The sequence below is a fragment of the Megalops cyprinoides genome, chromosome 20 (genome assembly GCF_013368585.1).
Source record: "Megalops cyprinoides isolate fMegCyp1 chromosome 20, fMegCyp1.pri, whole genome shotgun sequence".
Lineage (NCBI taxonomy): Eukaryota > Metazoa > Chordata > Actinopteri > Elopiformes > Megalopidae > Megalops > Megalops cyprinoides.
In genome coordinates this window covers 15,971,637-16,115,815 of record NC_050602.1, presented here as the reverse complement: position 1 = coordinate 16,115,815, position 144,179 = coordinate 15,971,637, and the positions used below count along the sequence as shown (strand labels likewise).

The 144,179-nt window shown below is 41.4% G+C and overlaps 1 protein-coding gene across 4 annotated transcripts; it reads left to right on the top strand.

Annotated features, from left to right (window-relative positions):
* Positions 1-65,197: 65,197 nt before the first annotated feature.
* LOC118796151 (ephrin type-B receptor 3-like) lies at positions 65,198-124,596 on the top strand. Of its 4 annotated transcripts, none has more exons than XM_036555001.1 (16): positions 65,198-65,849; positions 99,037-99,101; positions 103,321-103,993; positions 106,065-106,220; positions 107,754-108,089; positions 110,175-110,299; positions 110,850-111,012; positions 112,506-112,614; positions 115,366-115,418; positions 115,865-116,071; positions 117,007-117,254; positions 118,149-118,364; positions 118,462-118,611; positions 118,921-119,114; positions 120,624-120,779; positions 122,383-124,596. In XM_036555001.1, exons 1-16 carry the CDS (start codon positions 65,786-65,788, stop codon positions 122,489-122,491), a joined length of 3,024 nt encoding a protein of 1,007 aa, XP_036410894.1. In that variant the 5' UTR covers positions 65,198-65,785; the 3' UTR covers positions 122,492-124,596. The 4 variants fall into 4 exon arrangements, with proteins under 4 accessions (XP_036410894.1, XP_036410895.1, XP_036410896.1 ...); XM_036555002.1 differs by having other exon boundaries at positions 115,865-115,987; positions 122,383-122,491; XM_036555003.1 differs by lacking the exon at positions 120,624-120,779.
* Positions 124,597-144,179: the final 19,583 nt, after the last annotated feature.

Here is a 144,179-nt window from a genome sequence, read left to right as displayed (position 1 = left end):
TTTCTTTCACCAGTAATGAAAATCACCCAGAATGAAACAGATTCTCCAACACACTGAAAGAATGTAGCACAAGAAGCCGGGATTCTATCCACTCACCGGGTTCCAGAATATGATCTGGCCTCATGATGGCACTCATGCTCAATGCTCACCTGATAATTGGTGGCAGATACCGGGGGCTGGCACCTGACTCCTTCATCTTGCAGTGCTCTACCCCCACAAGGGTTTTAAGTCAGCCACTGCAAGTAAACAATTACCATATATCAAAACCTTTATTTTTACAAGCTGACTTTCATTTGGCCTTTTAATCAACAAAACTACAGTAAAGAATACAATAGTTTTTTTACTTTAGCTAAATCATCTTTTTGGCTATTTTATAATTAAAGGAACCTCACTTGTAGTCCAGGAAATGGGTCTTGTAAAGGGAGAATATAATTGAATTACATTTAATTTATGTAGAAGGGAAATTGATGCCGTCTATCTGTGGCCATGTGTGTAGACCCATTTGGGCATTGTACGGATGCTTACATCATGTCAAAAGGAGGTAAGGGATGTGTAACTCAATGTCTGTAATGACCACTTATGTCTCTCAAGCCAAAATACTACCCTGTGCCCTGCCTCAAAGCTTCACATTTAGTGATACTGACCACCTTCAGCTATACTTGCCATTTAATTGTGTGGCTGTTGTGCAACGACTTCACTGACATTAAAAAGCAAAATGTGTGTGTTTAGAACGGACCACTGTAGCATGTATGCTTTGTCAAACACAGTTGCCAGTTCAAACATAAAGTATGTGTGCATAGCAGTAGTAATGTTATAAACATTGAAAAGAGGTACTGGAAAATGATGAAGGTTACAAAGCCTCTGTATAAGTGACCAGTGCTCAGCTCTTTGGACAGTTTTAGGGTTCCCAAAGTATAGACGACTTGCTTTACATCTTGCTGAGGTTGCTGCATTTTATATACCCATAACCTCATGCTGTGGCTGTACGACAATGAAATAGGTTGCAATGAAACAATGAAATAGCTACCTTGTTGATGTGTGGTGCATGTTTGTGTTCACACAAAGTGTGTTCCTGTGCTTCCAGTTTCCAAAAACTAATGTGTGTGGATGGTGCATTTGATGAGACCTTTCAGTATCTGCTTATTCTGTCAAATTGGCAATGTTATTGGTGCGTTTCGGTCATCATCTCATCAGGCTTAATGATTTGAGGACAAGGTGAAAAGTTATGATGGCGGCACAGAGACAACCCCTCAAGTAAGAGCAGTGATCCGGAACAGGTGAGATTCCCTTCTTATTTTCATCTCACAATAATAAAAGATAAATAAAACATTCTAAAGTCTAAAATACATATTTTTATACTTTAGGATTTTCTTTTATTCCATGCACTTGCAAGCAAGATTCTACAGACATACAGAGCACAATAAAACTGAACCAAAATGTGGGTAGAATAAATAAAACCCAAAAAACTAAAATAAACAAGAATTTGCAAGTGATATTAAAGTAATAAATGTCAGGGAAGAAAGGTCTGATTTGCAATCTGCAAAGCTCTTGCAGACTCGTGGGAGCAGTGCTTGTCATTTTATAGCTGATTCGTGAGTGCAGTGTCTTAGTTATTGTTATTTATTATTCTCTATTTATTATCTTAGGCTGTGGCATTCTGATCTTCACATTTTGAAATAAATAAAAATAATCAAAAATAAACTACTTTAAATAAGCTTATTTTAATTTGGAGTGAGTGACTGGACATGGCCCATTTCTGCACTCACAGGGCCTGAAAGAACAACTAACAGTTTATATATACAGTATATAATATCTTGGAGCCAATCTACCCAGTGCTAAGAAACATTTGTCTTTAGTCAGAGAGCACCATAATCCCTTCGGATAGACTACCAAGATTCTCTGCACAATTCCCTACATGAGCTGAGCCCCACCCACTCCTCCAAAAACCTGCTCCATATTAGCGTCTCACACTAATCAACCCATGACCCGCTAATCACACGACTGATTACGCTCCAGCCAAAGGTGGTCCTCTCAATCCAAGTCATGCTAGGGTGCATCAAATTAAGAGGGAGCAAACCCCTTACAAAATTCACCTTAAATCATTCAGCTCCGCGCGCACTTGGGCAGATGCTTATTATCTCATGCAATGTGTGATTTAGACACTGGACCCCATCCTCGAGGCTCTCCAAAGAACAGGCGAGCCTTTGTGCTTTCATACAGCCTCCACATTCTGCTGATTTCCCCTTCAAAAGATTGTAAAAGAGGCTTGAAAAAAAAAGAAACACTTTTTCTGGAGCTGAAGCAGGCTGTCGAAAGAGCGTGGGTCAAGGTTTGAGAAAATGATGCAGATCGTTCTGCAGTAAACGGACACATAATATTTTGATTAGCATCTCGGTTGCATTTTTTTTTTACCCCTGAATCTCGTTTCCTTCCCTCTCTGTGAGAACAATTTCAACACCTTTGAAGGCATAAAAAGAGCACACAAGCCCAGGTATGGAAGCTATTTTCATGAACAGCAAAGGAAAAGAAAATTTCTGGAGTTTATTTCAGTACAAAAAAGTGGATCAAATTGCACAAGAAAAAAGTGCTTTGAACCTTGTCCAGGTGTTTATGTATTTATTCATTTATTTAAATGCATAGAATCCAATTTAAAGGAAAACATTACACTATCGGTGCTTTTACCCCTTTGAGTTCTATTTGGGGTTGTTTGTAGGGAGACCTTTTAAAATGTATAATCCATGTACACTAATGTTCCTATTGTATGAGAGCCTGGGGTGGTGTGGGGTCTGTATCCACATTGGCCAATTAGTAACTCAGATTTCTGTTCTAAATTAGCCCATGGCATTAATCCCAATCACCTAGAACGCCATGACCACAGCACGCTCTGAAACATGCGCCGACCCTTACCTCACGTGCTGCTTCAAATTAATTAATCAGGTCCCAGTTGACTTCATTTTAAGATAAAAAAAGAAAAATAAAGCTTACTGGCAAAACTTGGCAGCGCAAGCCAGAACAAAAAACACACAGTTCACCTCTCCAGGGAGAGCAGGCTATACAGCTTTGCATATACTGTTTTGCTGTCCAAGACAGAAATACTCTTTCTGTGTATAATCTCCACACTCCTTCCCTCAAATTTTTGAGTTAAAATGAAACTCAACTGTGGTTAAGCACACACTTATACACATGTTGATGTGCATATCATGTCAGAAATATGACGAACGTTAACATGCTCACTTGATATTTCCATGGTTTCTTGAAACTTTACCAACACATTGCAAAAATTAGAAGTAAGTGTTTAAAAAAGTTTCTCTGCTGAAGTCATGTGTTTGACCAATTTAGCGTAAATTTGTGCAAAGTTTACGTGCTGGCACTAACCTCATATACTATGTAAAAGATGGTTGACATCATTGGCATTCCATTATGCTATTGTTAGAGCCTAATATCCTCTCAGTATGGCAATTCACAATGTCTCCACGCATGTTATTTATATATGACAACTACCATCTTTTAAAATGGCTTTTCACTGACCCAATAACAAGCATATTTCATATTTTCCCTTTTTTCAAGATATTACCTTGACCATGTCCTCCCCCACTCCTCCATGATGTAAGCCAGCCTTATTGCCTGCCAGGGCTTTTTCTCTACAGAAAATGGAAAGATACAAAACCCTGTCAAAAAAAGCCTACATTTCTGCAAATAGCTCTCTAATCTCTCAAAGACACCAATAATCATGTAGAAGAATTTCTTCTCAGTGTGCGGTTTGTGCATAATGATGAATTTATCGTTAAAACTCAGTGTAAGGCTAAATAACTAAAACTAAAATGAAACTAGAAATGAGAAAAAAAACTTTCAGTTTAAGGAGACCTGATGAGTAGCAGTGCCAGTATGATTGCCAGTACGCCAGTGTGAGTATGACTTTACTCTTTACTTTAACCAATTTGCATTTTGAGATATTTTACAAAGTAGCCATGTTTTCAGATGTTAAGAATTCTTAAATGAGTGATTTCACAGGACCCTTGCAAGAGTTATGAAGTCCAGAGGTAGATTGCACCAAATGCTGACCCATGTGAGAGAACTGACTTTAAACCTAGAAAATCGGGGGTGGGGGGGGGGGGGGGGGGTTGATTCAGTGAAGAAAGCTCTATGTTATAGATACCCATTTGATCTCCACAGAGGGAACTGTACAAAGGAGTGTATGGTTTAGATCAACACATTCCTTTACATCATTTCCTTTGAAACTTGAGTTTTGTTTCTCTTTATGATTTTCATTTTGAGTCAACAAGGCTTTTTTATTGGGGGGATGGGTGTGGGGGGGGGGGGTTGCTGGGGTGTTATAAGGGGAAATATTAAAATTACATGGACTGGTTTTCTCTGCACAAGTCTACTGTGACTGTAACTACAGGTTTGAAGAAGTAGTTTTTCTTTTTACCCACTTTGACAACCTTTGATTTGCCATTTCTAAAAAGAGAACAGCATTAATCTTTCAAGCGGATAATTTTACATTGTGCACAGTGTTTCGCCAAGCAAACAGGTTTTCCTCACTTTCTGCACCACCTTACAAACAAATGCTTCTCTATGTACTCACAGTAGTCTGCTGATGACGCTTGTAATAATCGTTTGTAAACAGCGCAGGTGAAAGTTTGACATTTCAGCGCAATTAATTGTCAGGTTAGGCTAAGTTAATCTGAGAAGTCTTCGCTTCTCTCCCGCTTGTAAATTGAGGCCAATTTCACAGTGGGATTTGTGATGATGTGGTGTGTGAACAGCCGCTTAAATGGTTGGATTGTTTTCATGTACAGTAATTATGTCAATGCACTGTAGGTCTCTGCTTCCTTGTTCAGCCCTTGGCACATGCTGGTGATCATCAGGCCTGGCAGAAGCTGACTCCGTTTCATTTCTGCCACAGACCCACACACAGTGCGAACTCAATTGTGCTTGAGGACAGCCCTCAGATAACCTGCACTGACAAATCAATGTCACAGGGGGTGCTGCCGCCTCCCTTTTGTGTGAATGTTCCAGGACACATGATGAAACCTCAAGTCCTGAAACGCTTTCAGCCCATCTGCAGTCAGAGCTGTCACATGCTGGTGTGATGATTGCATAATTGCCAACGGTAGTCTTCATACTAAATGGTTGCAATTGTACAGAGAGGCTGCATGGAAATGGAACTATGTTCACCTTGAACAATGTCTTGCACATCACCTTAAGTTTTAGCACATTAAAATGTAGAGATGAGAGACCCATGAGAGACTTGAGGCTGTGTGTAGGTGCATTATACCCTCGCAGTTGGGCTTTCAATACATGCATCTCTAGATAAAGCCCAATTGCAGGCCTGAAGCTTTGAAAAAGGAAGAAATGGCAGAATTTATCAATGTGTGACATGAAAGAAACTGACTAGGACCGTGGAGACACTAAGACTAGAGAGCATGGAAATACAATAGAGTAATGAGGGAGAGGACAGAGAAGCCAGATGATAGGAAATGGCTGTTTTCACCAGAGCTGGGGAGGAACCCAATGCACACAGAAGCATCTGCAAATAAGCAGCTTTCAGGTTCAGAACCTGTCTGAGGGCGGGGCTTCTGACGTTCTCGTCATTTGGGTTATGTCCTCCTTGTCAGAAGGAGGCATCGTTAACTAAAAGAAGAAATAAGAAAGGGGTTTTACAAGAAAACCAGGACAAGGAAATGGAACAGTTCTCCAAGGCCATTTGCAAAGCTGAAAATGACAATATATTCAGGTCTATCTTCATAATACAGTAAACCTCCATTGTTTTAATTCACTGGAACCCTCTGTAAGTACAACTAACTTAAACGCATGTGCTCACACTGTAAAAAAAAGGGTGTTAGGAGGTGCTTATTAGGGGCTCAGAGGAGCAGGCACATGCATACACAGACACACGTGCACAAAAGCACAACCAGATGGTTAACGTAGTGTGGCCCCTTTAGGCGAAGCAGAGTGCGCGGTATGAAATTACTGCAGGGGTCCTTTATAACGCTTGTTTTCAGTCCGCACTTGATTGAAGGGCCCACAGTGTGGACACCTCCACTTCCCTCTGACGGTGACAGGGGGCGCAGTTTGTAAACAGCCTGTCGGGGTGCATGTGTCCCTTGAGTGCGGAATGTGTCCTGACTTGCGGAATGTGGAACAGAACTCTGCATTCATCACTCCTGGCAAACCCTGACCTACCGCTGAAGCTTCTGTCTCACTATGCCAGCATACAGTTCAGATAGCACCCCATACTCACCCCATACTTCAAATGTCACCAGCAGTTCAGGTGACATATCAGGAAAGCTTAATTCTTCTGGCAGATGTGTAGAGCAGGACAGTCCATGTTGTGCATTCCAAACAATGAAATCTTTAATGAATTAGCAAACAATGATGCCTTCATTTCCTTACACTTTTCTTCCAATCTGATTGCACCACCTCAGCCAGGATTATTCGCAAGTAGATGCTTTTGAATACAGTAAGGGGCTGACGCATGGTCAGATGAGATCAGATGTGTCATGTATGTATCATATTTCATGCAACTTGATTATATGCACTTTGAACTTGTTCTGAATAAGAGTGCTAAATGTCAAAATGTAAATATTCTCCCATGTGAATGGATGATTTGTAAACTACAAAGTCCCTCTGGATAACAACAACCCCTAAACAAATGTAATGTGATGCAATATTAATTGTTATTACATTATTATTATAATTATGTTATTATATATACTGATGGATATTAACATATTGTCATAAAGTAACCAATATGAAACACAGGTTTACAATTCATATAATTCCAGATGATCTGAATAATCCTGTCCTTTGCCATTTACAGTAAATAAACCCGGCCCGCCCTGACCAGCTTCATACTCCAACCCCATGCCAACTTCAAAGCCCAGCTTTAAGCCTGTATGTAATTTCACAAAGTACATGTCAGTGCAAACCTGAATAGTAGTTGCGTAGCACTTGCTTGTCTAATAGTATTTCGTTCTTCAAAATGCAATTACTTAATTAACTTAGGTTAACTGCCTTTAAAGTGTCACCTTGAACCGCTTCCTGTCATTAGTATGGTATAATGGGATAGTTTTAAATGGTTCAAGTCAGTTAAGGGCTGAAACAAAAGTGGTCCACTTTGGATTGGACAAATCATATTTTAGATGCAATAATAAAAAGATATTTTTAATGTAAACACACACCAGGCAAAATTATGACTCGTGCAAAATTCTTTTTTTCTGTTTTAGAAAGATTATTTTGTTCCTGTGCTGTTTATCAGCTTCACAGCAACCAAGGCAAATATACAACCAGAGACTTCTAACTTTCTGACTGCCACAGAAAGGTTATCTGACCGACTGGTTTGTTCATACATCAATCATTGTGTTGATTCTTTTGGTTAGCTGACAGCTGATAAGGTATCATTTTTTAACCAAAAATATTTTCACACCTGATTTTGCACCTTGCCATTTGAAAGATACATTAAGTCTCCAATCATTTGCTTCACAATGGTAACACCCACCTCTGTGCAGGATTGCAGATTGCATACACATGTGAAAGGAATGGTTTTTGAGTTTGGTGCAATGGTTTTATGCAGTTCAGTGTGTTGTAAACTGTATCATAAACCAGTCTATTGAAAGAAAAGCAAAATTATTTTTGTCACTTTTCAAACATTGCCATTCCTGCCTAAGCATGGTCTTCTGATCTCTCAGCCAATAAAGAGCTGTAGTTTTGATTAAAAAAAAAACATACTAAGGATACTTGCATGCAATTGGCTGAGTTTACTGACAGGCTATAAGACAAAAGTTAAAATAATAAGAAGGAAGAAACAAGTCAAAGTTGTGCACATGCAGAGGTATACAGTATATAGGCCTGGTCTGAAAATTACTGGTTTATCTGTGAGACTAGGGGCAAATAAACTTGTATTCTGGGTAGAATATTACCCAGGTTTTAATCTATTCATTGCTGTGAAAAGGTGTGCATTGTATAGTTATGTTTGGTCCAGCTGTCAAACTCCAGATATAATTCACTCCACTTCATTATCTACTAGGTTTCCCAGTTTTCTCAAACCCATTTAAACTCAAAATCACGTATGTTATAAATACAGAGGAATCCACATTTTTATGTGGCCAGAATGTGTTAGATAATGGTCGTTTCTCTAGAGCATGCTTGTCTAAACATGTTTCATTATGTGTATGTCAGGAAGGGTCAACAACCAAACGTTTTTAATTTCTCTGAAAGGACTCTCGCACTCTAGCTGACAACCACCGGTAATATTGTTTAGTTTGGTGATAGTCTGAGAGTCACAGGGGAAAGGGTTCCATTTCAGTTCCACATATTTGCCTGTCAACTTTCTTAAGGGGAATAGATGACCTGACAGGTTCCATGCATGGAAAACTGATCGAGTGGTAGAGCAGGCATTTTTGAACAAGAGAGTTCATGTTCAGGGGGAGGCATTACAAGACAAAGAAGGTCACGAGAGCAAACATTTAGCTTCAAACTAGGCTGATCATCAGGTGCAGGCATGTGATACTGAGCCGCTACTACATCTGCAAATGAGGTGAGGGAGACAGGATGCACTCAAGAGGGTGAAGTGACCTGATAAAAATCCTAGTGACATTATCTGCCACTTCAGGGGGTGGCTCCCCAAGGAAGAAAGACAATTAAGGATTAACAGGCCTCAGGCAAGATTAAATCTGTTTTGAACCCTCCACTGATCACAAATTACAAACCAGACCTAGTCTCTCCGAGTCCGAGCCTAGAAACACTTTAACCAAAGAAGGTCACAGCACCGTGGCAATCTGTCATCAATAAGTTGGAAGTTTTACTATAAGAATGCATGATTGAACGGGTACAGACTACTTGGAAAATTTCTACAATAAAAATTATCAGTATCAATTCTCAGTTCCCAAGTGACTACAGCTAGTGACAACACTAGGTAACTGCAACATTTGTTATGTTCACACAGCCTCAGAAGAAGTATTATGTTTACTTTGTGTATGCACTGATAGTATGCCAGTATCAGAACTACTGTAATACTTCCCTCAGTATTAAATATGGTACTTTACTGCATGAATTTGATTTGCATTTGTTGCTTTAAAAGTGAGGGCTATTTCTCCTCCGCCTTTCGTTTCTTCCTTTTTATTGATTTTTCAATCCCTCTTTCTCTTTCATCCAACAGTGTCTTCATGGTCTTCTCAAACCACGTCATAGCGGCTCGCCATCTGTTTCAAATCAACTGCAATTAGCTGGGGTGAATTTTGGAATGTTACTTTCTTTTTGCTTTCCCTCCCTCTGTCTGTCCCTCTTTTCAGAGGTCAGACTCATTCATTTTGCTCTATCCTTTCCAAATTTCCAAATTTTCAGCCCTTACTTTGTGCTCTCATCTTATTTATTAATTCATTAATTGTGCATAAAAAATGTTACAAATGCTGTTAGTTCAGGTTGTCTGTCACTGTGTTAAGCAAACCTTGGTATTGTCCTCTCCATCAGTGCATTGTGTAATTTTAAATATTGAATTTAAGACATGGCATACATTGTGACAGATATGTGTATGCAGTGCTACCTGTTGTGTGGGGTGGGGCCATGCCTGAACACACTGTCATAAGGCTCATCAGCTGATAACAGGAGGGAAATAAGTAAGTCAAATAGATGTGTCTGTTTGTGTGTGTGTGTGTGTGTGCTTGTGTGCCAGCACCTTCACTTACTTCCATTCTTTACACTGCATTTAACTGAAATATATCTATCTCAGCTAAAAGAAAGCATTGTCAAAAAGGCACTTAAACCATCAACACAGTGTCCATTCTACAGAAAAATGGAAGTTACTTTTTCATTCATATCTCTGTGTGTACATGTGGGTTTCCCAAGCAATAAAGCACGCGTATGTGCTACTGGCAATGTTACAGAACAAGATTATGGATTTGTTACAACATTATGTCCTTGGTTGTAAACACAATTTCTTATCAAAAACCTTATTCATTACATGCATTGTTTATGCCATATGAATGTAGATTAGGGATGCTGGAGTTTGTTTAGTTTAGTTAGTTTAGCTTGAAATTATAGGTAAGAAAGCATTGTAAACCCAAATCTGTAACGCTATAGGAAAACACATTTAAACAACTCTCAGGAGTTATCACATCGTATGCATAAATATGATTTACGCAGAACAAGCTGTGACTCTGTAAATATTGGGTTTGAATTAAAAAAAAAAAAAAACTTGCCTGAAAAGTTTTCCCTCTCTTTTCTGTAGTGGTTCCTTTACCCCTCCTTGCACTCTTCTAGATGATAAATCCTCTTGAGCCTCTGACAGAAGTGCCGGAGGAGAGGGAAGGGAGTAAAAAACGGATGTTGCCTGCTTGTTCCCGGCATTTTCTGTAAGCCCGAGCGCAATCTCAGTAAAGCTGCTCCGGGCGGCTTGTCCAAGCCCCCCTGACTTTTCAACAGGTCCATGGAAATTCGGTCCAATCTTGCAGTGCTTTTCCCATTATGCTACACTGAGCACTTGCGACAGCCGCTGTGCAGAGTCATGGGGAATTTTTTGCCAAAAAAAAAACCTCAATGATGCAAGATGATACACATATTCTTTCTGTTCATCTTAGTGTTTTATATTATTTACTTATATATATATATATATATATATATATATATATATATATATATATATATATTTTTTTTTTTTTTAACATTGCCAAAATTATGCACACAGCTGATTTTTTAGCATCATAGCCAGTCTTCATGACCCCGACCTACATCCATGGTGGCAGCTGAGATGACAGAGAGGATTACAGTTTTAAAGCTGTTTTTTTGTGTTTGTTTTTAATACAGTGTGAAGAAGCACAGCTCTCATTCAATCAAATGTTTTACTTCAGCTATAAATGCTTTCATTGTAAATGCCACCTACCAACCACTGGCTTATAGCAAGTCCTGTAAATACTAATTTGACAGAGTCTGGTGTATGATTGCTCTGCCACTTCCACTTGGTTGCTGCACAAAAAGAAAGAGAAGAAAACAGAGCATGGTTTGGCTGCATTTTATTATATTTCAAATGAACTTTCAATGTGTTACTGCAATATTGTAGAAATGGGCTGTTCCTGTTTCCTGTGCATTCCATACAGATTACCGACAGGACATAAATCTGTTCATCTGAAATGTGTATAAATACAAAGAAAGTGATACCTAATAATATCATTAATAAATGATAACGCTGTCCTATGAGGAGAAATTAGCCAAGTTACAGCACAAATTAGCCAACAGGACTTAAAATATTGAGAAATTGAATTTAATAACAATATTGACAATATATTCATTAGAAAATCCTCAGACAGCACCTGAAAACAATGCACATGCACTTACTTTTAAAATGTAAATGAATTGCATTTTGCTAAATTACCAAAAGTCTGACGTGAAGAAGCTTTCAAGGATAAATGTATCCTGTCTCACGACTGGCAGTGATTAAAATAACTAGGGCATCAAAATGGTTGTGTGATTGGTGGCCTTCTTGGCCAAAGGATATAGCATGAATCAATTCCCTTTGACATCAAAATGCAGATCATAAAGGTGGTAGTATTAGGAAAAAGGGAAAGTGAATTACAGTGCAAAAAGTTGCTTGAGATAGTGAGGCTCACAGTGAAAATCATGCTTTTTCATGCAGAAAAGGTGAAGACTTCAGTGCAGCACCAAGGTGATATTACCAATTGAAGCTAAGACTGTGAGAAGTTAGAGGGCTAGCTATGAATAACATGTCAGTGTTAATGTATTGATTAATGTATGTTCAGTATTTGTGTTCATTAATCAAATGTATGTTTTACATATCTGATGTTTCTTTAATGGTAAGCAATGTTTTGCTAATTACACCAATTTTGAATTTTCTGAAGTACTCAAATGCATATCCCTATGTATTCAATGTTATTTACATCTCATGTTACAAACTTTCTGGTAATGGAGTGATCTATATTTTAATGGTGTGGCAATTGTCTTTTAAGCACCAATATGGCATGCACTTATAAAGATGCACCTAAGCACAGGCTGAATTGAATCAAGGTTCTGGAGGTTTTAAAATTTATTCACAGAATCTGTAACACAAATATCTTCCATTTGCTTCACTTTTTTTCCCCTAAGCAGTTCAGAAATGGAAGAAAAAAATGGACAGGAAAGTTTAAAATCCCCCTACAAGTGAAGCTTAGCAGTGGCTGTTTGGTTTGGAGCGAAAGCCCTGCTAAAGACAAGATTCCATACTTTTTAGATGAAGTGGCCTGCAGTTACAGTGTGCATTTGTATATTTATATAGCACCACTAGCCTGGTTATAAATTATGCCTAACTGTTGTTTTAATTTCAGGAGATATTAATTAGCAAAGCATACAGCAGGTGGAGTACACAATGAATAATCAGAATGGATGATCCACTAGTGTGTGGGTGATATGACTTCGCCGTTCTCCTGAGATCTCTTTCTGGGATGAGAAGTCATTAATTGTGAGCCTTCAGGCACAGGAAACACTAATAACAAGGCTCCTGATGAAGGAGGAAATTACAAACAGCATATGGAACACAAGCATAAGCACGCACGCACACACACAAACACACACACGCACACACACGCACATACACACACACACACACACACACACACACACACACACACACACACACACACACACACACACACACACACACACACACTTATTTTTTCCCATGCCTCAGCAGTTGATTATTCAAGTCATTCTGAATTGTGTAATGTGTTTTACTATTTCACAGAAAAACAATTCATACAGCTATTTTGATAAAATATATAACTGTCTAACCTCTGGTCCCAAAGTTCTTAAAAAACCCAGTAATAGTCCCTCTAAACCAACCCAGACCAAAAATGTCCCCCTCTTGTTACAGAATGCTTTAGAGTACACCACCAACAGCAAAGATGAATGTTTCCTCCTGAATCATTTCAAAGGGAGACTCAAAGAAAAAAAAAATATGTCATGAATTACCCATTCAGAAAAAGGAAACGTCTCTGAAACTGCACAGTGGTTATTTGCATGAGTTCAAGCCATGCGGTTAGATGCAGCGCCGTCGCTCTGTGCCATTACAACCACAGGAAACAGGCTCAGCCGACACTGTTCATGTCATTGTAAAATACAGACCTGCGTGCCTTTTGTCGGGAGACTCCGCCGACCTCTCATTGACTGCAAGTGTGGATAGCTGAGTGAGAAATGTCAACAGAGCTAAACGTGATCTGATCTGACACGCTGATTGTTGGCTTTGCTTGTTCCCCATATGGGATGTTTGCACGGGCACCAGTAATGGCCTCTCATTTCAAGACCGAGACTCTTCTCTCAAAGTGGATCGGCAAATCACCTTAAGACCCACATGAAATGAGGGGAAAGTAGTTTCTGAGAGCTGAAATGATCTGGTATTTCTGGATCAAACGCTGAAGCGGGAACACCAGACTCGTGGTGGGAGAAAAAAAAACAACCAGCCTCACCTCGAAACATCCAGGAAATTAGAGCAGATAGCCTGAACTGGTTTGGAGCTCACAACCGGCTCATGTTGCCGTCATGGTGAATCAGGCGTACAAATGGAGGTTCATTTCTCTCACATGGAACAGGATCGTGCTATTGTTCTCACTGGAGAAAGATGGAGATTTTTAATCTGCTTCTTATTTAATCAGCCTTTAATAGGCACCTCAGATTGCTCTAAGAGGGAATGAAATCCAGAAGTTGTCCCCGGTTGGACATACAAAGACTCAGAAATCAGTACTTTGAGGCCCATTTACTTGCCATGTGTTTGGTGCATCCAGCTAATCCCTCTCCCTGTGGGTTTGTTTTCTAATGATTGCCTAATTAAAGAAACCTCAGAAAGATTTCAATTTCCATTTTACATGTTAAACGAAAATTGTCATGTTCAATACTGATAATATTTCAGAGAGGAGCTCAACGTGCTCTTTAAGAGTTGAATTTCATTCCACTTTTACTGGTTTATAGCTTATACTTAGTGGTCTTTTCCAGGCTGCCGTCATGAAGTCGTACTTTTCTCATACTGTAGGAGCCAAAATGTACATATAAACCTGAGTATGAACACCCAGGCATTATAGGTCACAGTTATAAATGTACCCTTTACAGAGATAATTCATTACGGCAATGATTGGCAAAGTGATGTCAGTGCTAAATCTTTACCGTTTGGGAAGCAGTCAACATGTCAATATTTCTTATGTGGAGTTTATTTAATTCTTTAACTGCATTCAGAGTAAATTCTGCTGCAGGCATGTCTCTCCCACATGGGAACTTAACCAGCCGATATCTGAATTCACGTGATGGTGGCAAAGGTGTGCAACTCTTCTGGGAAGCTGCACACTGTTAATGTTTACGCATGCATATCTCAAGTCTAAGTCAGACCCTACGTGCAGTTGGTTTTCTTATGTATTTATTTATCAGTAATTCTCATAGGCGGAGTGCGCTGTAATTGTTTATGGTTAAATCAGGAACTGAAAATTGACTAATGACATGGAATAAGTAACATTTAAATCCTTTCATGCCACATAGAATGTTTCTGTGGTAAGGAATGACTGTACTGGTCAGTAGAAGAACAGACGGTCTTTGATTTATTTGACAGAACACAAAAGCCATGTTGTACACACATTCCTTTCCTGAAATTAAACACAACCCAGTACGTTCTGAGAAACATGAACTTTTTTGACATTGCCCTCTGTTTCTCCAAACACTATACCCATGTTACATCTCATAATGTGGGAGTCATAATCTTGATGCGATGCAGAATGCTGCTTGGCTGTTCCCTGTATTTCACATAGCCTTTCCACATGTTAAAAAAAGACTGTTTGTCCCCTGCCGGCTCTGTCAACAGCTGTTTCTGATTTCGAATGTGAAGCTATGAGGTGCCGGAGCTTATCGCATTCTACAGATATGACTGACACAGGAATAAATTAGTATTGTGGAGAAAAAAAAATTATATGAATACTGAGTTGAGAGAAAACTACTTAGGAATAGCGCGCAGAAAAGCACACAACTAATCTCTAACAGACACAAAATGTTTCATGGGAATAGTGGCCCAATGAACTCATCAGAGCTTGGCATTTTCCTGCGCAGTCATTGCAAGCTTTAATATTCTATTTAAACTGCCTGTTACTCACTTTTCAAATGGCCTCTCATTGAATTTAAGAAATAAAGAGGAGGAAGAAAGCTAATTGCTTTCACATCAAATTTGTGAACTGAAAGCGAGTGAAATGCTGAAAAGCCTCCCTTAAGTATTTTTTTGGCTTTTGTTAATGGAGGCCTCCTAAAAGTCGCTGAAGTAGCGAGTTTGCAATGGCAAACAGCTATTTAATCATGAGCAACAGCAGCTAGTGAATCATAGTGGCTTGTAATCAAAGGAAACAACAATAGAAGAATGTAAAATGGAGCCATTTTTCTAATGGACCATACTTGATATTATTACTTAATGCATTAGCCCTTGGAGAATAATTTATTAATGGTATGTGTCACCGTGAACTGTTGCCGCAGCACTGAGAAAAAGTTATATTTGTTTTTGCAATGTTTTAAAGTTGACATATGCTCAATACACTCTGGACAATCCAAACTCCCCCTGCAGGATGTTTGGGCCTGTGTATGGTACTCATATTTTCTGTTTTCAAATACAGATAAACAATTGACCTAACCCATATGAACTGAGCTCTCCTACAGCATTTGGCCAAAAATATGGTCCGTATTTGCAGTGGGATTGTGAACTTCTTGTGTATGTCTCTCCACTACTGTCTTCAAACCTCTTTCTAATCAGTACATACAGACTTGTACAGTTCTAACTACATAGAAATAATCTAATCTGCACAGGGAGCTAAAACACTGCTTAGCTATAGCATTCTTCCCTCCTTCCCTGGAGTGGACCCCACCCACCATATAAACCTCCTCCCTCTCTAGGATCCCATGATTTTTGGCATTAACATTAATATTTCCACTGTGTTTAATGACCCTCCTCTCTCAAATGCTCACCTCAGAAATCCGGTAGGCTGACTTGAGAACACTCTATCTCAAAGAGTGAGGAACACGATGACAAAATGTATGAACGCTTGAATGCGCGCAAATTTACATTCAATTTTGTCACTTACCCCGAGAGAGTACAAAAGAGAACACAGTGTATCTACTAACATTCAGTGGAACAAAGGAATACATCAGTCCCTCACACAATGCAGCGATAACTAGCGCTACCATAATACATATCGGGCTCAATTTGTACGCGCATAATTCATAATGGAACGGATCGTTTGACCGCTGAAGCAGACACCATCTTTTTTACACATTATGTCGCTCCCCCTTCCTCTTTTTTACGTTCCTTTAGCTTGTCTTTGGCAGATTACAGCAGAGACATCCTGTTACTTAAAAACACATTTGCCTGGCTGCCTACTGATGCAGAGTCATCAAAGTAGTGCTGCCGTGAGAGTTTACAAGGCGCAGACCCCCCCCCCCCCTTTTTTTGGGGCTTGGCAGTGAGGCTATAAGCGTGGAAAGTGAATTCCGTTGCTCTGTCCCCGCTCTGCTGTTCCCAGGTGTGGATTTAGAGTTGAGGAGAGGTTTCATAATCCGACTGTTCCCACATCTGTGTGGGTTTGAATTACTCTTATCTATCAACATTGAAGTGAATCGAGAACTTAGGGCCTTGAGATGATGAAGGACTCGCGGGCTATTTGTGCAGCTGTCACACGTGTGCTGGCTGGATATTCGTCCTTCTCTGTGATGTGTCAGGGTGTGCACCAGTGGGGGATCACGGGCCACTTAAAAGAGGGTTTGTGTGCATCAGCAACCGGAGTCTAAAATATAGCCCAGCAGAGTAATTTGTTCCAGCTTTTTGCGCACGGAGGTCAAGGCTTCATGTGTGCAGGTTAACAGACTCTGATGTTAACCACAGTGCTTTCCCAATCAGTTCAAACTCAGCTGATTAAAATAACTCCACCAAAAAGCTTCATAGCAAAGCCAGTGGTCAGCACATGAGACGTAACAAAAGTTCTAATGTGTAGTGTCAGGACAACTCAAAATCTTCGAAAAAGCCTTCATGAGGAGGTTTGTTCTAGTGTTTGGGTAAGAGGGGTTAAGTCGTTTTGTTATTTGTCACAGTACTGAAATGAGTGAAAATCGAGAAAACTTCAAATATCTGATCCAGTTTGCATGAGCATACTAGGACGGGAATGCACATCTGGTCACAAGGCAAAACATTTTCCGTGCCCAAACCTTTTCCAGGAGGCTGCGTTTTGACCCCTAAGGTAAATATTGATTGACACAGCATCTTCCCTCATTGTCGGGCAAATGTCAAAATATGACATGTTGAAACAGCATCCAGGTTCACCCGACGAGCCAGGAGAATGTCTAATGAGAAACACTACCGTCACGCAGCACTTTACACCGTGGAGACCCGGGGTCTTTTGGTGGCTGAGGCTCATCTGGAAGGGAATGAAAGCAAAATCCCAGGTTCCTCTTTTGCATCAGCTCGCTTTAAGAGCCTCAGCAGGTAATTGATGGGGCAGAACTTAATAAACTATTTCAGCGCAAATGATGTGGAATGATTGATTCCAAGTGAGTGCATTGTCAATGCTGAAAGTGTCCATGTGTGACATGGCTTTGGCTACTTCAGTCTTTAAGAGGCCCACAAATGGTATAATCATTTTGACAACAGACTGCTAAAAGCCCCTGCTTAGTATTCATTTGCAAGTTGCATAACACATGAAGAGTGATACATTTTAAATATAAGGCTGAGTGAACAAACCACATTTATATTCACCTTGAATATGCAACGTTTGTATTACTAGAAAAAACACATTTCTACCATTTCCTGTTAAAAGGAAAACATTCACTATTTCTTCCCAGCCATTGGGGAGCTTGGATCACCCTTTGCTACAGGTGTCAGTCAGCTGCTGGTTGAAGGGACTTTCCAAACCCAAAACCTTTTAGAAACGAATCTTCAGGCCCAGGAGTGGGCAAAACTGGGCAACGCTGTGAAAGCATCAAGGAGGCCCAGTCATACGATGCCACTCTTTGGTGTGTCTGCCAGCCCAACTCCGTTTCCTGTCCTGAAGCCACTTGTGTACCCATCACCCACAGAGAATCAAGTTCTCTTGCAGAGCCGCTGCCATTCAGGAACATCTGTTCCTGAGGAGGGAAGAACATCAAGTTCCCTTTCCACTTTGCCAAGATGCGGTAACATCAAGAGCCATGGTGGTATTGATTAAAAACCATTGTCTTTGAGTCCCCCCGCCAGCGCATTACTGTGGACATTTACGAGTTGAGAGGAAACAGCGATGGGACAAACCAGGCAAATTTGGATTAGAATATACTCCCCTCGCCATGGAAACCTGTGGATCAGCTACAGTGGAACCATTCAGGGAACCTACAAGCATCCTCAAAAAGATTTAGAGGACCCCAGCTGACAGGCAATTTTAAAAGACTCCATTAACATAAATCACAAAAGGAATGTGCCTGACTATTTCTATCACACCCCCACAACTATTGCTGTTATAGTCTGCTACACTAACTGCTAATAAAACGTAACCATTTGAGTGTCTACTGGGGAAAAAAAAGACAAAAAAAAACATTAAGTGTGCATCAGTGGGAAAATCTACAACACTATATCTGTTACAAAAACATCTGAAATACAGGCCTACATGGAGCACAGCCCACATATGCTAACATCTGGACAGACATTTTGCAATGAGAGAACTCCATCACGAAATCTCATTTTACAGCAGGCAGATCCCCCGGTTAACAGTCAGGATAATTTTACACTAGGGTATACATCTGATCAAAAAATTATACGCAACAAAGCAATCAACAAGAAGAAATAAAACTTTCAACTTTGAAAATTAAAGTCACATGGTGGATAAACCACTGCTGAATGCTAGTAATTGTGAGTGTAATTCCTATCCTAGCCGGGTTTCAAAAATAATCAATGGACGTGTGCCACTAAAAGACATAATGAAGGGAAATATGCTCAAATAAAGGAATCCTAACTTGGCCCCACAGTGATTATTTGAATGTGAAGGTCTGAATAATAAAGTATCATGAAAAACCACATGTCTGCAGAGGAGAACAAAACTGCTATACCTACTATACATTTCCCTTTCAGAAAAAGGAGTACAAAGGTGTGCTCTGTGTTTATGATATTAAATATTTGTCTCATATTTATTGTCTTACTTAAATTGTTTTTAATTTAAGCTTGTTATAGGTTTTGGTAAATTTTGTATATTGTGTTCCCAAAACAGTCTTTGACTCCAGTGGATCAACGCATATTTGAAATTTGTGTAAAAGGTTATGATTATAATCTTTCTGAGGAACTATGTCAGTTCTCTTGGTGCTCTAGTATATTGATTATATTCTCATTGCCTCACTTCCATTTTTCCATTGGGGGTGTTAAAGCACTTTTCCATTTGTAGCATTCCATATGCTGTATGGCTTTGATGCCTTGTTCCCTTAGCATTCCCTCAAAATTATGTCTGGCTTCTCTTTGAGTGTTAATGTCCTGCAGGGAGTGTGTTTCCACAGAAGTCAATACATTGTTTCCATAGCAGGTAATGCTAATTAATGCAGATCCTGCCAGAAGTAAAACCCTGCAACATCACCTGAACCCAACAGGGCATGACGAAACACGTTGGGTTTAGGCTGGTTTGGGCCTATAGTTTTGTTACAGCATTCGGGTTTCTGGATGTCAAGTTTTGAATGCAAAATCTGGGATAAAATCTATTTTTCAAATAATTACATATACACCAAGGAAATTAACATTATTAGGGCTACTTACCATATCAAGCTTGAATTGAGGATTTACTTATTTTGACAGTAAGAACTTATTTTTGAGCATATTCTGTCCATTTTCCTGGAAAGAACTATTCATTTTATTGAACTATGGAGAGGAATTTCCTCATTTTTATTTGTCTACATACACAGACATTATTCACCATAAAGTGCACTGTTTTTTCCAAGAAGAACAGACTGTATTGTGTTCACTGAGCTGCTAAATGTTACATACTATGGGATTCATTTTATTTTTGACCTTCATGCACTGGGTGTACTGTGTTATACAAAAAGAGAGGGTTTGGTAAGATTTTTTTATATATATATAAGCAGCTGAACATGATTTTGATTTGATTTAATTATTATTAGCTGGGTTGATCATTGTACTGTTTTTGAGCCAGTTACCACCAGCACCCATCCCTCCCGCCCTCATATGGATTCAGTCCAGATTGGTTAAAGTTGTTATCTTCAGCCCAGGATTGGTTTGGTTATTAAAATGTGTGGGTCAGGTTGGGCTTGGATCTCAGTTTCAGGCCAGTGCAAACCTTCAGCCAGAAGTCTAATCAGCGCAATTAACTTAAAGTTCCATGTACAGCATTGTGTCTATAATGTCTGTTTGTTATTTTACGTGTCACCACAAAAAAACTCTAAAAAATGCATTTAGCAAAACAGTCCATTTTCAAATCTTTGACAACAAATACCTTAAAATTGAGGTGATATAGCTCAATAAGCTTTCATCTAAGTAAACCCTAATGGTGACCAAAATGTTCTGGCAAGGAGACATCATGAGGATTTCTCAGTTTCAACTGTATCCAAGAGTTAAGAACATAGTTGATGTGGACATCATGCTCAAAAAAACCTGACGGAAATGACTGCTCTGTCAGTACTGCTCATGATAATGTGGCTCTGATCTTTAAGCACGGTAGGACAAATGGCCTACCATGACCCATGAAGAGAGAGTATTGAACAGCATTTAAATATGTTCAAACTTGTCCAAAGGGCCAGTTCAATACTATGGATATTTGTGTGGGGCAGTTTATGGTTAGCTGTGTAAATGGTGGAGAAAGAGAGTGGGGTGAATCGAGGCCTCTGTGGGTGGTGCTTTGTCAGTAAGCCGAAGGGACTGTTTGAAATATTATTTCTGCAAGGCTCACACAGAAGGTAGCTGTGAGCTATGCGCCCATCGACCCTGAGGAACACGTATGCAGAGAAATCTAATAAAAGCTTTGGCTGTTTATCAGTGAGTGCCAGCATTCGCAGCTGAGTGGTAACTTTAAATGATGCTTTAAACCAACCTCACTGCCTCCTTGAAACTCAGTTTGTGCTCATCTGGTTCATAGTCCTGCTAGGGGGGAGATACTGAGCCAAAACAGTGAAAAGACATGGACCACAGGGGGTTTGCTTTCTAGGTCTAATTAAATTGTGAGGCTAACATTTTGAAATGGTGCACAGGTAGCTATATAAACACAGATAGTTACACAAACAGTGCATTACCAACATCATATTAATTACTAATTACCATTATAGCCCCTTAGTGACCCTCAGTAAACAAAAAGTATGTATGTCTACACTAAGACAATTCTAGAATGACTGCAACGTGTTTAAGGATATTTATAACAGGACAGAGGGAACTGGGAAATAAATGGAGAGAAGGGTCATCAAAATCATTCAGAAGAGCCCAGGACTAACCAGCAATGAGAAGGAGAGGAGCAAACCGGGGGGGGGGGGGGGGGGGGTCAGCTGTTATTAATTGGTAAAAGATAAATGCTCAAAGCATGAAGCAGAAATAAAACCCAACAAAACACAAAAAACTCTCTGACTGAAGTCAGTCTTAGCCAATATTATTTCTTGTTTTCCACTGCACATGATTTCCTTTGCACATGATTGTATTGTGCAGTTCATAACAACGAATATTACCATAACAGTAACATTCTGCTTTAGTTTCAATGTACTTACTTTTTCTTTATTAACATAAAAAAGGCATTCAGTTCTGCTAGCCGGCAGTTTGGATGTCCCCACAGTTACCAATATTTTAGAAATAAAAGTGTATCAGTCATCTTGATGTCATGCTGACATTCCCCATCCTGCCAAGGCTCTTTAATATGAAAGAGTCCCACTGGACCGTGATATCATTTGAGTTTACACAGGACAGTTAACACTCTTAACTGAACACATATGAATCAAGTAGGTAGTGAGAAGCATGCTCAAAGCATGAAGCAGAAAAAAAAGTTTGTCTCTGCAAGCTCCAAAAATAAATAAGGCAAAATTTAGCGTGCTCTTTAATCATGTAGACTTTACGTGAACTTGACTGCTTGAACGTGTTTTCCTAATTAGTGCTCTTTTAACTGTATATAAATCATGGCCCGATTCTCTTCAGGGCCAACATTGTCAAATCCAGTTTATCATGAAGGACCACAGTTGTAAAGTGAAAAATAAAGCCACTTGGTTGCGGCCTGTCTCTTCTCCCAAATGTCAACCAAACGTCTGAGCCTGCATACAGATGCATTCCCATGCCCTCACACCCACTCCCACAAGAGAGGAGAGGATGGCACCCCAAAATTAATCACACTGAACACACTGCCCAGTGTTTGACAGGAGCTTCTCTTCAGCGTAGGCCTGCTAGCTATCACTAACGACACATTACAGCCCTCAGAAGGCATCCATAATAGCTCTGTTTATGGAAGACAAACTGTAGCAAGGATTTCAGTTCTGGCTATCAAATTACCGCAATAATCTCTCAGTTTCAATTCCTCAAGCAGAGCTGACTGAGATCAGAGACTCGAGACACAGAAACATTCCCAACAATGAAATTTGTTTTGCAGAAGTTTTGGGAAGTGTTGCTTTGATGTATGCGATGGTTCCCATGGATGCAAATGTCAGCTATGTGGCGGTGTGTGAGGTCATGAGAATTGATGTCCACAATTTAGTCGGAAATTCAAAGGAGAGAGGGGGGGCATAATGTAGAGGTTTTAGATAAGGATTAGATAGCGGTTTTAGTCAGGCCTAACAGTCATCAAGGTTATTCTCTGGAACATTCACAAAAACGGCCTCACTTCAGTGCCATATAAGTATTTAGAATGCCTTGCTAATATATTATTGGGATGGTATACCTGATATCCCTGTGGTTGCCCTAATTGCTTTTGCATCTTACAAAAATGGTAAAAAAAATGACTTAAAAGACTGACAAAATTGACACATTTATAATTTTGTGACTCACGACAAATTGTACAGATGGACATGTTTCTATTTGTGTGCTTTTCATAGCTAAGGGAACGACCAAACAAACAAAAAAACAGTCACTGTTTCTTTACTCAGATTCATCTTCAAATGGGAGAAGCTAACCAATGGGAATCCACCCACTGAAAATGTAATACAGCAAAACATCTTAAACATCCCAACTATGTTTTCTGTAAACTTCCCACCATAAAAAAAGTGCAAACAAAAGACATAGGCAGTGGAAACTGAGGTTTGTCAGGAAGGATTTTAAGCTCTGGGTTTCTGCCGCATCCCCAAAAAACTGTAGAGTGGTTTGGTCAAGTTTCATACTTTGCCAAAAACAATCACGTCCAACAAATGGAAGAGAGGAGCAGAGACAGAAGATCACTTCTCCTTGTGACATGGTAAATTGCTTTTAATGTTATGATTGCCTCAATGTGCCCTGGTTGCTGTGAATGATACAATTCCACTAAATACCCAGAATAATAAGCACATGACTGCTAATATGAAATGCATTAGTAATGACTAATAACATGGGAGGCATTGTTCTGTAAAATGAAAATTAATGAAGTCAGAAAGGGTGGAGCAAAACAAGCAATTTTTTAGGTCAGCCATTTGTAAAATGTAATTATTTCAAACTGAGAAAGAAAAAAGGGAGATCTGGGGCACAAGGGGCATTTGAAATCTCACCCCTTTTAATCTTCATCACTCGCCCTGCTTGGATTACTTTTGATACAAACGTGACCAAGACAACCTCAGTCTAATGTCTTCTGGCTGCATGAAGGGTAATTAGAGCATTCTCCACTCTGGCTGCACATGTGGACGACACATTTTGAAAATCAACAAGGCAGCAAATGAAAGGAAAAGCAGGAGGGGACGGCACTGGTTTAAAAAAAAAAGACTGAAAATGAATCCAAGGAAGAAAAAAAAAGAAGGATTAATTACCCCCAGCTAGTTTGTGAACCACAAAATGAATCTAGCCAATGAATTAACCAAAAGCACAGAATCTCCCCCTCCTGTTCTGTTTTCCCAGGCCATGCTGAAATGCTTAGTTGATCTGCCAAACCCAGCCTGCCCCTGGCTTCCCATCCTCCAATAATAGGTTTCTGCCATCCCCCGAAACCAAGCCAGGGGATTACAGACTCATCAGCCTAAAGAGCAGAACGCTGGACTGGGAAATATGCAAAAAAACAGCAGAGAGGAGGATAATATATTCATGATTTAAGTATGTATGTATATATGCTAAGCACACAATAACCGGTGGCTTCCTTTTAGTTGAAATTTCTGAGTGTTGCTTTAAGGCTTATATGTGCGGTCGTGAGTTGCATGTATCAATGTGGGTGGGTAAGTGGAAGCTTGGTGTGTGATTGTGAGAAGCTAATGGGGGCGTGAGTGATGTCAACAGTTTGAAAGTACCAACGTTGGAGATGAAGATTAATGGCGGAGAGCGCGCCAAGGCTTTACCGGCCACAGACTGTTAATAATGCTCCTAAATTCTCTGCATCCCTGCGGAGTCGTTTGAGGCTAGACGCACTGCGCTGGCATGCGGATGGCAAAAGTCCGGGCTTTGGAGAGGGAGAGAAAAGTGTCCTCATGTCCACGTTGGTGATCTTCGAGGAATGTGTCCCGGCGCCGGAGTTTAAAGTTCTTGGGGACACTCTTTCCAGCGCTTTTCAGCATTGCGGGACAGTGTCATGCCCAGACAACAGGTCGCTGCGGATAATATTAACCACATTCCACACATTAATCATGGGCTCTTTGCTGGTTTGCATTTGTTCCCCTCTTTCATTCTTCATGCCGTTTTCCCCCGTCTTTTAGAACCATAGACAGTGGCATGCCCAGTTTCCTAGCCGCATCTCTTTGGTTGGTCACAAAAACACAAAAACTCAAGAAGGTAGCGTTTTTCATCGGCAAAAAGAGCCGTCCTTTTTTTCCTGCTACGTCGACTGGCATCCAGGGATGAAGATAAACAACGGAAGAACTGTTTCCTCAGAATATTCACAGTGCAAGCCAGACAGCATAGCAAAGTTGCTGCATGTATCGCATGCATGTGTGCACGTGCACGTAATGGTTTTTGCAGAGAGTAACTGCAGAGAAGGATATATCAGGAAAGCTGAGGCTGCAGAAGGCTGAGTAGCTGCAGTGAGCAGGCACCACTGGCTCCTAGCTCCAGATTTGTTAAGTGTTCAGAAAAAAAAAGAAAACACAAAGAACGTTTCCTGTACTTTTTTTTTTTTTTTTTCTTTTGTGGAAGTTTTTAAAAAGGCACCCTGGGAAAGATGGCTGTTATCGCTGCGCTAGATTTATCACCCCTCCAGTAGAAAAACCCACAAGGTCCATGAATTCCAGGTGTGTCCCCAAAGTCCAGCTAGGGCAAAAATAACAAGAAATAGGAGCTGAATTTTTTTGTTTTTTTCTCGCCTCTCCTTTTCCTATACTCCACATTAAGAGAAATATATTGCGACATCATTATAATGAGGTGCTATTAACGGCTGGGTTGGAAATAAAAATGCATGTGAAGTCATGGAAACTGAACAGTGACTGTTCATAAAAAAGAGAAGCCGTCTCTCGGCCAGGTACCACATTAACATTCTAAACCAAGAGGACCTTCCAAAGATAAGTGTTAATAAACTTTTGTTTCTCATACTTATGGAAAAAAAGGATTGGAAATTATCCTTTTTGATGCTGGTGGCACAGTGCTCTCTCCTACTGGAGTTGATAAATGTTTGATGGCTTTTTAAAGCCTGCGTTTAGTGTTCCAGTGCTTGTGTTGCTGAGTGTACAAATCCAAGCATCCTCTTCATGAAGATGACCACCACTTTCCACAGGTATCCACAAACAATGAAATCCACCTCAGTAAATGTCTACAGGCCGTGTGGACTGATGGCTGGGCAGTTGGTCTGGTGATAATAAGGTTGTAGGATGTAATTCCAGGTAGAATACTGGCATTTTACCCTTGAACTAGGAACTTTGCTTTGGTAAATATCCAGCTATATGAGTGAATAATTGCTACATAAAATGTTTATTTATTGAAGTCACTCTGGATTGGGGAATCTACTAATCGAATAAATTTACAGTTGTAATAATTAACGCTAATGTTGATAATAATGATGATGACAAAACATAAGAAAATAGATATGTAATATAAATCAGACTTACTTAAGCTGGTGTTGGCTTTCCAGTCAGTTTTGTAAACATGAAAGGTAGCTATTTTAGACAAATGGTGGATTCAGCCCCATTCACTCAATATGACCAATATGCGTTAGCCTCAGATTTAATTTTTTTTTTTAAGAAGACAGCATAATATGCTACCACATTGAGTCTGTTGCCTGCTGAAGAGAGACATTTACCATACAAAAGCCTTCAAAATCCAGCAGTTAAGTACAATGTACAATTTAGCCTTCTATTGTCACTTGTATTAAACTGTACATTGTAAGATGTTAGGCAAGTAAAATCTGGAAGCAAATTTGTTAAATATTGTAATTTAGATTGACTGAGAGATCTACATGGATCCCTTGAGGACCATAGGAAGCTGCTTAAGACATAACTGGACAAATTGGTGCTTGAATCTGTTTCACATATCTTAATGAATTAATTTCATTAGTGTGACTCATAAAACTACAGAGCTGGACAGATTTAGCCTTTACTGTTACAAACAAGGAAAATGTCTAGCTAGCCTATGTAATCTAATAATAATCATCATCCGCAACAAATGTGGAAAGAGGGTTAAGATCAGGCTGCTTGGATTTCTTTTCGGAAGTCAACAATTGGTGCTTCTCTTCCTGGTTTTAGAAGTCGAGGGAGAAAGCAAAGAGCAACTTGCTCTATAAGACGATTTCTCACAACCGACAGTAGCCGAAAACATCTGGAACAAATACTCATGGGAAACACTGAACAGGACTGGAACAGACCAGTCAAAAACAAAGTCCCATCTATTGCAAAAATGCTTCCAGCATACAAAAGGTTCAAGTTACTCACAGGTATAAATCATTAGTCATTACGTACGCATTTGCAAAAATTGGGTTTTACCACTTGATATCTTTGACAAAAACAAGTTAACCACAGGTACAAATCATATATTCTCCGTATGCAAGTGCATGTATGTTTGAAAAAAAAAAAAAAAAGCTCTGCCATTCAGAGTATTGTCAATGTCAATATGACGCCAGCTTACAGCTAGCAAATTTGCCCACAATACCTCACACCCAATAAGTGTCACTATTTTAAATGAATGCTAGACAATGTTTCCTCTGTTCTTTCAAGTAACATGGCCCTGTGGTTCATCATTTTAGCATTTGAGCAAAATGTTCTGTAAACGATCATCCAGAATAAGTCCAGAGGTTTGACAGAGTCGCGCTGTAATGTTTCAAAGATGTTCCCTCCTCGTCCTCTCCCTCGCTGTGTTTTTGAAAAGGGATGTGTTGTACTTTTGAAAAGTAGAATCCATGCCATATTTGTCTGGATGACCACTGCTACTTTTCAATGTCATGAAATAAAGGAATGTGTGTTTTTTCCCCTGTCTGTAAAGAAAAACAAATATCTGAAGAAATAAAACAAAAGAACCATGGCGAATCAGTAAGACCATGCAGATGGCAGAGGCTTCATGCTGTGTTTGAAAATGTCTCTTTTGATAAGGATCCAATCACAAAAGGAGTTTCAAATGACATACACACATGCACACATAAGCACATATCCATGCACACACAGAGACACACAAATTTCAGTATATGAGGCAAATTGATAAATACATTTAAAATGACAAAAAAACTGGGGAAGAAGTTAAGCCAGAGAATTGCTGATAACACACACATGCAATGAAATGACTGTTCACAACTATTCCATGAAACCGCACCACTAATGTATAAAGAATCTCCCTGGCAGTTATGTACTTGCAATGGTCTGGGTAGTAGTCCACTTCTATAACTGATACAAACTAATCTGCATGAATCAACAGCTCTAGTTTTGCTAAAGGGGAAAAATGTAGCCTAACAAAAACATGTTTATGTAGATGATGACGGAAGGCAGAAAATATTTAAACCTTGATCCGAGACAGGTGTTTGAGGGGAAAGAGAACAATAGGGTAAATTTGAGCTCACATTAACAGGAATGCTCAGTAATAGAAGGAGACAGGGTCAACTGGGGAGATTGACATACATTAGCATAGAGCACCCTCACCAAACACCACAAGCATGGGTCAACCCCCCATATTAACTTACATTAGCGCAGAAGACAGTTATCTACCAGGAGACAACGGAATGTCAGAGGGTCAAGTGTTCCTATGAATAAGACAGCCGCAAGCTTTAATTAGTGTCATTTAATTGAGCAAATTCTGCGTCATGTCACCATGTGATGACCGGAACAAATGGAACAAATACCATGGAGATTGGAGGAAAATGTACTGCTACGTCTCCAATTACTGTTTCACTTTGAATTGTGAAGTGAAATGTATGGTGAAGACAGTGAACAACTGCTACTGCTACTAATAATATAACAACTGCAACTATGTTCAGGCTACAACCGTAAGAAACAATAGCAACAGCAAACAGCAATACTGCTACTATAATAGTCATAGATTCTTTACTACCCTGGTTAGTACTTTTACTGTCTCTTTTCCATATCCATACAGTGTGACAGCATGGCACCACTTGATTCTTTTTGTTGTTCATTTTCCGTGTTTGCAAATGACACACCTGGAGTAAACCACTGGCAGGTTTTCCTACATGTGTAACATGACCACAAAGCATTTTTATAACCTCCCACATCCCAGCCTCCCTCTCTCACGCTCTCATTAGCCAGCAAGAGGAAATGAGAATTTAGGAAAATCCCAAACTATCATAAAAATACCCTGAGAATGACAACAGAGCTGGTAGTAAAAGTCTGGAAGAAAACCAGGGAACCTAATTAATTCCTCCAGCTGCTGCTGTTCTTTTCTAAATCTCCCTGTGACTTATTTGCTAAAACAACAACAACAAAACATAAACATATACTACACTGTAAAATGTGTTTTTTTAAAAATTCATATTCAGATAAATATGATAACGCTAAGAATGTAAATGAAGTGAAATAAATATATAAAACACATTCAAAGGGGATCAAATTCTAAAGCATTATTATGAAAAAGATTGTAAAAAAAAAAAAAAATTATCAGTGAGCTGAGACCTGCAATGCAAAAAATAGTTCACAAGCGTGTGGCAAACAAAGTGCTCCGCTGGCTTAATAAATTTTCAGCCCTCTCATTCTCTTCATAGTCACAGCTAACAGAACCCTGGCAAGAAAACACTAGCTGTGTATATAATTGGAAAGCCTTACAAGTATATGTTTAAAAACTCGGACGGGCCTCTTCCCAAAAGAAACTGCACCACCCTCATCACTGTTTAGAGTGGATCCCTAGAGTGCTTTTTGAGCCCTACCTTTAATTTATTTTATTTCTATTTCTATTTAATTGGCAGTGTAATAAAATGCAAACTGCCTCCTGCCCCTCTAAATGCTTATTTCAAGCATATCGTTTTAATCACAGAAGGTCTGGTAGGAGAACAGGAAACTTCATCAAGTTATGTATTAGGAGACCCCAGGGAACCTGTACTTGTCCCCTCTCCAGAAAACATTTTTTTAGGTTTGAAGTTTTTGTCTGACTTTTAGAATTGACACAATCTGGGCCAGTTTTCATCTGAATGTTGATTTTGTCTTTTATGCTGATTCTCTGTCTTCTGTTCAATTCAGGAATACCTGCTGGGCAGTGAACTGGTTTCTCTACCTAGGAACCAAAGGGACCTTGCCTTTTGTCCCTGATCAATCTATAATTATCAGCTGTATGTAGTGACCAAATACGACTATTGTTTTTAAAACTCTGCTATCTAAATGTGTGAGGCTGCAACAAAACATGTAACTAGTTTGTTTTTCTTTAAACAAAATTTAAAAAATATAAAATAGATCTCTTTAGAAGGAGAAAAAATAGATCTGTCACTGATCTGGTCTGTAAAGAAAATTTTCAGATATTCCAAGCAGGTATACTTTTTACAAAAACATTTACAGGCATATAGAGAGTAAGGTTTGAGCTGACCATTGATTTGCTATAAAGTATGAATAAAGTAACATTTTTCTGTCTGGTTTCCAACAGGAGAGCCTCCGTGGTTGAGCTTGATCTGTTGTGCCCCCTGTGATGAAGCCTAGTGTCATTAATATTCTGCTGTCAAACAGAAGTTACCACTCAGAGTCCATTAAACCCAAGTGTTGGCTACTCCCTCCCTGTGTGAACCGAGGGCCCACAAACACTTCCTGCACCATATTAGCCGTAATGCTTTTGCCATTTGCAAATCTATATAGATCATTTATCCCGGTGTGCCTCACTGTGCATCTGAATCACACCGAGTCATTTATTTTGCATCAGGCTTTCACTCAAATCCATAAACACCTGCATTTCCTTCGTTTTTAATGACAGGCACTTATTTTGTATTATTTTAATCCTCATCTTAACTGAAACCCTCATCCTCAACATAAACTCTGAGGCACACATTTTGCAATATTAATCTTTACACTGCACTAGCTTAGCGTACAGTTTTCATACATTTTTTTTTTACATTTACATTAAAAAAAAAAAATCCAGCTTTGGGTGTGGCTCTCCAGTGCTGATAGACCACAGACCTGCTTTCTCTATACAATGCAGTCGCTTTTCGTCCTGCTGTTTCTAGACGCATGTGCTGGATTGCAAACGGATTGCATCATGAGCATTTGATCAGTGTGACGCTTATCATTGCGAGGGTGAAAAAAGGGATGCAGAATACTGTACACGAGGAATTGTCTTGGTACTATTGCGTTGTTTTGTTGAGAGCAATTATAAACATGATAAAATCACATGGAATTGAATGAAATAATTAAACTTCTATCTGTCATGTTAGCCCATTGAGCTCATTTCCTGTAGAAGTTAATTGTATTTATTTATTTTTACCTGGTGGTGCCATTGGAGAATTGCACACCACGTTAATACTAAATCATTTATAGCTTCATGGTGTGTGTTTTATTTATTTTTAATCTTTTTTATCTGTGACTGTGAGGGTTTGTCATCATGACTTTTTAAAGGCAGTGTCCCTGTAACGCATTCACACTCAGACTGCATCCACGGTTTCTTTTGGCTGAAGTTGAGAGGCACTCCCCACACTGCAATGCACCTGTAAATGGCATGACAGAGGACCTTTGTATGCCCACTTTTTGTCTCCCCCCTCCCCAAAATTCTCCCAATCCCACAAATATTTTAATACATTAGAAGCCAAATATAACTCATCCAGAATTCATGTGAATTACTGAAGCTTGAAATTGTTGCTATTGCTGACCGCTATTCCATTTACATCCCCCCCACTAACGCGCACACGCGCACGCGCACACACACACGCACCCGTACCTGAACAGCAGTTTTTTTTTTGACAGACGAAGAACTTTTTTGGTTTTTAAAAGAAAACAGAATCGTCAGAGCAATGCCGACGCCAAACAGGCAGCCAGTGTTGCTGCAGCTGACCACCCCGCCCGACGGCCGTCATTACCAGCCTCAGAGCGCTCAGAGTGCGGTGCCCTATTAGTCTGCCCCAATGTGGAAAATTAGCTGGAACGGCGGTTAAGCAGATCCGTCAGGCAGGCTGTTTGCTTTGCGTTCTCTTCCTTCCTTCGCCGCTGCCCTCTTTTTTTTGGGGTCCCTGCAAAGGCGGAATTCTCCCCAAAAACACGCTAACACAAGGCAGATGCCCACACACTTGGCTCGGGGGGCATAGGAAGCGGGAGCCAGGGTGACGGTTTTGTTCTCATCGGGCCGCACTTTTCTTTTCTCCCGCTGCCATTCCGGTCCCCATCCTTGCCTATGGTGCAGGGTCCCCTGGGAGCCGCGGCATAATGGTAATACGGACCACCTGACATCTGTCAAAACAGCTCTGTTAGTCAAGCGGTGAGGCCTGTCGGCTTCCAGAAGCTGCCTGCAGCCTCCCGGTTTCCCTCCCCCTGTCTTCTGCGTCTTCTTTTTTTTTGGGTCTTTGCTTTTTGGCCTCCTGTTGGACAAATGAAGCACAGGCCTTGTCCTCATACCTCTGACCCTTCACACCCCGATAAGGCTCGCAAACAAACACACATGCACTCCTCCACTCGAAACAATTCACACCTCCCCAGCTGATGTCCGCACACTGCAGGCCATGGCACGGCAAAATCCACTCAAAATAAACTACACATTCTCAGTCATGCTCCAGGTCAGCTCAACTCACTTTTACACAGGGGGGTTCTGTGCAACATGTGCAACACTGCAGGTGTGCAGATACCTCTTTTCTGTGTTCTGAACTGTGGCCATCAACATGCTATTTGGATGCTGCTTCACAATTTTCCATTTGGTATGTTTTTTTTTTTTTTTTTCCAAGAATACATCTCTACTTGTTGACTTGTTGTTTGCACATTTTATGTTGTCCATATTAGGATATGTCTCGTCTTTTAAACATTTCAGCATTGCTGTGTCTTTCTTAGATGCCTCAGGCATCAGGTGTCCACACATCTGCCCTCAGACAGTCATCACACAGAATGTCTGTAAGCTGTCGGCACTGATGTCATCGGAAGGTCATGTCCTAAACCCGCTGTGTTTGGGCAGTTCTGTAGTACAGTAAATTCTGCTCACATCAACTGATCTCTTTTTTTTTTTTTTGTGAGAGTTCTTTTTTTGGTCTCTGAGCTTAACGCTGCCCTGGCTCTGTATTTTTCTTGCGTGGTTTACCATTTCCTGCCCTGCAGTTCTCCATTCTGTTATTTCACCAAAAACAAGATATTTCAGTCAGAGATTACTTTAGGATCCGCATGGTGCGATTTCCATCTCACACCACAGAAGGAAAACATTATTGTATTATTATTATTATTATTAAGAGGCTGAAGTGAGTTATCTCACACAACAAACAGCCACGTCCATGCACGTCCCTTCTTTGGAAACAACTCCCTTACAGGGAATGGATTCAAGAGAATACCGCAGCTCAGTGATCAAGACTTTTATGTCTGAGAACCAGTCACAGATGCCCGAGGGTAAACTTTCAGTTCATTTCTCGTTTATGCTCATGTTATTTTAATTTCTTTTTAGCTGTTTCTCAAAAATGTCTTTGGTGCTAACAGTACAATATACCCACTAGACAAATAACAAAAATGTCTGCACTCAGCGAGCAATAAGTTGTCACTCAAAAGCATATTTTAATACACCTTAATCATAATAAATCTGTATTTTTTTCTTTTTTTCGTTTATTATATTTGCTTTTCAGATGCCATTATACAGAATTACTATTGTTGCTCCTGTCTACAGCTATATATTTACTAAAGCAATTCATTTACAATGGCTCAACAGCAGTGTTTCAGCAGGGCTTTCAGTCTGCAGACTTCGAGTTACAGGTCCAGTTCCCTTGGCAATACTCCTTACTGTTATGTTTTGGATGTGTTAAAAATGCAATGGAAAGGCATCCAGAAAATTAGGTCCACATTAACTGACTATTTGGAGGCATTAGTCAATAAATATGAAATTGTTGTCTCCAAATACATAACTAGTCATCTTAGACATTATATGATGCCTACCATTGAATTCATGACTGAACCATTTTGTATATTATTGTTAAAAAAAATGTGTGCAGTCTAGACATGTATCAAAACTCATTGGTCACTGGATTAGGCAAACTGCATTGCAAAAAAATACCAGTAGGCCTGCAAGGACAGGTTGGCTGAGATGTGTTGGTGAAAAAGCCTTAGGGAAGACAGGCTCATTAATCAATGAATCAGCTATGGCTGACATTTCATAATAAACCCCTGCGCTAGACTGATTTTGCTTAAACTGAAAAGAACCACTATTCCAGGAAAGCACAACCCAGTCCCTGACTGCATAGCATTGCTCAATATTATCGAGTCTTCCAGCTTACAGTACTGTGGCTCAGGGAAAAGCCCCATTGTCTGGTAAGGTAAGGTGGCCGCTTTGAGAAATGCTTCATTCAGTTGTGTAGTCAGAATGCTGTTCTGCATTGCGGAAAACTATAATGCGATGCAAGTATAAAGCAATTTGCATTTTTTTCCAGTTACCTACACATGCAGCTGATTTGTTTTTAAAAAATGCAAAAAACCATTGTTGGAGGAAAATGTCAATGTTGATTCTGAGTATTTTGAAGCCAAAGAATACTGTAAAAACCCTCTCCTTTTTGAATGATTTCATTGTTTAGAAACTGAGTGAAAAGCAAAAGCCTCCTGTTTCAGTAAGTCAGCCTCAATTGAAAGGATTTGTGAGCAGCACCTCATAGTTTCCTCTCAGTTTGGCAGCTAATGAAACCATCAGCATGCAAATCAAATATCGATAAACTAACAAGAGTCCTTATGTCTTAACTAACTTATGTCGAGTCCTACATAATTCTTGGTCTCTTCAACACATTGGATAAGATTTTTTTTTTTTTTTTTTGCAGAATTTCATATTTCTCTGTTCATGCTAAAGAAAAGTGATGATTGGTAGTAAGGTCAAGATGCATCATGAACTAAAAAGAATAGGCTGGGCTTCAGACCTACAGAACATAGATCAGAATACTATTGTGATGCATGAAATGGACATGATAAAGATCATAAACCTTAAAAAACAGCCTATACGTAGTTGATCGCAGGTCTCCTTAGATTGAAGAGGGCCCTAAATCATATTCTCTGCAAAGTTTTGTGTCTCCCCATGCAACCCATTCAGACTTCCTTTGTGAGGTGTGTGGAACTTGTGTGATTTAAAGAGAGGCCTTTGAGTGGCAACGGGGTTGATTTTGGCTGAAGTCAGAAATTACTGAGGGGAATTGCCCCAGCTCGGGACAGAGGCAAAAGAACAGGCCAGCGCAAGAACTTTTGCCAAAACAAACTCCAGGGTGACTCCACCCACCTCCCAAACACCAGACAAACACATACATTCATGTGACAAAAATTATATTAAATCTTGTTTTCCTGGTCCACTTGAATGTGCGAATTGCGTGTTTAGTCTGAAAAACAGAGGTGGCACCCTGGAGAGTTTTTAGAGAACAATTAGAGAAGAATTACTTACTCCAAAATCTACAGTATCTTGGATAAAAAAAGAGAAACAAAGAATAGGTAGATAAGTTGCACAATACTTTTTACCTCTATAAACAACAAATATTTCAAATATTTAATATTTTGAGCATGGTAGAACTTTGCGGAATACACTTATAGGCATTTGAGTAAAAGATTCAGTGTAAGTGTATAGGTGCCATCAGATTTTCTCATTTTGGTTTCAAAAGTCAATGAATTCTTAGAATTACTTGTTCAATGTGATGTATTCAAGTTTTTTTGGTACATACATTGTTATTGTTATTTCTGCTTTCTCCTCAAATGTTTTTATTAGCGTGACAGCTTTATTTACAACAACGGACATAACAAATGTGAAAATATATTCCTCCGCTATCTCACAGTTGTCTCTGTTCCATTCCGGCTGTGTTACAACTTTCTGGGAAAGTACTTGTGCATTTTTTGAAATCATTAGAATCCAATTTTTCTCTAGAGTGACTCCACCAAGCCTATAGTTTGACCTCCTCCATCATTTGGCAAATCTGATAACGCTTCTTTTTTAATTCCCATGAAAACTGTAACTCCTCCGTACGAGTAGAGATAAAACATCTGTCTTGAGGAATGATCGTCGGCTGTGATCCAATCTGTTCTCGCCCCATTTGATTTTTCACAAGCTCATCCAAGCATTATTAATATCGTGTATTTATTTTTCTAACTCGCTTATCCTGGATAACTTACGCAGCCTAAATTTTGTATAGCATCCATGTGTACCGCTGAATATTTTAAAAATTCCTCCACTGTGAAGTACTTCCATTTATGGCCCTTGCCCAAGTCTACAGTGGTATTGGCCCATCTGAGAATGAACCTGCAATTCCCCACTATGTCTCATGTAATCTGCATGGGTTAAATGGATCAGATCCATTTGGTAACTATTTGATCCAAATTCTTAATTTCTCTAGATATTTTGCTGTTTTTGAGAAGAAGGTCAGGGAAACATTATCAAGCGGATGGCTCTGATTAAATCTTACATTTCTACATTTTTTCTTTATTAAAAGGTCCAGATATTGTTCCATGTTTTTCTAATTAATAGCATGTATTGCATTACAATTTATTGCAAAACCTTTATATTTGTTGGCTTCAGTGATACCAGCTTGCTGCTGGAATAACACTGGACTTGTGGGTGGCTCTATAAATTGTCTGTATGATGTGAAGCAATAATGAAGGAGTTATTGACCGCAGTGTGGGGAAGTTACACAGTTGGCTGGAGTGCCACTCTGTGCATGTCCCATACATCTCTTTCAGCTTGTCTTGCTCCTTCTGACTCACTCCCCACGGCCTCAAAGAGCATGAATTCAAGCTCCGTTGAATATTAAAGATAAAAAAGGGATGTTCGTGCAATGAAGGTGGTAGATAGGAGGGGTGGACTGCAGTTCCTGGGGAAATGACAGGCCAATGTCTAAACTGGGAGCTGTAAGGACTAGGGAAGTGGCTTTGCTGAGGAGTCACTTCTAGCCCCAGCTGCCTTAGATACAGCCATCAATTATAGACCCTCTGCCCCCTCTCCCACAGTGGATTGGCCCCGCTGGCACAGTTCTGTCTCAGCTGGTCCTAGTCTACTGTTTCATGGCTGTTAGCTTCTGTTTTGATGGTGGGGTCGGGATGGGCGCACTGGAGTGAGAGGGGACTTGCGGGCGTTCATAGTCTATGAGCCGCCCTCGCCGAAACACTGACTTAGACATTCAAACAAATGGTGGGCAAGTCTGTGTTCCAGCTGCGCCCTTGTTTATCAGCCTGGAGGTGGCACGCTCCTGCCAAGTCCTTCATGAGTCAGTGTTTGCACTGATGTGAAACTGAAGTCGCTCAAGGCAAGCGAAAAGATGCTCCGATTTGACATTAGTGTAAACACTGCATTTTAACCCAGTGATGTGAGATACGAGACACAAGCAATTTACGATTTGGACCTGTTGCTCCCTGTATTTTCCCTAAAGTGCCTCCCTTAGCCCCTTATGACTGATCTATTTGTGAGCATCGGGGAGCACACGCAATCTGTGTCCCGTGGAAGCCCCGACGCCGTGAGGTGTTAGCTGCCCCCGCGTTGTATGCTCCCAAGCTAAAAATAAAAGGGAGTGAGGTCTCTCCGACAGGTCCCAGGACTGAGGTGGGGAGGGGGGGATCCGCAAGGGGACCGGGCCATCTGTCACCCTGACAGGTCCGTGGCGTCAAGTGCCAGAGGGTGTGAGATTCCTGAGAGCTTTGGTCGGGAGCGTGGTGAACCTGCACGTGGGAGCGGCCTGCCAGTCCCCGGATCACATCTGGAGTGGAACCCGATCCCCTTGCAGCATTTGGGGCAAGGGAGGGGGGGCAGTGGGACTGGAGCGGGGGGCCTTCTTGCTCCTGCTGACCCAATTTATTTATTTTTAAATGAACCCCCTCCCCCTCAGTTCAGCATGACAGTGTACATTTTATGGTAAACGCTTAAGTCTCCTTGCTCAAGCACCCTGCTACACCTTATTTTATTCACTGTCCCGTGCCCCCAGACACCCATCATCCAGGGGGCACGTTATGAATCAATTTAAACTAATATGTATGTTAATTTTATGTATAAGAATCCCAACACCCACAAACTATACTCATGATTAAAACCATGCTCTCCAGACTTCTAAGTCTACAGATGAGATGTCATGTTATTGCTGTCAGCATTATTGTTGTTGTTGCTATGGTTTCTGCAGATGCCATTGTCTATGGTGAGATACTGTGCAAGGCAACAGTAATCACAATCTAAAATGAAACACCTGAAAACATCGAAGAACATGCTACACATGTTGAAATAAAAGTGCATACAAAGAATATGGAAAGACTTCTATGGTCCAATGTGTATAGGGAGTGTAGGGTTCAGTGATACATTACACCACTGCTTCACATCCCTGCAATTGTCCCACAAACTTTAGCAACCATTATATTTTGTCAGCATTTACACACCATCATGAGTTTGAACGATAGTGTGCAAGAATGTGCCATACTGGTGAGGCCAAGACCCGGGCCAAAGAAACGCCTGACTGTTTCCATTCCAGCCAGCGTCTGCTCTCTGTGTGAATATGAACCGTGAGCGTGAGGATTATTTTCATCTTTGTTTGTTTATTGGAAGATGTGATTCAGAAGTTGGAGGCAGGAGCGGGAGGACGTGGCAGTCTGAGAGCTGCTGCAGCCCCTTTCTCATTCATCCCCGTCAGGAGGGGGCTGAATTTGGGCTCATTCGCCTTTTTTCCTCCCTAATGAAAACTCCACATGTGCCACATCAGTCAGACGCTCACGTTTATTTTACACATCTTGAGCTCGATGGCAACGGGTGAAGAAAATGTAGAAACCACTCAAGCAATCCCAAATACTTGACAGTACAGGATGGTAGGGATAGCTCTTTAGAGCATACAATGTCCTCACAAATATTCAACTACGTATCCGATTCGAGTTTTACAGAAGCTACTTTTACGTCACAAGTGGTCTGTGCACAATTGTCGATCTTTTTTTTGTTGTTGCCATTTTTGTCTTTCAAAAAAGAAAACCTTCAGTAAAGACATGCTTCTGACACTTCTTTCTTTATGAGGCTTAGCTACCTTAAATCAACCAATTACAGACAGAAACACTCAGCCCTGGAGGCCATTATTGTCAAGCAATTTATAATCTTAAACAGTCTTTTCATTTCATCAAGTGTTTGATTTAAAACACAATGCATTTAACATCAAACTCAAAAAAGAAAACCTATTTAACAATATTCTCCAGGAAAGGAATCTCAATCAATGTCATAACAACAAAAGGTCCTATTGCTCAATGTAGAGCGGCTATCAAAAGCTTAATAACCATCAAGAACAACAATAAAAGAGCATTTTAGGGAGAATAAATCCAACAATGATGTTTTGTATTGAAAGGGACATCTTTTTGTTCTTTCCGAAATGGAAAGTATTTGTTCTGTTTTTGCATTAACTTGTCTGCCTTTTATATAAATTGACTTGTTTTGTGGGAAGAATTGGGATGGGGGATGATGTGAGTGTTGTAGGAGGACTATATTTAAAACAGCCCAACCATGGAGCACAAAAGGAGACGCTGTTGTTGACATTGTTAAGAATTGATCAGCTCACTTTTCTCTCTTGGGACTCTGGTTTCCGCCATTACTCATGCTCAACACTCTGTGCATGTGTATTCCAGCAAGGCTCTGTTGTGACCAGTATTTTGGTAATACAGTCTTGCTGCCATTTCCACTGCACTAACATTTAAAATGTGTCTAGCCTTTTTTTTATTATTATTTTTCCCCTCTTTTTCCCCCAAACCTTTTTTTGTGATTGCATATTGTATTCCTTCAGGCTTACCTAACTGCAACAATTTCTGCATTCAGTAGTGTAAATATGAGGTGAATGTAATCCTTTGGTATCCACCTGTGTGCTGAAAACACAATCTTTCTCACTACATGTCCCACAATGCATTCCAGTGAAGTGGGCACTACCTGGAGGATAGGCACCCTTCTTCTGATGTCATCGAAGCAACTTGCAGGTGCCCAGCAAGTTGCACAGTGCCTTGGTGTTTTAATATCTCAGTCCCAAGTTTTAGGGCTCAGCATACACTCACGATGAGTGCAGTGTGGACTGAGCCACTCAGGTTCCCAAACAGTTGTTATCTGGAAGAAGAACATTTTTTAAAAAAATCCAGACTCTCTGTTAATAAATGATGAAGGATACTGGGATAATTGAATGCATTGGCCTCATGCAATGAATAGTCCTGAAATAGTGGGATAGTGGTTCAATATAGCGATAAAAAGGAACATGAGCATGGTTAAAATATCTGTCTTTACTTCCCATTGGATAGTTCCTTTAACTTACAGCACCTATAGCCTTTCCCACTCTAAATACCATGTTTCTATGGCCAGTGCATTGGTACTGGCGCATGTTGACTTGGAACCATTCCAAATTGCTGTTCTTGTTTTTGTTGAATTTTCTACAGTCACACCTGTCACTGAATGCCCTCCAGCAAAGTCAGAGCTTGACTGTCTCTCGTACTGATACAACTTTTAATAGTACACAAGAGATTATTTTAATTTCTACATTTTCATGTAGTTACCTGTCTTCAAACTAGCCTCAAACATGAAACATGAAAACCGAAAGTGATTAAGGTACAATTTTTGCCTTTATTGATTCCTGCTTCCACAGTGAACTCTAATTAAGGCTCGCTAAATTGGCAGCATCGTCATATAAAGAACATTTGACTGTACATCAACTACAATACATTTTGTTAAATCTCATTTCAAAGTAATTGAGAAATTTAGCACATGAATTCCACCACCCTGCAAAAAAACACACTGGCCTTGCACAGAATTCAACAATACAAAGTATTTGCAAATCAGTTCTCCATCTATGAAGAAACGCAACATGGAAATGATAGATTACTTAATTGCCATGTCCACTGAATGCTGTTATTGAAGAGCTCTTTGCATTCTCAAGCAGTCATAACGCAGTAAAAATATTAATTATCCATCAAACTTCACTGTAATTTCCATTCTGTTTTATAGCTAATGTTTCTTGCAGGAATGCAACAAAGAGACATTTCTTTCCTACACAGATCATTTGTAGGAGGTGTGTTAGAAGACAAAAAAAAAAAAAAAAAATTCCCATTCAACAAAGTAAAAACTAAATAAAGAATGCATACATACATTCAGCCTGGTTTGACCACTATCAGTATGGAAGGAGAGCTGCAGGGATTGCACATAGCCTGGGGTAATGAAAACACTAGGCTGGTGTAGATGAGGCATAAGGGCATAAATTTGATTAGCAAAGGTGGTGCTGAACGCAGAATACATTACATTATTGCCATTTTGCAGACACTCTTATCCAGAGTGATTACAGACTGTAGCTTACAATTTTATGCATTTAAACATCTAGATTCTACTGAGGCAATTATGGATTAAGTACTTTGTCCAAGGGTACAACAGCAGCAGTCTAGCAGGGAACCCTGCCCTGCTCTTTACCGTTACACCGCACTGCTGTGTACACACTGTCGCATTGCTCTCTGACTAAGAGTAACTAATGTTATCATATACTATCATTTCATATCAATGTACTTTCATATAACCACGCCATCAGCATAAATTGCCCCATCCCTATCGTTTACTTTTCTAATAGGTAAAGTAAACTGGAAGAAAGTTTTGATTGTATTAAGTGTCTGGGTTATGTGTCAACCCAGGGCTGGGTTGTACATCTCAACATACATAAATTCCATCGGGAGTAGACCATTATTCTGTCTATGTGTATCTCTCTGCCTGTGTAAAATGGAGCCCAGCAATGATGTCCCAAGACATCAACAGCCACCAGCAAATCCATCACCACCAGTGAATCCAATCACTCAGGCCTGTTTATAGTTATGATCTTTTGGCATCTTCAAGAAGATGGATGGCTGATCTTCTGACCATCTGAAGTTAGGCACTCCATTTATAAGATAAATCTTACAAAAGTTTAATAAAAATTGCAGGTGCTTCTCTTTCTCCTTTTATTCCCCCATGGGTTCACTGAGCTCCTGGATTGACCACCTCATATCTCTAGTGCATGCGCAGTCCAGATTCACGGTTTACTTTTCCAACTCCATTATCGGGTTTGGTCCTAATCTAGCCAGCTCATCCTTTCATTTGAAGACAAATCTGCAGACAGCGTTAAAAGTCTCCATGAATGAGTTCAGGGAAGACTGCTGGCCTCGGTTCTCTACATCTTAATTATTTAAATGTTCTGCTACAGCAAGGTCATCTTAAGCTCTTTTTGGGAAAGCGATGAATGGGAGTGCCAGATGGATTAATGGCTCAGTACTGTAACAGAGGACTTCTGCCTCAGAGTCCTGCTCACAAAGGAGGTTTGTCCCTTACCCTCTCAGCTGTGACACACAAAATGAGCTCTGTGCTCCCTCAGCCCCTCTCCCAATTTGCAGTCAATTAAATGCTTTTGAAACTCTTTCATTTTTCATGTAATATTGTTCATAGACACAGTTCACTGTGCGTCTTTTTATAAATCTCAACAATGCGTTTGTGGTTTTCCATAGAGAGAATGTTAAAGGTTCATCATCAGTCAACGAATAGTACAGTAGTAATTCTGAGGGAGAGAGGGGGATGGGGGAGGGAGCACAATCATAGCTGAGGTGGTGGGGGAAGATTCTGAGCATCCCATGTAATGTCATTTTTGTCACGGGGACCGTGGGCCACTCACCGTCAGTGATGGCCCCACTGTTGCAAAGATTTGCATTCCCGGCTCTTTTCCAGGGGGTGGCTGTCCTTGAACTGTGGGGGGGGGGGGGGGGGGGTGAGAACTGAATCCATCGGCTGAATTTCAAGTGGACCGAGTGGTCAGTGCCACCGCTCAGCTCTCTGAGCTCTGCTGAATTTTAATTCCCGCTGAGGGAAGGGAAAGCCAGAGCTCGTTTCTTTTCCACAGGACAGACAGCGTCAACCAACTCGGGTCCCCTGGCAGGGCAGCCAGAGTGGGGTCAGGTTTTTTTTAGACAGACAATGAGGGAGTAGAAGAGAAGTGCCTGTGTGTGAATCTACATAAACGTCAACTCTCATTTAGTTACTCTCAGAATATCTCAATTTTATCGGTTGGTCGCGCTCATTGCCATTTTTGTGCCACTATTCAAGCTGAAACATGAGGGAGTGATGCAACTCGGTAAAAGTTCTTGCAATAAAAACAGTTACGATAAAACTCAAGTATCTACTTACTTTGCTGTGTTTCCTCTCTGCTTTTCACAATATGGAATTTCATTTTTGTGAGAAAGAAATATGAACATCAAGTATGTTCATACTGCTATCTGCTTTTGGTAGGTCCCCCTATTGGAAATAATTGACTTGAGCTGGAATAAACTCAACATTTGGCTTATCTGTTGGTAGATGCTTGTAATTTTATCATCTGTGCATATACTAATGAAATACTTAATATGTACATGATTTTATGCTTACACGTTACAAGGCTTTGAGGAGAGGGCAAGGATTTCTATATTATGCGTAAATATTATGCCAGTTAAAAAAGAAAAAAGACAGCAACGGACCTTTAAAGTTATTAGGTCACTCAGAGTTCAGGTGAAACCACAATGTAGGAGAACTCCATTGTCCCAGGAGACACTGGGAGCACAAACCTAAAAAAATCTGCACTTATGAAACAGTTTTTAACACAGGACCAAAACAGCTCCCTAAGCTAATTAGACATGCTAAAGAAAGTCATTATTATATAATAAAAGGCTCAGAGAGGGGTTTTACATTAAAAAGAAGAATGATGATAATATCCATGCTAACCATAAACCATTATAGTTTAGTATTCTTCCATGCACTGCACTTGCTCCTTATAATTAGAAAATGACATCTGTGTGATATGAGAATGAATGTTTTCCGTTTTCACTTCAAATAAAGCGTGTGGGGGAGTAATTTTGACAGCTGTGGAAAGCAAAAGGTTCTCTAGACGGGAAGAGAAGGTGGGGACGCAATGAGCATGCCTGTAGCTTTGACCTCCCCCCCTCAGAATCCCCTTTGCCTCCCTTCACCCCCAAGTCAGGGAAGCATGGCTCTGCAGATTCAGGCAGGAAGATTCCCCAGGGGAAACCCCCCCCCCCCCTCCCTTTCACTTAGACGGCCTTGCTCGAGTGAGGCTTTTTAATGGCTCAAGGAAACAAGGCTTCTTGAACAACTTTTCGGGCTGTCAAAGGATGAAGATTAATGCCTGCGCCGGGTCCCAAGTGGGGAATTAGCTCTCGAAGTCTCCCCGCTCGCTCACCCTCCTTCCCTCACAGATGCGTAAATAGGTCCCAGTCTCTCTTTGTGTTTGCATGTCACTTAGGCCCGACTCGTTGTAATTCCACTCTCCGCGGACTCAGGGAACTTCAAACGGGTGTTCTTAAAAGGACAGAGGAGCGAGGGAGGGATGCAGCTGACAGGCATGTTCAACGTGTGTCGTTTTCGATCCGTCGCAGCCTCTGTGGTGGGAGGCACTGGGAACGGCTTGATCTGTGATTATGAAAATGGATGGTTCCCTGGGAGAGCGATGGAAGTGCTCACAGGAGAAATTATGGACAGTGTGTTACCCAGCTGTTGCTGGTTAGTTTGCTGGCAGTATCCCCCCCCCCGCCCCCCCCCCAACACGTAAAGAAGAAGTCATCACACTTCTCCATACGAGAGGAAATAAGGCCATGATTAAAGACGAGGTGCTCAAGAGTAACCCGTGCCCCGCATGAGCTTTGAGGTCTCCCTCCCATGTAAATTCTCTGCATGTCTTCAGCTGCGTGTGGTGGAGAGGGGACAGTGCGATAGTTGCTTCAAGCCCTCTCCTCTCCGCACAGCTGCGAGGAAGATGTGGACTTCACTCCCGTCTTTTTCTTGGTATTTATGAACTAGATTCTCTGTGGGGTGCCCATATATTTTCCTTTGTTGACTGTTGTTTATTGTGTGCATTCAGACTGAACACTTGTTGGGACTACAAAATAAAAATCAAAGACAGGATCTTTAAGCTGTAACAGATGTGCGTGCATGTTGAGGACTGGGGGGGACAAGGATCACTGGATAATGTGAGGTCAGACATGCCCATGGATCAAATTAGCTATGAAAGTCTTATGAATTGCTTATGAAGGCCATATTTATTGTGACATTACAATAGGTACTATATTAGTTTCCACCCTCTGATTCCTATTAGTTCGCTCTGGGGGGATGCTACACAGTGCGTGATCTGAGACGTGCATCATGCTTTTGTTTATGGATGTTTTATTCAGTGATAATGTGTATGTAAACCCTAAGTCTATGTATGTAAGCTTTTGCTCATTAAGATTTATATTTGCTTTTGAAGACACACTTATTCTTTGACATGGAAGTATATTTTAGTTTTCTGTGCTAACCCCAAAGACATCCATACACGCACTGCTCTTTAGCCTGGGGAATGAAACTGCTTGTAGATTTGTGGCTGTCCCAGTAGCACTGTACCATGACTATTGACTGAACTCTGGTTGAGTATTTGGATCCAGTTACATAAGGTCTTTCTTGTAACCATAACAGAGCTGAAATCTCTTTCCTTGAAAACAATTAATGAACATTGCTCAAAGTAAGAAACTTGATGCTCACAGTTGAGAAGAATTTTATGGGGAATATTTTGCTTTTGTAAAATCCCAAGATCTGATGTCTGTGGCACTGAGCCTCAGTGTTGATTAGTTTATGCTTATAAATTCAGTTACAGGCATGCCCATTTTATCTTGTGAAACCTGACCTCACCTGCTGGCCAAAGGTTTCCCATGAAGAATGTGGTATTATTTAAGCTACCCTTGGTCTCAGGACAGCGTCCCCATGTGGTGATAGAGCTGGCAACACACATATATATGCTTTGTTCTGCGACAGTGCATATTATGACAGATGCAATATGTATCAATTCCAGAGAATTGTACCGTGAGGGTAAACAGTATTTGCAATGCTGTTGGACTAAACAGGTTGGCTAGGAGGCACTGGGGAGGTGGTAGAGAAATCTCCTGGAGGAATGAATTCCAGGTTTCAAGTGTCAACAAAAGTGAAGGCAAAGACAAGTGCGGAGAAAGCCAGGACCTGTATTTGAATATTTAATGTTTAGAGTTTTAAAGAATGCCCCACAGTGAATAGTGATTACAAATACACAAAATATCCCCAGAACAAGGTCATTATTATGCTGCTGGAACATCAAAAAAGGATTCATTTAGCAATCAACAATTCCAGCATTTGGAACCAGTCAATTACTTGGCCATAATAATCAGACAACTCATTACATTGTGGAAAAAAGTGAATACTTCACTTACCTATTACCCTGTCAGTGTTTCATTGTTACAATAAACTGTGTTGAATTATGAAGTCTGTGAGTGTACCAAGCCCAGTGTCTTCTAAATTGCACCAGTAACATAACATCATGTACCCTTGTCTAATTTGCACTTGAAACCATATTTTCTGGTTTGCTAAAGCTTCTGTCACTGTTTAGAATAAGTGGATTCTGACAGGTGGTAAAGGTATGAATGACCTTCTGACCCAGATACTGCCCTCTGTGAGCCAGGGGTCAACATGTGTCATGCAGCCTCCACTCTGCCAATAGGAAGGGGGGCCGGGAGTCATACAGAGGCCAAAGAGGTCAGGTTCATTTCCACAGAGACCTGGTTCACAGACTGAGGCCCTCAGGCAGGTGGAAAGGACTAATGAAGCAGCTCTTTAATTGCACGTTGGCACAGGCTATGCACCATTTCCAGGAAACAATTTCTTTTCCTACCCGGTCTTCTTTGGCTTAGGACCGGAGCACAAATGTAAATGTAGCAAATAAAGAGGTCAGATGTGAAAGTGGAAGTAATACGCAGAAGACTTGATACTGACACAATAAATTAACATATGTTTTCCTGTGTTAGTAGAAGTGGCAATTTATTGTTTTTAATAAAAAAAAATTGAAGTTGCATTAATAAAAGGCTTCCCTGCATTTTGGTTGGAGCACACCAGTGCCTGGGAATTGTAGAAATTGTGATGGGGCACTGAAAAAACAAATGAAACAAATCGCCACTCATGAAATATGTGCAGTATACTCTGTCCCAACATGCAATTCACCTTTGTTGTATATTCTGAAGCTTTGAAACATAATTACATCCTGTATGCACATTGTTTGCTGTTCGGGAATAAAGATAGTGAGATTCAGTCACTGTGTGTGCTACTTAATATTGAGCAAAGCACTTATTGGACTCTGCCAAGTACATCCTGCTGAATAATCCACTGATGTAAGGGTTTTCTGCCCTCAAAGCAATTCTCACAATATAACATTTGAGGGAAAGATTAGAGCACACCTCCACAATCTCACTGCCCTCTACCAGATGCACTACGTTAAAATAATTATAGTCTTTGCTTTAAATTGGCTTACATTCTGAACACAAGCATACAGTAAACATGGAAGGTTTATACATTAAAGCAGCAGTTTGTCACTTTAACAGCTTTGAAGCACTCACAGATCTAGTGCACTGGTTTCACCTATTCAATGTGAAAGTTTGTCTACACCTTACACTTGAAATATGGGAAAAGTATTATTGCATTAAAAGCTCTGCAGGTCATTAGAGCAGTGTGACTTTGATCACAACGTGTATCACCATGCTTTAAGTATATGTCTAAACAATCAGAGGTGTTTGTTTCCATTCTGAAACAACAGAACTAAGAACATACTTGCTGAAAATGTGCAAGATAATGTTGCTTTGGAAAAGCTAGCCAACATGTCTATGATGATAATATATTTTTTTAAAAACCAACAAACAAAAGGACCCAGCCTCAGCACACAGTCAACAACAGAAGAAAATAATGAGCTCTCTTACTCTCCAGCCACACACCTGTATTTAATGTGCCTTTAATTAGACAGGTGTGGCTTGTTAACCAATGGCTGGTTGTCTACAATTAAACTACACAATGACAATTATAAGTAACAATTAAATAATTAACTTGTTTGCAATGAAGCTGATGGTATGAGATCTGTCTATTGCAACTGCAGTATATTGGGAAATTAAGGATTAAAAGTAAGGATTTAATTAAGAATTGAGGTTACAGGGGACAGGTGAAGGCTCCTCTTTCACAGTGGCACGTACATTTATTAATGTACAACACTCCTTTTGACCCATTGTTCCAATGACATTTTACAATGTGAACAATATGCTTTAATGTAACATACCAAGCTGTATCTGGATATACAGTGTACATGTCTGTTAAGGACAGCTCTTTTAAGGGCTGTTGTCTGAAAAAAGGATTAGAAGTCTTCCATTGTGCTGTATTTTCTCATAGATGGGTGTGAATGGAGATTTAAATTAATTCTTTCCTCTTCTTTAAAGAAAGAAAATTTACTGGATGTAGCAAATGCAGACTGGGCTAATAAGCAGATATGTAAATGCTTGGTTCAGCAAACATTTCCCCTGGGTTTGATTTTTTCACAGCACAACACTTAGGTGACTTTTAACTAGACTAAGCCAGTGCCTAAAGTGACTAAAAAAAGTCTATGGAATCTCTTTCTAAAGTTACTTTTCAAACACGTTTATATAAGAAGACTATATAAATGTTCTTTTCGACACGATTCACAACCTGAGATCAAACTCCTCCACAGACTGCCTTGCGCTTTCGAAGCCCCAAAGAGTCTCGTTTGTTATATTTTTATCTTCTCCCCTGCCAGTAAGAGAGAACATCTGTCTCTCAGAAATAATGATTTTTCAGTATAGTCGCCTCTGTGTTATGGATTTTTTTTTTCCACCAATTTGATCTCTCTTTGTGGAACTTATAGCTAGTTTACCTGGTGTGCACTGTGTAACTCAAGATAATAGACACATTTAGAAAGGAATAAAATAGATCTATTCACCTTTAAACTGTAACAAAAGGCCTGTCTTTTAAATCATTGATGAAACATATTAAGCATTATTTAAATATCAATTTATCAACAATTGTCATTTAATTAATACATAAACTACTACTTTGCCACTACTGCTACTGCTTTAACCCTGACAATGGATATTATGTGGTTAACAGTGGTTATTAATTAGTTGTGTCTTCAGTTTCCTCTCCATATTGCACTGAGCATGTTTGATTCACCTGCTGATAAAAAGTGGGATGATAATGCCGTAACGAAGCCCACCAGAGATTCTTGAGAGATGGAACATGAGAAATAGATGGGAAATGAAAGGAATGAGAAATGAAAAAATTCAACCCTGACAAAATAGCTGTGGTCTGAGGCTCAATTTCCTGTGGATGCTCTGGCCTGCAAAAGCCCATTGAGCTCCCACCAACTTAACCGCTGCTGTTGAAAATGACACAGCTCACTCTCTCAGTTAATTTCTCTTCACACTTAGAAAGATGAGCCAAGCACTGATCATCTCACTACAACAATATAAAATAACCCTGCTTCCAGACAGTGCACATTCACTGTATGATTGGACTGCTTTCATCATGCATGTTCAATTTGATTTATGAAACAGTATTTGGTTAAACTGTCATTATTTATGTTTGTTTTGATTCATTTCCTTAGATTTAGATCCAACCCCACATATATAGCATATTAAAAGATCAACTCCAACACAATACACTGACTTCAAATGGACCTTGAAGATGAACAGCTTAAAAAATTGAAATTAATAAGAGCTGCCTGAAACTGAGTTTTTTTTATCCTTATATTAACAATTTTGTGGAGGACTGTCATATATCTGCTGAGGTAACTCATTATAGAGCTGTCTTTCCAGTAATCTGTCTGCTTGGTGAAAATGACAGGAAGTCTTAAACTGAGGGTGAGAGGGGAGGTGATTGGTTGGCTTTTCTTGCATCCTGTGTGGTGTAGTTCAAAGGAACATTAACTGAGCAGTGTTGTTATTTCTCCCACCTTTACATGTGACTTTTGGCTCCCACCACCAGTGCCCTCCCGGACCACTGGCCTGGTTCCATCCTGAGGAAAAACTTCTCTGGGTCACATGGGAAATGAAGTTCTGCCCACCCAGAATGCCTAGCAAACATTGTTCTTATCTTTGAAATTCTCCTCTCCGTAACACATCCATTTATCTGTGCTTTGTATAATAGGGTGCTATCTAGAAACAAATTTGGTACGTAAGACTCAACGGTCCATAGTTAAAAATGCAGATACAAGGTGATAAGCAATTATCAGTGGATGAGCACATTTCAGCACAAATTAAATCTAGTCTTCACTGTCAGTAAATAGTTGACGTGTTTTTTTATATATAGAATTTTTTACTTCAGTGTTCTAAAGTTACTGAATTTAATGGAAAAATATGTATGTAGCGAAAAAATGTGAAACTTCTGAGTTCATTGCTCAAAATTGAAGAAAACTACACTGAATCCAGGCCTCAGAAATGAAATTACTATTGCGCTGTGTCTGTCTGGCTTGTCAGGACTGACTAGAATGCAAACAGACTGATGTTGACTGACTCATGTTCTCACTGGCTTTTTTTTTTCCTTTATGAAGACGCTGAAGGCACTCTTCAACGTTCTAACATCATAATGAGAATTTTAATGCAGATTCCAAACTCCTAATTGTAATTCTTCCCCCTTTCAGTGGTCTATAATACAGTGTTTTCACACTTCATTCTACCAGCACATAAGAGCATTTGTGTGCGTGTGTGTGTGCAGTGTCAGGATAATGGGGCAGTAAATAGTTGTGTCCATCACTTTTTGAGTGGAAAGGTTGACTGGGGCTTGCTGGGAACTCAACTGTCCTAAATTAGAGGACAATGCCGAGGAGACAAAAGGGCTTTGGGGTGAGAAGAGCATGGCGGGGGGGTTGTAGGCATCTCACACAGTGAGATGGGACCAATTTGCTGTGTGAAATATGCTGGGGCCATGTTTGTGCTCACTATAGCATTAATGACCGCATCACTGCACACTGCTGGGAGAGAGAGAGGACATAGGAAGAATGAGGGAAGACACAGATAAACAAAAAGAAAGGAGAGAGATGAGGAAGACGAAGCAAATCATGGAGAACCATACAGGGGAAAGGGGGGGAGGGCAGAGAAAATAAAAATGGAGGAATGAGTGATGACAGACTTGAAAATAATAAGAGGATATGTAAAAAGAAAGATTGAGGAAGAACTGACTAGCTGTCTCAGCCATAGTTTGTAGAAGTAATTATTTTCCACAAAAATGTTTGAAAGGCTCCACATAATTGAACTTCCATTAAAATCAAATTGCAGGTAATGAAATTGCTTGTTTTCATTCAGTTCTGTAATGAGCTGGAACCGGATCCCGTGATAAAGTCTCAAGTTATAAAAATAAAAAATGTATTGTTCTGTGAAGCTTGTCATGTCTCTTGTACATGAGGCTAACAGTATGATATAATGTCAAATTTCAGCAAGCATATAAATCTCCATTGGTAATTGTATTTAGAAAGCTATACTTGCAATGAAAAAATTGCCATCATGCAGAGCACAATTTGGTTCTTTATTTTGGTTATAATAAGTTACAATTAAATGTAAACATTTTGAGCAGATATGAAATCACATTTCCTTCCACATCTGATAAAGTGTTTATTACTTTACTTGCAAAAGGTTGCTGAAGACAAGTTTTAATATCAAAAATTCAGATGCTGGCTGAGGTGGATAAGCCTAAATAAAATACGTTATGTTTTTCACAGAACAGGGTAGAATTATCATAACCTGGTTCTGAGAGTCACTATGAGAAGAAAAAACAGAATAAACAATCAAAGCTGCTAATTTAAATGGCTGCAGTTAAAGAAATAAAAAAAAACATTCAGATCAATTCTGGGCTCGTATCAAAATGTGTCATTTGCACTTTTATTTTATGTAAATAAAAACATATAAAGGCAATTTGTCACAGTGAATAATCTCCTGTCTGCCATACCTTCAGGTATCACATGTGGTTGCAGTGTGGTTCATGGGAAATACCTTAGGGTACAGGAAATATCTCTTGGGTACAGGAAGTACCTATCAGTCTTTTGGGATTTCTTGGAGTTCAGGGGATGTGCTGATCAGCATTCCAGCGAACACCATTACCATTGCACCAATACACCACACAGTTAGACCTCCGAAGTGACTTCTGCATGTCCACAGCATGCAGCACAAGCAAGGCTCAGATGGGGCCCATTTGGCCGAAAGACTGCAGCCACGGCAGGGGTCCTTTCAATTGCTGCTCTCAAATGAGGGGCTTATATCACCATTAACAGGTTTGTTTTACATGCAGGGACAAGCTCTGTTAGACATTACCACTCTTTTACAACTACTGTATAACAAATGTCCCATTGTTTCCATCGCCACCATGACGCAGCGGCCCGGGCCAGGAGGGCCAGACCACACACACGACCAGACCCTTGTACCTTGTGACCAAGCCAAAGGCTGGACAGGTCCCAGCCAGACCTCTGTGCCGCTCCTGTCCCGTAATTCCACTGCTATTATCACTGCACCCCCCCACCAGTGCCGCATGCCGTGCCACGGGATCGTTTTCGCACACGCGAGATGTCCTCATCTGCTTGCTGACATTAAGCAAAGCCGCAAACTGAGGGGGCACGTTGAGGAATCAGAGCCCCACTTTGTTTTCTATCAGTCATTTGGATGCATTAGAAGGCTGCATTATATTGCAGGGAGAATCTTGTATTTTAATTTCGTCTCTCAGTTATGAAATGTGTTTCTATTTTAAGTTGGAAGCTGGGCGAGATAATGGGTGGGGTGAGTCCAGTGCTTTGGTACATGTTAGTTTCAGTTTGTTTTGATTTTTTTTTTTTTTATTCATAGTGACTGCTACATTTAATCAAGAGAGTGTGATTGTGAATATGGTAGAAACACTGTGCATCTCAAACTTTCAGACATTCTTAATTTACCAATTTGAAATTACAGTAAATCTTTTTTTTACAGCCTCCCTCCACAACAACACGATCCCATAGTGACATTATATCCTAGTAGTTTTTGGCATGACTTGGAAAAAAAAAGGTCACTAGTTTGAAATGCTTGGGTGGTTTTTAAGGAGTCATACTTACTTTACATCAGAACATTTTTGTTATTGCCTCCTCTTATTGTTTTGTCTTCTTTGTTGGAGCTAATATTGTGATTATTATGCCAGATGAAATGTCAGGCTTTGTGGAAAAAGCTCTGAACAAATCATGTGCTGTGTTCTGAAAGAGCAGTACAATTTGATTATGCACCGGAGTCCCTTGCAGTAATTCTCTCCAGCAGTAGTTTGGTAATCTTAACAAAGCAAACAGGGTGAAGGTGTTCCACAACATGAAACTTGCATGAAGGTCTGAGCCCCCTTAAGTCTGTTTCACGTTAAATTTTATGGGAGTACTTTTTTTCCCCTGAATATTTCTTTTTTCCTTTCTTCTTTTTTTGTAAAAGGTTTTCATAGCGTGACCCATTTGGGCTTTTTTATTAAAAGAGAGAGAGGTAGAGAGGATCAAAAACAGGAAATCCTAAAGACCTCTATATTCTCGACTGCTGCTTTTTTGGAAAAAGGTCAGAACGCTCGAATAAAAGTATATGGCAGAAATCTGCACTTGCCTCCCAGTAGTTACCAGATGTGGATGGGTGGAGGACCAACCGTCTGCTACATTCAGAAGGATCCCACGCGGTTTTGGACTGATCTCAGACTACAGGGGGAACAGCATGATGAGAAGATCTCCAGCAATGTCCACAAGGTACTTACAAGACTACTGGATCCTCTGAGGCCTATCACAGAGGAAGCAGTTATTGCAGTGATAGGTTTACCAGGGATATTTCCATAGCAGATTTCTTTGTCTAGCGGATGATGTACTAAAATTGTATTACATATTGCCACAGTGACCTGTTGTGATACTTGAACACTGGAGAAAAAGCAATACAGTTTGCACAAAATATGTCTTATAGCAGCTCATATCCATTAAAAATGGACCAAGCATGAAAATAAACTTTTACCTCTAATTTATACGTACACGTTTTTCAGGAAAAAAGGTCATTCATGACTCTGCATGAGCTGCATTGAAATTTCCATCATGTCTCTCTCCAGAGAGCAGCTTACTATAATGTTTTTGCTTTTATTTTCATTATTTGTATGAAGATGAAAGGGTGTCCAGATTGGATTCAAGTTGAGTTTGAGAGGTTATTAAACCCAGAGAGCATGGCTCACTGATATGAACTTGTTCACTACTTATTCACTAACACGACACATTGTGGACTGCTTTTCTCTTAGCATGACAGCCGGATGAGTCGTTGATACTATTAAAAGCTTTGTTCTGTCAGCTTTGATAACTTCTTCTGTAAGTTAGCAAGCACTCTTCAGCAAGGTCAGTTTCCATTCTTCTGTAAATTAGCCTGACATTTCAGTCTGACTCTCATCTATGCCAGTTTCTAAGATAAAATTCAATTTAATTTGTGTTCACTCTGCTGTCTGAATAAACCGATTTTGCCATAGAGGTAGAGAACAAATTGCAACAGACGCAGAGAACAAATGTAAAAAGTTCAAGTTACAGCAATATTATTGTGACTAACTTGCAAATCATGACAATGCAGCCCTTTTTGATCATCAAAATCTAAAATCATCGATCGTAAAACTTGAATGATATTCAGGTACAGGTGAAACGCCAGAAAGAAGGCAATGCTTGTACCAGTTGCACCTTCTGTCTCAATATAATAATTTCCATTCTTACCCATATATTGTATTAGTACACATCTTAAATGAGACAGGCTCTTAACCCAGACATAGGAAACAGCTGGAGAGCAACCACAGAAAAACCCTGGTCTGTTATCTTTTTCATGGCTAATGATGGTGCTGAGAGGCCTGTCACTGAGCTTGACAACTACAAAGACTTTGACACCCTTTGCACTGATCAGGTCACACATTATGAATGCACTTACAAAGTCGCATCTATGTGCAATTAACTATTATGCAACTCTTAATAAATCCACAAAAATCTGTAACGATACAAAAATTGTACCTGATACTCCATCTGTGGTGAGTGTAGACAGCTTTCTTTTGAGGAGCAAAAACGAAAAAGCGTTTGCGTGCTGTTTTGAAGTGAAGCTTGCATGAGGTGGTAGTGCCAACGTGGGACTCTCTCCACACCTCACACTCTGTGTTAATGGCAGGGTTAGAAAGACCCTGCTTTGATCTAGATCACACAGTGACTCACAGAGACCGACTCCACCCTAAAAGATGTGTCTCACGTCTCATTTCACCCCAGATGTTGTACCAGTTGTTCGGGCCCTTGGATGAAGAAATATCAGTGAGACCTGGGAGAGGGGTGGTATTTTGTGGTCGATAATTGCAAAATGAGCTATATGGTATGGCATTTTGGTTATGGAACTGAACCTGTAAAAAGCAGTAGTTTTGCAGTAGTCAGTAGTCAAATGATTTCAAAAATTAAATAAACTTTCAGTGTGTGCTCAGTGAGGCAAACTAGCATGTTAGCTAACTTGTAGTTAACTCTAACTAGCTTGTTAGCAAGTTAGTGGAATAAATGTTGGCCTCAATTCTGTTGGTGATGAGGAGACCTGCTATTGAAACATACAGGCAGTAATCCAGGCTTTCATCTACATACCTAAATAGCATGAGGGTTTGAAATTAAATATGAAGAAAGAATTTAGGGATAGGCCTATGTTTTATTTTTTTTCAACACAATCAATTTTTGGTTTCTGGAATCCCCAAAAAATGTTGCATAGGAATCAAAATAATTGTGCTTACAACTATTCATTATAAAGGACAATATGCCACAGAATTTAATTAAATGGCCCCCACCCCTTCCTCGCAATTGAAGTAAATCTTAGAACTCGGACAGCAATGCAAGAAGCCAAACCCACCATCCACTGGCTCCCCTTACTTCTACTAATTAGAGAAGTGTGTCTGTCTGTGGGCGCAAATTCAATCAAAAGCCAGGACTCTGAGTCTGGGGTGTGAAAATTCAATTTGTTTCTCTCATTTGGAAGTCCTAAGCGGGGTGCTCCTTTAACCCCTCGGATTGAGCGTCTTTCAATTCAACAGATTGGCCCCCAGAGCTCCCTGCCACGTCGGGACTGGGAGAGTGAGGAACCCCCACCTCTCTCTCTCAGCCACTCCCCAGCCGGTCCAGGTCCATTTAAACCAATTAACTCTGCCTCCCTCCCGCCATCTTACCCCATTTCATTTCCCTGACTTCCCTGTCCTTCTACTAAATGTAAAGCAGGACTGCCCCCATTACAGGGTCGCCACGGACGTGACAAAGGCGAGAATGAGTCACCAGCGATGCGGTCATTCAGTTGTCTTTCCGGCCCAAATGACAGACAAGTCGGAGACGATGGGATGAATGGTAGGCAAGAGGCAATGATTAATGCTTCTTCCAAGAGTTTTCAGGCCCCTGTGATACTACAGTATATTTGTGTCTTCAGGAAAGGATCTCTTCTACATTGGTCTTGATAAACACCACCTAGATAGGGATACATTCAATCAAGATGTAAACAAGGTAAATATTAAGTTTTGAAGAGGCTATGAAAGCCTAGTTTCTGTTGCCTCCTCAGACAAAGCATGTTTATCATTAAATTACATTACATTACATTAAATTACATTACTGGCATTTAGCAGACACTCTTATCTAGAGTGACTTACATAGGTTAGAAGTTTTTTTACATGTTACCCATTTATACAACTGGGTATTTACTGAGGCAATTGTGGGTAAAGTACCTTGCCCAAGTGTTTAATAGCAATGAACAAGCAAGGAATCGAACTGGCAACCTTTCAGGTATGAGCCCTTACCGCTACACTACACTGCCACCCAAAAGCTTATTGGTTATCAATTGTTGGTAAGCAGCTGTTAAGGTCAGTACTGCAGTGAAAGTGTAATTGGATTGCAAACAAACTGGCCAACTTGAGAGTGTGGGATAGTGTGTTTCCTAACACTGTGACAAAGAGAGAGAGCAGCCATGCCCAGGCAAAAAGTAATGCTAATGCCAGGGTTCGAGTTGCAGATTTATTACTGGACTCAGGGCACAGTTCACAGGGTTTTGTTTAGTCCATTGCTGAATTATTAGCTCTGAGTCACTTCTCAGTGTGATTCTGCTGGGTTCAAGCAAAATGTTTTTGACAAAGTATAGCTTTATACAAAAAGAACAACAGGGTGGGAGCCAAGCTTTAATTTCGGACATAAAAAAACATTAGGATCCATTTAGGAAAAGGTGGGTAATGAGGTCAACAGCCAGATTTCATTTGTGGGGGAAAAAATCTGATTAACCCGTGATTCTTGACATGAAAAAAAAGGTTTTCAATCTGAAATGAGTTAAAAGCTAATAATTTAATCGGAGTAAAGATAGAAATCAAATCTGAAGAAGCAAATTGTCCATTGGTTTTATCTTTGGAGCAGAAAATAGCACAGTGTGAGTCAAATTATGCTTTTTTAAAAAACAAAACAAAACAAAAAAAACTCTAGATTTAATTTGAGCTGTTTTGATGCAGCAAACTTTTGGAATCGATTCAAGTTTAAGAACTTTTCCATGAGGTATTCAGTCCAGTCTAGCTATTTTCATCACCTTGACTGCACCCATGACTAACAGCCTTTAGAGTAGAGTAACACAACACCCTCAGACGTGACAACATCCTGACAGTAAAGACCTTTTCATCCGGCCCAGTGTGTGACTACCTGGATGACAGAACAGGCATTGTCAGACGGGTGTGAAATTTCTCCACTCTCTTCCATCAGGTGATGAGAGAGACAGAGAGATAGGGAGAGAATAGAGACAGGGGGAGAGAGAGACTAAAAGATCAAGAGAGGAAGAGAGAGAGACAGAGAGAGAAGAGGAAAGGAAGGCTGAGAGAGAGGAAAAGACAGAGACCTGTCTATCTGCTCCTGCTTGCCGTCCCCATTGGACACAAGGTTACACTTTCTTTTGTGGGTAAAAGCATAAGCTCAGTAGAAGAGCTTGCCGTCTATGTAGTCTAACAGAGCCTGTGGACAGACACGCCACTTTTGCAGACAGGCAGACTGCCTCTAACTAGGCAGCCAAAAAATGACATGTCTCTCTTTTTGTGCAAAGAGGTGGGTTCAGACCTGGATAGGCTGAATAAAATATGGAGAACAATATAAGTGTTTGTACTCATGGGCAGAGGGTTGCAAGTTAAAATCTCCAACAGCGGAAAACATGGTAACCACTAACCCAAGCACTTCTGCTGTGCAAAAAAAACAAAACAAAAGTCTAGCATAGAGGTATATACAATATGAAAAATAGTCGTGCAAATATAATCTGCCTATACTTCACGTCTCTACCAGTCACCATATTTCCTGTTAATATGCACAATTCAGGATTTGTTTTCTAGCTATGTGAAATATGAATTTGATTTGCATCCTCTTTAATTTGGGGCCTGTAGCACAGAGAATTTGTCTGCAGAGCTGAAATTCATATGTGGATATAATGAAATGATGAGAGGGAGTGTAACCTTGGTAACTCATATCAGCATGTTCTGCTCAGTCTACAAACTGACAGTTTATATGTCCTCTCATTACTCACGGGGATATCATGCAGTTAGACCTTGAGTACAAGTTCTGTGAGCATGCATGACAAAGATACTACTATCTATGAGATGAAAAAAAATCTGGCAGCCTCTTTGTCACAATACTCTGTTCACAGTATTAAAATTTCTATTGTCATGACTTGTTAGATGTGGTACGTTCAGTTAAAAATATTAAATGATCAAAAAGTAAATTGATATTTTTCATACTACATCAATAATTGCTCTTTCATCAAAATAAGTTTGATGATTGAAACTTCAATTTCAATTTGTAAACAGGCATAACAAGAGGAGGTTGTTTTCAGTGAAATGTGAAGCCTCAAGGTGATGGTTCTCCATCCCTCTCTCCCCCAAAGTCTCTGTTTATTGGTAGAGTTCTGGAATGTTGGGGAAGGGACAAAAACATTTGTTTCCACACCTGCGTGACAACACTGTATGATAGTTGTGAAGGCTCATTTAGTGCCCAATGGGTGTGGAGGATATATAATAGCTGCTGAGAGACAGGCAGCCCACCCTTGGCACTGTCAGTGCTTTGGAATCTGTTCAGTATGTGAAGGAAGCATGTTCTGGAATGTTCTGCCATGATTGGGCTAACGAGTGGTTCCCAACCAATGGTCACCTGTTACAATACGTATACCAATATGAGCCCAGGCTAGACTCTAATAAAGTGGGCTCCTGCGTGGCACTCTCAGTAAAGAGTTCATCTTAAGTGCAGGCTGAACCCTACAGCCAGGCTAGAACCTGGCCGTGTCATCTGCAACTACAACTACCAGGAGCTCACAGTGATGAAACCGATTGGCTTTGTTCCATGGGGTGTAGAATGTAATGTAAAGAATATTATGTAATGTAATGTAATGAGTAGAGGTGGGTGGGTTGGCCAGGTCCTCCTGTCACACCACTCTCTTGGCAACTCATCAAGCACCTCAAAGTTGTTTGGATGTTGCCAGTGGAGTAGCACCTATCCTCTAATGAGCGCCCACTTCACTGTAGAGCACTGTGGGAGTTGTGTGAAAAACAGTTACTCTCTCATCAGAGGATTGCATTTGCCTCGTCTAAGCTCCCACAAGTGCAGAGGATTGCATTTGCCTCGTCTAAGCTCCCACAAGTGCACAGTTTCAGGTTTGGTCCATGACTTTGTCCATGAGCACTGATAGATTCCTGTCCTAGCAGGGTAGAAATCACCAATCAATATGACAGATCAAGGAAAACATTCTATAGTGACATCATGGGTGGTGCAAACAATGCCACTGAACATTTGTCTTTGTCATATTGTTTGTCAAACAGTGCCATTGTCATATGTCTTTCCTGACATAAAAACCCAAGGTCATATCTGGTTACATCTCATCAGACTAGTGGGAGGCTTCTCCTCGGTGCAGCCCAGACATTCAGACATGAATGCAGAAACAAGCAAATGCTTTTCATTGCTAACTCTGAGGGCAGAGACTAGTCAATACTACCCACTGTTGGTCAGACTTAATCACTATTAGAAAAACTTTTCATACCTTTGCATCTCCTGCACAAGCTAATGACATTCTCCTTGTGCCATTTCTTGAGTACATCGCAATATCAATAAACAATTTCCCTTGATATTTTTCCCTCACTCTTTCAGTGGGTCTGGCATGAAATAAACAAACGTGTCATCTTTTAGTTGTGAATTTGAATAGCATGTTTCCATTGTATCTTGGTCCTGAACCCTTCAGCTTAGGAGCCATTCTGTCTACTCTTCCATATTACTGTCCATATTTCTTGCAATGCTGATTCAAAGCTGATTCTTGAATGGTGCAGGCCAATGCACTACCCATAAAAAGAAACAGAGGGAGAAATGTTCAAGACACAAATAATTCACTTTAAGACTCAACTCAGGAACCTCCACTGAAATCCACAACTACCTCAGCTATCTACTCTGTCATACTCATGCACCTGTTTTTAACCATGGCTAATTAGACAGGTGTTGCTTGTTATCCAATGTCTGGCTTCCTTTTCATTATCTGTTGAAACCTAACTTGGAATTGGTAAATTAGTTAATGAAATAAGGCTCCTGAAAATTTAACACACATTATTTTTCATTCATGAGTTTAAAATATGCAAATACTATTAAAAGATGTGATTGACTACTAGACAACCTTTTTTAGAGCCAGCAGTTCCAATATAGGTGAAGGCTAACTGTTCACAGTGCTATTACTGGTAAAATGCATATTTTCACAGAACTTTAGAGAAATATGTTTTAATGTGATTAAATGGGACCTCCCAGTAACAACCTCAAAGCCCTTGACCAAGATAAGTAAGTCAACCAATTCATCCTCCAAACTCAATATCAGACGGTCATCATAGCAGAGAGCGTACAGATAAGAAAACTATGGTGAAGCTGAGCCACAGTGATCATCCAGGGTTCAATAAGACCAGGCGCAAACTAAACACAGCAGGAGAGAAAAGACAAGTGTCCACAGCCAGATCCTTCTAAAACCTAAAGAATCCATTTACACTCACCACAGGCCCATTTCACAAATCCATGCAAAGAGTTCATTTAAATTTGTCTGGATTAGCAGGTGGAAACTGCAGAAGTGCACTTTACTGCATATCAGGGGTGCAAAGATCAAATACTGTTGTGCTGAAATTTAGCAGAATCACGTGTCCAGAATCGCTTCTAAATTTGAGAATCAATAGGATCAGTTTTTATATAACAAAATTCCTATCAATTCAGTCATTCAAGTCACTGAAGAATATTTATTTCTATGGTGACATGTATGTATGCTGTATAACACAAAACAATTCAAAATGTTGATTTTCAAACAGCAAATGTTGATTTCTTTAAAAAATGAAAATAAATAAATGTTGAAGAAAGTTATGTGCTGTAAAAATAAAGAGTAGCAACGAGTCCGTTATGACATGTTATAATTCCTCCACTATCAAAACATTGTATTTCAACTGCCCTTGGATGGCTCCTGAAATTGCGCAAGTAATGACATTTTGTAACCCTGAATAAGTGCCAAAACAGAAACATTTTTGGTGATACCGCAAACATACTCCTAAAATAATGACATCTTTAAAGCAGTTTGTGTTTTGTGTAGGGAAATGCTTCAACTTTGAAATCATGCGTGTACAAGCAAAAATCAGCTTCTCATGCCTACAACTGATATGCAAAGTTCACAACACCAAAATATGGGACTGACTCTTAAGAATTCACCTCCACCGCCTTACATTATTATGGCTGAAGAGAACAGAGGCGGCTCTAGTAACATGAATTGACATCTTCAGAGATGACGTGTTTGACCACGGAGTCTTTTCCATTTTGGCAAAGTGTATTTTGTTTTTCAGTATCAGTTGGAAAAAAAAGGTAGTTGGACAAGTATAAGAAGTACCACGGCTGTTATCTAACGATGTGACAGACTGACATAAAGCCAGCTTGCCAAGAACTGTCTTTTAGACAGGTTTATCGTTTCCTTTTTGATGCCTGTCATATTTTCTGAATACTTTTTGGCTAGATCAGTCATTGCCTGTTAACTTGTGTCACTGCACCTGGACTTAGAAAAACATAGCTCTGTTACTTCCATTCAGCAGCTCTTAGCAATTAAAGTTTGTATTTGGTGTCTAGAGAGGAGAGGTTTTGGCTGTTATGGACAGCCCCCTCAAGCAAGAATCCTGATTGGTTCTGTGCTGGAACTTGCTCTGATGAAACGCACAAAACACATATTTGATCTTTTCCAATCTGACAGACAGCTGTAATGCCATTTTTTCCCCGTATGCTTCTGCTGACATGAAAGTTCAAATTCAGACTGCAATATGTACAGTATTACAGAGCTCACATTCTTGTCACTTAAAACGTCCTATTATTACACTTCCACAGGTTGCGTTTATTTATTTATTTTTTTTCACAGTGGCAAGAGTAAGAATTTAGAAATGTGTCTGAGGCTGGTATCCATGGCAACTTACAAATATTGCCTATGATCAACCTTGTAGGAGGTAAAAATAAATATCTATGCCTTGAGTGCACCAGCACTGCTTCAGAGTGTCGATGGTATCCTTTAATAACAACACTCGAGGCGAGTGAAAGCAGCAGCCCTGTTGCACAATGTTTCTTTTATTGAATATTGTGAAAATGAATTTAATATTGGACGGCAAAGCACGCCCTCCTTCTTTGCTGCTCATTCCCCGTATTTGCAACTGACTAGAACACAGCAGTTCCTAACTTGTTCCTGGCATTATATGTGTATGCTTATATTGACTTCTGCACTCAGGCATCAAGTCTGTCTGACAATTCCCAGTCTCCGGGTGTCTGAGGTTTTGCAAGTGGTTAGGAAAGATGAATTGCAGTCTTTGTTAACTTTGCCTTGATAAATATCAGTTGTTGGAATGACACACCAGCTTTTTTTGCTTTATTTCCCTCCTGTAATCCTCTTTGTAATGGCATCTTAATGATGATAGCTATTGTCCTTGCAGTCGACTATATAAGAGGCAGTTTCAAAGGAGGGTGCCCAGACTTAGCTGGGTAAAATACAGCTAGGTTAAGTAAACTAATTGCTTGATATTTTTAAATGTGAAGAATCTCAAAAATGTCCTCAAAAAACACCTAATTTCAGTTATAATTATATACCCTAAGGTGGTATTTCACATAGTTGTCTGCCACATCTGGCCACCTTCACAGGCCCACTGCTGTTATTTTTATTAATGTTGTCATTTTTAAATAAATTTAAAAAAACAATATTACCTGTCTGTTTTCTCAAAACCCTCAGAATGGGATTTTGCTGGAAATAAACAAGCAGGTGATTTACAGTCGGGCTGGGAACGATGGCGTGCCTGTCATTTCGTAGTGTTCTTGGGGTGCAGGGGATTAGGGAGCATGAAAAGCGCACTGTCTGCCCTTAGCCTGGAATTCCACTTCAGCGTTCTCTGAGTCGCCCCAGATCGCAACCCTGCCCTCGGCCCCCGCGATACAGCTATGTCCACATCCCATTTGTGCTGTTATTAGGTAGCAGTGTAGGATGAAGAGGTGGGGGGTTGGGAGGGGGGGCTGAGAAACGTCCTTGCAGCAATAAAATGTCAGCCACTTTACTTATTCAGTTTCTAATGCAGACCAGGTGTGTAGCCCTTTATGGAGTACTCTGCAGACCAGCAAAACAAAAACGTAACATAAATCTTAGTTTCTGTTAGAAATTCCCACTTAAAGAAGAGACAGGCATTTAAAAAAGTAATTTGTAAAGAGAAGCAGAGTATGCTTTTTTCTATCGCTAATCACAGCTAAAATCATGTCAGACGTAACTGAAATAATGCAGTGAAAACAGAGCCTGAAATACAAACCGAGAATCTAAAAATGTTTCACAAAATCGGCCGGGCTGTATAGGACAGGGTAACCAATGTTTTATTCAGTAGGAATTTCCATTCATGCAAACGGAACCCTTGAGGGCTGGTTTTTACGCAACCAATAGTTATGGTTTAACATACTTCAGCAAACATTCCAGTTCAGGGCTTCCCTAACAGGATTTGAGTCCCTCTTTTGAAGCTTTCTTCACATCTGTTGGGCATTTCATGAGAAACATCCACTCAAACACTTTTAAAAATCCACTTGAAAAGGAATCTAATTTCCCCTGTCCCTTGTTCCGAATAGCAGGCAATCAGACATTAACATAGGTGTTTGTGCAGTATTTAATATTGCCATTTGCCTGACTCTCAGATCAACTACAGTATGTCAATCAGTCTAACCACTATGGTGCCTTGCCTGCTAACTCTGAGAAAGAAATTAAGAAAGTACAGCATTTCATTAGCTCCTAACAGATGTTTGCACATTGCATTGACTGTGAAGCCCTTACTTATGTGTAACTATGGAAAGTATAAAACTTGCTAAACTAGCTATTCAAAGTTTATTAATTATTCAAATATATGGTGCAATGCAGTTATACCACACAGGGGAAAACACCTCCTTTTCATCGGCTGTTACTCCCACATGAAAGTAATGTGTTGCATATCAAAGTTGTATTGCAAGAAAACTGCATAAATGCTGATTTATGTACAAATACAGACTATTGGTCATTTAAAAATTTGTGCATTTATATATGTGTATATGTATATTATCATATAACATTTGAACACTGTACTGAAAATAACTAGCTTGGTGGTAATTTGATCTGCTTTAATTATATGATCTCAAGTTTCTCAGTAAATGGTGTAGAAATAAGCAACTCCTCCACATGGGGAGCTAGCAGATATCTCTATTATTACTTTTCTTGATCACTCTTTATGTGTTAAGTACAATAAGACGACGAAGGTACGTTTGGATTCCCCCGGGTTTCTGAGTCATCGCTGAGTTTCTGAATAGCCTCCAGCTTGGCGCAAAACATCTGGGCGGAGAACATCGCTGCCCTCAATTTATGGCCGTGTCTCAATCTGACACATCTGTCTTCTCTCCCGAGGCAAACGCGGGTGTGGAGCGCAGCACCGCTGCGGCCGGTCCGACCAGGGAACTGTGAGCCACAGAACACGGATGAACAAGACCACCGGGGTAAAAACGATACGGGAATCGGTTAAATAAAAGTCATGTTCGCTCTTCAGAGGCTCTCTAAACGGGTTATCACCATGTCCCTAAAGCCTGTGCGACTACGACTATTACTGGCTAAACTGTAGTAGTAGCAGCACAATGGTAGGCTGATAGCACTGTCAGTAAGAGCAGAAGTATTATCACGAACAGATAGGCCTAGAGAACAACTTAAATTTGAAAGTAAGTGGTCTCCCCAGAATAGACGTTTAGGCTGCGACTGAAGGAAACAATCTTGGTTTTGTCCCTCACTCACTGACTGGCTGACTCATACACTCAATCATACTCTGAGTAAAGTGAGCCGTTCGTGAGAGGTCGCAAGGCCAGTAAAGTAGTCGCTTAATTTTAAGCAGAGTCTGTCCAAACCGTTCGTGTTTCTTCAAATATTTTTGAACATTGAAGTGAAAGCCTGCGGACACACATACACTTGGGGGGAAAAGTGAGGATTACTTTAACAATAGTAATTACAAGGTCTTCATTTTATTGCCACGGTCATTGAAATCATCGCCGCAATCCCACCACGGGATAGTAACATCATACCGTTCGATTCGAAAATGTACTATCCCGAAGGGGGCGCTGTATGTCCACTGTGACTAGACTTTTTACCCTACTTGTTTGATCTTAGACCCACGGAGCAGCAGATTGAATGGCAGCGGAGTAGCTTTCAGAGTCGCGGGAGTGTGACTATTGGAGGAGGACTGGCAGCTGCCTTAACCGTAACCCCTCCTCCTATCCCCCGAACCTCTCTCGCTCCAAATCTTCATTCCAGTACGTACACGGAGCGAAGCAACAGACTCGCGGAGCAGCACCAAGATTTCGCTCAGGGAATTACAGTGTTCATGAGAAAGAGATTTGTTTTATTCCTGCAGCAACACGCATACACGCGTGCAGGGACGGACAACATTATGGTATCGATTCAGCGAAAAAAGAGAACATTGTAACCGAATCTACAACCTGCGGATTTGCCCCTTTCGCTCCGTGGAACTATTTAGACGCACCAGAAACGACATCATTCAGAGCGCTCGGCATCAGTGGGAGTGGGTAGGGTGAAGAGGGAAACTTTACCACTGCAGCAAATGCGAAGTATATATATACTGTAAGACTTTAGCACAATCCTGGTGCTTCAGCCAGCACCGACATCCATCTAGCAAGAAGTGCATCGGAGTTGTTTCTTTTGTGGGGGGAGGTAACTCTGGGGTTTGAAGCAAGTTCTCCGGGGACAGGTCGACATTTTCGGGATTTTACTACAAGTCTCCCTGGAACCTATTTTTCATGTCCGAACTCACTGGTTTATGACAATGGATTACTTGCTGGTTTTATGCAGTGTTTTGCTGCCTGTGGTATTGGCTGTTGAGGGTAAGTCCGTTTTGTTCCTTGGTTTTCTCTCGGTGTAATATATGATCAGTTCTGTTGTCATTTTTTAATCAATTTCTGCGTCATGTTTAATTCTGACTGATGCGTGTCAAGGATACAGCAGTCTATTGGCTCCACCTGAGCCGATCCTGTTTTAACTGCTATATTGACAAGCGCCGAATTTGTTGAGGTGCAATTTCACATCTTCTATGAATGCTTGATTCCTTGGCTTATTAGGTGCCCTCCCTCCCTTTTAAGGCTTAAAAGCATGACCTGTCTCTGAGGTCTTGGAAGGTTATGCCTGCAAGACCTTTACACCTGGTGAGGCTTCGGCTCTTTGTAATACACTCTACTTCCAGAGATTGTAGCGCTCTCAAATGCTAAGAGACTACTCATTGTCTAAGTAGATACTCTACAATGTCACCCCCAAGAAAATTAGCGCAACACGATCTCTCAATGGGGACTCCCATTTACTTCGTCTCTGATTGCGAGAAGAAGCGATATCTTGGCCATCTTCGCTCTTTTTGAAGGGAGGTATCTGCTTTATAGATCAGGAGTTTCTTCATCCGTGGAATGCATAAGGGTAACAAGCCTTGACTGTCGCGTTTTTCCCGTGACGGGGGTCAAAGAACTGTGATCAATTGAAGCGATATTTGTGTATGCGGGCTACCACGAAAACATATCACTCTTGTGGAGTAACACTCATTCATATAAAGGCTACATAACATCATCGTTTATCAGTATTTAAATGACGCAAAACTGTGTTTTTTATTTGAAACCTTGCGTTTTGAGATACATTAAACGTTCCCCACACTCGGGTACCCCTTTAAAGAAATAGATTGTAATGTGGCAATGCTGGATCTGCGTTTTCTGTGTCAACATCTTAGTTATGTAAAGTCAGAAGTGGCCAAAAATGCACTCAGCAAAGTTCAGTAATGCACACAGAGGAAAAAACCACGACAAAGTAGTAGTAGTACAGTAATAGTATTTTGTAATCGTAATAGCGTGAAGTCATTATTGGACGGAAATAACTATTTTCATGAAAGCAATTAATTAAAATTAACTGTAATCGTCCAGTTGTCATAATTTACCACTTAGAATGTCTTTAATTGGGCTAAATTGTATCGGTTTATCGCTACGACGCCTCTGCAGTATATAAAGTGCATTTATGAAATCTTTGTTTTTTATCTCACCTTCTTGGTTTGTTAGCGCAAAATTTATTTATTTTTATATTTAAAATTTTTCATATAAGTGTTTTGTTTTTCGTAAATCTAATCCCAGGGTGGTCTATATACGTCCATGACGACGTAGCATTCTAAGTGTCAGGCTGCGCCGAAGTTGATATAGATTTGTTAAACGGTCACATTCAGACTAGGTCTTAAATTTCAGTGCTGACCTGGTTCAGGTTTGTGGCAAAATTATAATATGGTTGCGTGATTTATGGCCTGCGACATGGAGTTCTTGAACAACACCGGTTTCTGGTAGCCCAGGGTCTCGAGAGAGCAGTGCGCGGCCGACGGAATCCTGGTACTGGTCTTTTGTGTTTATTTACTTAACCGTTTTTTTTTTTTTTTTTTTTAAGTTATTTAGGCCTTCAAAGTTTTTCTTTCCGTACTGGATGAAATAGACAGAAAATGCATAACTGTTTTTGTCGAACCGGTGTGTCTATCGGTGCATGGCAAACGTTAATAAGCATGAACCAATGCATGTATTAAATATAGAATAGCGCTATTATCTAGTTTTGGATTCAGTAACGAAGTTACCAATACCATTATTGGTGACAGTGATTCCGTGATTAGCCTTGAAGTCATTAAAGTGCAATGAACGTCAGTGTCTGGTTATTAGCTTATACTTCCAATACCCAGGGAAATATGCATTTTTTATGGGAAGAGTATCCTGTGTTCACAAGTGCTGAGACGTAGGAATACCATTCTGTGTACACAGGCAGTAAGGCCACTGTGCATACATGTTAATATGCGCATAAAATTTCTGAAGTGGACAGGGGGCTTATCCCAGATCTCCCAATTTGCAGAATTCTGTCTGTATTAAAATTTATACATTCTTGTTTTAGAATTCTTGTCGAAGTATGCTGGCAGTTGTTAGTTGCTGGTAACATAAATATGTTTTGATATTACTTTTAAATACCAGGTGTCATTTTTCAAATGTATTGTCAGTCACATACATTTAAAATCGATTATACAAGGGAATACATAAATAGATTGCACTTGTTTTGCAGTTTCAGATTTGGGAAAGTGACTCTATGACCTATACTGTGGTCTTGCTGTTTTTTTATTTGCGACAAAACAGATATGGAGTTTCACTGCAGGCAGTGAGAAGTGTCCTCAGTACTGTAAATACCATTGTTAATTTTTAATGTAATGGGATAGTAAAACTCCATATCTGTTTTGTTTTACTATCCCATTACATTAAAAATTAACAATGGTATTTACAGTACTGAGGACACTTCTCACTGCCTGCAGTGAAACTCCATATCTGTTTTGTCACAAATTATTTCATTAGAAATAAACAAAACTAACTCTAGGTAGTAATTATAGTCCAGAAGATGTTTTGTGTCCGTGCATATTCGTTTTCTCTTTCAGTCTGTGTGTGAGTAATTAATTATGCTGAAATTAATTCAGATTACCCAAGGATTGGTTTTATTATTCTCATTGAAACCATTCATAGTGCACGAGAAATCAAATGGGTTTGTAATGTGTATATTACACTCAACAAAACATCAGCACCATTTGCAACCAAGGTGAAGTCTATTTTGCTCACTGTTCTATATATGTTAATTTTAACGTTATTTACATATTTCCACTGATTTTATTTGCAGGAAACATGTTTTTATCATTACATCTAATGCTGTAGGTCAAAATATTTAACCCCGCTGTGTCTGGTCCTTACTTTCTGGTGTTATTTCTTTACACAATGTGAGCGTGGCATTTGCTGAAATTGTCAGGAGGTATTAGGTACAAAATGTGAAGTGAAATTAAAACCTTAACTGATCTTAAACTCTTTGCTGACATTTAAAGAAGAAAGCACATAACAGTCACTGAATAGATGTTTCAGTGGCCACAGTGGTGTTTTCAAGGCCAGTGCAACATAAGCACCGATTTGGTAACCATGAATTAGTTCTCTGAGTATAAATCATTCCATAATTTATTTATTAATCTACACATTTTATAAATGCATCCACCTTTTTCCATTATGAGGGAAACCATTTATTTAAACTGAAACCTGCTGAATGTTCATTTTCTCTACTTCTCAATAAATAAACTTTTTAACATGTTTTTGTCAACATTTTTTGCTCTGTTTAACCTCATTTGTTCGCTCACTTGCTATACTTTTCCTAAGCAGAGGGAAAATACAACAGTTAGCAACAGTGGGGGTTTTTAGTCATGATATGTTCTGTCTTTCAGTCCTGTAATTTTGTTGATTTCTGTAGAAGAAATATTTTTCCCTCATAAAATTTCTAATCTTCAATTTTCCATCCAGTAATCGTGAGCAAACTAGTATCACGTCTCTGTGCGTTTATATTTAAGTCCATATGGGATGGCAATAATACTTTTCAAGCCCCTAGTCGCCAAGTAGGTGTTCCCTAAATCAACATTACTACCTGATTATATATTCCCTTTTAGAATGATTCTTTGAAACCAGTGTCACACCAGTGTCATGGTAAGGTTGGATGAAAATTGCCCGCTGTCTGATCAGAGTGGTGCAAAGCTATCACCCTGTACTTACCTTTCACTCAGTGTGTATAAGGACTTATCTGTATAGAGTGTGCAGTCGTTCTGAATGTATCTTTCATTAAACATCTGCTCCCTGTCCCTATTGTCTGAAGAAATATCATTTTGACACACATCTGATTATTGGCATCTATAGGTGATGCCCTCCTCTGCTGCATTTTTAATACTATTTTATCCCAGCTCTTCCGTGAAGATAGATCTCACTGTGACTTGACTCGGTACCATTTGTATTTTATTATGAGTTGAGTCACACCTCAGCAGGCCTCTTTATATGAGTTTCATCCCGTGCAATTCGCTGTGCTCCCAGACCTTGTTTTAATCTTCTTCGCTTCTTTGCGCGCGGAAGGCCCTCTATTATTATTACTATCGCTTAACCCATTGAGGAAGCAGCTGGGGCCGGCCATTTTGTTCTGCACACTTGCTCTGAGTTAAATGGTGAATCCAAGTCAAGCTTCATTAGAATACCATTGACAATGAGTGCACTGGAGTCCTAGGGGTTTCTTAAATATGAATGGCCCCCAGACAGAACATATTCATAACTCAGGCTGGCAAAATGTGTTCCTTTGTGTCAATTTTAATTGTTCCATGGATGTTAAAAACATTATTTTGTGTAGGAAATGGAGGCTTCTTCACTGCCCATTTGTTGATGATTTACCTTGCCCATTGTCCATCACTACATCAATTAGTTAAGCCAACACATTCTCACGTTCTTGTCTATTTTTGTAAAACTGTAAAGACATTATGCTGGACCGGTGATTGACTTCTACTCACTTGTGCTTACAGCGGCACCAGAATCAGTAATCTGTCCTGTGAATGCGCCGCTTTTTTTACAAGTAGAATTCTACTACAATTACAAACGTCATTAAGAACAAAACCGCCATAACAGTCATTATCGCCAATGTGGTTATAAGAGAGGAAGGGGGAATAAAAGGCGGGGGGGGGCACAGACAGGCGCGATTAAATTAGCAATGGAAAGGAAATACGACATGACAGGCGTTAAAGTATTAGCTCATTATTTATTATTTTTATTTTATGCAGACAAGAATTTATATGTATATATATATATATATATATATATATATATATATATATATATATATATATAGATATATATATATATATATATTGCTCATGCTCCCAGCTGTCTAATCGATGTAAACTGTGCCGCGGGGGCACACCCCTGCTTCCTCCCCAGAGACAAGACGCTCTCTCAACATTATGCGACACACACCACACAGCAATGTTTGCAATGAGAAATAATTAACGGAGGGAAGCGCCGCGAGCTGAATCAACAACTTTGAAGGCATCTTGTGTTATGTAGGTAAAGTACTTCATATATCCGTGGTTACACATATTATGATAGACACAGCGGCCTAAAATAGCCTACTCTCAGATGTCATTGCAAAATGAAAATGTTAAAATACCTTGGCCCTTGACACGCAAATAGATACATAAATAGGCCGACTCGGCAAGGTCGCATCAAAATTTGATTTCTCGTGAATTTTCTTTCAGTTCACAACATATAACATGTTGTGTTGGGTTTATTTTCTTCGCTAGCTTCAGAGACTGATGTTGCCTTATTAAACAATTAAAATCGTTCTTTTTTATGTAGGCCTACTAAGTCAATGGTGTGATAGGAAATACTGTTTTCCTATCCAGAAAAAGTATATTCGTTGTAACACAGACCTCTTAACGTCCGTATTGAGCACCTGTGATTGAGCTGGTCTGAAAGCAATTAGGCATAACACATTGGTGCATAAATGCGAATAAATACTGAAGTCCACCATAAAATTGGTAGAGCACTAGTTGCAAACACTTCAGACCTCTTGAAAAACAGCTCATTGTATTTTCACTTTTTATACGTTCATGCTTGATTAAAAAAAATACTCAGTTTAAAATTATTGACCACATTCCACTGAAACTAATACGGCAGAACTCCTCTTTCTCTGCCATGTATGTTAATAGTTTTATTTATTTTATTTTGTATTATGCCAATATAAATATATAATTTATTTGAGCACAATTATGTATGTCATCAATAAATATACAAAAGTTGAAGTTCATGTAAGCGTATGTAACTACATCGTTCTTTAAAACATACTGTGTTTACCATGCACATATCATGCGAGGCAAATTGATGACTAATCATATTTCTTTCACGAACGTACGCAAATGTAGCCTATATAACATTGTCTTTTGTGAATTTGCGTCCCGGCATACATTTCAATGAGGCATACTTGATATATTGTTTATTTGGTGGGATACTTTCTTAATAATGAATTGATACACGTTTCAGCGTGAACATTCAAACAAAACTTCTGAAAACGTAGGATCTTTGAACTCTCTTTTATATATTCTGAGTGAGCCTCGTTTATGCTTTTGTGTTTTATTTGATAATTATTTCATTCACTCATAACTCAGTGACACAATATCTATAACATGAACTCTGAAGACGTAACATTGTTGTAGATCGCCTTATATACGGAAACAATTAACATCAAAGGCTGAATGGCAAAAGCACAACAAAAGCGACTTTTGAAAAAGCTGATCAACTGTAGCTGAACATTTGAAGGTGGTGAAAAAGCAGTGCTACAATCACAAAATGACCTCACAATGATACACGGGGTAAAATATGAAGTAATTTATAATCATTACAATGTCAAAAGTAGGATACTGAATGGTAGCCAGCGCAAATACAACATTTTGTTGCACAGGGTAAGACAATTATATTTATTTTATTGTACATTTCACAATAACTGCAATTTTAATGCAAGATCGAATAGTAACTTTCAGATTTCAGCAATGAACATGTTCTGCTTATTATGCCTCACGAGTTGACATCTGTCGTTTATAAGGCGAGTTACATGGAGCTACCTGAAAATCGACGCAATTATTTAATGTAATACAGTTTATAATTGCACGTTGTAGATGCTAAAAGACGACGGGCCTACGCTGATGTCAGGGTCTCGGTCCTGGGCTAAGGCGAAGCCATGCTGAACAGATGGAAAGGCTTGATTCGTGTAAAGCGCTAGTAAAATCTTTGCCAGACACTGCCCAGAAGAGAAAAGGCTTAGAAATTGTGTGCGTCCAGTCCCAATGGGCTATGGATTTATTCAGCCAACGGACTAACAGTTTGGAAACAGCAAACGTTTGCCAAAACAAAACTGAGCGGTGAAAAAACTTTTGGTTGATAGTGTTACAATTCGGCAATTATACTTAAGGTTTACTCGTCCGTTAATTAATACAAGAAACCGTAGTGGATGTATACCAGCCTAAATAAAGCTTCCCTTGGAGACGCCTAAACAGACTGTCTGCGCGGCTGATCGAGAGGCCCACAAAATAGCAGGTCTTTGACACTCTCCGCAGAAAGGGGGGAGTAGGGAGTGCGTCTGGGACCGCAGATTGCCAAGATCCCGCCGAAGCTGTCGGCAGCCAGCAGAGTGGAACGGTGGAGTCCTTCAGACTCACATTCAGGCCCTCCCGTCAACAGCAAAATGGGTGGCGGGGCTTTGTCGCCTTGCTAATAGCCGCAGGGAAGAAAAACCCAAACAAAGTCTCTGGATCGTGAACTGAGCTGAAGTTTGGCGATTTGCTGCCCGCGATTTAAAGAATCACACCTCAAAAATCAATTTGTGATTTTTTTCGAAAGCAAACCAGTGTTTTATCGGCGGTGGTTATTAGCGTGCAGGACTCACGTTGCTCTGAGAGCTTTTGGTACGTGAGTGGAGTGGTGCTCATCTTACGGTGGAGACTATGTATTTACAGCAGGTGGCATTGAGTGGAAGTTTCACTGGTCAAATGAAATGTGTATGAAATAAATAAAAATGACCCTCTCAATCCTGACAATGCTCTCAGTCCACTGTCTACCCATCCCTAATAAACTGCAGCTGGGTCAAGCTCTAGCCTGTGTTACCAGGTTTGACTGTTATTGTGAAAGGAGCTATACAGCATAGGCTATGATATAACTGATTGATTTCAGACCTAATAAAAGCAGTAGGCAAACCAAGAAGGAATCAAGAAAGTGTGGTATATTTGAGGATAAGGACATGTAGATGTTTTATGCACCACACATATTCATAACGCTGCAGTGAGTTTGTGTTTGTTTGCAACACATTATCGATGTTGTGCTCATAGTACGTCTGGCATACCCAGCTTTGTTGACTAACACATTTTATAGGAACTCTCATCATTTTGTGGCAGTCTTTCTTCTTGGTGAAAAAGTAGAGAGAATCCTCTATAGGAGAGTGGTTCCATTAATATCTAGGCTTTTTTCAGGCTGCCAGTGAAGAAGATATAATCTTGAATAGTATCCTTTAAATGTAATTCAAAGCGTGTCATCATTTATGTACTTGTTTATATCATGTTGCAATACAAGGATATTGTGTAAGAAATAAAGATGGTTCTGCAGTAATACCTGTTGAACTTGCTCCAGAGATTGATGCCACTTGTTTTGTGAACTGTCTGCTCAGAATAGAGATGCTTGTTATTTTCAGTTCCTAATTTTTTTCAGGCTGTGTGTATTCTTCCTTGGGTAAATGAGCAACCTCACACAAAGCCTGACTCTGAAGTGACTGTGTAAGCCTGGGAAAAAAGAAGACTTCTTAAGTTGGAAGAGTAAATCAGAGAAAAGTGAAAAATTAAGAAAACAGTTCTGAAAAACAGGGTAAATCAACATTGTGTTATGTGTGCCCCAGATGTCCTGGTGTTTGGTCCTTTTTGTTTTTGTTTTTTTTACGGTTCTGTTGATATGTTACTCTTCCATTTGGTGAGGTGTGGAGGGGACAGAGGAAGGGCACTTTGTAGGTGTGAAAATTCTAGTGAGAAAAGTGTGAAAGTGGGTGTATTTTGGTTTGCCTGTGGTTGCGCTGGGAGAGCTCTGGGCCCATGCTGACGTGAGCATTGCATAAAATGTTCCTAAATGCAGTCTTCACACAACATTAGGGAATATGGTGCTACAGTCTCAGTAAGGCAATGGCATCATTTATTAATCTGGGGGACCTCATTTGATCTTCTCACAGGCCTCAAAGATTCCTTTTCATCAGGCTAATGTTGCTATTTATTTTCTTAACAGAGACCTTACTACAAGACACAGTGCAGCTGTCACCAAGGAGTGGCATGTGCAAGAAACTTACTGAAGATAAAGCAAATGTTAAGCCCCAGAATATAAACAGTGCAAACTGTCCTTAACCTTCAGTAACTTTCAGCAGGTAATTTTAGCTAATGTTACTCATTTCCGATGGCATTTTTTATTGACCAAGAGGGCTAAAATAAATGTTTAGAGAGAAATTATTTAAAAAGATGTATATTCAGAGAAGAGTGAACTAGGTCCTGGTGTAAGAGGTTATACAGTGAAATCAATTTGTGAAATATATTATTATATTTCTGTCTTGTTGGGACAGTAGTCAACCCTACTGCTATAGCCACTCCCCATGTCCTTTGTCTTAGCAGGTGACAAATGGCGCCCTGTACCTTCTTTGGACCCCCCTCCCCCCCCACCCCTCCTTGTCCTTTGATCAAACTTTATAACCACAAACCAAAACATAACCATTGATTCCACGTTGACCCAATACAACCAATCAATGCATTGCTTGTTTGTCCGTCGATTGTAATAATCATCGTCCGTGCCTTCAGCTGTTCTCACTGTCAGCTTTTTAGGGGTCCTGGTATAAGACACATGTGGATTCCAAGAGGAACCTGGTACCGTCTCTATTGTGGTGACTCTTGCCCTGCTGCATACCCTGGGGGCATTGTGTCACAGAGACCCGACACCCTGAGTTAGGCAGAGGCAATGTATTCTGTCAAGGAACAAGTGAGGAAATGGATTTCTCCTAAATGGTCATGTAACTACAAGGGAAAGTGCCTGGAGCTGCTGTCACAAAACCTCAGATGATGCATGTTCTCAGAATGCACTCCCTGCCACGTGAAAGCTTTCTAATAGGCAGGTGAGAAGGCATGTTTTGAAGCCAGTGTTAAGCTAGACTGAAAAGCGTGTTTAAGTTCCCTGAACCTGAATTAGGGAATTGAGCTTATAAAGAGAAAGGAGAGAAAAAAGAAAGAAACAGAGAGTGTGAGGGGCAGTGAAAAAACAGCTTGCATTCCATAAGATCTTGGTACAGTATTAGCTGGGAATAAGTTGGCTTGTTCATTTGAATAGGTCTGAGTGAATGTGCTATAGAGAACAGACATGATTACTGAGCAGTGTGGGGCGGGGTCTTTTTGGGATCTGATCCTTCTTCAGCTGGGTAGTGGTCTGGAGATGTGTTTGTGTGTATTTGTGTGTATGTTTGGGGTGGGGTGGGGAGCAGGGAGTTTAATATTGCTTCGGACTAAGGTCCCATCTGTCTCTGCTTCTCTCTGTATGGCTAAACTCCCCCGACTCTCCAATCGCTGAAAGATCCACGCTTCCCCTTCTCTCAGTCTCACTCCCAAATGAAAAGCCAGACCTGTGACATGAGCTAGAAGGAATCTGCTGGTTTTTTAATGAAGCCGATGACCAACCTGCATTGGATCAATGGCAACATTGTGTATCAAAGTATCGAGATGGGACCTCTGACTGTGCATCAAGGGGTACCGTAAGGGCTGCAGCGAAATCCTTCACCAGGTGCCAGAACCCTGTGAAGACGCCTTAACCTGAGCTTCTAAAGTTGATGACTGCCCCCCGCAACATTTATTAAGCCTTTTCAAAGAGTGTTCTTTATTTATTTATTTCTATGAAAAGGTCAAGCAATCTCAAACAGTGTTAAATAGAATTATTAAACCCATCTACATGGGGAGAGTGTGAATTAGCATCTTGTGAGTCAAGTGCTTGATCCCCTCTGTGCTCTTTATTACACAGTGCAGAAGTGAATGGTGACAGAGATCTCTGACCAGGTTCAGCAAAGTAGGATACCTTCGTTTAAGGAGGGGAAGCATTTTCACTTTATAGACTGTTAATTTCTAAAGGACTCTCATCACATTATAAAGGTTGTTCACTTTTGTCATAAAAAGCAAGGCTGTTTGCAGTACAATAAACCTGCACAATAAAGTGCAATCCAAACAGCAAGATCTCAGCATCTGTGCACAGCAAACCAGGACCTCAGGCGAGCAGGAGGAGATGGCAAGAGATTACATGTCAAAACAAGTCCAAACAAGTGGCTTTTAAGTGTTGAAGGCAGTGCAATTTTTTGCAAATCGTCAGGGAGGGAGCTGCAAGTGTATCTGTCACAGTGTACATGTTGGCTGTGATTTCTTCCTGCAAAATTGTTGGAGCTGGGACTGACAAACCATGCTGACATGCCACAGCAGTTTTGAAAGTTTCGGTATGTGTCCTCACCTCAGGATGCAACTACAAGTGTCTGAGCCATAAAGTGCTGCCAAATCACCAGTGGATCAGACAAACACTCACAGCTCAATATCTCCTCATATTCTCCTTCCAGTAACATGTTTTTCTGCCCTGTCTTGCTCGTATCTTATTGCCATTGTTACTTTTTTCCATGGTTTTCAATTCTTTGTTATTGTGATTCTGCTGGGAAAAGCTAGCCAAAAACAGCTGCTGGAACATTATTGTTGAATGGTATTTTTTTTTTTCATCGGCAGTTGGCAGTCCGCATTTTAAGCTCACTAGTGAAACCCAACACTCGATGCAATTCCAATAAAAATAGCCAGACTTGCCAGAAATTGATAATCAGATTGTAAGTACTTGCAGAGGCAATTATTGCAGCTAAAAACATGTGACACACTACGTGATCTATGCCATTTGGTAGATACACCATTTCAACATGCCCAGACTGAGTTTGAACAGCATAACACTAAAAGCTATTACAGGGCTATATTGGGGCTAAGATTATACTGTGTAGGCTTTGGAGCCATGGAGACAATGCAGCTTTTTCTTTGGTCTGACCACTCCCAGTAAGTCTTTCCTTCCACCTCTTTTTCTCTCTCTACTCTCCTTTTGTTCTTTCAACCCCATACTCCTGATGCTTTTCCTGTTATCTGTCTGTATTTTCCCCCCTTGAAAGAGGCGCACTGTGCCATCTTAAGTGCGGTGAAGTCTGTCTGTATGCAGAACACAAGTAAAGCACAGCTTGTGCATCAAAATAAAAGCAAGCAGGTATTTAACAGAAGGAAAAATAATTACATTTTGGGATCCATTTTAGGAGACTTCATCAAGATGACAGATATCACAGGTTTTTCTTCCCTGTATTACTTGTTTTTTTTTTTCCTCTTCCAGCACGAGCCCATATGTGGAGTTGGATTGAATTGACCCTGCTAAATTGGGTGTGAATTGATAGAAGTCACCACCTGTGATATGGTGTTTTAAGCTGAATGCTACTATGGAGGCTTAAATTTCATGTTTATTTTTTTTAAAACAGATCTTTCCACTTCTCTTTTACACAGGAGTGGCATGCTTTGTGTAATGTGCTTTTCCTTATTTCTTCCTTCCCTTTGTCTGCTCTCTCTCTGTCCTCCTCTTATCAGAGATGAGTCCTAATTGCTGTGTTATTCCCCCACCTGCTTATCGCTTCCCATGTGATAAAATCCCAGATCTGCCATCTGTGTTACAGAACTATTTACCAAAGCTTTTCTGTTGCTCCAACGTGTTGATAGGAGTTGAAAAATATCACTCTTCCCCCTGTTTTATTGTGGGGGCATTCTCTGTTTCAGGTCAGAGGTGAGAGGTGCTATGTCACAGCTCCTGTGATGTGGTTTCCTGTGTTCCTTTGGCATTTTTCTTTAAAGAGGCCCAAATGGGTGACAATTACATGACAGTTCTGACGTGTGCCCGTTTGAGTTCCTGTAACCTTGGGAAAGCGCTCTTGAAAGGCTGTTCCTGTTTGCACTTCCAGAAGGATTTGCATAGGCAGAAAACATACAACCAGGACAACTGCCCCCAAGCAAATATGTTCCCAATGATACTTTTTTTTAAATAGAAAATAGAGAATGACTATCGGAATTACTAATCAATACCTGAAAAACTAGACCACATAAAAGGTCAAACGAAATGTGAGAACGCGGCTGAGTCAATGCAGGGCCAGATGTAGACTGTCACCCAGAGGGTTTATATTTATACCATTGGCGATAGCTGTGGGATTGGAAGATGCAAACTTCAAAGCCAATTTTGCCCTAAAATCCATTCCCAGGAGCTGTGGGTCAAACGATAGCGATGATTATAGATTCAGTTCAGCATTCCATCAATCAATACAAGAGGGAGGGGGAGATTGTTGCTGACAGCCCCCTAAAACAGTCCAAGGGACACAGATCTCAAGGGACGTAAGGTTTAGGTTAAATTAGCAACCAGCCCTGCTTACTAATTCATGAGTCTTGTGTTTTGCTCTGTGTCTTAGACTGCATGGTGAGGGGCACAGACTAATTAATTAAGCACTTTGGCTTATCTAATAGGTGATGCACGGAGTTCAGGCACAATTCACTGCATTGCAGCTCCTCTCCTAATGTAATTTTAATTTTCTCTTGTCTCATCTGAAGCTGATTTCCTTTTTAATAAAACAGGGCAAATCAATAAATGTACAATAGAATGATTCTCAAGCATGATAGTGATAATGCACTAGTTATAGTATTTCAATGTCAGCAGCTTTTGCAAGTCGTCATTGTACAGCATGTACAATGGAAACAATTTCTCCTCAAGTGGCGCTGTCAGTCTGACTTAGCATCTGTTAGCATGTATGTCTTGCACAACTTGTTTTACATGCCTGGCAAGTTGCCTTGCCAGTCAGTCTCTGCTCTAATTTTACTCTCAAATTAAAATTAAAATAGGATGAAGAGTTGCATCTCTCTGCCTCCCAAATTACATTTTCCTTCCCTTGTAATGATAAAATAATGCTACTAATTGATTTGCCTTGTTTTGTTTAAGTACACCATGACAATTAACAAACTGCAAATGCAAAGATAATGGACAGTGTTTAAGTGCTTTATAACTTACATTTTGGAAAAACAGTTAATTTGTTTGCAGGTCATAATGTAATTAATGTTTGTTCACACTGAGCAAGACATTTTTAAATATGTACAGCTTTTCAATTTAAACATGAATATAAGGTATGAAATTCATTTGAACTAACAGGTAGAACAATATTTACGGGATACGACTTTCTAAAGGACCTGGAAGGCGCTTTTACTGCTTGTTATTAAGGCAGTTCTATACTGTGGTCAGCTGTGGGGGACGTAACGTCTTTGGTACGTAACCTTGGACAGTGAGGGGTAAATACAGGCCTATTTAAGCCTTTGAATTCAAGCTCATTAGGGGTATATTTGTGCCCATAAAAATAAGACATGGCTCACCCTTATGCTTAATATAAACGTATGTTTATCTCCAGCATGCGGCTTAGAGCGAGTAAGATTATTTTAGGTATACCTACAGCAGGCCACCAAGTGGCTTTACAGGCAGTACTTAATGACATACTGCACTCTGTTTCTGTTTTACTGTTGGTGACGTGAACTCAGCAGGCTGATGCCTGCAAAAATGAATGTTGGTGCACTGTTGCCATGTAATGCATTGGCTCTTAAACCGTAGGTCAGGACCCACAGTGGGACACAGAACGATCAGATAAAGAGGGCAGGAATAATCGGAGTGCAATCATAACCACCCCCACTGTGAACCAACAAAATAAATTAGTGTTCAAAATATGTTTTTGCCCCTGAAAAGCTTCTTTATTTATATTTAGAGTTTACATTCAGGTTAAGAACTGTGTAAATATAGAAGATATATTAAAAATAGAAATATATCATTCTTCATTAGGTAATAATTTGTTTAATTTATGAACATGCTAAAGTTTTTACATTTGTTTTCACATTTATTGGTTTTATCGCAGCATGTTTTATTGCATTTACCTTTCCAGGCTGTGATTTGTGGTTAGAGAGCACGGAACATTTGAATAATCAAATAAAGATGTATAAAAGGGTTAAACTGTGCTTGTTCTCCAGTGACATAACCCAATGGGAGTGGCCAGGGCGTGGTCAAGCACTCTGTAATTAGAGCAGTCCCCGATTGATGCTGACCTACATTTATATGTGTGTGTGCGCGTTTGTGTGCCAGGAAGAGAGAGAGAGAGAGAGAATGAGACTTCACCTCACCAATGTCATCGTGTGAGCTGAACCTAGCCATTCATTATCACAAAACCTGTTTATTCCCTCTTTCACCACCGTCAATCTACAGCCAACCTTGTTTTGTATTATCCTGGATCAGACTGCTTCACGCCCTCTTGGGCTTTTCTGTCTCTTGAGCTGTGCGTGCATGCATTTGAATGTGATGATTGGAGCCTAATCTAGCTGGACACTGCACTGGGCTGCACCCTGAAATGAGGGGATGTCCAATCCTGGGCTTGCAAGAACATGCTACCATCCACATTTAGTAGAAGTCTTTGTCACTGATACTGAAGTTTTGTCACTGATTCTTGCCTTTGACAATGACATGATTTGTCTGAACTTCCATGCTGCTGATTCTGGTGTGACCCATGGAAATACAGTGGGTATATGCTATTTAGCAGCAGGGCTGGTTAGCCTTATATTAAACCGTTCCTTAGCTGTGGTTCTCTCCCGTTTGCATCATACTGCACATTTTTTCTAGTCTCTCCTTCCTTTCCTTTTTCTCGCCTCTGGCCATTCTTGGCTTACCCAGGCCCATCTCTCTGTGCTGCATGATATGGGGCTTAGCACACCCCCCCCCCCCCAAAAAAACATCCATACATCTTTTGCCAGGCTCATGCCAGCTCTTTTCCTTATTCATCTTCTTTCTCCAGGGATCTGTGTCAGGAGATAAGTCAATCCAACCAATACCTCCCAGACCAAGCCTCCACAGAGTGACCGCTGCTTTGCAACCAGCAGCATTAGGTTCACGCCAGCAAAGGAGGAATTCTGCACATCTCCCATTCTGTGTGGGCTGAAATCCACCCTGTAGATCCACCCTGTGGCTTTCTCTGCTCTTACAGCAGTGGGGCTGGGCTTGTTTTTAGCACTTGGAGATTTCCTGAGAAATTGTGTTAGTAAGCCAGTACAAGCACATTGTTTTCATCTAGACCAGGTATATTAAAAAAAAAAAAACAGGTTCTTAAATATCTGACCATCTAATCATTGCCCAGTTTAACAGGCTGAATAAATCCAACCCTGCCCACCTCATTTGATGTGCGGTTGAGCAGACTGATTCAAAATGGTTGCAGTTGTCCCTGGGCAAAAGCATTTTGAAATGAGATCCATAAAAGATGCCTTATACATGCAATGTATATATTTGTTCAAAAACAGGTTTTGCTTAAATATACATTGGTTAGGAGCTTGATGGATATAGATCAATATGCGTGCAAGGTTGGACAAAAAAAATTTGAGCCTATAACCTCAATTTTCCACATCGTACTGCTTGTTTCACACAAATCTGAACAAGGCCAACATGACATTAGAGTCAAGAATTACAAAACTCCCTCCATTAATTCCGAACTGCCTTAAGATACTATCAGAGATTGTAATTAACCTGGTTGTAACTGATCTCCTCTGATCACAAAGTCGGAGTTTTGTGCAAATGTCCTCGTTGGTGTTCGTGGGTTGTACTGTACTGTGCTGAGATCTTTACTTAATTGTTTAGGGACATGTAACCCCTGGCCATAATGAATTCTCCTGCCTTCGCCGTTAGTCAATAAATGAATCAATAAACTTAATTGAATAGAGGCACATTTTCATCATGGAGCCTTCTGTCATAAAGTGGTAGGCGCTTTGTTGTAATGTAGACAGCTAAATAATTCAAGGAATAGCTCTGGTAGATTCATCTTGCTGAGAAACAGGGCAAGTGTGCCTACCATTGACATTCACATCCCATGTAGAAAAAAGGTGTTAATCACTGTGCATCAGGAATGGCTGAAAGAATGGATGGGGAAATCATGGCGCCACATCGACACTTCTGGGATAAGCGTTCTTAATCCTGGTCATTCTTTCCTGGTTTCCCACCCTTTCCCAAATGGTCCCCGAAGTGTTTGAGGGCTGAAAACAATTTAGGGAGGTCTAATGAGTCAAGTTATTACAGCAGCCAAGTGTGGGATTAATTAACTGAGTGCCGATTAGGAATGCATTTGACAGCAGTTCTGGGAACAGTGTGGAGAGGTCCTATGCCATGGCAGATCTGAGGGATTTATCTCGCCAAGCCAGTTTGGAAAGAAACAGCCATGAATAACAATGATCTTCCTGTTTCAAGTTTCACGATGCCATATATGAAACACACATTTTGTTGTTGTTTTGTTTTTAATGCTAGTGAAAAGCAAAGAGAAATGAAAACTTCTTACAACTTAAATCACATCATACATGTCACAAGACCTGGTCACACTTTTCATATTGAAAACTCTGTACTGTAAAGAACTGCAATGTAAAGTACCGATAAATTTGTGCAAGAAGTAATGTCAGATTATGAAAAAGTAATGTGATTAGGAAGTGATGTCAGAGTACTAATAGGTGATATGATAAAGAAGTGAAGGGAGGGTATTAAAGATTTGCTCTTACCCTGACTGCATGTGATTAGAGTAGCACCGGGTGGCTTTGAGGAGCAGAGAAAGAGCCTGAGGCCCTTTGGAGTATTTGTCATTTAGTCAGAAAGGCAAAGGTATGACATTTAGCAAGATATATGAGGATTTGTGTGTGTGTGCATGCGCGTGCTGGTATGCATGTGTGGGTGTATGTGCACAGGCACATGTGTGCGCGTGTGGGCCTGTGTGTTTTGTCTGTTAGGTGGCGTAAGGTGCAAATGGCAGCCTTCTTGTCTGTAACTGCCTAACCTCAATTTTTGTTTGTTCTGCCTCATGACCTGAGCTCTAATGAGTGGGCACGTAAACAAATAATGAGAATGGGGCACGATAAGCTATTGTGAGAACCTCCAACAGATACTTCTTCCGCAAAGGCGCGGGGCCTATGTGTCACCTGAAACTACTGAGCCCTCCCCTAAAGGCAAATTAAAAAGTATTAAGGCAATTACTACAAGTACAGTATGATAGAGCAACACTTATTATGGGATTTGTTCCAGAGTAAATTGTGACATGAGATGCAAATTAGCATAGTTTCAACTGATTATCATAGTGCAAACGATCATTTGGCAATAAAGCAATTTAGCAGTTCCTTATTTGGCCATGGTTTGATCCCAGTTTAATTACTGAGAAAGTCTTGAGTGTTGCAGAAATGTCACTTTGCAGAATGTAGTTATACAAGTGTATTTCAGTTTATTATGGCATACCAAATTATATATATATATATATATATAAAATTTTGTGTAACACAATAATAGGCATTGCTGTCAATGAGAATATAGGGGTGCAGTTCTTTGTCTTCAAGTCCCAAGAAAGGGGTTGCATGTAGCCATGGGCTGAGGTTGTTGACCCCCCCCTCATTTGGACATCATACATAGCAGTAGAGAAGAAAGGAGGAGATGGAGTGGAGGAATGATGCCATCAACTGATATGGAAAGGAAGTGGTGAGTGGGTTTTTATAGTTAAGGATGGGAATGGGTTTGTTAATTGCATGGATTGTCTCTCCACCTAAATCTTCCTTTGGAATTTCAGTGTGTGTGCATATGTGTGTGTGCGTGTGTGTGAGTATGTGTGTGTGTGTGTGTGTGTGTGTGTGTGTGTGTGTGGGCATGTGCGTCATATTCTTTTTTCTCAAGAGGAATGGCATCTTAAATTTGATGCATAAATTTCTGCATCTCACAGTCTACTCTGCAAATTAGAACATAACTGCAATTTATGTCAAGAAACAGAACTTTATTTAATGAACCTAATGCACAATTCTAGACATCCTGAAGCACTCAAGTCAGAATCAGGTTTGTCTGAGAAGAAACAGCTGTTCTTCTGTGAACATAAATCCAGCTATTTATAATGATCACATATTGTTTCAGTGTAATGAGCTATGATGCATTTTGACGGGGCTGTGTGCATTCTTTATCTAAAAGTAAATTAGTACCTTCATACAGCTGGCTTAAGTGAGAAGTGTCCATATGTCAGTTTACTCAAACTTGATATTTCTGTATTCCTGGCTGAGATTTAAATCTTAACAACAAAGGCCTGTATCTTGCCGGGTTTAGCAAAAGAGGTCAGCCAGGATTTGTTGTGTTTGCGTAAACATGTTTATGATGTTGCCTTTGTATGTGTGTGTATGTGGATGAGTGCACTTAAAGTCTGCTCAACTGGTCATGTGTTTTCAATATTTAATGTCCCGGCTTGCATATCTCTGCATGTCACATGAATATGAAATTGAAGTGCCTCCTTTGTAGCATGAAAGTGTTTCAGTGTTTCAGTGTGTATTTCTGAGAAAATCCCCAGACATTCCTGTTGCAGCCCCTGTAAATAAATGTTGAAATTATGCACTTAAGCTCCAGTGACTGTAATGAACATTGAGCGCCGGGCTCCCTGGGTGATAATGCCTCTGGTCCCTGGGGTAGGCAGCACGATCACATTTTCACATTGTTCTGCTAGCATTAGCCGAGCCGATGTAATGAATGGGTGGCTGTTGGCGTTATTTAAATGCATTTTCTGAGAATGTTTGTTGATGGATTGATTCCTGGGCAGGAGGAATGTAAAGACAAACTACTATACCAACCAGAACTGCCAGTACTGTGGCAATCAAGACCTTTGTATGGGCTTATAATATATATGTGCGAGAGAGCCTTATTTTTGGGAATGTCATGTAGCTTATATTTCATTTATGATCCGTTTATGCTGATAGTTATTAAAGCAGTTCAGGTTAAGAACCTCATTCATGGGTGTAATGGGAGTGCAGTTCTCCACTCTGGATTTAAACTGGCAACCTCCTGACTGCACATGCCACATACAGCCAAAATGGCATGAAAGTAAGAAGAAATTATGTGTTTCAAAGTTATGGAGGATATCTAAAGTCTGTCCCCAGAAGTCAAATTGGAGTTTTGAAGGTGTATGTACAGTACATGGGGCATTCTTTGAATGTACGTCTCAAGAACATTCACCAGAGCACAGGGGTGGGTTTTTTTTACACTGCAGTCCATGTGCATGTCACTTGTCATCATATACATCTATATGACTAATTTTCAGTACAGGCTGAATGTGCTATCGCCTTGTATGCCCATGTAAGAATACTTTGGGGGCTGCTCTGTCTCTTTCTCTCCCTCTCTCTCTTCCTCTGTATGTCACATTCAGCTTATCAAGAAGAGACAGACTTAATTGCTTGAACTCTGAGGCAGTCCTCCACGGAGAACGGCAGAGCGCAGGCCTGGGAAGTCTGTGGAGATCTGTGCATTTGTAAACTGGATGCATCAGGGTGGTTCTCAAGGCAGAACTGCTTGTGACGTCCAGGGTTATAATTAAAATCGAGCTGCTGAATCCCATGTTCCCTTTATGTTGTTGGTGTGTCCAGTTAGCAACGCCCTTGAAGTTGTGTACCACGGCAAGCAGCGTTTTCTCATGTATATTCCTCTTAATTATTCAGCTAAGCTCAGTTGTATAGCTAGCTTGACACAGTGACCAAAGACAATTATTAAAGGAAGAACTTTGTGTTCTAATTCTTCTTTTTGCCTTGCAAATCAAGCCACAGCGGCCCATATCCCGTCCACAGGGACGCGTGTAAATGCAAACACGCAGGGACACATGGGAATTCAAACACAAACAAGCCTGACACTCCGATGCTCAGCAGCCACGGGCGAGCGTAAACCTGTTCTTATGTATTTAGCTTCCATTGATGGCTCTGCACGGCGCTGTCATCTTTAATAACGTTTATTCAGGCTGGATTTGCTGACGCCTGACAGATGGGAAGGTGGGCGGGTAGAGGATGACGGCCGGAGAGGGGTGGGGGGGAGGTGGGGGGTTGGGAGATGCTACGTGACCCACAGATTCCCGCAATTACCATTCGGTACTGTTGGCTCTTGGTGAATTGATGTTCTCGCAGGCTAACTAATAAACTGTTACACAAAGAACTTCAGTCTGGAGCGTGGTCGAAGATGAGGTAGAAACAGGTTTTATTGATGGTCTTCAATACAGCAAGACTTCATACATGAAGGTCGGCTTCAGGTACTACACGCACTAAGTCTCACTTAGAGTCTTAAGCCTTGCACACTCGTCCTCACGCTCAGTCTGTCTCTAGTGCGGCTAGGTAATTCTCGCACCCACACCTAGATATATGTACACGACTCTGGTCCGTGCCACGTTGTTGTTGCGTTGCTTCTGTACTAAACAAAGAACAAAGAACATCTTATACCATCCCTGAGCTGTCCAGAGTGGTTAATTATAACTGTCCTTGCATCGCCTAGAGTCTGGCGCCTAATTGGAAAAACATTGCTTCTGAAGGTATCTCTAGATTGATAAGGAGTACACTCTGACCCAACTCCTCTTTGTCACAGACACTGACAAGGGAGGCAGAGTGGGAGAAAGTTCAGCCGGGTAGAGAACCCCTATATCACCTAAGAACAAAACCTTTATTATAAAAGAAGCTTCTAGGAACTGAGGTACCTTGGTTGTGCTGATCATCCCAAATGGTTAAACATGTCATGACTAACCTAATACTGAACTACAGCTACATGAGTGATTTCTACAGCTATATGAGTGCTCGAAATCATAGGCCTCACCGTTGGGACGGCCTTGTGCCACGTACACACTTTCAGTGTGCCTTGTGTGCATGATTAGTTCAACATAGCAGCATCTCTTGGAAAGTAGGCCACAGGTCACAACTCCGTGAGCGGCCTAAAAACTACACAGTCACATTATACACTGTGCATACTAATTCTACCAAACTAATCAGTCTACCAATATAATGAGCACTAAATAATCACCACTATTCTTCAGTCCCCCGTCTGATCATTCCCAAACTCATCAATGATCACAAAAAAGGAAAGTGATTATATGTGATAGATAAAGTGATTATATATATAAGCGAAGCGAATCTTATACTCTCAAGAGCATAGGCATCTTGCGTTTCTAGCATTAATAAAAGGAAAGGAAAGCTAATAGAAAAACGAAGTCTCAGTCAAGTTCAACGTCGTTGTCATCTGGGCCACACGTGCAGGTGTCATAGCTCTGCTGACCAAGCAGGTTACACCCTTAAAAAACAAACATATGCCCAAAATCAAAACAATAAAAGGTGTCACAATCTGAATGATCTGGGGTAACAATTCTCCCGCCCAAGATCCTAACCATGTCTCCCAGCTCCACTTCTGAGATGCTTTTAAGTGGGCCACTTGCTCGTAAATGTCTTGTACATATGTGGTGACATTAACAAACGCATCTGGTACATACGTGCAACATTCTTGTTTCAAAACTGCACATGTTCCGCCTTTATCTGCCAGAATAATGTCTAAGGCTATGCGGTTTTGCAACGTCATTTGACGCACTGAATGTAGCTCCTGATTTATCAGTGTCAATGCTCCTGCTGTATCATTAGCAATTTTGTCTAAGGCAAAAGCCATCTGCCTAATCTCATCTAATGCGACAGTAATACCATAAGTTGGAACTAATGAAGCAAAGAAACGTTGAGTTGGGGTAGCAACAGTTTCTGTGCTGTGGAACACGTCCCTCTTACCTCTATGCTTGATGTTAACCATACGCATAGCTGGTACTACATATGCCGTATAGCACGATCCTGACCATTCAGCAGGCAAATATGAATAAGCATGCTTCCCACAAACATACATTGTCCCATTTGGAGCGGCTTTGTCTTCAGCTCCTAAATTTGGCATTAAAACGAACAAGGATATTACAGCAAAATGTCCATGCCAATGCATCGCTTCCCATGGTCTTAAAGTAGAAAGACTATAGTTACATGAACTTCGTCCCAAAAACATACCCGTACCATTGTTTTCCCAACATAACATACCCTCAGGCGCATAACTCAATTTCACTCGCTCTGGGGGGCTTGATGGAATTGGTCGTGTATAGAAGGTCACGTTTCCCTCAAAGAAGGGGCTTTGTGTGTCATTATATGCTGTAGCATAGTCGGCTAATGTGAATGGAACTGATACGTATGGATATGTGTTAGAAGATGTTGGCAATAACCCACACACCCAACATGAATCTTGTCCCTTTGCCCTAGCATAGCTGTGTGCCATGGCTAGAAATGTGTTATCCCTGTGCGTATCATGATGACTGTCATAATGTGCTTGAACTTTCAAAAACAACACAAACACCACAACAAACCACATATTCATCATAGATGTTATCACACAGAATGTCAATATATCAGTTCATAGATGATCTTGAACGATGTTCCCAAAGATTCTGTCGTCGTCCCTCAGGCACTCTCGATGACAAACGAGGCGATGTCGCAGCTCAGGAGGAGGGTCACTCGATCCACAGGTTGATCCAGGCCAGCTCCTGTAACCTCTGACTGCCCAGGACTCAGAACCCTGAAAGATACACAAACACACAAACACACAGGAAAACGACCAACACATCATAGCCGTAATGACATTTTAAGCGTCCTAACTAACTGTCAATTCCAGTAATTCCACTACTTTCCCCCGTCTGGCCCTCCAGCAGGGTCGTAACACAATGAGAAGTATTAACATGAAACAGCATGAAACATGTCATTTCATGTTTTCTTCGTCTTTAGGTAACCCCTGGAACATACTGCCTCCAGTTCTACCCTCCGACTCTTCCCATAGCGCTGCTGTTGTACTCTCCCTATTCTTTTGGGGGCTCAGCTAATTTACCATGACTTGCATGAATCCATTTCTGCTTCCCCTGCACCTTGACTGCAGCGTCTGTCACCAATAACACCTGATAGGGTCCCTCCCATTTCGCTTCCAATGGTAACCTTTGGGGCTTGTGAACCATGACCCATTGACCAGGTACTAAAGAATGTCCCCCGTCAGGTGGCTGTTTCCACGCCTCCACCACCTGCTGGGCAGCTGTTCGAACTGCTTCAGTCAATTCAGTGCAATAAGAAATCAATTCCAATTCGTCAATTCATTGGCGCACATACGTAAGGTCCGTCGTTCCGTTGTTCAATTGCCGCTGCGAGGGGTTGCATGGAGGGGACTACTCGTGTCCCAGAAACAACTCCAAGAGTTCCCTCTGCTTCTCTTCACTCAAGTTCTTGAATCTCTGCATCAAGTTGTCTTCAGCATCCTTATGCTGTGGACCGTTGCCTTTTCGGTTTCCCGTGCGGCATTCTCTAGCCCAATGTCCGTACTTCCCACACTTCCTGCAGGCTCCTGTCTTGCCCTTCTGATTCTTCTGCTTCTGTGCAGCCACATTGCGGATCTTGCATTCAAGATCTGTTTCCACTCTTCTTGCTGCTGTCACCAGGTCTTCAAATGTTGTGCGGTTATCTTCCCATCCAGGCGTGCTCAACTTGACCGCCTTCCGCACTTCAGGTAACAGGCCTTGCATGAATGTTGCCTTCAGTGGGCCATTCGCATTCCCTCCGATGTTCCGTTCATTGAGGCCTTCTATTCCAGAATGTCTCAGGAACAGCTTGGAAAACCGGTCTGAGTAGTCATCAATTGCTTCTCCGGCTTTCTGGATGCAGGCAGCAATTTTTCCCCAATCTGTTGTTGCTCTTGTAGCTCGTTGGATCCACAGACGAATTGCTTCCCAGGCATTACCCAAATTCTGTCTATCATCTCCCAATGCTGTTTCAACTTCATGAGTCACTCTAGCGATTTCAGCAGTGTTAAGCACTGTACACAGTAACTGAAGGCCATCACTGGGATGCAGGCGATAGATGTGACGCAAACGCTCAATTGTTGTCCAAGTCTCCATCCCTGCCTTGCGTGGATGCTGCAGGCCTTTGGACCACTTATCAATTTCTTCTGGCTTGCATGCTTTGTGAGCGTAGATCATCTGATCCCCGTGCCTTTTCACCACTAGGGGCCTTAAGCGCCTTTCACTGTTGGGCTCAGAATCATCTGCAACAACCGTGCTTTCCTCGTCATCATCACTAGAGGCGCCCATTGCCATTGCTCTGAATGCATATCGTCTTTCAAACTGAACTGCTTCCTCCATTTCCGCATACGGGTAGACACTGTAGGGAGGAGCAGTGGGGCAGGCGTGAGCTCCCCTTTCAACTGTAGCTCCGCCCCTGCAGTAGGGCTCCTGCTCCTTCCCATTTTCTCTCAGTCTGCCTCTGAGCTCCGACAGCTCCTCTTCTAGCCTCTTGCATTTCACATTCTTTTCTCTTATCTCCTCAGCCAACGCCCTGACATTTTCTTTCTCGTGACTCAATTGCCTCTCAGACTCCGAAATTACTTGCTTTTCGTATCTTTTCCGCAATTGACCCAACACCACCAAAGTTAATGGCACTCTTTCTTTTTCAGGCACACGTTGCGACTTTCCCCAAGCTTTCTTAACATCATCAATTGGCCACACACCACCAGATTCAAGCTCAATCCCATACTTTTGCTCAATCTCTTTTTCAACTTGTTCCAATTTAAAAGTGGACCGCAAATACGCCGTACTCATTGCCACCATTGTCTCAAAATCAACATCGGGCGCAGCTCTCCCACCCTTCTCAGTAGTAGGAATCTGCTCCGTTTTGTCAGCACCAGGTTCAGAGTTTCCCTGAGCACCCGCCATTATCATTAATCTCAGGCTGTTGTCACACCAGTGCTAGTTCTCTCACTAGGAAAACTCAGATGTCTTTTACACACTACTCTCCTCCTCCCGGAGAGTTTCACTCCGTCGGTTGTTTGAATAGAGCTCTTTATCCAAACACCGTAAACCACAAGATATATACACACACACTCACTCGCTCACTGTCGACAGTACAAAAACACATAAAACAAATAAAACACATCAACGTCTAGACAGCTCTTCCGTTCCCTGACGGGCTTCTACAGATCTATTTCAAACTGTAGGAATATCGCGATCTTCCGTGACAAGGCACGTGCATCCACGAATTCAAGCGTACACATACAAATGCCAATTTTCCACCAGTGTACCCTTACTCGTAGGATATCCGCTATAGCGCTCTCCCAAAGGAGCTATGCATTTAACCGGTCACTACAGACTCTTTTTTTCTGCAGTCAAGGTGCACCACACACTTTGCAGTTTGCAAATTTTCTTTCACCCTCGTGTACACATCAAACATACAATGATTACAGCTCCCTCATTGTAGGCACGTATCTTCACAGTTCTTTGTCTAACTGTTAGCCTTTACTTATAGTGTTACATGTACTCTGTAAATGTCTCGGTTCTTTCTGGAACCCAGCAAGGTAAGGAAAGGGGCTCACCAATTGTTAGAGAAGATCAACAGATGTTGAAAGCGCGCAAGTGTCTTCTCTTCACTTTCTGGCAGGATCTCTCCTTTTCCTCGTGGATCCGAGTCACGGCACCAAGTTGTTGGCTCTTGGTGAATTGATGTTCTCGCAGGCTAACTAATAAACTGTTACACAAAGAACTTCAGTCTGGAGCGTGGTCGAAGATGAGGTAGAAACAGGTTTTATTGATGGTCTTCAATACAGCAAGACTTCATACATGAAGGTCGGCTTCAGGTACTACACGCACTAAGTCTCACTTAGAGTCTTAAGCCTTGCACACTCGTCCTCACGCTCAGTCTGTCTCTAGTGCGGCTAGGTAATTCTCGCACCCACACCTAGATATATGTACACGACTCTGGTCCGTGCCACGTTGTTGTTGCGTTGCTTCTGTACTAAACAAAGAACAAAGAACATCTTATACCATCCCTGAGCTGTCCAGAGTGGTTAATTATAACTGTCCTTGCATCGCCTAGAGTCTGGCGCCTAATTGGAAAAACATTGCTTCTGAAGGTATCTCTAGATTGATAAGGAGTACACTCTGACCCAACTCCTCTTTGTCACAGACACTGACAAGGGAGGCAGAGTGGGAGAAAGTTCAGCCGGGTAGAGAACCCCTATATCACCTAAGAACAAAACCTTTATTATAAAAGAAGCTTCTAGGAACTGAGGTACCTTGGTTGTGCTGATCATCCCAAATGGTTAAACATGTCATGACTAACCTAATACTGAACTACAGCTACATGAGTGATTTCTACAGCTATATGAGTGCTCGAAATCATAGGCCTCACCGTTGGGACGGCCTTGTGCCACGTACACACTTTCAGTGTGCCTTGTGTGCATGATTAGTTCAACATAGCAGCATCTCTTGGAAAGTAGGCCACAGGTCACAACTCCGTGAGCGGCCTAAAAACTACACAGTCACATTATACACTGTGCATACTAATTCTACCAAACTAATCAGTCTACCAATATAATGAGCACTAAATAATCACCACTATTCTTCAGTACGGAGACTCATCTTTAAGGCAGAGGATCTTAATACCAGGGTCAATTTAGGAGAAAGGGACTTTTGGATGCTGTGAACCCCCCCCATGCCCCCCCTTCCCTTGCATTACCAAGGTGCTGTTAACGTCTCTGGAAAAGATGCTTGAGTATCGTAACCATGATAATCGGGAGCGTGCACAAGAAGAGTCCACTCATTCACAAAAAATAAATGTTAGGAGAAAGAAATAGAGCTTTTAAGTATGCATTTTTTGTCTTTGGTGGAGAAGACTTGAATAGGCCAAACAAATTGCATTAATAATGCTACAATCGCAAGCTAATTGAGAGAACCATTTGGAGATTTCAAATAACTGCGACTGTACATTGCAACTAAATAATTTAGCAGAAAAAAATATTGCAAAAAATTTTTGTGTCCTTCTAGTTTATTTAATAAAAGGAAAGGTGTGAAAGCTTTAGACACCTTTTAGGGCAGAGAAAATATTAATTTCACAATACAGAGAAAAGAACCTGTAGATATTGATGCTGGCATTCAATGCACTGTGTCTATTCTTAAGTGCACCCCTTAAAAACTGTTCAGCCTGTCTTGCAATGGCATTATGCTGGCCTTACAGCAGAAGCACATTAATAGCAGTAAATGTAAGATTGCAGGTTCCAGTCCAGCATGGAACCCAGTTGCTGTGCCACTGAGCAAGGTGCTCTTGCTGCAGTTAATAGCAGTATAAAACAGTTTACATTTACATTTATTCATTTGGCAGACGCTTTTATCCAAAGCAACTTACAAGTGAGGCAGAGTACAACACAAGCAAAAAAACCAATCAAACCAATCTAAATCAATAATACACATAATGGAAGCAATGGCAATCACCGTAGATAAGGTGTTTACTATGTAAATGAATGATATAATGGCTGGACACTAAAGCATACACAAATGTATTAAAAGGCCCTGCATCAAATCTCGAGTCTGTAGGGGCTTCCATGGGCAAGGCCCAGGCATGTGTGCCCCTGTTGTGAATAAAAATCACAGTAACACAACATACACAAACATTTGCCATCTACAAAAAAGGTCTCAGAGCGTCATCTGTTTTCCTGCCTTGTGTTTGTGGTAAGGAAACCAAGTTGAGTTTGATGCAGACTCTTTGATCATAAATGCACAGAGCCGTGTTTTATGTGTTTGTTTCACATAGGCACGCACATGCAGGGGAACGCATACATACACACACACACGCACGCACGCACACATACGCACGCACACATGCACACACCTGGTTTCACAGACATCGGCCTCAGGGCTACCTGCTTGTCTGATCCAGTGTGGTCTGTAATTAAAGACCTTTCTCAGAACCTCAGTGCACAGTCAATTCAGGAACTTCTGCTCACACCCACCCCCCCGCCCAACCCCCACAATCCCCCCAGCATACACACACACACACACACACCATGCACACAGAGAGGAACAGTGCAATAAAACCTCCTCCTTTTTCCTTTATAAAAATTTCAGTTTCGAAACAAGGCCAGTTCTGTTCTGGCTCTGTCCTGTGGGCCTTGGCAAAAGTATGTTTGGATCAAAGTGAAGGAGCTTGCTCTACTGGTTGACTGTGTGGTGTAAGCTCCACTTCAGTACCAGGTCCTCTGCATTTGCTATTTCAGTTTGCAAAATGAGAGGTACAGGGATCACTTACACCCTCCATCTCATCTACCTTCTATCTCCACATAAAGGGGTAATGACCTGAAATGATTGTACATTGTCAGACACAAGCATGCTTTCAGCCATAGCAGCTCATCTGATTTCTCAGTGGTTTTAAACATGTGCGCCTTTTTTTAAATGAAGAGGGCGGCCTTTGCAGTCCCCAATGGTATTCATAACTCCTTGGTCTGTATTACAAAACCATAACCCAATAACCAAGAAATAAATGGGAGGTAAACTGAAAAAATCTTGTTCATTAGAATGAGGGGGAATGACCCCAGATTTTTCAGGCTTTGATGGAATGTCCTATTAGTACATGTATAGAGCTGGAGTGACTGCCATTGTAGGGTGATTGACAGAAAGCATGGTGGTCGCTGGGGGTGTGTGCGTGTGAGCGAGGGGAGGGGAGGGTGATGTGATGAGGGTATGTTCAGAGAATTCCTTAGGGGGCGACTTCCGGCCCACACCAATACCCTTCGACCAATTACTGGTGCAGGTTCCACATAGCCCGGCTGTAATCACTGCACCCCTGCTCAAAAGGGAACACTGCTTGCACCATTTAAATTTAAATAGGATTTCGGTCTCTTTCTCTCCCTCCCCCTTCTCCCTCCTTCACTTTCTCCCCGGGGCTAATAAAGGCAGTAACCAAAGGGAGCACAAAGCAATCAGCCTAATAGCTCTAATAAGTCTGACGCAGTGTTTCTCCCCGCTGTTGACACTTTTCCTTGGTTTTGTGGCTAAACAGAGCTGGAGTGTTTGGAGATGGGGTTAGCTGGGGTCTCTTACCCCTCCCCGCTCTGCGCTGAACCTCAGTAGAGTGGGAACAAAGGGAGTGAAAATCAATTAACAGCGGAAAAAAAAGCAGGAGCTGCAAAGCAGAATCTTTGAGTGAACGTTTTAATGAACACCCCATCCTCCTTAATGCACTGCTGCAATGAACACTCCAGTAGTGGCAAGTGTGAGGTGAACAGCCAGCCCTGAGAGCAGGGAGATTTTGATGAATGAAACTCAAATGTGTCCTGAAATGATACACAGTAGCTCACCCGTGTAAATATTTGCTGCATTTTTTGGCTTTGAAATTTATAATGTGTTTCTGAGAAAACCAGTGATATTTTTGGGGATTTTTTCGTGGATTGACAGTGCTTCTTTTGTGTATGTGTTCTCCCAACGGTTAAACTGTTAGAAACTCCTGAAGAGGCAAGCAGCAGTCAGAGCTGTATCCTCAGTAATCCCTCACCTGTCTGCCCATCGAGGCCAACGGGTCTATGATTCAGGGTTTTTTTAATACTTGAAAGGTGGGTCTATTGAACAAAGACATATTTGAAAAGGCTTGTACTCCCGGGCACCAGGTTCATGTATATATATATGTGTGTGTGTGTGTGTGTGTGTGTGTGTGTGTGTGTGTGTGTACACATGCAACACACATGTGCATGTGCATACATGTGTATACCTCTTGTGAATGTGTGTTTTGTGCATGTGTATGACGTTTGCTGGGAGTGTGAATCTTTACAAGGGTATGTGTGTCTGTTCTGCAGACTTGTCCCAGGCAGGCTCTCTGTCTTGTTCTCTGTCATTAACCCTGCCCTGTCATTAGAGGATTAGACTAGAGGGGCGGGCGAGTCAAAGTGTGCGTGTGTGTGTTTGTGTGTGTCTGCGCGCACGGACCTTTGTGTGTGTGGAAGGCAAAATGTTATTCTGGGCATATATAATCTTTAATGGTCAGAGGCTATTTGTATGTATGCCAGATAGTTGTGCCTCAGTTTATTTTACGAGCTGTGTGTGTCCATTTTAGTGGCTGAGTGCGTTTTTGTGTGTTCCTATTTCAAATTAAATATCTGTTATGTAGTTGTCGTGGAGTGATCACCTAGATAAACCATTCATCAGTTTTTCAGTTCTTAACACAAAGCAGTGTCATGCACTGGTTAACAAAAAGCCCTTACACTCAGAAGGGTGCAAGTTTAAATTCAGATGAGGGCACCCTTTGGGCAAAGCACTTGGGAAATCTCAAATAGCTCCACTATGCAGCTGTATAAATGGATTATATGTAAAAAAGTCAGCTGTGCTAGTCATTCTGGATAAGGGCCTCTGTTAAGTAAAGGAATAATGTAATGCAATAACACAGCCAGCTGCTCATACATATAAACAATGGTGGTTAAAGATCAGGCAATCACAGGCATCAGCCATTTCATGCTCGGTAAGCTATGTAAAATATCTGCTTAGAGATTTACATCCTATGGATGGAGAGATCAGGTATAGAGAAAAACAGCAGGTCTCCCCGTGATGTCCGTTGAAAAACACATTCGTATCAGCAGGTAACTGCACAATCTCATAATTAGCACTGGAGAGTGCGCGGCAAGTCACCTTTTATGTGTGTTTACTGCGGCAATTTGCATGTTGCTTTGGCAGTGTTCCCACAGTCCTGCTGTGTGCAATCCTCGTTTTACCCCGACTCCGTGCATTGTGGGTCGCGCTACCAGTTTACGCTCGCGCTGAGGTCTTCAAAGAGGGAGCGTCAGGGAAGTAGCTGGTGTTTGTTCAAGGAAGGTGAGATTTCTGGTGCACATAATCGCCTCGGAACTCATCTGTCAGGTTTTACAGCATGATCAAATCCAAATCCCGTTGCTGTGGTCCCTACAAGCTTTCATTTGCCTTTTCTGAAGGCAGAGCCAAGTTCTGTTTCATAAATTCCTCTTCAGATATTCCTGCAAATGTTAGAGCAACCCAAGAGGCTCTCCACATCAAATGATAAGCAAACAGTGTTATTTTTGTATTTTCCACTTTATTAACGTAAATTAATTTTACTAATCTATTGCATTTCATACAGGCAAGTGCACTAGCTACACAGTTAACCAATAGTTGTGTCTTTCCATATCCATATTATAATCTGTGCCTCTGTTGAGGATGTATATGTCTGTGTCCATCTCATCACATCATCTGTGTAAGTGCACGTACACAGGTGTTTGTTTGTGGGTAATTATCCATGAGGTGGCATGCTCTCAGGCAGTGTGGTGATAATAATCTAAGTGGTACTTTTAGACCTGTGTTGTTCAGTCCCAGCTCTGTGGTTTATAATTTGAGAGCTTGAAGTCAGCAAACAGCAAGGTTAAATAATGGCGTTGGTGATTTAAAAGTCTCTGTACGATTTTTTTAAAAAATCACACCTGCAAAAAATAACACCGGTGAGCCATAGCATTTGGAAAATGCAATGGAGTTCAGTGAGAGGTTTATACAAAACAGCAGCTCATAACTGAATTGCATTCTTGCTCATGGGGTTACTTCCTTCATTTCCAATTCACTTAGAATACACTCACTGAAAGTAAAGACATGGAGAGCTTGATGAAAGGGAAAAAAAAACTCAGTTAAAAAATCTTACTTCAATGAAGACAGGGGACCGAGTTCTAGAGAACAGGTTCTGACCTGTGCTTAGTCATTTTATGATTTGTTTATCTTTTTTGTCATGTGATCCCGAGATCTAATGTTGGAACAGTGAAGACAGGATGTGCTTCCAATGTGGTTGCAAAGTGGTTCATTTGTGTTCTGCGGGCAATGCTGCATTAAACGAATGTCACGCTATAGGTTTAAAGTTGAGGTGTGATGAAAGGAGAAGCAGAGACCTGATTTGTATCAGGTGAATCAACGACTCCACTCGAGTGAGAGGGGATTTTCTCTACTGATACTGAGTTGTTTGTAAAGTGTTTTATGGCTCTTATCCTGCACAACTGTTCAGCTGTATTTCTCCCCTGTGAATTAGTCCTACTGCCCTTGAGGGTGTAATGCGGTTTCCTATTGACGCTCACATTGAAGCTCAGACAGTAATAACATGTTTAATTAAATCTGTGAAGAAGTGCTTTAATAAAAGTCTTAATGAGGCCTCCCAGATCACACATCTTCCTTCTGTCTTCCCTCAGTCTCCACTGTAATGTTTTCATGCACCTGCAGTGACTATGTTTGTAGTATAGGAGAGCATTTCGCGTGAAAATGGGGGGGCCGTCAACATACAAACCCACTTTCATGGCTTCCAACTGAAAAAATCACTAGGAGCAATCCATGCATTATAATGGCAGTTGTTGCATTCTGTGTCCATAACAGACAACACAGATTTCAATTTGAGTGGTGTTCATACGTTTTCCTATGAAAATACAATTTATATCCTAAGTTGGAAATTGTCAAGCAATGTGGCAAAAAACAAACCAAGCTCTGCAATCTCCGCAGGGCTGTGTCACATGATATCAGCAGTTGCTATGTTGATACCATTGCCTGTAATAAAATGCAGCTTGATTTTTTTTTTGTCCCATGGAAAACCACCCCTTTGTGTGGAAGGATTTTTGGGATGGTTTGGAACAGAGGGACCCAAAGCCTAGGTTGCCCATCACTGAAGCGTGTCACCCTCCACATAACCCACCACCCCATGCTCACCAAACTTCCAATATGATGCTCTTGTTTTGTGATAGATTAATAATAATATTTTATGATAATACATTTTTTATACAGTTGAAAAATGTAATTGTAAAATCTTGAATATAAAATCGTTTTTTAAATTTTGTTTTACTCTCTAAACTTCCCTCTCCTGTTGATTTGCAGAGACTCTGATGGACAGCAAGTGGGCAACAACAGAGCTAGCCTGGACGTCTCACCCGGAGACCGGGGTGAGTGTGTGTGTGTGTGTGTGTGTCTTGTGTCTGTGCAAGCGTTAGAGTGCGTCTGGTGCCTGTTAGAGTGTATGTATAGGTGAGTGTGTGCGTGCAAATTCATGCTCGCCTACATGTGCACGTGTGCCTGTGCTTCCATGCAAGCATGCATGTGTTTACATGCATGTATGTGTGTGCGTACGTTTGGGCTCGCGTGTGGGTGCTCACTCTTTGTGAAAGAGATATCTTCTTTAATTAAGAGACTATACCAGACTCCCACAGACTGTATCTCCCCATGCATCAAGATGAATTAGCGATAGACACATCTGGCTGTTCTGGACTCGCCTCCATGCGTAGCAATAGAGCAAAAGCATTCCCAGAGGTGGATGTGTGGGCTATAATTATAATGAACTACACTGTTTCCACTGTTGTAGTTAGAACTCCAGAAACATTTTCTCCTGTGTTGATCTGTACCATGTATGCCCTTAAATTTCATGGAGGGCTGTTCTATGAAAAAGGAAAAAAACTGTCATTACATGACCTAACTCTTGGCATTTAACATATACATTTAATTTCAGGGTCTTTGTCAGAGACTTTTAGAGATAATAAGCATTTGAAAAGTAAACCTAAAGTGTTTGGTTGGATGTGCCAAGCATTAATTACCTGTGTAAGGACTGTCTACACTATTTAGTATGTGTTTGGGATGTCCAGCCAAAAGCCTGCTCTGAGTTTATTTTCAGAAAATGCTTTGAACTGTGTCCCATGCAAACAGACGTCACCACCTTTTTTGTAGCTCCTACTCAACTGGGGAGCAGTGGGATCTTTCACATCAGACCGCTTTCCCTCGTTCCCTGTCTGGCCCCTAAATCAAGTCCCTCCCATTCCATGCATCAGCCTGACTTTTTAAGGGGGTGCCCCCTCGTCCCCTTTGTCTCCACCGTCCCGGCCCATCCGTTCACCATCCTCCCCTCCCATGCAAAATATGCAGTCCCAACCTTCCCTCTATTTACTTAGCTATATATATATATATATTGACATCACTATTTTAATCCCAGGTGACAGAGATAATTTGAGTGTCTTCCCTCAGTCTTTTCACTCACATTCTCAGTTTTCTCCAGCGTTAAAATAGGCTTTTAGGCTCTTATACACTATAAATGGTGATGAGCTTAAGCACCATCAGTAGTCACTCTGTTCATTCACGGGAAAGTGGAATCAAGGTCGGATAAAACGAAAACATATTTCATTAAAATATATTACCTTTCATGTTAGCCTGAACCTCGACTGGAGGCTAGTTTTCGTTACCAGAAAGGTGGAATGCGGTCCCAGTGATGCCGAGCTGCCCAGGGCTTTTCGGCCCAATTCAGCTCTTATAGCAGACCAAGATTTGAATAAAAAAGCTGCTTTGAGTGTTGTGAATGCAGCATCCCCAGTGTCACGGATAGCTTAGCTAGGTAACTCAGTTGTCCTAGGCCGTGATTTACACATTTTATTTTGCTTGCTGGGTTGCTTGGCAACCTCAAAAAGGACCACCCATTGTCTTCCACAACTCCTCTCCTCTCCTCTTCTCTCCTCTCCTCTTCTTCTCTTCTCTTCTCATCTCTTCTGTTCTTTTTTAAAATTAGCTGTTAAGTCTAGGAGAGAGGTTATAATCTGACCAGCACATAATGCTCCTTTCCTCCACAATCGTTGTTCCCGGAGGCTTAATTGGCACACCTCTGCTTGTATATGTCTTTGTTTGTTTATTGTGCATGCATTTGTTTTCTTGGTTGCTAGTGACAACTGCATGATTGCAGTGGCAAACATTACTTGGAAGGAGCAGCATTCCTGAAATGAAGAGGCAAAATAAAAAGCTGGGATCCTGTCCCAGCCTTAGTCCTACTCACTGTCTGTTAATCATTCATTACCCAGATCTTGACTAATCAAGACAGGCTATGACAATGTCTCACCACACAGCACACAGACCACCAAAGGCAGCCAGCACTCTGTGGTAACGGACGCAGTGTCCCTCACAGCTTGGCGCAGAGACTAACAGTAAGGTAGCATCTCACTGCTCTGTGTGCATGGTGAGGAAATTCCCTGGTTTCCTCAGGGTTATCACCTCATATGCTTATTCAGAAGTGCTAAAATGAAAAGGCACATTGTGATATTGTCTCCTATGGGATCAGCTCAGATGAGTGCATCTCAGCTGGAAGGGCTTGATTATCACACACAGTGCATTCACTCTTCTGTGCACTTGCCAGGAACTGCACACTTGCCTCTAAATTGTTTGAACTGACAAAAAAGGTTTTTTGAGTCTAGAATTGACCTTAGGCATGGGATTGAAAATTTAAAAACTTACTTACTTACTTCTTTTCTTTTGCTGGAGTACAAAATCAGAGACAATGAATATGGGTTGTTTAGTCCACACGCTGGCTGCGAGACAGAGAAGTGGAGAAGTGGAGTGTATGAAATAAATTTCATACATGAAATCCACTCACAAGTTCTGGAACTGATTCATACAGTTGTTTAGGGTTAGGGTTAAAGATAGTCTCCCCTATGAATGGTGTCTTGAAGCCAGGTCCCTCAGTTGCCCAATGGATTGTGATATCCTGAGGGGGCCAGCAGGGTAAATAGCCCTCATAAATAGCTCTCATACATCCATATGTCAATGCTAACAGATGCTCCTGGCTTGCAAATGCTATAGACCACTTTTGAAAACGAATCCCTCCCCCTCCCCTAAGTCATTGGCAGTGCAGGAGACAGCTTTTCAGATGCACCCAGAGTCCCCAAAGTCATCCACTGTGGGGTAATGTGGCTTTTCAGTCCGTGCCACAAAAGCATGTGTGTCCGACATAGCCTTCGATTGTACTGTGAGAAGCTGCAGAGTTGTCTGGGAGAAGCTGGTGTTGCATTCACATAACAAAATGGATCCAGTGACCTCTAGGGAATGACAGCACAGTGATATTGATATTCTGCCAGATGCTTTGTGTCTGGCAAATTTTGTGTTGCCAACTTTGTGATTTTGTCGCTGGATCTGAGACATTTTGGACAACAAAATAACATTATAAGTGTTGCTTCATATACATTTTTACTCTAGTAATCAAGGCAGGAAAATGCTTAAATCTGTTACACAAGTGTTCAGAAATGCACAAAGCAGGCAGGAAATGAATTATTTTCTCTTCTGAACTGCCCTCCAAAGCCATGGCCATAGTGATGTGTGGTATCTGCCCACAAAAAGCAGCTTTTGTAGGGCAATCTGGTGACTTTCTAATCTGAACTGTAGTTGGAAATACTGCATTCTTTGCCCCTCCCTCTCCCATTGATAAAATACAGCACTCAGGGTGACTGTTTTCTTAACTGTCAAGGGACAGTGCATTTGAAGAAATTCCTGTAGCTAAAACACCTTTTTATGTCCTTGGCAATCAGAGTTGTTATTCTATAATAGATGTGCTTTGGTTCTCATTGTCTCTGATAATGGAGAAAGGACACAGAAAAGGGGATTGTTTTTTCGCGCTAGCTGCTGAGGAGGATACAATCACTGCGCTGTAATTGAAACGTAATTGGTTGTGAATCGGTGCGGGCTAGCACTCCAACCGGAACGAGGTAAACAGCCACCCCATTTCTCACAGCAAACTATCCCCGCTGCCTCTCCACAATAATTGGGATAAATGGGCTCCTTACATCCGGATTCATCGGCAGAGTAAGCAGGGACGATGGGGGCGGGTTACATGGGGGATAAAACCTGACTTTATGACATTGACTGGTGCGGAACTGATGAGGTGCACACTAAATGGCACTGCATTTCATTTATTTTCCCATCCCGCTCTCCATTTCTGATTTACTTTCCATTTTCCGAGGTTGATTTGCTCCGTTCTAAATGAGGTGTGCTCTTCCTGAGTTTAACATGGGAGGAACCGAATACTTTGTGTGCATCACCGTTCTGTCCTCAGCTTCATTACATGCAATTACCCATGTCCTAAAACTTTGCATATTATGAAATTCATGTACATGCTATTATTGTAACAGTTTTAACAGTTTAACAGGGAGATCCAGCATTCTAACGTGATTCACTGAAGGAGTTTCCAGGTTCCTGGTTGTAGAACATATGACAGCAAGAACATAATTTTAACATTACTACAGTGTGTTACTGTATCTTTGCTTTTTCCTAATAAGGATATATCAGCAAGACTTTTAAAACATTAGGATGTGCTGTGTCCCCAGTTCTCTGTCTGTAACTCTGTTTCTTGTGTCTTTGCAGTGGGAAGAGGTAAGTGGGTACGATGACGCCATGAACCCTCTTAGGACTTATCAGGTCTGCAACGTGCGGGACCTCAATCAGAACAACTGGCTGCGCACCGACTTCATCCCGAGGAAAGACGTGCTCCGCGTGTACGTGGAGCTCAAGTTCACTGTGCGTGACTGCAATAGTATCCCCAACATCCCCGGCTCCTGCAAGGAGACCTTCAACCTTTTCTACTACGAGTCTGACACAGACAGTGCCACCGCCACCACTCCGTTCTGGATGGAGAACCCGTACGTGAAGGTGGACACCATCGCTCCCGACGAGAGCTTCTCCATGCTGGAGTCTGGGCGGGTCAACACCAAGGTGCGCAGCTTCGGCCCGCTCTCCAAGGCCGGCTTCTACCTGGCCTTCCAGGACCTGGGCGCCTGCATGTCACTCATCTCCGTCCGCGTCTTCTACAAGAAGTGCTCCACCACCATCGCCAACTTCGCCGTGTTCCCCGAGACCGCCACGGGAGCAGAGGCCACCTCCCTGGTGATCGCGCCTGGGACCTGCGTGCCCAACGCCGTGGAGGTGTCCGTCCCTCTCAAACTGTACTGCAACGGCGACGGAGAATGGATGGTTCCCGTGGGCTCATGCACATGCATGGCCGGATTTGAGCCTGCAATGAAGGATTCACAGTGCCAGGGTGAGTGTTACAGCATTAACTCGTTTGTTGTTTTTAAATCTCGTTTGATGATACGAAGAGTGAGCACTGTGTGATAGGAATTTCACATCACATTCTTGTGTATCCTTTTGTACAATACACAATAGCTGAACGTTTCATCAAAAGCTTTCCGTTTGAATGACGCCTCTCTTTTTGTCTGACAATTGCATATTTTCATCTTAAATCATCAGCTTGCACCAATTGTATGCAGCTGTTTTCATTCGAAATGTTTGCAGTGAGGACCTTCTCCTGAGTGTTCAATTTGAAGACAGTAACCAAGTAAATATAAGTTTGAAAAGGGAATGGAAGCCTTTTGACCGCAGCAGACGAACAGGCAAATAGAGGTAGTGACTGATTCAGAGTAAGGTGAAAGGAAAATGGCAGAATCTCAGCTGGAATGCTGAGCAGTCGGTGGGTTTGCAGAGCGCTAGGTGTGGAAGCCGGCGTTCAGAGGAAGACTCTGCTGCGAGAGGCATCGATCGGGAGCTTCGGGAAGTGGGAGGCAATGAAACGTTAATGCAGACAGAGAGATGGAGAGGGTAGCGGAGCCCGCAGTGAAACTGGACGGGTGCAAGGGGTCAGACAGATACAGTCTCCCATAAGACTGATAACACTGCTGCAGAGCATCCTTCAGGAGAAGGAGTAGGGGAGATAGAGAGGGCGGTATACAAGGAGGAGGGGGGCGATAGATGGAGAGGGCAGATGACAGGGATGACCGTGACCTTCTCTCATGAGCTAAAGCAGGTGCCTGTGGAAATATCTTCCCCGTGGCTTTTTTCAAAAAAGACGGAATTTCCACTCTGGGGCTCAAGGTTAAAGCCCTAGTGACTGGGTTGGATAAAAAGGCCCTCTAATCAAGAGGCTGTAGACCGAGGGCTATTCTCTACACTGTTGCACTCCTGCATTAATCTGAAGGCTGCTGGACTCATTAACACCCCGCAACAGCACAAGGAAGACACCCACATTAATATTAATTGATGAGACGTTTTTTAAAGTCCAGCAGTGCTATTCTTTCCCTCTCTTCCAATTTCAGCACAGTTCTTATCAGTTGCTTAAAGCTCACGTGCTGCGTGAGAGGGTGGCTGGGGGAGTTGGGGGGTGCTCGAGATTTGCATATTCTCTGCCTTCATCTTCTTGCTCAGGAAAGTTAAGAGCCAGACCTTGCCATCATGGAAGTGATTGATCAGCTCTTTCAGTTTTCTAAAAAACCATCTTGCCATGTTAAAAGGGAAAGGCTCTCTTACTGCCTTAATGAAGACTTGGGTCTGAACAGCCAATTTTAAGCTTGTCTTAGATCTGGTTTTTATCAAAGCAGTGAAATGGTTTGAAATGTAAAGATAAAATTGTGCTGTGCGCATATTTTATAGTGGTATGTATAATGCAAATGGTCTTGTTCCACTGATGTCACACCACCCTCAGATTTTACCTCTTTTAACCCTTATGGAAAAAAAACATGTACAATAATGTGACTATTATGTATAAAGTATCATATTTATTATGATTTTAGTAACTATATTACATTAGCATACTGTAATAAATAAATCCAAATACTATATATCAACAACTAATATTTAATATGAATTTTACTGTGATTATTGTGACTTTCATAGGATACATTTAAGCAGTTCTTACTGTCTGTACACTATGATATAAAAAACAGTCTACAGCATATGCATAGAACATACTGTATCTGACAGTAACAAAAATATGTATATCATATCATCTGTGTCATTTTTGACAGATTTAAGTGTAAGAATAATATATGTGTGTATTTGTTTATTTCTGCTCTGACAGAATGGGATGGGGGTGCATGTGTTGTCAGTATGAAACAGACAGAGCGAGTTCAGAGTGCTTTTTTCTGCGCTCACCAGGGGAGTATAATTTTGGAAAAAAAATCATGAAACAAAGGCACACACCAGAAGAAAAAAGAAAAAACAACCACGCTGATTGTCAGATGAAGCTATTCATGACAAGACTGTGTTTTCTTGTGTTTGCCAGCCAAGGGCATTTGCCTACAGCCTAACTCTCTATCCAACCCCCCTGTTCGTAACAGCTTGCCGTCCTGGGACTTTCAAGTCCAAGCAGGGGGAGGGTTTCTGTTCCCCCTGCCCCCCCAACAGCCGCAGCAGCTCTGGAGCTTCAAGTCTCTGCTCCTGCCGGAATGGCTACTACCGCGCTGACAGCGACTTGCCTGACTCTGCTTGCACCAGTGAGTACTGGGGACACCCGCCGCCCGCCAGCCACAGCACACACACACACACACACACACACACAAACAGACACACTCACACACACACTAACAAACAGACAGACACACACACACACACGACTGGCTGTCACACGCAACTAACTGCTGTCATATACCATCACATCAATTTGCGCAACAGTCACACGCATGTGGAAAAACATCAAAAGCCGTTTGATGAGGACATAAGAAAGGACACCAGAGAAAATGTAGGGCTTGGAATGCACCAAGCATGTATAAATCAAGTTTGTAAGGTGGCCATAGACTTGCTGTGTCCCGTGGAGTTCTTCTTTTAAAATCTATAAATGTTTTACGGAACCTGAACGAATTTCGGGTTATCAGTTAAATCTATCTTTAGGGTAACCCGCTGAATATCCGATGAGAACGGCCCTGGGTTTTCTCTCGCAGAACCGTTTGCCTGGGCGCTTTGGCACAGAGGGGGCCAGCATGAATCGCCCCCCGGCCTGTTTTCTGCATCGCGCTGAAAAGTTTCAAAGCCCTCAGCAAACTGGGGAGAAGGAGCGAGGGTTAACCCAATTCCAGCTGATGCTCAGAAGCTCCAGCAGAACGCTCCGGAGGCCTAATTGTGTTTGTGCGTGTGTGTCAGACACAATCAGACAGCACTTTGTGCATAATTGGAGGGGCCGCGCTCAAAATTCTATCGGTGTAATTGGCTGCACGGGGCACGCTGGTGCAGGCTGAAACTCGGCCCTGGCGGACAAGGGGAGGAATTTAACCACGGGATGCAACATGCAAAAAAGGGAAGATAATCCCCCCGGTGTCGTAATTTTTTTTTCTTCTGCCCAGTTTTGAGTCTTGTTTGGTTCTCCCACAGAGCTCAGAGAGACAGGGCCCCAGTAATTGGATAAGAATGGCTTCAGCCTAGCTGTTGCTCCTTCCTTTCTCAGTTCGGGGTGCGACTCATTCCAACCTCAGCTTTCCAACCCTCTCTCCCCGCCTCTAGCAAAATGCTTCTGTGCTGGAGATGTGTGTATTATATGATGACTGAGATTTATGGCTATGTGACTACACTTCCAATGACTAGTTTCGGCTGTCTGCATATGACATATATGTCAACGCCAAAGTATTTGTAGCAAGGGTTCCGCTTTGTGTCATGACTGGACATGTAGAGAGCTCTCTGTCATGTTTTAAAGTGCTAACAGAATGAAATTGCTACTGCTGAGCAGGTGAATATTACTAAAAATGAGAATGAGTAGGTCAGCCTGGTATCCTGGTGGAAGCATGGCATAGTGGTGAAGGAACCAGACTTGAAACCAGAAGGTTTCAGGCTTCAATCCTTGCTGCAGCTGTTGTATCCTTGAGCTTAGGCTGAATTGCCTCTATGAATATTGCCAGCTGGATAATGAAATTATTTATAAAAACATGTGCGGTAGACCTGGATATCTGGTAGGGGAAAAATTACGTAATAACAATACAATAATAACAGTAACTAATGAAAAAACCGAAACAAACGATCCCCCTTTTTTGTCCCGGCAGCAATCCCCTCGGCTCCCCGGAACGTCATCTCCAACGTGAACGAGACCTCCCTGGTGCTGGAGTGGGGCGAGCCGCGGGACCTGGGCGGCCGGGACGACCTGCTGTACAACATCATCTGCAAGAAGTGCCTGCCGGAGCGGGGCGTGTGCTCCCGCTGCGATGACAACGTGGACGTCGCCCCCCGCCGCCTGGGCCTGACGCAGAGGAGGGTGGCCGTGCGCAACCTGCAGGCCCACACCCAGTACAGCTTCGAGATCCAGGCCGTCAACGGCGTCTCCAACAAGAGCCCCTACTCCCCGCACTACGCCGCCGTGAACATCACCACCAACCAGGCCGGTAAGTGCAACAGGGGACCAGAGTCCAGAGACTCTCCTCTCGGAATTTTACGGGCCTTAAAACGGGACCGTCTTTCCTCCTTTCCTTTCCCGCCCTTCTAGGGTGGCAGTGTAGCATAGTGGTTAAGGAGCAGGACTCATAACTGAAATGTTGCCAGTTCGATTCCCCACTTTGGCAAGATACTTAGCCCACAATTGCCTCAGTAAATATCCGTCTGTATAAATGGATAACATTGTAAAAAACTGTAACCTATGTAAGTTACTCTGGGTAAGCCTGCTAAATGCCAATAATGGAATGTAATGTGTTGCACTATTGTGGGAATGGAAACCCAAGGAAGATGTTTGGATGAATGTACCACTTATCAAGTGCTTATAAATTAGCCTTGTATGGATCATTGACTGGTTTGCATCTTGGACTATGCTTTTCCTGATTGACTGTTGTCAACAACACTTACAGCTCTGATTAGATGTATATCACGATCTGATCTGATGTAAAATGATAACTGTAAAATAGAGACACATTTTCAGAAAGCAGTCCCAGGTGCACTTAAAAAATGGAATGAAATAGCCTGGGTGTCCCTGCAGATAAATCACATTCAATGAGGTCCCAGCCCATTGCTCGAAGGGGAGAGTCAGAAACTGTTTATTTTGCATTCACTTTCGAATGCTGCTATTTCTGACTAGTCTTAATTTTTTTATACATGCACTACATAGGCAACATACCACAGACCACCCTATCCACCCTGTTCACAATGTTATCACGCAGTGCTCTTCCAGTGTGCAAACATCATATGCTAGGTTTAAGGAATTAACCTCTTCTAAGATGTTCCAGATGTCACAGCAGCATCTTAATGTGAGTTGGTAGTTAACATGTGTGTGAGGTGGAGATCCTCCATCACCAAGCCTGGCTCAGACAGCAGCTCTATTATGCTTCTTCCTGTCCTTGTGTTGCAAAAGCCCTCTGTTTCAGCACAAAGCCCCAGGAATGCCTCCTTTTTGCACCCCGGGCTGGAGGTGGGGGGTTGGGTGACAAGCCCTGTAGTTCCTCATTGTTTTGCATGGGTCGGGCATAGGGGTTACATGGACCCCCTCTGAAATCCGCCAGAGCCAGGGGAGGTTCACTGGGAAGCGAGGATTCACAGTGATCAGATTATCCTGGGGCTTCTCCCAGGGTGTCCCGAATATTCATTCAGCATTTAAGACCAAAAATAAATATGGGGTATAAGCCGGTCGGCCCTCCATGGTTACCCAGGGTCTTGGCCAGGGGGAGACCCCTTAATCCCGGGGTTGCAGTGATCAGGGAATCTGTTCAGGGAGTATTGTCTGTAGGGGAAGAAGCGGGGAAGGGCGGCTAGCTACAAGGCCGGGTGTTTGGGAGAGAACGGGGACATAAAGGAGCACAGAGAGAGAGAGAGGATCAAAGAACCAGGCTGAAGGCTTAAGCGCCTCTTAACAAAGCCAGTTGGAGGAAGCCAGAGAAAGAGAGAGAGAGAGAGAGAGAGAAACAGAAACGGTGAGTGAAATCAGAGAGGCGGAAGGGTGAAAGAGAGGAGAGAGAAACCGTGGAAGGGAAGACTAAAGGAAATTGAAACACTGCGGCTGCGGAGAAGACCGAGCATAGGAGACGGCGAAAGGTGTGCAGCCCAGAAATACAGAAGCAAAACAACCGTGAAAAGCTGCACAAACAACAGAGTGTTCAAAGGAAAGCGTGACTGAGGCCAAAGCGTGAGAGAGGAGCGAGAGGGCTGAGGCGCAGATAGGCAAAGTGTGAACCAGACAGGGAAACAGAAAGGGACTGAGGCTGGCTGGTGCATTGTGTGTTGTATGGGAATTTTATTTGACAAAAGTCTGGCACTGGTTTGATCTCTTGATTCGCCATTCGTCATAGAGATGCAAGTCTCAGAAATGCAAGAAGGGAACCAGAAAAGAAAGCTGAATATCAATGTATTGAACAGAGCCTGTGAACGATAGTGGCATCATTGCATGCCCAGTTAATAATAGAAAGGTTAGACTTACAGTTTTATTGGCACTGTATATATATATATATTATAATATTTAACCACCACATTTGTTTCTGTCATCGCAGCCCCTTCTGCAGTACCTACGGTTCACCTTATGGGGGCTACAGCAAGCACGATGAGCCTCTCCTGGCTGCCCCCAGAGAAACCCAATGGAATCATCTTGGATTACGAGATTAAGTACCATGAGAAGGTGAGAAGCACCATAAATCAACATGAGGAATGCTGCACATTCCTCTCATTGTGGCCTTATTTTTCTTACAGGTGGGGATTCACAGAAGAATTCCGTCCTTTCTCTGACTTCTTTGTTGCGCCTTATTTTATCTCTCCTCCACCTCCTCCTCCTCCTCTCTTTTTCGCTCTCCCACGCTCAAACTCATGACGTGCTTGTACAATGCACACCAACCCAAAACAGAAAAGAGGATTTATAGTGTACAAAGCAGACACACCTACCCAGCTGCACAGACGGAACACTTTAGACGCCTGTTGAATGACAGCAATGTTATGCAGCGGCTAGAGAAGTGGATTTATAATCCGTAGTTTGCTGTAGCACCCTTGACTGACCTGAATTGCTTAAACAGGTACAACACTGAAAATGGATGACTTGTAAAATATAAATCCCCTAAGATTAAGACATCTTTAATCATTAGTAAAGATAGTAATATCAGTGGTAAGTGCATTGCATTTGCATGGCGATGAGTAGGACAGGATGGATGACAGTGAGCGTTGCCTGTGGTCTGCAGGGACAGGGCGAGGCCATTGCCCACACGATGACAGCGCAGCGCAGCTCCGCCCAGGTGGAGGGCCTGAAGGCGGGCACTTCCTACGTGGTGCAGGTTCGAGCGCGAACCGTGGCGGGGTACGGCCGCTACAGCATCCCAGCGGACTTCAGCACCAACCTGCAGAGTAAGGCCTCCCTTCTCAATCCCCTCTCTCCGCCTCTCGCTCCCGTTGACGCCCCATCACACCACCATGCATGTTTTAATTCTGTTTGTAGTGCTTTCATGTTACCCCATCTGTGCAGTGGGGACTAGCTCTGTGCACTAACCCATCTCATTTTAACACATGGTTCAAAGGGTTAACTTGCTTTTGCTACCAAATATTAAACAGAGTTTGACTAAGGACGAATGCACGGACATTCTGCAGCAGTTGCATAAGTGTGCGGGTAGGTGATGAACGTCCTCAGAGAGGCCTACTTTCAACTATAATTTAGAGTGGATTTCCTGGAGGGCTTAATTGGTCTAATTACTTAATCAACCATATGCTTTTACACCTACTCTTTTAGCAAAGTACACTGCAGTAATACATTTCCTGAGCACAGGGCACAAGTACAATTTCTTAAGTTCAGCAAAAATATCTTTGAATATAAGGTAGGGATGGGACAGAGTATTTAATTACTTGAATATTCTACCATGAATTCACTAATCTGTTACGTGGATCAGTATTCAAATGCTTGTTAATTAACTGAAAAGAATGAAGAAAAAAAAATCAAAGGTTCAGTCTTTCTCGTCAGTATTCATGAAGCAGAGTGTAGAAACCCGGCAGAAAATAACAGATAATTCATTGATATTATTAATTTTCTTGCCTGAAAGTGTGAATGAGTAAAGGTCTCCTTGCACTGAATCATTACTTATGCAGAACTGGAGTTTCATTTACTGCCTTGGGGGGCAAAAAAGCGGGTTCGATTATTTGAGGAGTTGATCTTGGGAGCCGTAGAATATTCAAATGTGAAACTGCAGAGCACGTCCCCACCATGAGGCACAAGTCCACCACACAGCTGATTTTGTAAAATAAAATGTAAAAAAAGTAAAAGTGAACGAAGTACTGTTCTAGCATAGTAAATGAGAGTTGAAGTTGAAGAAGAAAGCAGTGTGCGTAGGGATAGGAACTGATGACAGCACTGGTGAAGGATGATAGGTAGATTAGAAAACAGAACCAGTCAAAAGTTTGGACACACCTACTCATAGAAGGGTTTTCTTCATTTTTACTATTTTCCACATTTTGGAATAATGGTAAAGACATCAATACTATGAAATAACACAAATGGAATTATGCAGAAACCAATAATGTGTTGAACTTAAATCAAAACTATTATATTTTAGATTCTTCAAAGTAGACAAAAAATGTTTTAAAATTATTTTTTGGAAAGAAATTCATGGATAGACAAATATAAATAGTGACTAATGGTGAATAGTAAAGAATGGCTAACAAATTTCAAGTATTTAAGCATAAGTCTTTACATCAAAATATCTTTGAATACATGTTTCCCATTATCTTAATCAGGTAGGTTCAAACTTTTGATTGGTACGGTATGTGTTTGAGTGGAGATGTGTGTGTTTGTAGTGTGAATGGAGATGTATGTGTTTGTGGATGACCCGCTCAATCTGTGCCGTTCGCAGGTAACCCGGAGAAGTCACTGCAGGAGCAGCTGCCCCTCATCGTGGGATCGGCCACTGCTGGCCTTGTCTTCATCATCGCCATCGTTGTTATCGCCATTGTCTGCCTCAGGTAAGAGTGTGCCCCTTCGCCAGCACCCCGATGCGCCGTTGAGCGTTCCTCCTCCTTTTTTGTTCTTGTCAAGCCGGTCTGTCCATGCTGATTTTTTGTGACAGTCCATCAGAACTGAAGCTCATATAGGTCACTCAAACTGCAGCCATCTGTGAATTTGCCAAGCTGTTGCCCGCAATCATGATGGGAGGTTTTTTGGTTTATATCTCTCTTGCGTTTGCTATATATATATATATATATATATATATATATATATATATATATATATATATATATATATATAAAACAGAGTTGTTGGGAGCTGAAGTTTCCCTTCCAGCAAATTAAATTTGAACATTAAAGGCATTCTTTTTCACAGTGTGTAAGCCAATGTTGATGAACATGGACTAAATTAATCAAAGTTGTTTTTCAAATACTGAAATGTCTAAGCGGTGCAGCATTTAGCAAAGTGGTTTATAACAAGCTGACATTTAAACTGTGTTGCTTTAGTAAATATTGAGCTGCATGAACAGGGAAATATTAAAATGGAAACTATACTAGTTTCCCTGGATAAGGGCACTCACTAAGCACAAACAAAGTACTGTAATGTAACGAATGAGCTTGAAACCCTGAAAAGTCAAAATGATGTCGGCTGTTGGAGCAGGGGTTCCTCTACTTGTATATGGTTGAGGATGGCATGCATATTACATGCTTCCTAAAAAGCAGCCAAATACAAAGCACAATGCTGTGGAAGGTTTCATAAATTGTCTTGTGACTTACTTTGTAAAATTGAAGTACTTACTTTTGGTGGTTAGATTTGTAAAATTGAGCCACATTTTTATGAGCTTACAATGGATCAGTAGAATTACATGCATATGAACAAAATTACATAATATACAGTGAAGAAAAGCCCATAATAATGTCATCATTAATGCATCTAAGTGCTGCATGTTCTTAGGAAATATTGTGTAGAGGTTTATGGAGGTCAGTGTAAGCCTTGCAAATTCTGAACACTTATCAAATTTAAGAAAATCGCTCCATTGTGTCTGCCTTTAAACTGTGGCAGTTTCCCCCACGAAAACTACAAAAAAGATCTTGCCCTGGTTAAATAAATGGAATCTCAAATCTATTCCACAGATAGTAGCTGGAATCCAAATTTGAGCTCTAAATCATTGCTTTTTTTGGTGTGTATTCACTAGATTAACTCTCAACATTCCCCTTTGCTTAGACAGAACGTTCCAGATAAAAATGTCCTTTAGGACCTCCGCATCCAATGCACTCAATTAGCCTAATCCTATAATGCATGAGGCAGCCCTGGAAGACATTTGTTGAGCCGTAGCGAGCTGGCCGCGGCGACGCCTGAGTCCGGATTAGCGCTGCGGCTCTAATTCTTTGAACGTGAGTTCGGTTCCCAGCGAGTCTCCTTTATGTAACGGAGCGGCTCGTTTCTGCGGGGGCTACGGGCTGCGGCTCCAACTGGAGCAGCTGTTGAACGGGGCGCCTGGATGCACTTCAGAGCTCCTCGGAAAGACACACGCGCAGCCGCAACGCTCGCTGGCTCGGCCTCCAAAGGGACAACTTCGGGGTCGACCCGCAGAGCTGTTCGCAACCGTGTACAACAGCAGGCCGCTCATTGTCGCAGCTGTGCCGGGTGACCAAAGACGCTATTGTGCCCTCCCCCACCCCTCCCTTATCCGCTGGGAGTCGGCGGTGACCAAAGCGCTTCAGACTGGCACTGTTCCCATGGAGACATAGCTCACGCCGCCGTCAGGCCCGGGTTCGTCATGCCAGGCTGATTAATCTCGTTTCTCCCATCTTTTCCTTCTTCTCTCATTGATACATTGTGTTTCAGTGCCTGCAAAAACTGAGGCTCTGGCATATTTCAGATACCGCATTTGAATTGGAAATGAGATGCAAATTAGCAGCAGGGCATTATTGTCCCGGTTACTGGTTAGACAACAAAGGATTCACATTAACATCTAATTCCAACACCCCCCCCCCCCCCCCCAATACCCGAACACCCTTGCATTAATGGACTGATTCCAGAGAAGCAAGAAAAAGAAAGGAATGAAGAACATGGAATCAGTATAAACCACAGCAAATTTTCCAGCAAAAGTGTGCAATGCATCATCTGGAGAATAGAGGCAGAATGGTGGTCTTATCAGGAGATATATGTTTTGGGATATCTATGGTACATTTTGATCTCATTTTCTCACAGAAGATAGTGTCTCGACTCTTTTTTTGTTCATGTTTCGAGAGACAGTTGCTGTCCTGCTTGATTTGCTCTCCTTCCCTACTTTAAAAAAGCCACAGTCTCACCAGAAGCTTGAAAGTTTGCTGTCATTCTGCACTTTTTAAGAGGCTCAGTCTGTAACCAGGAGGTCGGAGGTTCATTCTTATTCTGTACTTTCAAAAAGCCTCAGTCTGATTCAACACTCACATTTAGAATTTTGATGTGGAGTTTTAAAGTTTTTGAAATAAGGCACAAAAAGCTGCCCAGCCATGCCAGCTCCAGTGTATTTTAAAAAAATGTATATATTCACAGAGTATTGAATATCAGATCAAGGCCATGACGCAGGAGTTGAGGAATATGATGCGCCACCAGACGGATGCAGGTTCAAATTGCTGGCTGACATGTTGCCTAAATTGCCTCACTTAATGTCCAGCTGTTTTATAGATTTTAAAAAATCTAAGCCATGTAAGACATCCCATCTGTTTAGTTAATAAGTAATGTAATGTAATGCGGCTAAGGCTGTGCTGATTTGTCCACAGAAAGCAACGCAGTGGTTCAGAGCTGGAGTACACAGAGAAACTGCAGCAATACAGTAAGTCCCGGCTCCCGGCATTCACAACACTAAACACGCTAAAGATGCTTTATCCAGTGTGCATGATCCACATTCCAGCAAAAGATCTTTGTCCTGGGCTTATGTAAGCAGGTGGATTACACCAGCCTTAAGCCGGGTGTGGGATAAGCAACACCTGCTGTTGTTCTACAAGAAAATAAAACCCAGGGAAAGTGTTTGGTGGGTTCCACCATGTATCAGTCTGCATTATGTTGTAGCGATGTGTCCAGGTAAACATGTTCCTCTGGATTCATTTTCAAATAGTTGTTTTCTTTTTTGCAAAAAATGTATACTTTCAAATCCAAAGGTATACGTTAAAGCATGTAATGTAAGGTGAGGTAAATGTAAGACGTTGATGCTTGTGGATTCTGAGAGACCATTGTCCTGTCTGATGTGAATAGCTTACATGATTGTCTCCTCTGTTTCAGTTACACCCGGGATGAAGGTCTATATTGACCCCTTCACCTACGAGGACCCCAACGAAGCCATCCGCGAGTTCGCCAAGGAGATCGACATCTCCTGTGTGAAGATTGAAGAGGTCATCGGCGCAGGTAACCAACACAGGCTCCTCACCAGCAGGGGGAAGACCGCTAGGCACTTCCAGGCCATACCGTTAGAGGACTTCACTCCAAGCGGTACTTCAAACATTTAAATTAACCACCCCTCTCACTCCCCCCAATCCCCAAACTGCTTCATTCACAATGCTGGTCCTGGGGGGCCACCGCGCCTTCAGAATTCAGTCCCATATTGACCCGTGTCTTGTGACCCTGAACTGACCCTCCCCATTCTGAAGGTGTCTCCAGGGCCAGGATTGTATTCATCTGATCTATCGTTCAGTAGCTTCTTCATCAGTGGTTGCCAATCCTGCCCTTCAACAATGTGTTGTTTTTCTCAGCCATGTTGATGGATATGTGTCGCCACTCTGATGAGCCCCAGGATATGTAGTTACTGTTCTCTCTGAGCTACCTCTAAAAGCTGTAGGACTGTGGCCTGTGGCCCCCCAGGAACCGGGTTTGGCTTATTTAACTTGAAGACCTGGGACTGAATGGAACTGAAGTGTCACGCACAGCTTGCCCCTGCTCTACAACAGCGCCTCTAACACAGAATGCTGCTCCTACAGCCTGTCGCTTCTCAGTCTCGTCTTTGGTGACAAACCCGACCTCTCTTTTCCTTCTTCTCGCCTCCCTTCCTTTCGCACTGGGCCCCAAAACCAGGTCCTCACCGCAAGTCGTCTTCTGCCCTTAAGCTCCTGTCTCCCCCCAGCTCTCGCTCTCCCGCCCTCTCTCCCTCAGAACTCTAGATGTCCCTTTCCTTCCTCTCACCCCCCCCCTTGGTGACCCCCCCCCCCTCCATTGAGTCCTGCCACTCTCCACACCCTCCCAACACTTCCTGTCACTCCCTCATGAGCTGTCCCTGGCTTCTATGGCAGTTCCCCCCCCCCCACCTTCCTGGCTCCTTGGTTTTAACCAGTGACTCTCCCACTCCTCCCCCTCCCCCACTTTTTTCCCCTCCACAACTCCCTCCCCCCCACCTACACCTCCTCTATCTCTCCCCCCTCCTTCCTTCTCAGGGGAATTTGGGGAAGTTTGTCGCGGCCGGCTCAAGCTCCCGGGCCGCCGGGAGATCATAGTGGCCATCAAGACGCTGAAGGCGGGGTACACTGAGCGGCAGAGGCGGGACTTCCTGAGCGAGGCCAGCATCATGGGCCAGTTCGACCATCCCAACATCATCCGCCTGGAGGGTGTGGTCACCAAGAGCCGGCCGGTCATGATCGTCACAGAGTTCATGGAGAACGGGGCGCTGGACTCGTTCCTTAGGGTAAGAAAAATGAAGCCCGATTTTACCTAAAGTATGCTACCGTGTCTGAGGACTTGCACGCACCGACTTGACCCCAAAGCTGATGTCTCTGACTCCTCTTATCACACATACGCCCTCAGACATCTGCATGGCGACCTCGTTCATGGGCTTCATGTCACTGTGGATGGGGTTTACCAGGAACAGACCGAGTGTGACATATGACAGTGCCCCAGACATTAATGCCAAATCCAACAGGATCTGGGACTTGGATGACACTAGTTACATGCGTTTTTAAAATCACAATCAGCAACAGGGCTTTTTTTTTTCATCTTCAATTATGCTGGCAGCTGTATGATGTAGTGATGCAGAGCCATAGGAATGGTGCTGGTGATCAGAAGATTTCAGGCTGGAGTCCCTGGTGGGCCGCTGCTGTTGTGCTCTTGAGGAAGGCACTTAACCTCATTTTCCTCAGTACATATCCAACTGTATAAATGGATAATGTGTAAAATGTGAGCTATGTAATTTGCCCTGGACAAGGGAATCTACTAAACAAATAAATAATGTAATGTTGCTTCCATAAACAGCCCAGTACAAGTAGTTCCCTAATCTGTCTGCAAATATTCTTTTTTTTCTTCACGTTTTCTGTTTCATAAGGAAAGGTCTTAACCCCATTGCTTTGAGGCTCTGTAAAAAATTGCATCTTCCTGCTATCTCTGGCATTTAGAGAGGATTCAGCCTGCAATGAATCACAGTCTCAGAGGAATATTAAACATGCAGTGCTGGAGAGCGTGAAAGGGAGGGGTGGAGGGATGCAGAGGGCAGGGATATTTTTATCAAATAAAACCATGTTACATGCCCTGAGTGATAAGCTCTCTCACTCACTCTCTCATCTCTCTCTCTCTCCATCCCTTTCAGCTGAACGATGGCCAGTTCACTGTGATCCAGCTGGTCGGGATGTTGAGGGGCATTGCGGCCGGAATGAAGTACCTCTCCGACATGAACTACGTCCACCGGGATCTCGCCGCCCGCAACATCCTGGTCAACAGCAACCTGATGTGCAAAGTGTCCGACTTCGGCCTGTCCAGGTTCCTGGAGGACGATTCCACCGACCCCACCTACACCAGCTCACTGGTGAGTATGCAACGCCAGCCAAGAATGATGATATTACCATCAGTCCACATGCATCTCTGTGTGTACTCACTGTACCTGTCTCTATGTTTATCTTCAGGGGGGCAAGATCCCTATTCGCTGGACAGCCCCAGAGGCCATCGCCTACAGGAAGTTTACCTCGGCCAGTGACGTGTGGAGCTACGGCATAGTCATGTGGGAAGTGATGTCGTATGGAGAGCGCCCGTATTGGGACATGAGCAACCAGGATGTGAGTTGACACATGTTTCGTCCCTTAACTGCAGATTAAATCTGACCTTAATGTGTTTTTTCACTAATGTTGACTAATGAATTGAGGCCAGTATAACTTTTTTAAGCACTTAGGCACACAGCACCATAAGCTTGGTGGTAGCTGAAACATGTGAAAAATGATTGGTATTAAAGAAAAGGAGTGCTTAATTAACTTGGTTACTGTAATTGAAGGGGACGGCACGTTGTGGTTAGACTGAAATGATAGCTGTGTCTCTCCAATATCACTTTGGGCCTGGGCTCTGACCCTGTCTTCTGCCCCTCCGCCCAGGTGATCAACGCGGTGGAGCAGGACTACCGGCTGCCCCCGCCCATGGACTGCCCCACCGCCCTCCATCAGCTCATGCTGGACTGCTGGGTGAAGGAAAGGAACCTGAGGCCCAAGTTCCCCCAGATCGTCAACACGCTGGACAAGCTGATCCGCAACGCCGCCAGCCTTAAAGTGGTCACCAACACGCAGACAGGGTAAGCGTCATACCAAATGCGCACCACATGGAATCTGTGCACAGAGCACCGCAGAGGCACAGGAACTGCCCAGCGACTACAGCAATACATAAACCCTAATGTGCAATGTTCAGCAATACACATACTTTCCCAAGATCATGGGCTCAACACAGAGGAACGCATATGCACAGACCTTACCCCTTCACATCGATCTGGGAATTAGAGCAACACCCTAAGCGCTTCCCAAAGCAATGCAAATCCAGTACATTTTATGTCAGAAAAGAATTCAAAGTAGCTAATTGAACCACAGTTATGCACAGTGGGAATTCGGAGAAGGCTCAGTTAGCACTTTCCCCAGATCCAGGGTCCTTTGAGCCTGATAGTTTTGGGATGACCTCTCTGTATGCGCCCTTTCAGTGTTGGTTCTTGGGGGGTGTGCAGGATGCAGTTTTTTGGGGCCAGGGTGGGTCTGGGCAGCTGTTGTGGCAATGGCCTAGATGATTGAGTGAGAGTGATTAGCAAGATTAAGGGAAAGGAAAGAGGGGAATAGTTTTAATTAGCTTGCTAACGAGATTTTAAACGAGCCAGTGGAGGCCTGGCCTCCTGAAGAGCTTAATGAGCAGTGGGTGAGAGAGGTGTTTGTGTTATTGTAGGTATGTATCACTGTATGTATGTGTGCGTGTGTGTGGAACATTCAAACATCAAATGCAATTATATTGTTGTCCTTTATTAATATATTTTGTGCTGTGTGACCTTCAACCTCTGAGTCAGAGTTTAAGTGTAATAATACTGGGCATCAGGCTGGTATCGGAAGCTGGCTTGCTGGCAGAGAACCCGACTGAGACTTCAGGGAATGTTTATGGTAGCTCATAAAGACTGACTCCAACAAACTGGGGACTTGAGGGAAACGTTACAATGGCCCATTAAGTAAACTGGGCTGTTAGGTTAATGACTGCAAGCTCCTTAACCCAAAAGGCAGACTTGTTAGAGATGGTTCTCTTCATCCTTCCACACCATGCTTCTCTGTACACTTATTAAGTGTCCTCTGCATTTAATTGCTCGTTTATCTAATGATGAAAGACCATGGCAGTAAACTGAACATTAAACGTAGAGACAGTCCTCTTTCTTGGCAGTCCTCTGTCTGGACTTATATCTCCCACTCCCTACCATCTTCAAAACAAGATGCTGTGGAGGATAAGTGTAGTTTACTGCTGAATTACCCTCTGTTGGTATATTCAGATGTAGGGAAACGAATCTATCATTTATCATTATCCGGATTCAAATTCTATCCAATACCTGGTGTTGGATTGAATGCTCTTGCGTGCTAAACTGGCAGAGCCTGCTTGCTCTTTCTGCGGGACTGATGGCAACATCTCAGTCCAGTCCCCACAGTGGAGAGGAGGGTGTGTGTACTCACTGACCCTGCAGGGCGTTGGTTCAAGGGGTGGGGTGGTGGGGGGCTCAAGGGTGAGGTTTTGGAGGAGGCGAGGGGTGCCCTGACCCTCTCTCTCTTTCTCTGTCTCCCTGTAGGGTCTCCCAGCCCCTCCTAGACCGCTGCATCCCTGACTACACCACTTTCGCCACTGTGGGCGACTGGCTGGACGCCATCAAAATGAGCCGCTACCAAGACAACTTCCTCAATGCTGGCTTTACCTCTTTCGACATAGTGGCGCAGATGACCGCAGAGTGAGTGGGAGCAGGCTCGAGAGGGTGGGCTGGGGCACACGTAAGAGGCTGACACAAGTCTGGGTGCCTATGGGCTCTCAAAACTATAGAAACATTCCTATCAGTCATTATAAGGAGGGCCCATGGGACAGAATGGAGATGTATCCAGAACTGTCAGCTGTCAAAACTCAATGCCCCAAGGGCAGTTGTTACATGATGCATTTAACCAGAGTATGCGCTTAACAGGAGTTACATCAACAAGGTTAAAATGGGGACCAGCTGTATGCTACGTAATAAACCTGAACGTTCAGCCATTCGATGTACAATTGCAGGGAGCTGACTGCACTTGGATAGAGATGAACAGTTCCATCATTAGGGAAAAGCTACAGAAGGCAATGATAGACAGCAGAGGAGAAGCAGAAGGAGAAATGGGTTGCAATAGCAGTCCACCAGACACCCTGTGCGTCACGCACTATATCATACAGTGTGGGTGTGTGACATCCAGCAACGTGATGCGAAAGGGCAGACATGTGGTGTTTTGTGTGCTCCCAAACAGGAAATTGCAGAAAAAGGAAGATGAACTGTGCAAATATGAGCAAATAAATGAAAAAGGATAATAATAATAAATGTATTGACCTCATTAGGCGGAGGATAGGGGACTGAAACGGGTGGTCGTTTGTTTCAATTTGGCAGCTTGACAGGTGTGCTGATCAGTGGCTTTCTCCTGTTCTTAATGCCCGATAATTCGCTTAATGGGCTCCGTTTATTATAATTTTACCCTCCGTCGCTGGCATGATGGGACTGCTGCAGCAGAAGGGGGGAAAAAACACAATTAATCTGTGTGAAATCTCGGTAATGAGGCAATCTCAGACAAAACGGCTGCCAGATCGGCTGAGGTCACAAAGACTGGCGACCAGAAGGAGGGAGGTTCAAATCCCAAAGGGACACTAGAGCCGTACACTCGATCTCAGTTTTCCAGTAAAAATCCAGCTGCACAAATGGGTCACAGTGTGCAGGCTGTAAAACTGCGAGCATTTGCCTGTGCAGATGCCCTGGATGCCTGCTAATCAAATCAGCACTAATGCACTGTCAAAGCAACACGTTTAGCCAATGCCGAACAACGTCTCTATCTGTACAATCAATCCAATCTGAGGCTCCAGCCCCATGGATTTCTTGAAAAGTCTAATTACCTCATCGAGATCTTTAATAATGGGGAATGATGTATTGAGACAAAGTGGGGATGACCTGGTTTTGATTTAGTGACTTGAGTTCTGTGATGTCAGCGCAGCTGTTTTGTAATGGCAGGGGGGAATGGAGAGCTATCAATCTCCTCGGCGACTTTCTCCGACTTTGTCCTCCATCCCTGTATGCGCGTGAATGTCTTTGGAAGCAGACCCGTGTGTCAGTGCAACGTGTGACAGTGTGTGTTGCCATAAACATGTCTGCAAGGACCCCTTTTGTAAGACACAGAACTGCATATCTCCACATTTCTGTGTATTCTTCGTTGCGCAGACCTGCAGACAGCAGCTCATTCACAGGGAAGGTTCCACCAGTCACAGATGGCTTAATTTCTGGAAGAATTCACCGAATTGCAACATTTCCTCTAACCTCTCTTTCTTTGCAGGGATTTGCTACGGATAGGCGTGACATTGGCTGGCCATCAGAAGAAGATTCTGGGCAGCATTCAAGACATGAGAGTACAGATGAACCAAACGCTGCCCGTCCAGGTCTGAAGAAGAAGGGGAGGGACCGTGTCTACCAGAGCCAATGGAAAACCCCAGCTGCCTGACCGCTTCTGCCAATCAGAAAACTGGCTTGCAGTGCCTCAGACGTTTTATTGTTCTTTCCCCATTTCCACATTTTTTGCTGCATTTCCACAAAACAGACTTCATTAGGATTATTTTGAACTTGAAAATCCATGTCCCTCATGGGACTCCCAGGGTTTTGCTTGCATGTGCGCGTGTGCTTGGTGCAGCTTGGCCAGGACTTCAGGGATTTCTGGAACACCACGTCCTCTCCTCAAAAACCCCTCCTTCCTACACCACCCTCGGACTGAAAACGGTTAGAGGAAAACAAAATGTGAACTGGCGTAATCACGAAAAAATAGAAGCATTCTGATGGCAAGTAGTTAGAAGATATTTTTTTGTATATTCAGATCTTCATATTGAAGATGATTTATGGAGAGCGCACATGCCCAAGAAAGTGCAAACGGGGCATTGCTTTGGATGCTGGTTGCAGGAGAAAGAGAGCTGCGATGGAACGGCTTCGAATGCCTGTGAAATTTTGGAGGAGGAATTTTGAAAGGACTCGACCGACTATTACCTGAACCAGCACATGTATATGTATAGCAAACGTGAATTCAGGATGGTCCGGTTATGGGAAACTCCCTGGCAGTTGTTTTTTTTTTTATAACTATTACAATGGCTTTTAATGTGTTTGTCAGACATTTTTTGTTTTTAAATATTCTGTTTGCCATTTTTTTGGAGACCCAGTTTCACATCGGCAGGTCTTTTTTTGTGAGACTCCCTATGTGTTCACAACTCATCAGGAGGATGGGAGTGAGCGAGGGAGACAAGAATGACACAGACTCACTGTACAGAGAGACCTGCCTTAGATTTGTGTGTGACAGTGCTCGCAAAGGCTTTGCACACAAACACTGTACAATACAGCTTAAACTACGTGCCACAGTGGAAGCTAAGCGCATGAACCGAATTGTGACAAGAAAAATTTATTTCTGAAAAATGTACGGCTGTCAATCTTTGGACATTTTTTTTCTATATTTTTTATTGGATCCAAAATGAAAATATATATGCATTGCTCAGAAATTCAAAGCAACCGCAAAGAGGACCTTAAATTTCTATACACATCTATTGATTTACATATTAGCTCTTGTTCTTCTTCGTTTGTTCTTAATTTTACCGGTTTAGTTATATATCACCTCCTTGGATATGAGGCCATTGGAACTGTGGACTTAAATTAACAGACAAGGACACAAGATCATTGCAATCTCATACAAACTGGATACTGCATTTTTGTTGTTGTTCTAAACAGCCCGTACACATTTTTGTACATGTAAAAATTATATAAACGTGCAACAAAACAAAAAAACACAGAGGACACTATAAAGGTATTGTCATGAGATTGTTAAGTGGATTTTGATATTGTAATAACAGGAAGTAGCTGGAGGAAAGGTGTCTAGAAATGGACAGAAAGAGGAAAAGGTGAAGAAAAGTGGGGAGGGAAACAGATACACCCAGAGCTCTGCCCGTACTTTGTGATGCATCCATTGCTCTTTAATGTCATCTTTTTAAACCAATTCAGGTGCAGGATTCAGCGGGAGTTAAGCCTTCAAGTGCTGTTTACTTTAAACCTTCTAGTGCAATAAGTGTGCCCATCTGTAACCTTTGTGTTTTTTTCTCTCTGTACAAGTCCCTTCCTTTTGTAATGAAATGAAAAAGTGTACACAATGAACATGGCAATGCTAACTTAAACTGGTGCATATACTGGCGGCCCTTTGGCCAGGTGAAAAAAAAAAAAAAAACATACATTTCCTCTATAATTTTGCCCTAATTGTTTGTTATCAGCTCCTGTGATGAGAATGCAAAGGCTGTTAAAGAACAGGTCTCTATTCCAACATCTGCAGACATGAGAGCACGTTTCTGTCTCTGAGATGGAGCTCCGTGACAAAGCCTCATTCGGCAGATCCCTACAGCAGAGGCCCCAGCACCGAGCCCAGTTGGGGAGCTCCATCCCGGGGCCCAATCCCAAATGGTGTGGCAATCTCAGTCGTTCACCGCTGTCAGACAAATAGCATTGTGAGAGGAGCCTGTCAAAATGATTAACATAGCGTCCAATCCGTTTCCCGCCAAGAATATATATTACAGCGTGGGATGGGTTGCCAGCCTATGATTATCTGTCCATTTCTCCCTGGCTGAAATCATGCAGTTTCATTCCTGCCGTGGACTGATTAGTACAACATGCCGGGTCCCCGCAGTCTTGGCCCCAAACAGCAGAGCTGGAGAGAAGCAGAGCATATTACATCTGATTCACCTGGACTGCAACACTGCGGAAGGAAAGGAAGTTACTGGGATGAAGCAAGAACTCATGATAATAGGGTGACATGGGATTAATAAGTAGACTGTCATGAAAAATTTGTCAAAGTCATCTGTTATAATCACCCTCTGGTGAGTATTATTTTAAAAACAATGCAATATATGTTAATATATTACATCTGGTTTCTGACAGCAACATATGACAGTGTCCCCTAAGACATTATGATTTATCCTTTCTGGGGGGTTGTGATTTATTATTTTTATTTGACAAAAATCATCCCCTACTCATGACCACTTTGATTATATGAATTATTATTATTTAATAATAATAATAATAATAATAATAATAATAACAATAATAATAATTGCATCGCATTGCTGTTCTGTTGGTTAGCTGCCAGTGCAAGTTGGGATATCAAGATTTTTAAATAGCATTTTCCTGTTGTTTTGTTTTTTTTCTTATGTTGATTTGTTAACCAATGCCAATATCACAATTCCTAGATGTTAGTGTGTAAAGTTCCTTATTCTGCATGAAAAGGTTTTTCAACTACAAAAATCCTTCTACCCAACAGTGTGCTCAGCATCATTACCAAATGTTTGTATACACACATTAACAATCCTTGCTAACATGGAGCTGTCACCCCTCCCAGAGTGAATTACTGAATACGTATTATACATGTAATCTTTATCTTTTCTAATGATATTGGAGATTAGGGCAACAATTAACAGAAGAGGTGGAGTATTTAATTACCTATTACCAATGTTTTCTTATGGCTAAAAACTAGCAAAGTAAGAACATGTGACTAAAAAGTACAAAACAAACGGTATCTATTTAGGGAAAAATTTGTTTTTCTTTTTCCTTCAGAAACATCCACTGTATTGATAGAAATACAACAATGGGGGAAATTCCCTGGCCTTTCATAGAAATAACACAACATTTCACTTATAATAATTATTATTAAGTATAAGACAAATACCTATGCATCCATACAGAAGATGAAAAGAAGCCTGCCTTGCACCAGTATATGAAATATTTCCAACAGATCCCAAGTTTTAAGATATGTTGAATACACATACTGTATGTGTTCCCATATATATGAGTGTGAAATCTCATCTTCCTCCTTCATTTTTTGTTTTTGGACAAATGCTTTCTGATCAATTGTCTTATGGGTACTCAGGAGCTTCCTTCCCTCAGAGTGTGTAGAGGCCGTTTACAGTCCAGTGTCTCCTCTCAGTGTTGCTTTGAAAAAAGGGGTGTGAGGATGAAGGTGTTATCATTATCGCCGGTCCATATTTTACCCGTCCTATATTATAAGAGCCGCTAACTCTAGTAGACATCTCTCTGTGCCAATGTGACTCTCAGCGCTGTGAAATGTTTGTACACTAACATTCCATTCTTCACCATTTTGGCCATTTCTCTCCACATATCCAGCGAATTTTCTCTGTTACTGTTTTGTATGCTTTTTTGTAAACAAACACATAAAATGCCTGTCTTCTAGTCACTTTCAAAACCAATACAGAAATGAGGAGAGTACTGTACCTGTGTAGTAAGGAAAAAAACAGTTGGAATGCAGTTGTTTTTCTCTTTGAAAGAAATGAGATGTATTTAATGGTGAAGACAAAAAAAACTGAAAAAAGATGCATTCTTGTAGAAATATTTTTAAAAGAACCTTTTTGCAATTAAATTATTTAAGAAATTTATGATACTTTTTGTGTGTCAGTCTCATTCTGTTCGGTCTCTTATTTTACTTGCTTTCATTTTCTTTTCTGAGAAACACATTAGCTGGCAACAGCATGCGTTTTATTCGTATAAACCCAGTAATTACCTATTGATTTTTAGCAATCTTATACTTCACACTGTGTGTGTGTGTGTGTGTTTGTGTGTGTGTGTTTAAGTAGCCAAATAAAACAAGGGCTGGAAAAAAATGCTTAAAGCAGGAGAAAATGCTTAGCTCAGTCGTAAGCCTGTGTCAGTTATCACTGCTATTGTACCATTATTAAATGTTTCAAATCACTTGCTGAATATTCATCCAGGCATTTTCAAACTTTGATATATCTCAGCAGGTCATTAGTTTCTTTGATTAAGATGATTTATGCAAATCACCTAACATATATTACACATACCACTAAAGAGAAAAAAAAAATCCCTCACCCTCATGGGTTCAGCATAAACAATTCCTTTCTCTTTGGTTTCTTCCTCCCTTGTGCTGTTAAGCCTCTCCCCCCACTCATTCCCTGTCTCTAGCCTTTAGCCCACTGATATCCTGTCTGCTTTAGTCCTTTGGTTTTCTCTTGCTTGGTCTGCCTAATTGGTCACATCTGTGCCGTGAAACATGGTCCTGACATCATTACCAGGCACACAGCGTGCCGTTTAACGGGGGCCCTCTGCGGGCCCAGCTCCACGCTGACATTCGGCTGAATGGAAACACTAATTACAGTCCAAACTCCACGACTTGCTAATTGGCAACAACTTGCAACAAGGACGAGGACAAGAGCCTGTGCGCTTGGAGATGCGGAGAGAGGGAGAGAGAGAGAGAGCAGGAGGAGACAGAAAGCAACGAAAACACTGGAGAGGAACGCTCTAATCCAACAGGGAAATGTGTGTGCAAGTGTTAGGAACTGGTGTCGTGAAATCTTTTAATTGCATTTCCAGTGGTCATCTGCTAAATGTCAGCCCCAGAATTAAATCATTGCAAATCCCTTCTGTTGTTAAGGGTTTATTCTTTCATTACCCGAAAGGTTTGGATCCTCAAAAATAATGACGGTAACGGCAGGGACTGTGTTTATTTATTCTGAACAACCGCTGGTCTTTTTCTTGATTTATTCAGGCCAAGCAGAGGACCTTGTAGGAAACCTATTAAATTGCAGTTACATGAAATAGCACTTTCATATCAATGATTACAACAATCATGATATTATTTTGACACACGAACCACTTTCACATCTACAGCATAACATTTTCACTAAATTAGATGTATGTGACACAGAAGTAATAATACAAAGTGTGTGACTTGCATGTACTCATTGCACATTTCAGATGTGCATCTGTATGAACACTCAGGTTAAAAGGCAATTCCACATTTGACCCAGGCTCCACAGCACAGTATAAAGCAGTGATATCCCAGTATAGCAATGTTAACCCCCCCCCAAAAAAAATCCCCACCCCCAGCAGCAGCATCCCTCCCACTCACTATGAGGACAAATATGCCTTTGTTGGGTCCTTGGGTGTAGCCCTGAGATATTCAACTGGATTAGCCTCCACAGTTGATGCTCAGAGGGAATATTCCACCAGATTACAGTAAAGCAGCCAAATGTCCTCTCATCCTGACAGACAAAGTGCCAGTGTTTCACAGGACTATGGGAAAAAGGGTGGGGTGTTGGGGGTATGGGTGCATAGCTAATCTCCCTCAACCAAATCCTTCCAACAATTTGAATCTCACTGGTTGCTGCACAGACCCATGATAACAATACTAACAACTAAGCGAATAGCACATGTGTGAACACACACACACGGGTATCTATGTATGAATATGCAACACTGGCTGCCTGCTTTTTGGATTGCCTTGCTCATGAAGGTCAGGTTTACAAGTGAAAAATATCACAGATATTTCTGAAGCAAGATCCCATTCTGCTTTTACATGGGTTTGCGGATGGGGTTTGGGAGAAATTTTAATTAAATTTGACATATTAATTCCACCTAACAACACTTCTAAACTTTTTTGTTTCTTACAAAACAATAGGATTTCGGTGATCCCTAAAGTTAATGTTAAGAACTGACAAAAAGTAACACATGGTTTCATTTGTTGCTGAAAGTCGAGGACAATGTGTATTACGGGCCTTAATTCTATTTTCTGTGACATGCTTCAGGTTCTTTTTGGAAAACAGCATTTTCAGGACATCATATCCTGTATAGTTTGATAAATTAGAGCAGTACGTATTATATATTCACGCCATCTTCATCCAGCCAAGTTGCCTGCTGAAGATAATTATAGGCTTGTGTTCGGCTCCAGAAAAAGACAGCCCTGACTTTGCTAAGGGTGGAGTGTTTTCTGGCTACGGAGATGAACAAGTAAGGAGGACACTGACTTTCGTTGACAACTCATTAGCCAGATGCCGATATTTATCATTTTTAATCAATGCAGTGGCAGTGACTATGTGATTATTGCCTGCATGAAAAAGCAATCAGTGTGTCCTTCCCTCTGTCCTTGAGTGGGGAAAAAAATGCAGTGTTCCACTGGGGACACATTTTAGAAGCTGCTAAAAAATAATGTCCAACAGGAAATCAATTAACTTTTCTCTTCATCTGACTTTCACAGCAGAATAGAAGAGTATGGATTTAGGGCTACACCTCTGAAAGTGTGACAGCCCTACGTGCTACATGTTTTTAAATTGGAAGCATCTGCTTGATTGGTATAAAGGAAAGCTTCTTAGGGTAAGCTCTATCCTTTCTTACTAGGCCTGTACATTCTTTCCACAGCATTTTAATGCTCATCTAATTGCGTTCAGAAAGAGGATAGATAAACTAACGTGAAGCCCATGTGAATTGGATGCACTTGATTGCTAGCCCTCTCAAAGGAGTAAAATTTGCAAATGAATTTTGCTGCAAATGCATTCTGGGCAGGAGGTAGCCCAATGCCCTTAACTTTCACCATTAATTTCCCGAATGGTGATTTGTTACCGCTAATATATTGAGAAAAATTAATTTCTCACTATATTAGGCAGACTGGTAATTGTTGATAACATACTGAATTGAATTATTGATAACACAGTGTGGACTACATTGTGGTATTCAAAGATTAATAAAAGAGATAAAACATACTCTTTAAGAAGTCTTTAGTTATTCAGGTGTTCCCCACATTTAACAATGGCTATGTGGGGTTGTAATATGACCTATCAGTATTACACTAGCCCATACATATGAAGCAGAGCTTTGACAGTGCCTCCATTAAAGTGTCCACGAGATACATAATAAACATCACATATTCCATGGCCTGCAAATACGAAACCATAACAAATTCCCCACATCACATTTGGCACCTAAGTAACACATCGGAAGGTGACTGGGCAAGGAATTCTAATACCATATGTCAAAGCTCTTAAAAGCCGCTTTCTCTCTTGATTCAGAACAAGGTGACAGGGACAAAAGCAAAAACATTCCACCACATTCCACCTAGCTTCCCTGCTTCACACTGCTGTGCTCATCAGGGAAGGAAACAGCTCTCTTGTCACTCTTGAGGATAATCTGCATGTGTAAAAATGCAGCTGAAGTCTGAAGTCCTTTCACCAGTTTTTGGAATTGCTTCCTGGCCTTGATCTTAGAAATTGTGAGCTGACATTTGTTCAAGAAATGCTCTTCCTTGTAGCTGGCTAACTGCCTAGCTAATGTTACTTTTCAAATCAATGAAAAAGTTTAATTTAGCATCAGTTTCCTAGTAGATTTTTTTTTTTTTGGTAATTATTTTTAAGAATAATGTACCGATAAACAATTCATTGTTCATTATCCATCTCTCCAGATAGCTAAGCTAAATTATAATTTGCTGTTGATGTATGCAACGTTTTTCCTTTGTACTATTACTTAAGTAGCTATTTTTTCTGCCTCATCAAATGGTATTTGCAGTGGTTTGCAACACAACTACTCATTTTACCTTGCATCCATCTATGTTGCAAAGCATGGAGTCCAAAGAGTGAAACTTGAAGAAAATTGAATCAATGAAGAAAAACAAAAATAGGCTAAAATACCATATAGAAACAGTTCTGCTTTTATTCAGTTGCTTTTTTGACAAGTTTCTAAATAGCAGGTAAGGTACAACTTGCACACAGAAGTTATAACAAAAGGACAGCTCAATCAGAGGTTTATGGGAACATGCTGTGACAGTATTTTCACGCTTGACTTTATTTTGCTTAATGCTCTACACTGACAAAGTAATCAAATACTGAGGGAGCGAGCAAAGGAAGTCAACATTTGCAGGTACTATCACGCCCTTCAAGAGGACAGTATGAGACAGAAAATAAAACCTATTCCTGTCATTGCGAAAGATGCCAGCAGAGCCAGGTAAAAGCCACATGCTAATTAATGTTCACACTTTCACCTGTCTGCTGTTTCCTAATTTATTGTTCCACATGCAAATTCCAAGTTTAAACAGGGAATTAGAAAGGCATAGCAAAATGATTTGGGGGGAGGAGGGGGGACTGGATCCTTTTTTTTGGGGTTTTTTTTTTTTGAAAACACAAGGGAAGCAGTATAAGCAACAGCAAAGAAGAAGTCCAGAATATAGTGCAGGTAAAACTCTTGCTAGAGACATGTTGTAGTGAATATTCACCACAGAATATGCATGTGGATGTAGATACTGATGAAAACAAGACAGTAACTGACACAAATGAGGTGGCATCGTGAAATGTGCAGGATGAAAAAAAGAATACCCTTTGCACCTTTTTCCCACAGGAGATAATGTGAGAAAATTCTGAATGTATTATGGGAAGTTAGCTAGTTAATTCATACCAATTGTGAAGTACTGGTAGCATTCATGGTTCCAGGTAAGAAATACAAAGAGATGTGCAATGATTTTTTGTGCACAATGCCAGCTGAAAAAGGTGGTCACCAATGACAGAACTGTTTCAGGTTATGAACAGTAAAGTTTTAGGTTATGAAGAGCATGATTGTGAAGGAGATGGTTGATAGATGCACCTTCCCACTCTTTCTGCACCCTAAGGGTGAGAGTCAGACCATCTAATGGCAGGTGACAGACAGACAAAGGGAGAGAACAGTAGGGGGTGTGGGTAATGTGTTAACATTCCTCATATCTTTGCAGCTGTTCAAGGTGGTTTGGGGAGGGTTTTTTTTAAGCATGACAAAGTGTCAACTCATTATAGCCTTCACTTCACTTTCTTTTCCCGCTTGACCTGGGAACACCACAGGAAGAGAAATCTGTCACAAAAACAAAGCGTTGGATGAAAACGAAGGTCTTTCTGAAACATATCAAACAAAGTAAGGCATTCACACATTTCAAAGCGACAAAAGGAATCCGATCAGAATTATTCAACACCAAAAAGTGGGAAGACTCCTATTATCTGATCAAGAGAGACAAAAACAAAAATTTCCTTTTTCGTGTTTGGAAATGTATGCATTTTTTCTTTGAGCAACCATTCCAAGGGCGTGCAGTTATGAGTAGCAAGAGAGACAGGGATGCACCTCTTGCTTGAAGACATTTGATTGGACAGACCTTTCTATGACTCCGCCCGTGGCCAGGATGACATCATTGCGAGAGGGTCATACAAAGGACAATGCATGGTATTCTGGGAAAGATGGGTGGAGAGATAGGGCCAGAGTGGCAGGGGGGAAAAGACTATCAAAGCACTTTTGATAGGAAGTGTCACTTTTCTTTGTACCCATATCATACCCTAGTCAGATATTGTTACATCTGTATAGCAATCAGAGGAGAGTACACCATGTCTGTTCCATGCTGAGCTAAGAAAACATTTCAATTGCACTTACGTATCGAACTACTGTACTCTTTGATAGAATGGATTCATTGGAATTTGAAATGAATTATGGAGTGAAGAGACATTTTGTTCTGAATCAAATCTATATCTAACATATTATTTGAAATGTGTTGTGTATTTCCATTTCCTATTTTAGTTTTCAGCTACATTTTTAAATCCTTCAAACAGACCATATATGTCCAGATAGCAGAGTGAAAAAAACAAGGAAAGCTACGGCAACACTGGGAGAAAAATGGTTTATTCTCACTTGTTTTCAAACTAACCTTTTTTGTCCCCTTGGCAATAATGGCACATTTGCTAAAATGTCATATGCCCCTGGAAAAATTATTGTTGAATAAAGTTGGTGTTTATAGAAAAAGACACATAAAAACAAAGTGGAGAAAAGCAAACCAGACCATGTACTGCCCTTCCACACCTTAATAACACAGATTATCAACGATGTTTGATTTGATAACGTAGGCCACAAAACCATTCAGAGGGATAAGGGGAAGCAATATTAAGATGTAATTAAGACTGACAGAGCTGGGGATCCCCAAAGTCAGAATGGGGGAAGATTGCGGTGCCATAGCATTTTAGATTTTTAGCTTATGTAACCTATATTTATGGACACTGGCAAATATTCACACAGGTACAAAATGGTTACAGCTATGCTTTCAATAAACACCCCACCCAAGAAACAAACAGTTTCAACAATACAGAGATCTCTGTTAAAACAGGACAAACCTGTTATGGTTTGTTCATTAGACTGGCCATTTACCCCAATATGAATACGCTACATACATTTATATTGACACATGACTCCTATTACATTCTGTAATTACGTGAAAATACAATAAACAGAAAATGCTCTCCCTCATTTCCTGTTAACTATCTGCTTATATAAGAAAACTCAGCAGCTGCACAATTAGGAGTTGGTTTTAATGAACCATTGTAAATTTGAAAGTTAATTTAAGTAACTGACAGCCAGATTTTTGATTGTGCTGCCCAATGTGTTGCCAATGAAAAAGAAAATTGTTTTGAAAAGAAAAACCAGAGTCAGGAAACCAGCACATTACCAGTATCACATTCAAAGAAAAACAAATACCAAGCTACAAACTGGTCAAATGCAGTCCCACACCTGTGCATAAGCCAGGTTAATTAAACAGGTGTGACTCGTTATCCAATGGCCGGTTTTCACCCGGGCACATTCCGCACATGCACACAACAACAATTACCAAGTTGGAAATTATGTCAGTGGCATGCATGTTAGAAGATACAAGCAGAAGCATATATCTGAATACCACTTTTTTTTTTACAGGCAGCCCAACTACAACATAGGTGAAGGCTAGCCTCTCACAATATTATGAAGGGAAGATTTTAACACATGGTGTTTACAACTAAAGCCAGACAACTTACAAGTACCAGACAAAAGGAAAAAATAAAATAACAATAAACGTACTCACTTTGAAAATTATATTATTTGAGGCAGTTCATTTACTTTGCATTGAACTCTTTTGTTGGTATCCAAGGGTATTTTTACACATTCCATCAGATGAGCATTATTGCATTGTACAGAGTCTTTGCCCTTGGGGCTGAGGGCCAAGATCCCTGTAAACACTGCTTTGTGATAATGTCCTTTGTAAAATTCAAATAAAATTGAATTTAATCGCATATTTGGCTAACTTTGTATGCAGGCATTTCAGCTGAAGAACATGATCTGATATACATTGAGAGACACATGATGTGATACAAAATCTACATTCTCCAAGTCAGGCATTAAACATTACAGTTGTCATTATCAAAGTGAAAAGGAAAGTACAGCAGGCACACACACACACACACACACACACACACTCTGTCCACTCATGTGCAATGATTATAATCTGTCTCAATACTTTTGACAAGTTGAAGGCCAAAATGAGAGGGAGATAGGACAGCAAACAGCCTCGGTCTGTACTCATCTACTTCGTTCCCCCCGTTTCCCTCTGTGGCGCAGATGGTTGAATTCCACTATTGGTCCTCTGGGTGTACCTGCACACAGCTGGTCTGGGATCTGGCTGGAACAGAGTTGGTGAAGGGGGGCTGCCTTGTTAACATCTAAACAACAACCCTGCTGTGAACGGATTTACAGATAGGAAATGCGAGAAGAAAATGCTCTTCTTTCTGCATTGCTCCTGTGTCCATGTAAAGTTTTGTGTGAAATAACATTTAAATGAACCCCACTCACATGAACTTGCATGTATTTACAGTATGTAAATGCATACATTACAGATATTTACCTGTCTTAACATATGCAGCTGGTGTTTGCTCCAGGATATGATGTTCATCAGAGCTGTACTGTATTACTGCAATGCCAGTAGTGCAGTTTTCATTTCAAGAGAATCTCACCTGCTGCTAAGGTGCCCCTGATCTTACAAAATCGCTGTATCTTTCACCTTATATGCGTCTGGCTTATCCCAAGTGTATCTGACCAGCAGCTGAGGTGGAGATGCAGCACTGTTCACCCGGGGGACTGTTCTCTGTCTGCTTCTGCAGAGTACTGCTCTCCAGCCCACACTGCCTGCTACTGGTCACTGCCCCAATGCTCCCTCACTCTTTCCACTAGAGGGAAATTCTGATACATAACAACTCATAAGATTCTCATTTTGTATGTTCTCCTGCTGTGCGTCCTTACTTTTATGGGGCAATTATTGCCTCTTATTACAGTTGAAACACATTGTTGAAAGGATCAAGTGCTTAAAGAGCCAATGTTAATACAGAATTAACAGGGCAAGTGATTTTCCTTATAATGTCTCTCTCTTTCTCTCTCTGTGCCCCCTCTCTTTGTACAAACCAGAAACATTACCAGCAAGCCCATGCAAAATGAGCCTACCGACATTACAAAGCACATACGTAGGTGTGAGTACACACACACACACACCCACACACTACCTCTGCAGAGATGTCTTGTCTTTCAAAGGTTTTTTCACTGTTGTCTGTACCACTATTTCTGGAGGCAAATGTTTTTCTGGAGCTGAACCAAGTATTTACAGCCAGAGAACAGCTAAACAGGAAAATCAAATAAATTAATGAGAGGAGCAGACATCTGCTTTATATAGGGCTGCCAGAGTTTTTGTTCTCCTGCGGTTGTTGTCCCAGTCCTGTTTTTTTGCCAAAATGTACGCAATGGATGGGAGTTCATTTTGATATGACCAATAGTTTAAGCAGTTAGTTATCTTTCACACTTTTTTAACCTGTGAAACATCTACCCACATAGTACAATGCAGATAATTATTACAGATGTGTGCTTGCATCATATCTATTTCAGTTGTGGCAAATGTACATAGCAACGGTCATATTTCAAACAATTATAGAAAATGTCTTAAAATTATTCAAAACTAGAACTAAGCTATGGTAATATAACTTTAATTCGGTTTAAACGTTCAACTCAAAGTTATTTAATGTTTATACCTAGGCACATTACCACTAAAATAATGAGTTCCATTAACTTCATGCTCATTCATATCTATTCATATCTCTTTTTAATTTTACAGAAATACTTTGCATCAGGCAGAGGAAAGAAGGTGGATAATGAAAATCAATGTACATGTAGGTTTTCTAAGCAGAGCAATGGGGGGTCAGGGGTGATAACATTCTGAGGGTATGAAAGTATCAACTGCAGGAATAACGAGTTATAGGTATCTGATCTGAAACTGTTGTGTCTTTATTCTTTTATGATTTCTACAGTATTTGTACCTGCAAGCGTAGAGGTTTTTTTTAACATTATGTAGTGTTGCAGATGGACTGCCCATGTAGATAGTTCAGCGGACAGAGGGGTCACACTGGTGGTGCTTTACAAAAATACGTATACATTTTAAAGATGATCCTGTCTTCAATGCATTGAAACCCCTAGAATAATGCACTGGTAATGCAGTGGTAAAATGTTCTATACGTTTAAAGCCTGATGCATGATGCTCATAGTTAGCACCAGTGGCCAAAGATTGTTGGCCTGGTATTTTGTAAAACACATGCGATGCAGACCTCTGCTTGCATTCTCTCAGCCCCAGACTTTTGATTAAGAACTACCCAGCTCTAGATCCAGAAGGAGATCATGAGAATGGTTTCTCTTAGCTGGGCAACTGTGACCGTTGGCCTTGGCTCAGTGGAGGCATTGCAGATGTCAGTTTGAAGCAGGAGAGGTGACCTGACCTGGGGAGCTGCATTTGACCCCTGCGGGGAGACGACTCGACCACTTGACCGCTGCCCCGCGGGGCACAATGTTCCCTCGATGTTGACCGCAGACCTCAGCCAGTTAAAATGTGGCCTTTGAACTGCAGCTGAGGAGGGGTCTTTGCGTCAAAGCAAAGCCGTAATTGAATTGGCACTTGAACTGAAAAGGTGGTGAGCCTTCATGGATGACTAACACCTTCTTAACACCTGTTTATTTGGGAGGGAAAAACATATTGCTAAGCACTATTTTCCAAGAAACTAGGCATATTAAGTTTTCTTTTTCCTGTTTACCAATAACATATTAATATGATTAATTGGTTTCATTAATGTTATTCAGCAAAGTGTTATTGAAATTCTATCCTCATTTAGTAATAAAGATAATTTGTCATCTTGAGATTGCCTCTCCATTATGCATTTCCCATACAAAGGCTTGAATAAGGCTTATATCAATTTTTTCGGTGAACGGTAAATTGCTGTGGATTTACTGTAGAATATAATCATGCTACTCTACCCTAAAGAATAAATGCTACTAAAATAATCATGGTAGTACGTTGTAACAAGTCCAAAATCAGTTGTTCTAAACTGTACAGTATTACACTCCCTCAATTCCATTGGCTGGTAATGAAGGTTGCTTTCAGTCTAGCCTCAGACTTTTCCAAAAAGATAAAAACACACCATGGTATTGTATGATAATGTGAAAAAAAAACAAACAAACAAAAATACAACGGGATTAGCAGCGGTAATTTAATAGCTCCTCTAAACTGATGGAGCTTTGCTCACGTGGCTCAAAGCTGGTGCATCGTTTGTGTACATTTCTGCTCTCTCCACTTTTCCTTAAGCCTCCAGCACTTACCTGCAGCGATGAATAAAGCACGATTAATGCCTTCAATTATAGAGCTTGTGCAAGCCCACTGGATTGGGCAGTGGCTTGACAATAGATTCATTAGCCGTCAAGGACTTTTACACGAGGAGTGATTCCAAAGGAGTTGTGCTGGCTCATCAATAGAGGACAGTGCTCCATTCTGTAGAGGAGTCTGTCGGCTCGTGGCCTAAACGGTTTTAAACTGAGAGGTGAGAGCTCACCCGCAAATATGGAAATTTCTGTGCCGACATCAATCTGTCAGCGGTTGTGTTTTCATCCTATTTAGCTGTAGAAAAAAATTGTTAAAACAGTAGGGAGTCTGAAAGAGAAGGGTGATAATGTGAAAGGGGAAACAGAGTGGGAATGTGCAGAGTCAAGTAGTAGTGCCGTTTAAAACACTGAGAGTGTTCATCACTGCTGGTTATTTGGCTGTGCAACATTAGCGCTTGGGTATCCTCTCCCTTCCAGGCTCATTCTTCTTTGTGTCCCCTCTTTGGGCACTGCCATTCTGATTGTGTCCCTCTATTTCTTTAAATAATGCAGTAGTATATTTCTGTATTTCATTTCTTGAAATCAGTCTCAGAGACAAGTCATATAGTGAAGGGCGCTATACAAATAAATTTAATTGTCTGGACACCAAGAGCGCTAAACATGATATAAGCTTGTCTGGCCAACTATTGAAACTTGGTCATCCAGCACTTCTATTATTGTGACCCTTTGTATTGTTTTTGGCTGTGTTGTACTCTGCCTCACTTGTAAGCTGCCTTGGATGAAAGCGTCTGCCAAGTGAATAAATGTGAATATAATGTAAATGTAAATACTGCCGAGTGACAACAAATATGGTACATGTGTAGCATGGGAAGTGTCAGTCTTATTTACATTTTGTGCCTTATTTGATGCTTCTAATTTGGGTTTATTGCTGTGTCTACAGCATGTAGATTCGATGAGAGGTCTCAGCAGGCTTTCTGGTAGCCCTGGCTGTTTCTCCGCGGCGTGCTGTTCAGATCAGCTTGGCCTGGTGCTCCTCACGGGCCGTTAAGCTCCACCGATTCCCAGGTGTCTCTGCCCAGGAGGGCCGGCGGGCGGAGTGAAGCGTATGATAACACGACGGGCTGCACTCTCACGGCTGGATTGCCGCTCACCCCATAATCTTCGGAGCGCCGCCACCCACTACATGTGGGCGGGCTCCTTGTGGGGGTACCGTGAGAGGGAAGGGAAGTGATTTGCAATCTGAGTACTTCTAAGACAGGGATTTTCCACATATACCCCCCATGCTTCTACGAAGTGGTTCATTTTTCAGGGTTAAGCCTTGAAATTCTTACCTGTGCAGGTCTTACCTAAATTGCTATTATCGTATGTTGCGATGTTTAATGTTATATAACCTTTGTACTGATACAAGTTTGCATGCTGAATGAATTGAGGGAAACTGAAGGAAGATCCTGGGTTTACAGTTGAAACATTACGAATATTGAATGAATGTAAACATTATACAACTGGATATTTACTGTATTTCAAGGCTAATAATAGCCGCATCCCATCAACAAGAGTAGTGCCCCACCTTAGATTCAAACAACTCTGAGTAGAAGTGTGGTTCTCTAACCATTACTCTTCTACTGTCATGTGACATGTACTGTATATATATTTATTTGGTACTATTGCTGTACTATATCTTACTAGCCATGTCTAATGGAGAAATTTACATTTTACATTTACATTTACATTTATTCATTTGGCAGATGCTTTTATCCAAAGCGACTTACATATGTTACAGTTATTTACAATGTTATCCATTCATGCAGCTGGATATTTACTGAGGCAACTGAGGGTTAAGTACCTTGCCCAAGGGTACAACAGCAGTGTCCCAGTGGGGATTGAACCGGCAAACCGGCAAACAATTCCTACTTGGTGAATCCAGCAGGAACTCTTCAGCGAGACAACGTGAGTGCGATGTTCTTTTTCAAAGAAAGGAGGTCTGCATGTAAGGTAAGTGTGGGAATGCAGCTAGTAATTCCTATTAAAAATTAAACAAATCAAGTGTCTGTTGTCAGCGCGCACTTCAAAGTGCAGCACCTACATCTGAAGTTCAACGTGTCACCACTGGGGCATATCAGGTTGGAAAAAATTATGTCATTTATTTTTCACCTCTTCTCAAAAAAGTGAGGACATCAAAACTAAAAACTTCAGTGGATTCCTGCATAAGATATATTATTGTGCTATAAGTGTTTCTTCTGACATGACAAGTGAAAACCCTTGTCACTGACAACACTGTCCCTGTACTGTCTTTAATATATTGTACTTGCAAAATGGTCCCCATTCGGCGGTTATTCAAAGGCTGCTAGAAAGACAAAGCAGTATTTCAATTAGCATAGGCTGACAATGTAAAAAAGCAGCCAAATGATCATCTCTAGCATGAACTTTGCTAATAAAGGGCATGGAAGGAGAACTTGGGCCTGGCTTCCAGACACTTCTACAGGGCTCATGAAGCAAATTGTAGTTGCAATGTCAGGCCTCTAACTCTCACTTAGATGTGTCAGTATCACATGTACAATATCATCCAGTGTACTTCTTTTGTTGTCTTGCTTCGTTTAGTGAACAATAACAAAACTAGATCCCAAAAAGTATGAAATCACTGTCTTCTCCACCCACCCGCCAACATAGCTGGAGACAAAGAGTGTCTACTCTTAGACTGTTCCTCCTGCATCATTTCCAAAAACAAAGGAGCAGAAACAACAAGAGAAAAGGGCCATTCATAGCTCTGAGGGTGTTGCTAAACAGGATTAAGATTTGCAGAATGAGGTAATTAACACCTATCTGAAAGGGGGACCAATGGGGTCTCTGTTTGCCGAGTGGGGAAACAAAGGGCAGATTAGCCATCTGGATGTTTGCTGTGCTGCTGTGATAAAGAAGCTTAGGCCTCACAGCCTCCTGCTCGCATAGGGAGTGAAGCCTGAAAGAGGGGAATCAGGGCAGCCACAAAGAGGCAGTGCAGATCCCCCTCTCATAAGCCTTCCAGTAGAGAATTGCACATCTGCCTGTCAGAGAAATAAAAGTTTGTGTAAATACTTTTGTGACTAAACACTGTGAGCTCTGATAGGATTACAAAATGGACCCCAATTCAAGAACACACAAATAAGAAAAGTTGAAATTAATCAAAGTGCAATATTGTTACATTTTATGGACATTTAGAGCTTAAAATCAAACTTTCACAAGACTGAAACAAACTATTAAATGGTGTGAGAATGCATTTCTTTTGTTCTATAGTGATAACTAGAGCGGTGTTCACAAATGATCACCAAGATTCCTACTCATAAGTCATAAGATCTGAATAGTACTATTCATAGAGGTCATTATAGTAGATCAAGTGGGCCCTTTATAAGTGGACTAATCTGTAGTTATATGTTGTAAAATATTGCAGGGTGTTTTAATTCAGTCATGACGTCTGTAGCTTTGAAGTTAAACACAAAGTGAAGAGCAGGGTTGGTATCAAAAACCTTTACAGAATCTCACAGCTGGTTTAAAATGTCCCATTCTTGGCCCTCATAATTGTCTCTGTAAGGGGGGTTGTGGCAGACAGATATTGTCCTCTCTATCCTTTGTCTGTGAGCCTGGGTCTTATCTGCTTCCTGGCTGCCATAATTTCTTATTTACAGAGAGCTGTCATTATTCGCTCTCTCTGCTTCGTAGCTTGCATGAAATTGAGGTGTTTGCAGTTAATTAAGACAGAATTGAGAATGGCGTTTGCAAATTAGTGCATATGCATTCATTTTTATGAGTGGACTATTGCTTGCACATCTGGTTTTTGCTGTGAAGCAAAGCCAGATCTATTGCCTTTGTATTTAATCTAAAATTATATGTTCAATTACACTGAGAGACTGCGTTTTTATTCACAAAGCTTTAATCTGTAATGGTTCTGATGAGAATGGGGATGGGTATGTGCATAATTGCACTCATTTGCCCTTGGGGGTTAATAAAATTCTTTTGTGTTGTATTATATTGCAACAGTACTTGGCTACTTAAACCCTGGAGTCAGATATTTTAAAATAACTGTTACTGATGTATGCATACTCCTCAGAGCCCACTTTCTTTTCATGGGAGGAATTCAGGGAGTAGAGGGGCGCCTGCATATCGATTCATTTATTTCCACCTTAATACGAAGTTTCATTGAAGATTGTAATTGTAGCTGCATTTGCTGATTGGGAAATTTCTATAGTAGCTTTCAAATTAAGATTATTGCATTTTACTGAAAACAGCAGCCATGTTCTGAATAACACTGCAGGGAGACCAAGTGAAAGCCTGCTTTTCTCCTTCACTGATATCAGGTCACAACTGTTTTGACTGCTTTCACAGCTCTGAAGATGTGATCCCTTACTTACTGCATGTGACTCAGTATAATTGTCTTTAAAAGGCTTTATTATCCCTCTCTTCTAACCACACCACATTCTCCCATATTCCAGGGGAAATGAGTTGGTTACATTGGAAGATGGTGCTGAGATGCTCTGTGATGAATTGATTAAACAGGGGTAATTTGAAAATCATGGGGCACACAGAGATCGCACTTGTTTCAGTAGATTAACCAGATGCAGACTAATGACCGTGATTGTTGTGACACTTACCAAAGCACGTTGGAGCAATGAGCATGAACTGCATGTCCTTCAAAAAAAGAAAAAAAAACATATTCTTCATCAAAATTTGCAGATTGTTGGACTTACTATCCAGAGTGAGAGGCCCATCACTGCAGTATAGATGTTGTTCATGGCGTAACAATAAGGGCATTGGTGCAGAATGGGAAATAACATGTCAACAATGATTCATCAAGCTGAAAAACAGTACTAACATATATTGACTATGGTTGTGTGCTTTTAAGAGAATGCAGAGTGCTGCAGAATAATCATAACTAGAAACCTAAAAGAAAATGTTATATGACCTGTAGAACAAAGATAATGCCTGTTGTTTCAGGACAAAATGGCGATTACTGGTTTGCCAGCCCCCTTCATTGTAAAACCCTTTGATAAAACCTGATGTAAGGCTCTAAAAATGCAGTTCAATGCAATTAAAAATGCATGAATTTTCAGCATTGTCTGTTCTTGCTTTCACTGCAATGGTCAATTAAATTCAAACGAGCCAGTGCTATCGGCTGAGTTAATTGTCACCTCCTGCTATGATGAATGACTGCAGAGGAAAGCAAACCTCATGTTAAGAGTAATTAGTCCACAGTCACCATTTACTAAACCATATCTGTGTGAAAGAGCTATTTCTGACTGCATCAAGTTCAGTTTGATGGATTGACGAATGAATTAATTAGCAACAAACACTTAAAACAGTAGAAACTCTAGTAATGTGGATTTTCAGTTTTCAGCAATATTAAATTGCAATTCTCTTCTGCAGGCGTGAATCAGCGCTTCTGCAAAGATCAGCTGATGACAGGGTTCAGATTGATTGTGTCTGCATACTCAGCATGCTTGGGCAGCAACAGTGTGTTAACAGAAGCAAACAACAGCAAATATTATATACACACATGGCTAAATATTCATAAGGGAAGGTATAATGTTATCATCAGCTTCATTTACAGTATATGATGCAAGTTGTCAGAATAAACATTTGGATTTTCACAGACTGAATCTCAGAGAGCTCGCTATTTGTTAAAAGAGACCAATTTGAAGAGGATAGTTTTGTGTGACTTTGTGTGACGGTTGATTAGCCCTAACAGGATGCTGGAGCTTATCCCCCCTCTCCTTATTTACCTCCCATTTCGTGATCCACAGGTGACCGTCGTGCCTCCAACAAGCCTCCGCCTCCCCTCCCACTGAGACAGACAGATTAGCACCGCGCCCAGGGAAGTGATCACTGGCTGTCTGCCCCTGGGGAGGGCCTGGGCCCGGCAGGGATGCCACTGTCACATCACACGGAGACGGTTAGAGGTCCTTAATTTCTGATGGGAGATTACAGAGCTGCTAAACACCACTCCGGGAAACGCCGCTCGTCTGTGGAGCCTCGCTAATCCTGCATCCAATTAATGCTAAAAGGTGGAAGAAGAATGCAATCACTTTGAGCCTGAGAGGGTCCGTACAGCTGAACTGGGGATGGATTTCAATTATACTCACATGAAATAATGGTTATCAAAAAAGCCCCTTTTGCTGCAGGTGTTTGTATTTCTTGTTGTGATATTCCACCTCCTTAAGGTGCCCATATCTTGTTTTACTGAGATATTCACTTTGACATACTGCAGACACTTTGTCCACAGTGGAAAAAGAACAGCACTTTCGCTCACTTATATGACTGATACTTCTAAGCCATAAAAAAATGGAAAAGTAGTTCCATCCCTCGTTGCTACCACCATTGCATTTACTAAAAACAAAAGCAGAATGTATATTGAGGCAGCATGAGATAAAGCAGTCTGAAGTAACACATTGATCTGCTAACCTTTCTGGATTAACAATGGTAATTTATGTATTGTAGTCTACATCATAATAAAAATAAAATGTGTCAGTACTATTCCTTGATTTGTTATATGGCCTCTGCAATTATGGGGTTATGCATATTTAACTGAAAATTAATGGGCTTGTTCATTTGTGAACAATTGAAAAAAGTGTCTCTTCATAAAAGGTATTACTTTGGTTCATAATGTGTGGGCTAAAGTATTATACATTACATATCAAGATGAAAAACTCCACTGGATGAAACATAGGGGCCATATTCATATAAATTCTCAGCATGGAGAACAGCACTAAAGTGACTAAAATTCTCAGAATACTTAGGAGTTTCTCAGAAGTATAAGAAGCTATCTTAGAGCATTTCATACCGCTTTTTAGCACTTAGCAG

Excerpts from the sequence above, each read along its gene's own strand:
- LOC118796151 (XM_036555001.1), top strand. The coding sequence starts at position 65,786 with ATGACAATGGATTACTTGCTGGTTTTATGCAGTGTTTTGCTGCCTGTG. Across the intron at positions 106,221-107,753 it reads GCCTGACTCTGCTTGCACCA|CAATCCCCTCGGCTCCCCGG; the intron begins GTGAGTACTGGG and ends TTGTCCCGGCAG. Across the intron at positions 118,612-118,920 it reads GGGACATGAGCAACCAGGAT|GTGATCAACGCGGTGGAGCA; the intron begins GTGAGTTGACAC and ends CCCTCCGCCCAG.